We start from the raw sequence: 144,179 nt of genomic DNA on the forward strand, positions 1-144,179 counted from the left end.
TTTACGTGAGTGAACATATTTTGAGATGGGGGTCCGCAGCCAAATACATGTCATTTCGGGGGTCCTTGACATGACAAAGTTTGAGAACCACTGATTTAGAAGAAGGATTTAGAAGACATTTATAGAATCGGGTCAACATATTCAAAGACTTGCACAAGACTTTTCAAAAAGCTGCGAGCTTTGTAGATCAGCTATTTTTCAAGAGTTCAGGGTTCCCGCGGTCATGGGATTATTGGAAATATTTGGAAATCAGAAAAATATTTCTCCAGTACTGGAAAAGTGATTGCTACACTGCCTGTCTTTGGGCATTGCACATAGGAGTAAGTGACTCCTTATTGTGCTGAATAATTGTTATATACTGTAGGCCTGGAAATTGGGTTGAATATTCTGGAAAAGTTTAGGAAATTCATTGGTAAAAATGTATGGGAACCCTGATAGTTAAACCATAAAATAATGGTTAAAGTAATAACACGTTCCAGGTATTAACGGCTAAACTCCTCTCTCATCTCCTCTCATCTCCTCTCTTGTCTCCCCTGGCTTTCCAGGCTACCGCTGCTTCAAGGCCGTGCTGTTCCTGACGGGCCTGATGTTCGGCTCGGTGGTGATCTTCACGCTGTGCTACAAGGAGCGCGTGCTGGACGCCCAGCTGTCGGCGGAGGCGGCGGCGGGCGTGGGCCTGGGCGTGGGCACGCTGTGCGGCCTGGTCACCATGCTGGTGCGCAGCGTGGGCCTCTTCATGGTGGGGGTGCTGCTGGGCCTGCTGTGCGCGCTCGCCTGCCTGGTGGGCATGGAGGAGCTGTCGGGCACCCCGCCGCGCTCCGTGTGGGTGAGTTTTTTTTTGGTTTTGTTCGCTGTTTGTTTGTGGCAGGGGTCTTCAACAGGGGGTCCGGGAACCCCTAGGGGGATCCTCAGAGTTAACTACAGCGGGTCCTCCAAATCTTGGTGTGATAGAAACTTGTTTTTTTCCACTTTTTTATGTTCGCTACTTTAACCCTAGCGTCCATATTCTGAGAACTGTAGGCAAAAATAGCAGATCTACAAGCTCACATAGCAGATCTACAAGCTCACAACGCCTTGCAGCGCGAGGCGTTGTGAGCTTGTAGATCGGCTATTTTAGGCAAAGGGGTTTAGTGTACGTGGAAAAAAGAGCAGACTAAGTACAGAGTGAAACTAAGGTCAAGTTCAAGTGGTTAAATATCTGAAAACACAAATTGACATAAATCCAAGATACACTGATGATTGTGCTGTCAAACAATGAAACTATTATGGAATCTATTAAGAGGTTGTGGGGGTCCCTGCTTCATCTCTCTCTCTCAACTAAGGGGTCCTTGGCCTGAAAACCCCTGGTTTATGGCTTGAATGGTGATCATGTAACACAGTGTTTCTCAAACTTTTACATTTCAAGGTCTTCCCCTAAACTCTGACAGTGTACAAATGGAAATACTTTGTAGTCTCAGAGTCAGTTACAGACTTGTATGGGTCAATTTGATAGTTACCTACTCCTCCCGCGAGGGAAATTCAGATATCGCAGCCCAACCCAGCTGCTTTTTTCAGCTGCCCACAAGGAGCGCGAGGGGAAGGGGAGCAGTGATAGCTGGAGCGGGGAATCGTACCTGCGACCTCTGGGGCCTCCGGAGTCCTAGGTATGGACACTAACCACTCAGCCATCACTGCTCTGTCCATTAGACCCCCATAAAGGAACCCACAAAGTCCATTTTGAGAACCACTGATGTAACACACTGGTTACCAAACACTGGGTTCGGGAACCATTTGTGGGTCGCGTACACATTTTTATGTGTCCCTTAATTTGTGGTTTCCTACGTTTTTCTTTTTAAATATTATTATTTTAAAACCATTTTCAAAAAAACATTCCAAACATTTACAAAAAGTAATTTCATCAAGTTTATGATTTTGGTAACTAAGCTTGCCTAAGAAGAAGATCTCTGTCTTAGCGTTTTTCTTTTAATCAGCGTATTAAGATAGCCATTGTCTACCGTTCGATCGAGCCTCGGTTGCTAATAGTTGCTAGGAGACAAAATAACCCGGAAACAAAACATCCGTTCCCCATCCAGTCCCATTTAACTGCAGAAGAAGAAATGCAGAGATTTACAACCATTCACCACCATTCAATAGCCGGTCTACAAGCTTGCATTGCCTTAACACCCATATCCCTTTACCCAAGGTGCCCCTGGGCGTGCTGCTGGGCCTGGGCATGCTGTTCGCCGTGCTGACGCTGCAGTGGCCACGGCTGTTCGTCACGCTGTCGACGGCGTCGTTCGGCGCGGCGGTGATCACGGTGGCGCTGGACTACTTCCTGGAGCTGTTCGCCCTGGTGCTGTACATGTACGAGCGCGTGAAGGCGGCCGCCCGCCTCCAGCCCGTGTGCTGGCTCACCTGGACGCTGCTGGGCGTCTGGCCCGCGCTCACCGCGCTGGGCGTGGCCGTGCAGTGGAAGGTGACGGCCGAGGGCTACTCCCACACCAAGGGTGAGTGAGTTGAGGTGTGTGTGTGTGTGTGTGTGTGTGTGTGTGTGTGTGTGTGTGTGTGTGTGTGTGTGTGTGTGTGTGTGTGTGTGTGTGTGTGTGTGTGTGTGTGTGTGTGTGTGTGTGTGTGTGTGTGTGTGTGTGTGTGTGTGTGTGTGTGTGTGTGTGAGAGACACCGTCACTTTGTAGGACACGTTTTCGAAGAATAAAACTGGTTAAAAGTAGGGATGGAGCTCATTAATTTTTTAGTGATAAGAGCACCTTATCGTTCCTGCTTATTGAGCCGGGCTTTTATCAAGCCCACTATTGAGCGGTTTCTAATATTTTGTGGAAAGACGAATTCTGAACAGAACTGGTATATTTTTTTATTGGCCAGTTGTTGTGACTGTGAGTTTGTGGCTGACCACCATCAATGAAGATGAAATTTTACAAAGGTAACAAATATGATCATTAAATATCATTAAAACAATCATTCATTAGGGTGTAATAAGTGTTAAATGGGCATTATATTATGAATAGTACAGTAATAATTGCTTGATCTCCTCTTGTCTTGATTGTTTAAACATGACGTCATGGGCCGCTATGCTCAATAACAAGCTTGATAAGCTCAAAGCTTACTGGTACCGGGTACTCAATACATTGGTACTACAGTATGTACCATAGATCTGCTGCTTTTGATACTTTTGAATTAGCTTAAAGGAGTAGTTCACCCCCAAAATGACTTTTTTTTATATTGATTACTCGCCCCATAGAGACTTGAGTTCAATAATACTGTTTTTGTCGCATTCCTAAGACAAAAAATTGATTATAGTAAATTTACCCTCATTGATTCCGAATGGGGACCCAAATGCATTCGGGTCACCATCTGGAAATCAATGGGGGTACATTTATTGTAATCAAATTATTGTCTTGGAATGCGACAAAAAACAAAAAATATCCATAACTTCAAGTCTCCATGGTATTAGTAATCAATAGAAAAAAAATCATTTTGGGAGTGAACTACTACAGAAAAGTAACAGTTTTGTAATAGACGATAAGGGTTCTTGTATCTGTTGTGTCTTGTAGATAAGGTTAAGTTAATTGTTAATTTAAGGTTAGGCTTGTATCAGTTTGGGTTAGATGTGTGCGTGCGCTCGCTGTAAAAGTGAGAACATCGCAAAACGTGACACAACCCCTGTGAGTGCTGGGGGGGTTTAACAGACCTGATGGAGTGATGGATTGGACGGAGAGATGACAGCGGAGGAGTAGAGGATATAAAGATGAGTGAGAGGAAGCAACAGAGAGGAGGAGATGAATTGATAGATGTATCAGACAGGACTGTCATCAGCAGAATGAAGAATTGCTGTTAACCCATTTAGGCCTAGAATTATTGAATGCTTTAATCAGTGAAAAATAGCAGATATACAAGCTCACAGCGCGGCACCGAGTGCCGCGCTGCGAGCTTGTAGATCTGCTATTTTTGAAAAAGTCGTGAAAATGTGTGCCAATCTTTGAATATATGTACAGTATTTTCAAAGCGAACGTTTGTAACTCAAATGTTGCTTCTGGGTGGTCCCTGGAACTAAATCTTTTGAGATGCGGGTCCGCGGCCAAATATATATCATTTTGGGGGTCCTTCACATGAAAAGGTTTGAGAACCACTGACATAGTAGTCTCTCCAGAACAGACTAACTGAGCTCCAGTTAAGTGAAAAGGACCTTTTCTTTGACGATGACCAGCCAGGTTGCTGACATAGAAACATAGGTTTTTCAAATAAATCTTAGAGGGATTCAAAAGACACTTCTTTTGAATCCCTCGGGTCAAAATTCAAATTTTCACGATTTTTCAAAAAAAATAGCAGATCTACAAGCTCGCAGCGCGGCACTCGGTGCCGCGCTGTGAGCTTGTATATCTGCTATTTTTCAATAGTTAAAGCATAAAATAATGATACACAATAATGGTGTACCCGTTCTGAATGGGTTTTAAATGACATCACTTCCATCACCAAGAAAGAGAAGTTCTGTCTGCAGCGTCTGAGTGGATACATGTACGTGCCTGTAGGCACATCCTGGATCCCAAACGTTTGCACGTGGATAGGGTGCGTGACGCGTGTTTGTGTCTGTGTGTGTGGAAACACAAACAAAGAGAGAGACAAAGGACATTCTATCTGGAAAGTGCTGGAAGTTGTGGGAGGAGGTGAATCTGATCATCGATTCCGGGCTCCAAATACACACTGAACCGCTTGTATAGGTGGTAGATTGTGAAGAATTAACCCTCTTTGTGAGCTTAATAGATCGGCTATTTCTGAACCATTTTCCGAGTCACTCTAGTATGACGAAAAAAGTTAATATTAATTTGCAAAAAGCTGGAAATATTGATACGACGGTGATGATGTGGTCTGAACTGAAAATCGGAAAAACTAGTCCTTACCCATTCGAAGATATGTGCTCCGAAATGATGTGCAGAGTGTAGGTTATGGGGTGTGCACAGTATATGAGGGATTGGAAAGTAGCTTAGCCTTTAACTGGTGCTTGCATGAGAACATTTAGGAGCCAAAATATAAGGAGTAGACCTGCAATTTTAGATTGTGGAGATTGTAGAATGAAGGTGAAATTAGTGTGTGGAAACGGCTTCTAAATGTAAGTTCTCATCGCCTTCACAACTTTGTCCCCGTCCCGTGCCCAGCAGGAGCAATTACTTCACAGAAGTAAACCCATCAAGTTGATCATCCCATAGCTTGGAGGGCTGTAACCATGGTGACAATGGAATAAGCGATGTTAACATAAAAACGCTAATAAACAGCATAAAATTTGTGAAAGTGACAAACGGGCTTCGCAGTCCGGTGCATAATGGTAATAGTCAATGCCTGTGTGCAAATTCAGATCAATTGCTTCAGCCACTGAGGAGAACCGGGAATGGCTCAGACACTCAGACAGACATTTGGAAAATGATATGTTTGATGTAGCATAACATATCTTGCTATAGGCTATTAACACTTTTCCTGCCAGGTAGTTTTTATAACTCCACCAGATAGTTTCATGATTTTAGCTTATTTTGAAGGAAAGCAAAATCATGGCATACATGTACGTCTTCATGATACAATAAGCATGCCACTCTATGGGTATAAGTAGCAGCGTCTCCAGCTGCCAATTATAGCAGAGACAGCACAGTGTTTGCCAGCCCTTTTGCCTCCTTTTTGGGCATCCCAAGTTGTTGAAGTCTGTGGGCATGTCCTAGGTCTAGTCTAGGCTAACAAATATAAAAACAAATATTCTGCACCTACAGTTTTAGCCCAGCTCTGAGATGTTATGTAGAAGTGGTTGGTATTTAAATGAAAGCTTCCTCTAGGCCAGGGATTTTCAAAGTGGGTGCCATGAGATGATTTGATAATATTTAGAATTTATATGGACAATTAAAAACTAATATTTAGTATCATTTTAAACTTGAAGTACAAATGTATTTTCAGTCAGTTCTAACCAAAATGGCTATTATCTCAAAGTTTTCGTCCAACATAATCGCTAAAATATGCCATAGGCCTAAATATAAGTTCCTAAGAGTGAAAAGGCTACATTTATTAATATAAATATGGGTGCCTTGGATGAAAAAAATATATTTGTAGGGGTGCCCTGAGCCAAAAAAAAACGTTTGGGAACCCCTGCTCTAGGCTAAGGTCAAAGGTGCATACTATCTCAAATACAGACACTTCCCTGGACTCTTCATCAACTGCAACAACATCTGGTGTATTAGCTGTCAAAGGTGTCAGTGTTATCACAGAAATGATTAAGAAAGAAAGAGGCCGCACAGCTCTCTAGCCGCAATGCAACATCTTTAATTTAAACCAACGTTTCGACTGTATCAGTCTTCTTCAGGGTTTTTGTTTTTATCACAGAAATGAAACACACACACACAAGGAAAGCAATTGAAGAGAACATTGTCCTCAACTGTCAATGCCAATAACGTATGCCAAACTGAACCGAACGCACACATACACAGACAGGGAGAGCAGGTTGAATTGGTTCCCCCTGGGTTTGTTTTGTTGTGTTGTGTTTTCATATCCGCCCTCCCCCTGCCTGCGTGGTTCTGTCAACACTCATCACACTCCTAAACTGCTGCACGGCACTGGGCAAACCAAGGACATGTCAGCCCACACAAGCTGCGAGCTGGTTCTCACATGTCATGCGCGAGCGAGCGTTTGTGTGTGGCATAGACTAATTACGGTTCTAATTAGAGGAAAATGTGTCGACAGTGTCTTGCTAAATTAAGTATTCAGGTCCTCTGCAGAATGTGTGTGTTCTTTTTTTGGGGGTGGGGGGTTTATTAACGGAAAACAAATCGCTAGAGCAGGGGTCTTCAACGTTTTCAGGCCAAGGACCCCTTAGTTGAGAGAGAGATGAAGCAGGGACCTCCACGACGTTTTCATAGATTCCATTTCATAGTTTCATTGTTTGACAGCACAATCATCAGTGTATTTTGGGTTCATGTCAATTTGTGTTTTCAGATATTTAACCACTTGAACAGTCAATACTTAATAAACTTAACCTTTCACTCTATATTTAGTCTGCTCTTTTTCCCCTCTACACGAAACCTCTTTGACGAAAATAGACGATCTACAAGCTCACTGTGAGGCGTTGTGAGCTTGTAGAAGTAGAGACACATATATGAAGCTTATCTTTTTTTATAAAATATTTTCGAAACATTATTTTTATTTTAGCATCCGTTTTCAAGAAAAGGTTGACTATAGCTCCTTTAACTCTGAGAGTGTAAAAGGACACATTGTGAGCTTGTAGATCAGCCGGCATGCAACTATGAATAAATTAACCTTCTAGTGCTGGGTTCTTCAACAGGGGGTCCGGGACCCCTAGGGGGTCCTCAGAGTTACTACATGGGCAATCTGGTTAGCCATCGTCAAAGAAAGGGGAACGCTCACTCGAGTTTTGAGAAACACTGGTGTATTGTACAGTGTAGTGGAACATCGATGTCTTTTCTCTGATCCGTCAGTGATCATCAGCCGGCAGCAGAGGAGGATGCAGGTGATGCGCATCAGACAGAAGGAGGACCGGAGCGGACGCAAGAAGAAGAAGAAGGGCGCCTCCACCTCGCACCACCAGGCCAAGGCGCCGGAGCCCGCCTACCGCCGCAAGCCCAACCCCATCCGCCGCTACGACGGAGACGTGCTCTCGCCGGTGAGTTGTTTTCCATTTTCTGTGGTGGGAAAAGTAATACATTTCTTTACTTTCTTTGCTCATTCCCAGTTAACTATTCTCGGCTGAAGTCATGGGGAGACTATGTTTTGCACCCTGTCTGTCCGTCCGTGTGTCCGTGAGAAACATGCCTTTTTCAAAAACCTTAGAAGGATTAAGAAGACATTTATAGAATCGGGTCTAATGTATTCAATGACCATTTTTCAAAAATAGCAGATTTACAAGCTCGCAGTGCGGCACTGTGAGCTTGTATATCTGCTATTTTTGAGCGGTGGTCACACCACTCCTATACAGAGCTTTGTGTGTATGCATGTATGTGTATCTAGCCTACAATACCTTTGCTGACCACACACACACACACACACACACACACACACACACACACACACACACACACACACGTTAAGGGAGGGGCGCTGTTGCGCAGGCCAGGCACACTGACACTCAACACTCACACACACACACGCACACACACACACACACACACACACACACACACACACACACACACACACACACACAGCCTCCACCGCTCAGTTCACGCGGGTGTGATTTCTTAATAGTTGAAGCATAAAATAATAATAATACGTTGCATGTCTAAATATCAATCTCTCCTCCTCTCCCTCGCCCGCAGAGCTACATCCAGAACTTCCGCGAGCGGCAGATGGAGGAGGCTCGTCCGTACCCCGCCAACCGCCTGATGGGGGGTCCCCACGCCGTGGTGGAGGTGGACTATGACTGCGGCTCCACCGCGCCCCTCACCGGGGCCACCCCTGGGCCTTCACTACGGATCTGAACCACTTTATTCTCACACCAGAGGCCTGAGTGCAGCCCTGACTACTGGGCAGACGACACCCACGTGCAATCATGCTCTGACCTGGGTTTACATAAGCTCCCTAGAGACAGACCCAAAATCTACTGGGTTTAAATGGTGTAACCAGACCCACGACTGGGAGCGAACCACGCGTCCCCACGGCTAGGATAGACCCACAAACCTGCGTGGGTTTAACTACCCCTCCGAAACGGATCGGAACACAACCCCCAAACAACTGGGTTTGTGGGGTTTTTACACCCCTGCGGCGTGTTTTTTAATCGCATCCGAAACGGCTTTAGTCATTGCCCACAAGATTAACCGCAGGATTAGCTGCGTCTCCCTACACTGGATTTACACAAACCTAATTGAATGGGTTTTAAATGCTCTTAACCACATCACCACTGGAGCCAACCACACCCCGTGCCTGGGGCCTGGTCGCACTCCCCAGTTGGGAGTAGCCATGATCCTTGACAAACATCCACTCCCCTTTTCCTGTCTGCTAGATGGAGCCGCCACTGTGGTGTGTGAAAACTGCAGAGGGCCTGGTCGAACTCCTAGACACTATACACGCACAAAACACACATGCATGCCTGCACTTACGTAGCTCTACACTCGCACTGCAAGATTCTTTCTTTCTCTCTCTCCATCTCTCTCTCCCTCCCTCCCCTGCCCACCCATTATATCACCTGTTCTGCCAAAACTGGACCAGGGATCGCGTTGCGGTGCGCGCCAGGCTCAGGTGTCGATGGGCTCATCAGGTGTTGAAAATGGGAAGATAATCTTGCGCCGTTCCACCGTGCTGCGCGCGGCTGCTGCGGTCCTTCTTTTTTTGGTTTTCTTTGACACTTTGGAAGATGAGACTGAAAAAAGAATAATGAATTCGGAGAACCGAGGTGCTTTTGAAAAAAAAAAAGAAAAAACATTTAAGGGTCTTAAAGTGGAAATAAGGTTCCCTAAAATGGCAACCTACGACCCTCAAACAGAGATTAATGTTACTTATAAGGTGAAATAAGGGTTCTTAAAAGGGACTTTGGGGTCCTTACTTAGCTCTCTGTGCCATCTGGACAAGTAGCGTTCCTTCCCCGTAGGAGAGACATTCAGGGGGAGGCCGCTCAACGCATTCATCACTCTTGGTGCTGGGCGATTCACTTCTTCACAAAACAAACTGCACTTTGATGGGGAGGGGAGGGGTGTTTCCGTTTGTATGGGTGCCTTGCCCGCCCCTTCTTGGACCTCCTATGAATTTGACTGTGTTAAGAAATAAATATATATATATATACAGATGATTATGATGTTTTGAGGAGAGGGCTGTGACGAGCAGGGTGAAATGTTTTGCGGTCTAGCTATCGCCAGTGTTGATTTTGTCGACGAAAACGATGAAGAAAAGTGTTCGTCGATTGCCTTTTTTCTCTGACAAAACTAAGTAAAAACTAAGCTATGATGATTAAAACTAAGATTAAATACCAAATATATAAAAACCGTACTAAAATGATAAGTAGGGACTAGTGGAGAAGAGATCCAGTAGAACTAAAAGACAAGTCATTTTATCCTTGGTTGGTTGATCAGTTATTTTCAGCATACAACCAAGTGTAAAATCTGCCATTACGGCACCGTCAAAATAAAAGAAATATATGCATTTAGTCGACTAAAAATAAAACATTTCAGATTACTAAAATATGACTAAAATGAAATTTTATTCAAAAGCCTAATGGCCGTCAAAATCAACACTGGCTAGCTCATAGTCTGTCCAAATGCTGGGCTAAAGCCTGAAATATACTTAGTTACACGCTGGTGTCCCATCAAATATCAGATACTTTATTGGTAAAAAAAAATGTAAAAAGCTCAGGTACAGTAAAACACCTGGGTTTTAAAGGATAACAGAAATAAGTCCTGGGGACTTGCTTCCATTACGGTCCCATGTATTCAGCTCATCAATTAGAGCTTAGAATATTAACACATTCATACATACAAATAGCTATATTTACAAAAAAAAATTACTCCATGGTAGTTTTCTGACACTTTTTCGACAAAGCAAGCTTGCCATGTTGTCTATTTTTGGGGTGACACCGGCACACAACCAAGTATATATAAAGCATTCGAGCAATTGTTCTCAAACTTCCTTGAGGAGTTAGTGCTTCAATTTGTACACTCTCAGAGATAGGATTTGATAGTATTTGGCGTCCCAGAGTTGGCAAATGGTATCATATGGGTGTGCGTGGCCTAATGCTTATTAAACTGGGGGTCTTTGACATTAAAAACAAAGTTTGAGAACCACTGCATTAGACTCATGTGCTGCGAGGCCAAGAGCGAAAGCCATAGTTACACCGTCACCTCCTGTGAGATTTTGTTTGTTGTCGTCGTAGATGTTCGGGGCCACCACACATCCTGTAATTACTGGAAAATAAGTTGGACGTTTCTCATAGCCTTTAAAGATTATGACCAATGAAATACATTAAAACATGGGAATGAAATGGAATTCCAGGGTGTCCAACTCACAAATTCACCCATCTCAAAGGTGCTCTTGGAGCAATGCACTTAACTCTTAGTTTCCCCTACAAGTCTTAATGCTTTTAAGCGCGAGAAACCGATGTTTAAACATTGAAGAAAGAAAAAAAACGATCTTGTGTTGCTGGTGTAAATAAGACAAAATTCTCATTTCATTATGAATTATTCTACAATTCTAGAATATAATAGGAGAAATGACAAAAACGAGGACTTGTGGCCACCACAGTGTACTATGAAAAGAAAACGACTTCCCATAATGTGCATTGGTTGTTTTGTTGTTTTTGTTTCTTTCTTTTTCAACATTTTTGTCTCTAGTGCAATGTGAAACGTGTTGATATTTTGGAGGTAGAGGGAGGAGGGACACATTTATAGCCATACAGACGGCAAGTCTGACCACGGACACATTTTCCCGTGTACGGACATATTGATGACTCCTGGGCAAATCCATATGGAATACTCCAAAACCTGCATGACTTTTGAACCTTCTGCCTCTTCTGTTCCAAGTAGTTGCGTGTGGCTCCACCAGGGGTGTCGCACCAAAATTCTGGGCCCTGGGTACTTTAACTATTGAAAAATAGCAGATATACAAGCTCACTGCCGCGCTGCGAGTTTGTAGATCTGCTATTTTTGAGGAATCGTGAACATTTGAATATTTCATATATTTCAAAGGTTTTTTGAAAAACCTATGTTTCTATGTCAATGGTGCTCAAACTTTTTCATGTGAAGGACCCCCAAAATGATACACTTGGCCATGTACCTCAACGTTCCAGGGACCCCCTAGAAGCAAAATTTGAGTTACAAATGTTCGCTTAAAAATTACATATATTCAAAGATTTGCACACATTCACAACTTTTCAAAAATAGCAGATCTACAAACTCGCATCGTGGCACAGAGTGCTGCACTGTGAGCTTCTATATCTGCTTTTTTTCAATAGCTAAAGTATAAAATAATTCCAGGCCCCTCCACCTTGGGCCCTAGTAACTCAGTCCCACTTTTCCCCCCCTTGTGACGCCCCTGGGCTCCACCACAGCCCCCCGGAGGATAAGCCCCACACCCAGGGATGGGACGATACGGAAAATGTCACGTCACGATTATTATGACCAAAGAAATTGTGATTTACAATACATCGCGATAATCAAAATATCCCCAACATCCATTAACCTGGGGTGGAACATTTGCCGAAAAATTGCTGATCTACAAGCTCACATGCAGCACGACACGCTGTGAGCTTGTAGATCTGCTATTAATTGGCAAAGAGATTTGGTAGAAAGTGAGAAAAAAAAAAGACTATCAAGTACGTTATTTCCAGGTCTGTTTTACCAAGCTCTGCAAATAAAAGGTGAATTGATCCCAGTGCACGACGGAGGATAATTTCACGACAAATTTAAATCTCCACGATGCGATTATCGTGTTTTTATCACAATGAACTATAATAACGATTATCGTCCCATCCCTACCCCCCCCCCCCCCCCCCCCACACACACACACACCTCCTACACATGTACATTTTTGTAAGCCATCTTTTGTACATAAAACACGCACTTGCTGTTTACTTTTCTTTTTTTACAGTTTTCTTTAAAACTTTGTTTTTTCTGTTGTATGTTTTATTTGGAACGTTTAATCTAATTTAAAAGCAACGTGATCTTGCGGTGGGATGTATTTATTTTTGATTTATTTATTTCTATAGCCATCCTGTGTGTACACCATGAGTGAATCTCATACATGTAGGGCCAGTAACTCCATGCTTTCTTTTTTAAAACAAAGTATGACTTGACTATTATTCTGCTCATTAAAGCATGTGTTTGGGCCTATACTGTATGTGGTCAATGCAAGTCTTAATGTGTCTGGATTATTTCTCTTCCACACAGAATAGACCTTTTTACTGGCAGCCATATTGGCACATTTTTGCGTAATGTTACTGTATTTCCAAAAGTGTTAGCAATGATGCTGCTAATTAGTAATTACCCATAAACTCATTTGTAGCCGATCCCGAGTATACTCGCGAAAAATACTCGAGTATTTAGAGTGCCGATCCCGCGTATACTCGCTGTATATACAGTAAATCTGGCAAGGGCTACGTACCGTCCGTTGGAAAGTGCTAGCACGGGTGGACTCGCCGTTTCATCATCATCGCGCATCCATGTGCACACAATAGTGATCCCTTAACATGGAAGCCAACGGTCTATCTCATCTTTGATGTCCATTTTCTCCAAAAAACACTTTTGATGCCAAGGATGGCATTGGATTCTCGCTAAAATAGTACAAGCTGAAAGGCATCGATCCGCCATTACTGTTTACCCCTTTGACGACAAGACTTCCGGGTAAAAGAAAAAAAGGTTGTCAAGTAGGAATTGTTTGCGCAATCTACTTCCGGCCTTCAAAATAAGAGACTGGCCGCGGACGGAGCCTGCGAACGGCAGCTTGGACATCTTAAGGCTCTGTTCCATTCAGCAGCAGATAACTTCCCAGTGATCCAACGTGCACAATAACAGCAGCATCCTGACTCTGTTTGAACACATTAAGTAGATTTACACAACTACTGTATGTATGTCAATATGGCTGCCATGAAAAAGGTCTGTTGCACACAAGCAACACTGTACGCAGATGCAGACAATCATGGACAGCTCACACACAAAAACATACACAGATCGATCGGTTTCATGATTCATTTCTTTCTTTATTGCCGATTTCTTGAAAGTAAAAAGGGATGATGGTAGTTCCTGATACAGTAGCTGGCCTTCCTTTCAGTCACGCAGAGCAGTTTTTTCTTCTTTTCTACCCTGTATCTCCCCGACATCTTTTTCCCCTACCACCACAAACCCCTCGACTCTCTCCTCCAATCTCGGCTCCATCTTCAGACACTTTTATTTTTTATTTTATTTTTATCTCCTCTCCCATCGTCCTTTGCTTCTTATCTGCTCATTCCTTCCCTCCGCGAGCCTTGTTTGTGAATGCAACCTTGGGAGGTGAATTGAAAGTCACAGTGCGACAATGACACACCAGAGTGTCCAAAGGCCGGTATGTTTGTCTACTGCCATAACGCAAGTAAACACCATTTCAATGTCCTCTTCTATTTAGAAAATCATATTCGGTGTGTTGGGCCATAAATGATAATTGCTCTGGATATGTACAAGTGGTTCTCAAACGTTTTCATTTCATGGACCCCCATATCTCAGAGAGTATACAAATGGAACCAAATGGACTTGTAAAGGTCCATTTGGTTCCATTTGTATACTCAGAGTTGGAGACCTGTAAGGGTCCATTTGGAGGCCCTTCAAGGAACCCTGTGGGTCCCTGGACCCCACATTGAGATCTAGTGATTCATTTTCTAGTCTTATTTTAGAGACCTATTTTATCAAACTGTTTCTGTCTCATCAAAACTATCCAATTTGCATCAAGCATTCCAAATGGGAAGTCTCCCTGTCCTCTGTGGCCTAAACACATCTTGAAGGATTGCTAAACATCATCTAACGCCCTTACAACCTCCCAACCCATTGATATCTCCCCATCACCCTACCTTCACATACAAACCATTGTTTTATTTGCTCTAGCACTCATTTTAACAGCATCCTCGCAGCAAGAAGAGTACAGACCATGTCGGTGAGTTTGTAAAGTCCTTTTTTTCCCCCCCTCCGTTTTATTTTTCATTACTTTTTTTTTCCAGAGGAGAGGGAGATTTCTTCTCTGCTTCTTCGAGATACGCGTAGCTACATGATGTCCTGTTCGTGCTGTGACGACTCACTGACGACCTGCAAACAGTCACAAAAATGGAGAATGGGACTTACAGATAAAGTTTAACCACTTAAACCCTATATATGCTTAGTTGAATGGAGTCACCCAGGGGTCTATCCTGGGCCACCGCATTTTCTCCCTCTACACCATTTCAGTTAACCCGATCTAACACATTCCTACGAGATGCACTGTGAGCTTGAAGATATATTATTTTCACAGAAACCTCACCTATTATGATGACATGCCCAGAATAGGTACAGTGTATGCTAGGGTCTCCATCATAGCATCCCCTACTTTAAGCTGGAACCTCTGTCTGATGTCTGTCTGTCTGTCTGTCTGAATGACTGATTGATTGATTGATTAATTTATTATGATTTTGCAAAATTGGGCTTAATATTGATGACATCTTGGCCATATATGGAGCGTGACATGAGGCGTGACGCATGGACGGACGCATATGATCTGCAGTTTTTCATACTAAATGCGACCTATGGTCGCATCAAGAAAATGAAGAAATCATCAATACTAGGAGCAGTAAAAGTATATTTACAGAAAAACTGGGTGATAATTCATTCTTCTTTTTTGCGAGCTAGATATAATATCGGCTCTCCAGACCATGACACATGCCGGGCCACAGCCCCACAGGGAGAGTCCTCTTCATGTCAAAATGAAACGGGCACATCTAGATAACGGGGTTCTCTGCTTTGTTGAAGCGATAATAACATGGCCTGTCATAACATGATAGGCTGAAGCGTGTTTATCTCCGCGTGCCGGTGTGTGTGTGTGTGTTGTCCCACCCCTTGTCCCCGGGGTGGGACAGGAATTTGAATGTTGCTCTGCAACGGAACTAGTCTGTGCATGCGTGTGTGTTTATGACAGAGGGTGGATGGGGGCCGTCACGTGTAGTCACCACAATATCGTTGCTGTTGGGCAGAAACCTCTTATCTCCATCCATATTCTTTTTTTTAAAAAACATCACGTAATGTTTTTCTTATGTGTACTGTAGGCCTACTTGCACTGAATGTAACGGTCACTTACCGGTATGTGTCTAGAGCCCGTATCATAGTCGGGTCCGCGGTGGATGGCTTTACACCGCGGTGTAGTCTTTTCGAGTCTTTTTGAGTCATGAAACTACAACGTTACATCATTCCTCGCGGTGGAGAGCTTTCCACCGTGAGTCCCAACACATCTCTCTGTTTTTACTATCAGACAGACAGGCTCTACACCCCGTTCACTGATTGGTCGACCTGAACCGGTCTAGACGGGGTAAAGGACTTCACCATGGGCCGTGAGTCCGTGACTATGATGGCCTGCACTTATTTTCTGACTTGAGGTGGAAAGCTTTCCACCTCAAATTTGAGGTGGATAGCTCTCCACCGTACACTCTGATACGGGCTTAGGACCCCCTCTAAAATGAGATGCTCCATCTCAAGGGGCTTTCCTCTCAATACATTCTGACCAAATCCTGCCCAAAATAGGAAATATTCGAATCTAACATCAATGTTATTATGCATTCTGTCATTTATCGTTTTAGGCATTTGGCTATAAAGATTTGTGATTTGGTGCTTGTCATTTTGAGAGACAGTACTGTATGTAGCCAATGATTCAATTCTTTCATCACAGTGTAACACTTGTATCCATCTGCACTCTGTAGCCTACACGGTAGAGAAAAGAGATAGAAATTTCATGGAATAAGATGGAATCCTCATGCCCCCACAATAACCCAGAGAGTGTGTGTGTGCGTGCGTGCGTGCGTGCGTGCGTGTGTGTGTTACCTCTCCATCACGCGTCTCAATGGTTTTGATAAGCACTGATCTCTTGGCGTGCATCTCAGAGGAGCGTTGGTGATGCTCAGGGCTGGTCTCTGTTCAAACACACACACACACACACACACAGTACAACACCATCACTGCTGGCCACCTGATGATGCACACGGAATGTGTGAGGACAGACTAGGCATGGGAAAATAATCATTATCTTCTTATCTATCTTTTTTTTCACCCTCTACCAAATCTCTTTGCCAAAATGTTTTTTGGCAAATGTTCTGCCCCAGGATAATGGATGTTGCGATAATATCGTAAATCACAATCTCTTTGGTCACCATAATCGTGACATGAAATTTTCATATCGTCCCATCCAGGGCAGGAATTTCATGGAGGCCATGAAGGCCATGGCCGCCGTTGCCCCTCAGTTTGGCCTTTTGCCCCTCTAACCAATGGCATGACCTGAGGCCACAGTGGCCTTAATGCCCCAGCTGACTGGACCACTTTCTCCTCTGTCTCTTTCTTGTCAATATGTAGACTGTAGACACCAGTGTCTCTTTCTTGTCATGTAGACACCAGTGTTTTTTGTTGAGATGTTTAAATCTTCCTGAGTCCTCATCTTTAAACCGATCCAGTGACTTTGAGAGGCTGTGAGCATGGATCAGAAATACCATAATTTATATATTTCACTGCAGATTAGGTTATCATCCCTTAAATTCAACAAATTCTTTCAATGGACTCAAATCTAGTTTTATTTGATGGCCTTCCTGCCCTGGCATTTGGCCTTTGTGCCCTCAAACAATGGACAACACCAAAGGCCATGTGGCCTTGCCCCTAAAATGACGAAATTCCAGGCCTGGTCCCATCCCTATTGGACAGACAAGACCACATATTTCAGTAGTTCTCCCAAAATGTATATGTAGGCTACTGTAATTGGCTGCAGACCCCAATCCGAAAAGAGTTCGAGTAGACCTAAATAGGCCTACTGTGTATAAGTAAAAATTACAAACACAATTGGATAAAACGTAAGCTTATTAACATTTCTTTGTAACCTTTTATCATTCTTTCCCAATGTTATATCAATATATTCACATAGTGTGTTAAACTATTAAGAATGCTCTTTTACAGTGCTGTCATGAAAGGTTACAGAAAAAACATTTAATACAATTAATATTATTATTACATTTATTCAGTCACATTATACAATCTAACATTTAAACAATAATTGGTTGACTTCACTATAAGGCCATAGTAGCAATTGCATTTGTGTTGATTCACATGCTTGTGACTTGTGCCCTCTAGTGGTGCAACAAGGAAGTTGTTTACCTCTAGTGGTGCAACAAGGAAGTTGTTTACCTCTGAAACTCAATGTGGAGTAGGTCTGAATGGGCAAGGCAATCCTGGAGAGAGAGAGAGAGTTATTAAGTGTTAGTGATGTGTCTCTTTCCCTTGACAGTGTTATAATAGTCTTTACTGTGCCAACAAAGCTTTTTTAATTCAAGTCAGAGGCCGACGGATACACAACTTTATTGTTGCAATGTGAGGTCAAATAACAGACATGCTAAAACAGTACCAACCAATGACAAAAGAGAGATGTAGAGTGATAAGCAGGCCTGGCATTTCATCATTTTAGGGGCAAGGCCACTTGGCCTTTGAGGTTGTTGTTTTTTGAGGACACAAAGGACATTAAATGCCAGGGCAGGAAGGCCATCAAATTAAAAAAAAGATTTTAGTCCATTGAAATAATTAATTGAATTTAAAGGTTACATTTAATATGAAGAATATTTGCTGTGAAATAAATAAATGGGAATTTACAATCTGATGCTCAGCCCTGCACAAATCACAGATACTGCATGGTTTAAAAATGAGGACTCAACAAGACACTGGTGTCTACATGACAAGAAAGACACTGGTGTCTACATGTTGGCAAGACAGAGACAGTCAGCGGGCATTAAGGCCACTGTGGCCTCAGGTCATGACATTTTTTGGAGGGGCACAAGGCCAAACTGAGGGGCAACGACGGCCATGGCCTCCCTGAAATTCCTACCCTCGTGATAAGTATTAGTACTTTTTTGCACTGCAGCCATTTCTTAATGTTGATTTTATCTGTCTTTCTTCTGAGCATTGCTATAGTAACTAAAGGCAAGACCGCACCAATGCAACTGGTCACAACTCTTTGCAACAAAACAGTTTCAAGGCCAGTCCACACCAATGCAACTCCGTGCAACTGCCATTGGGGATAATGCAGTTGCAAGAAATACTTGCGCCAGCGGAGTGCACAAGTACTGCGTTCGGCTGCGTATGTAAGTAGGTAGGTAGCTGTGTGTGTTTAAGCCCGTAGGCGTATAGGCCAATCAGGCCTGGCAAACGTCATCATTAAGAGCCAATGAGGGACCAGCATTCCTGGTGATGGCAGTGGTGATGTCACTGGCATCGCCAGTGGTGATGCTAGTGGTGATTGCACCTCATGGCGCGCTCTGCTGGCGCACAGGTAGGCCATACATGGCCTACTTGTGCACAAGGAGCAAGTTGGCACCTCAACAGAGTGCAGTTCTAGTTGCATGTTGCATTGGTGTGAACTGTTCTTTACTATGCTGACTATGGCAAGAGTCACTCTCTTCCAGGCACATGCACACATAGACATCAAAGGGGGCTTGAGCCCCTGCACTTTTATCCCTATGTAAAAAGTGCCCTGACCAGACCATCAATGCAGTTTTTACTATGGTGAAAGAAACACAAATTGCCTTGTCCAAACTCTCAGTTGTCCCTTGATTATGCTTAGTTCAGTGTGGTATCGAGCACCGAAAATAGCCGACCTTCAAGCTCACAACGTGTCGCAGCGCGACACGTTGTGAGCTTGGAGGTCTGCTATTTTCGATATTTCCTCCAAAATGCCCTTTTAGAAATGTCAGCCCCTGCCTCTATAATATTTACTGCACGTCCCTGCTCTCTTCCTTAACTCAATCCTAATGATCCTATCATTTGTCATACAGGAAAGACAGACAGACAGAATGACAGACTTAAGGCGACAGAAAAAAGAACATTAACTGATGGACAAATGCCTTTAGACAGATGGACAGACACACACACATAGAAACAAACAGACAGACAGAAAGGGCAGAGGGACATAAAGACAGACAACCCTTATCCATTCCCTAGACCTCTGTACCTGCTCTCCTCCCCTTCCAGGAGCTTCCTGTAGGTGGCGATCTCCACGTCCAGGGCCATCTTGACGTTGAGCAGGTCCTGGTACTCGCGGAGGTGGCGCGCCATCTCCTCCTTCATGTTGGCGATCTCCGCCTCCAGCCGGGAGATGCTCTCCTGGAAGCCGCCGGCCTCGCGGCCATGTCTGTCCTCCATGTCCTGCATCTGACGCAGCAGTGACTCATTCTGTTCAGACCAGAGAGAGAGAGAGAGAGAGAGAGAGAGACATTAGAGACTCATTCTGCTCAGACCAGAGAGAGAGAGAGAGAGACATGATTAGAGACTCATTCTGCTCAGACCAGAGAGAGAGAGAGAGAGAGAGACATCAGAGACTCATTCTGCTCAGACCAGAGCGAGAGAGAGAAGTGAAAGATGGACGGATGGATTAAGGAGAAAAGAAAGGAAGGAGCGAAGGTACGAAGTACGGAAAGAAGGAATGAATCTAGGTAGGAGGGAAGGGAGGGAGAAGGAAGGAAGGAAGGAGGGAAGGGTGGGGTGGGTTGGGTTGGTGGATAGGTAGGTAGGTAGGTGCCTTTGAGTGGAACGCCCTCCCGCAAGCCCTAAAGGAGTGTAAATCCCTAACCTCCTTCAAAATCGGTTTGAAAAGTCACCTACAGACGGCCATGTTATTTTCTTTTCTGCTTTTGTAATTGATGTTATGCTATGCTATCCGTCTGTCTTTCAATGTTATAATATAACATTGAAAGACTCGAGTAAAGACTCGAGTAAACTCGAGTTCTGGGAAACTATGTGTGGGGCCAGAAGCACTGCTGCTCATATTTGGGATCTTCCCGGTTGAGTCTGGTTGTATGGAAACGTAAGCAGAACTTGGTCCCGGAACTTCACAGGCGCTTGAAAATTCTGTTTCTACTGTAGTTCTGGTTCGGCCCTGAAGTGGAGAAGGGGTTAGTGATAGGTGTGTGGGTACATACGGTGCCTTTGAGAGAGCATTATAGGTGTTTGGGTACGTATGGTGTCTTTGAGAGAGTATGATAGGCGTGTGAGTACATACGGTACATTGCCTTTGAGAGAGAATGATGGGTGTGTGGGTACATACGGTGCCTTTGAGAGAGTCTGATAGGCGTGTGGGTACATACGGTGCCTTTGAGAGAGTCGATCTCACAGGTGTAGGACTGGATCTGGTGCCTGAACTCCATGGTCTCCTGGCGAGCCGTCTTCAGAGCCTCGTTGTTCTTGCTCACCGCCTGGTTCAGGTCAGACACCTGCAGGCCAGGGGGCAAAGGTCACCACGGAATATCACGCAATAGGGCACAGTTACAGGCTTCCATTCTGACCACAAAATATCAATATACAGTAGATTTCACTAAATATGTCGGTCTGCCTGAGGCTAACACAATCGGTGCTTTCTTTCTAAAACCTGTTTGTTAGGTGTTTTTCTTTGGTCTATGTGCCTTTAATTGGCACTTGTACTGCTGTATATTGTTTATGCTGTTGAAATGTGTTGTTTTTATTCCTTAGTGGTCTGCTGTTTTTGTCTGTCTGTCTGTCTGTTCGTCCGTACATGAGAATCTGAGGCTAGCACAATCGGTGCTATCCATCTACTTACCTTTCTTTATTTATCTTGTTCTCTCTCTCTCTTTTCTCTCTCTCTCTCTCTCTCTCCCTACCTTGGACTTGTACCAGTCCTCGGCGTCGGCGATGTTCTTGGCGGCGATGCCTTCATACTGGGCTCTGATGTCCCTCAGGGCGGCCGTCAGGTCGGGCTTGGACATGTCCATCTGGACCTGGACCTGAGTCTCCTGCATCTGAGCCTGCAGCTCCCTGATCTCCTGCCAGGACCAGGAGGAGAAAGGGAAAACATTAGGCTTTTATCTGCATGAGTACATGTAGCCTACAGCAGGGGTTCCCAAACTTTTTTGTCTCAGGGCACCCCATGAATATTTTTTTAATTCGAGGCACCCCTACATTATAATTTTCACTCCCAGCACCTTATATATAGCATATCTTCGTTGTCAGGTGGAAACCGTTCGTTTTGTGTTTATCATCTACTACAGTATAAAATGTACTAAACTAGTGAAAACAGCCGATCTAGTTTTGTGTGACAGTCTTGTATGATGAAGCAGGGCTTTGCTTTACCAAAAGACGTACACATTTGAAACTTGGAGATTTCTGCCCGACAGTGACGATATTTTAGTGATTATGTTGCGAGGAAAACGTTGAGATAATAGCCATTTTGTTTAGAATTGACTGAAAATAACTTTGTACTTCAAGTTTAAAATGATACTAAATATTTTTTCAAGTGTCCAAATAAATTCCAAATATTATCAAATGATCTCGCGGCACCCCTGGACTGCCGTTGCGGCACCCCAGGGTGCACTGTCACCCACTTTGAAAACCCCTGGCCTACAGTATGCATTGTTCTCAACTTTGATGACCAAAACGGCACGCTGCGAAGGAGAGAGAGGAGCAAGGGAGAGAAGGATGGAGGGACAGAGCAGCAGACAGAAAGAGGAGATACAATGAGTAAGAGCCAGTCCACACGGCCGGGGTCAGAGGTTTTCATAAACAGAGCTTTTTATATGCGTTACGCCCAGGGTTCCATTGGATGGGCTGTGACTGGCTATAGTGGGATGTTTGATGATGATGATAAATAGCAACACTCACTTCACACTAGGTGTGATTTTTTTCTTTTAAGAATTTGTATCCACCTGTTTCCGCAAGACTTTACTGTAGCATTATCTGCAGGACACTTCCGGTTAACAGCAGACATACAAGCTCACGTCGCGTCGCAGATGCAACCGCTGTGAGCTTGTAGATCACACTCGGCTGCGACGCCGGAAATGCAACTTGCCTTCTGCGCAATGCACGATGGGATGTTGGAAAGTTGTGGATACAGTAGTATGTTTGTGTACAGTATGTATGTACTGTATAGGGATAATTGTGCTGTGTGTGTGTGTGTGTGTGTGTGTGTGTGTGTGTGTGTGTGTGTGTGTGTGTGTGTGTGTGTGTGTGTGTGTGTGTGTGTGTGTGTGTGTGTGTGTGTGTGTGTGTGTGTGTGTGTGTGTGTGCCCCCTGCGTGTGCTGTATCAAGTCACCATGTTACGCCCAGGGACAGTTGTAACAACAAATGCTATTACAAGCTGATATGGGAGACAAAATAGTTCAGCAAGACAGATGCAATGATGATTAAGAAGAAAGACGGACAGACAGAATGACAGACTTAAGGAGACAGATGTAAAAAGAAAACGACAGGTGGACAAATGCCTTATGGACAGACACATACAGTACATAGAAACAAACAGACAGAGAAGACAGAGGGACATAAAGAGAGGCAGAGACAGATACGGAGACAAGGCAGACAGAGGGACAGGGACATGGACAGGGGCGTCACAAAAGGGGGGGGGGTGGGACTGAGTTACTAGGGCCCAAGGTGGAGGGGCCTTAATTATTTTATACTTTAGCTAGTGCCGCGCTGCGAGCTTGTAGATCTGCTATTTTTTGAAAAGTCGTGAAAATGTGTGCAAATCTTTGAATATATGTATTTTTTAAGTGAACATTTGTAACTCAAGTTTTGCATCTGGGGGGTCCCTGGAACTAAATATTTTGAGGTTTTTCAAGATTTTTCAAAAATAGCAGATCTACAAGCTTGCAGCGCGGCACTCGGTGCCGCGCTGTGAGCTTGTATATCTGCTATTTTTCAATAAATAAAGCACAAAATAATGCATAATAATGCGTTCCCAGTCAATGAATCCTTGTACCCAGGGCCCAGAATTTGGTGCGACACCCCCGGACAGGGATCTTCTTAAAGATAGATGTATTGACAGAACATAGATAGACATTGATGGACAGACAGAACACAAAAGGACTTGGACAGACAAGCGGACCTCTTCGTGGATCTTCTTCAGGAAGGCGATCTCCTCTTGTAGAGTCTCGATGCGTCTCTCCAGGTCCAGACGGGCCAGAGTCGCTGCGTCCACGTCCTGTAGTAACAACAAACACCATGACGTTTAGATCCGAGCACTCTAGAAATGTGGAGGATAGAACGTCAAGTTAACATTGTTCCTCAGTGGTTCTCAACCTCTTCAGGCCGAGACCCCCGATATAATAATATTTTAACTGGGGACCCCATCACCCTACGAGCACTAGGAGTTGAGGCATTACATTTTGTAAATGAAGTGAAAATAGCAGATCTACATGCTCACAACGCCTCACGTTGCGAGCCGTTGTGAGCATTTAGATCGTCTATTTTCACAATTTCTGCCTCTAATATTTGACAATTTTGCCAATGTTTAAATTGCCATTTTAGAGGTATTAAAAAGTCCTTAAATTGTCACTTTAGAAATGTGCAGATACCCTCTATATACTTAAACTTTATGTTGGTTTGTTTACTGTTGAGGGAGAAAACAATGTTGAACATTAAGTTAATCATCTGGGGACCCCCCAAAATAAAAAATGTGGCCATAATCCGGTCAACAGGTTGAGAACCACTGCAAGACACCGCTCACTTCACCGGGTGTGATTTTTCTTTTAATGCTATGGTGAGCATGTATATTATCTGCTACAGTATGTTACAAAGCTACAAGCTTGATGGTTTGGTGAATGCCCACACTTTGGTCCAATTTGTACAGCATAGTTCTGCTTGATTTATTTCAGGTTGATTCATTGATGTTGACTCACAGCTCTGAAGGCAGCCAGATTGCTCTCAGCCTCTTCCTTCTGAAGAATCTCTTCCTGTAGCCTAGAGAGAGAGAGAGAGAGAGACATTGTTTTATTGAGTGTTGGTGATGTGTCTTGCCCTTGACAATTGTTTTTTACTGCGCCAACAAAGCTTTTCGAACTGAAGTTCAGCTTTGTTGTTGCAATGTGATGGGAGATCCAAGAATGTCGATGTCATCGTGTCAAAAGAAAACGGTACCAGCCGCAGATAATTGCAGAACTGCAGTTATTCTAAAATAAACCAGAAAGGTGCACTCAGTCCACCAGGAGGCATGCCCTATACCCAAATAAAATGTGTACTGTAAACGCTATATAGCATAAAAGCAGTAGTATACATGGGATTAGACAAGGTGCGAAGAGTGGCAACGCATCAATAGGTCCACATAGCAGGTAATCAGGTATGTACATGTACATGAGATTAGTTTACACATCATACGTTGAAAAAGAAAGTAACAACCGAGAAAGAGAGAGAGCAGAGAGAGGAGGGGTGGAGTCGTCAGAGATGATGAGAGATATGAGCATTCGTTCCTGTCCTTTTATAGAAGAGTACTTCATAAACACAGCAGCACTGTGGAGGAGAGTTGCCCCAGGAGCAGCAAGGCATGATGGGTAGAGACAGACATGGCCTGTGACTGTCAGGACAGGGGATGGATGATGTGTGTGTGAGATTCGGCTGTAACTCTCACACACACGCACACCCACATACAATACACCAGGGGTCTTCAACAGGGGGTCCGTGACCCCTAGGGGGTCCTCAGAGAGAGTCACTACAGGGGGTCCTCCAAATCTTTCTGTGATAGAAATGTTTTATTCTCCTTTTTATTTATATTAACCACTTGAACCCTATAGTGAGAACTTTATCCAAAAAATAGCAGATCTACAAGCTTGTAGATAGGCTATTTTTAGCAAAGTGCTTTGGTGTACAGGGGGAAAAGAGAAGACTAAGTACAGAGTCAAAGGTCAAGTTCATTAAGTATTGACGGTTCAAGTGGTTAAATATCTGAAAACACAAATTGACATGAATCCAAAATACACTGATGATTGTGCTGTCAAATAACTCTCTTCATCTCTCTCTCAACTAAGGGGTCCTTGGCCTGAAAACTGGACTACACTACACACACACAAAATATGCCAGCAGTCATAAAGAGATGAACATGGACATGAACACATGGCCACAGAAACTCTGTATGTGCGTCGCACGCACACACGCACGCACACACACACCATGACGCATACACACTGCACACTTTTCAGCAGCCTCATTAGCTGTCCATCATTTTAATGATGACAGCTAAGATGATTCAACAGTATATCGCTTCCCTCTCCTCTGAGTCACACAAAGATCATTGCAGTTCAGGCCTCAGTCAGCGCCGGTAATATATCAATTTCTGCAGTGTGAGTTCTCCATTATAATACATTTTATTTTAATAGAGGCACATTGTTGAATTGTGTAATGGTCTCCTCAGTACAGGGTGGTGGATCACTGTGCGTGTTTGTCCTGGTTCCTTTACCCACATGAACCCTAGCACCCTTCTTCTGGTACAGGGACGTGCTGGCCATTGGGGAAAGCGGGACAACTCCCGAACGGCCAGGCCGGCCATTTGGAAAAAAATTAAAATAAAATGTCGGCCTTCCATTCTCGTATTTCCAAGTTTCAAATTTGTAGATTTTTTCGCAAAGCAAAGCCCTGCTTCATCATACAAGGCCGTCACACAAAAGTAGTGAAAACAGCAGATCTACAAGTGTGCTTGTAGATCGGCTGTTTTCACTAGTTTGAATCATTTTTAAAATGATAAATACAAAACAAACGGTTTTGGACATACAAGGTTTCCACCCGACAACAACGAAATATAACTCATGTACTAATTGGCCCACTGGCTTGTCACTTGTCATGATCTGAAATGGCACATCTTTGAGTAGCAGCAGCGCTATAGAGAGAGATCTCTCTCTATAGCGCGCAATGAGGGCCACTCCAACTCTTTTTCCCGGGCTGAATCAGGGGCCCAGCATGTCCCTGTTCTGGTACTATCATTAGGTGAAATATAGCCGACCTACAAGCTCTCAACAACACGTTGCAATGTGGCAGCTTGTGGATTGGCTATTTGCGGTGAAGAGATTAGCAGCTTCCATCCAGCGTCCAACCCTTACCCCTTATCCCTAAACTTCTTTGCTTTTTTTCACTATTTTGACAAAACATTTTAAAATAGTTTAACTAGCCGATCTACATCGACACGTTGTGAGCTTGTAGATACATCTAGAAAAATATCCATCTGTTTTTGTTTGTTTTTTGCCCTGCTGGGGGTCTGAATATATTTACACACACATGAATTCCTCCTCTAGCGATTATAGCATTCAAGTTCTCTTTGTACTTTAATAAAGTAGGTCCTTTTCTTACGCGTAACTTGAATTATAAAACTCTTTGGGCTGTATTTTGATTGTCTTAAGTACCAGCTCTTATGCCTTAACTTAAAGGCCTGTCCATACTGTCTCCGAGCACCGAACCTTCCATCCATCCATCCATCTTCAACCGCTTATCCGGAATCGGGTCGCGGGGGTAACAGTTCCAACTGAGACTTCCAGATTTCCTTATCCTGAGCAACTTCCTCCACTCCCTCTAGGAGTATACCGAGGCGTTCCCAGGCCAGTTTGGAGATATAATCCTTCCATCTGGTCTTAGGTCTGCCACGGGGTCTCCTCCCAGTGGGACGTGCATCGAGGACCTTCCTAGGAAGGCGCTCGGGAGGCATCCATACTAGATGCCCAAACCACCTAAGCTGACTCCTTTCCAAGTGAAGGAGCAGCGGTTCTACTCCAAGTCTCTCTCGGGTGATTGAACTTCTCACCCTATCTCTAAGGGAGATACCAGCCACCCTTCTGAGAAAACTAATTTCGGCCGCTTGTACCTGAGACCTTATACTTTCGGTCATGACCCACACTTCATGACCATAGGTGAGAGTGGGAACGAAGATTGCTCGGAAGACAGAGAGCTTTGCCTTACGGCTCAACTCTTTTTTCTTCACCACAGTGCGATTTAGCGACTGCAAAACCGCTCCTGCTGCACCGAACCTTTCGTCGGAGAATTCCGACTTTCTGACATAGCTTTCTGAACTCTAATTCGGGGTAATGCTTTTCAGAAGATGCAGAACATTTTGTAGTTTCCGACGAAAGGTTTGGTGGTAGGAGACAGTATGGACAGCCCTTTAGGTTAAGGCATAAGAGCTGGTACTTAAGACAATCAAAATGGAGCCCTTTGTCTTCTCAATGACCCACGCTACTGTACTCTGGTACAGCAGGGGACAGCTGTTGACATTATGTCCTGATGGCTGCCATACGCTTTTAAGAGGACGTTTATTTTATTTCAGCAATTTATGTTCAGCTCAAGTGACTTTAACTCAGCGGTGCTGGCAACCATCCACCCATCTCCACACAATGATACAGTGACAGCAAGGCAAGCCGCCCCTAAATATCTCCCATTAGCACCTACAGTACAATGAGGCGAATATAGATCTGCTATCGTTATGCAATGATTAAGCAATATTACATGAGAGGGTGTGCTTTACCGTGATTATCGGCATGACAGCGCTGCTGCCGGAACAGTGCTGAAGTGCCGATAATCACGGCAAAGCACATCCTCAAGTGTAATATTGCTGTTTTACAACAGTTACCCTTTAAAAAAAAACACGTCAGCTCAATTTCGCTGTAATTAAGATGTTCGATAGAAATTCTTAATTCTTTAATGCCAGACTTGGCCACTATGTCCCTGAACTTCCCATGAAAACTGCTAGAGTAGCCGCTTAGCATAGTGCTGGGACAGGCCCCGGTGTCATGCTTGTTTGAAGCACAGGTAGATAGCTGCTTCAACCTATCAGATTGCTTGGTCGCAACTACCTTTAGTATAATGAAGATTTCAAAAATGCTCTGCCCTTCAATTAAAAAAAACTATACTTCATAGACGGCATGGCTTTATTCCCACTCAGTGTTTGGAGCGCAAACAGCGTCAGTGATAAGGATTTGAATCCCTGAAATGTTTATGGATAAATTGCATGCTGTTCACAGGCTCAAACCTGATGTGATGTGAACCTTTTTTCCCATCCTGAAAAGAACATTATGTGTTTGTATGTCTCAAAATACACAAACATTGTGAAAAATCTATTTTTAACACAACGTTCCCTTTATAACATTTGATAATTTCATCATTCCATCCATGACAATCTTTTGGTTCAATGAGGTTTGGCCTGGCTTATATAGATGGAAATGTGTCTGTTTTCTGTGTGTTTCCTTAATTATTTGACTTGTCATGAAGTGTGTTACAAAATCATCGTAAACGTCCAAAAGAGGACCATCATTTTTAGCTTTTGATATTTTGCTGAGTGGCCCCTGGGTCATCTTAAGTTGAGTAGCCCTGCCCTGAATCATTCTCTAAAACACTGTTTCCCCATGTCGGGTCTGGGTCTTTACAGTTCTGTAACTCTGGAAGTGTACGAATGGATCCAAACGGACAGCTGATTCACTTTAAAAGCAGAGCCCCATCATGACCACAGTGGTTTAAAAATACTCCACGGCGGTAACCACAGCAAACAACACAGATAACGACCCTGCCTGAATTACCACAACTCTCTCATATTCCCAGGGGGGCGGTTTGAATCAGACCGCTGTGTTATCGCTCTTGTGTCTCAACCTACGACCATGCATGCAGGGGCGTCACATGGGGGGGGGGGGGGGGGCTTCATTGTTTTATACTTTTTACTTTAACTATTGAAAAGTAGCAGATATACAAGCTCACAGCGCAGCACCGAGTGCCGCGCTGCAAGCTTGTAGATCTGCTATTTTTGAAAAGTCGTGAACATATCTACATATCTGAATATATGGTAATTTTTAAGCAAACATTTGTAACAAAAACTTTGCTTCTGGGGGGTCCCTGGAACTAAATATTTTGAGATGAGGGTCCGTGGCCAAACACATATCATTTTGGGGGTCCTTCACATGAAAAGGTTTGAGCACCACTGACATAGAACATAGGTTTTGTAAGAGCCATTTGAGGCATCTTTATATGTAGGCCTAATTGATGATGTCATAGCAGGGCTGGGTCAAGGCCTTGGTTGCCTGGGTTAGGGTATTTAACTCTGTCCCTAATGAGCCTCAGGTGTTGCCAGTGGCAGAGGCGAAACAGTTTTTGACCGTGATTCATGTGCTGGGGTCTGTTAAGAGCGTTTTGTTTGTTCATTTATTTACTTATTGATTTGTATGCTGAAAGTATAGGACCTAGGCTACAGAGAAATAAATACAATGTATGCACTCAAAGGAAATGTTTGGACTTCAGTTATTATGAGCACACGTCTGAACTCCCTCGGCAACCAGTAGCACCCAAGTATAGGACTTGGGCACTACAGGTTTTTCACAAAACCTTAGATTCTAAGGTTTTGTGAAAAACCTTCTAAGGCTTAGAAGGATTTGAAATATTCAAAGACTTGCACAAATTTGCACGATTTCTTTTCCCCAAAAATAGCAGATCTACAAGCTCGCAGCTTGTAGATCTGCTATTTTTCAATAGTTATAGCACAAAATGTGAGTGAATCCTTGTACCCAGGGCCCAGAATTTGGTGTGACACCCCTGCATGCACGGCCCTCAAAATGCCAGGGGCTTTCTCCCAGTGGACCGGGTATGTGATTCGTGCATCTCTTAAACAGGATCGAATAGTCTGCACTTAGACCCCCGCCTGCAACCGTATCCGTTCCCCCTGTCGCTCTGTCCATCTACCTCATGCATTCCTTTCAATCTCAATAGGGATGGGAATTACCGCACTCCGTTTAGCGGCAGCATCCTTTGGCCTTTGGCGTTGCTGGGAAGGGTTCACGTTATATCCCACTGTTGGAACCTTGATCGTCACTTTAGGAGAGGATCGAGATGCACTATGATTTAACCCATTTAAACCTGGATTTTAAGCACTGAATAGTAGCAGATATATAGGCTACAAGCTCACAGAGCCGCGCCGAGTTTTTGCAAATCTTTGAATATATATTTTTAAAAGCGGACATTTGTAACTTAAATATTTGCCTCTGGGAGGTCCCTGGAACAACATATTTTGAGATGTGGGTCCGCGGCCAAGTCCTTGACATGAAAACGTTTGAGAACCACTGATTTAAAAGAAGAAGAATAAATTCTTAAGAAGAATCGGGTCAAAATATTCAAAAACGTGCACACATTTTCACAATCTTTCAAAAAATATATCAAATGTGCTTATTGAGCTTCAGTGGTGAGACCATCTCCAACCACTGAAGATGTGTTAGTTATAATATTGTCTTAAAATACTTTGGTTGAGATGAGTGTGAATGTGAAATGAGGATGAACTTGACAAAGAGCCCTGACTCTTTGCGTGCCAGTAACTCTATCAAACACTCTGGACTCACACTCACCTCTGGAATGAAGTGCAATGCTAGCCAGGCCTAATCATGCCAAACATGAAGTGCCCTGACCTCCCTAATGCTCCCCTGTCTGAATGTGAATGGAAGCAGCAGCAGTGTTCCAACTAATGAAAAGCCATCCTAGAATAGTGGAGAATGATAGAGTTTCAAAGGAGGGACTAACTCCATAAGCCTGCGTTTCACTTTGTTCTGGTTTTACTATCCAACAGGGGACTTTTGTATTTTTGAGAGTAAAAATTAAAAATTAAAAAAGAAAGACATTTAACACCATATACAAAATATACCATATACAAAACATCTCTGTGACAATTTCACACCGAGAGACACACGTGCCCAATGTATGCTCCATTGCGCCAAAAAACTGCAGTTATAAAAGCTCCCAAGTCCCAACTCCTCTCATCCGTGATACATTGTGAGCTTATAGATTGTCCCAGAAGCAATATATTTGAGTTACAAATGTTTGCTTTAAAAGACATATACCGGTATTCAAAATCTTGCAAAAAAAAAGATTTTTCAGAAATAGCACAAGCTACAAGCTTGTAGATCTACTATTTTTATAATAGCCAATAAACTAATGTACAGTGGTTAAATCGTACCAGGTCATGTATAAAACTTTATGCTGAGTCACTCGCCCAGTCAGGCCATGCAGCCCAAACCCACCTGAGTTTGACCTTGTCGAGGTCGTCGGCCAGGTTGTCCCTCTCGACCTCGGCCCGGGACCTCTGGCTGGTGACCGCCTCCACCTGCCGCCGCAGCTCGCTCATCTCCTCCTCGTACAGGTCGGCGATGCGCGCGGGCTCGCGGCCGCGCAGCTTCTCCACCTCCACGGTCAGAACCTGGTTCTGCTGCTCCAGGAAGCGCACCTTCTCGATGTAGCTGGCGAAGCGGTCGTTGAGGTGCTGCAGCTCCACCTCCACAATTACAACGACAGAGGCAGCTAGCTCCACAGATCACGTTCAACCCAGATTCAGCTCAAACGAAGGGTCAAGTTCGTTCTCCTGTTATACCGTTAAAATGTGGAACGCCCTACCGAAGTTCTTAAACGAGTCTAAATCCTTAACTTCCTTTAAAACCGCTCTGAAAAACCACTGACAGGCGGCTGCTACTCGAAACTGGTAACAGTAAACTTATCTAACAGTAAACTTATCTAACTTTTCTCCCCCTGACCCAATTGTAAATACCATTTATTTTTGTCATTCAATGTTATATGAGTTAAAAAAAAGTATCTCAATGCTTTTAGTTGACATTTACCAGTGAACTGTACTGTCATGAAACTGTACTTTTTCCTCTGCAAACTTCTAATAAATACTTCAATCAATCAATCAATCAACCAAACCTTCTCGTTGGTGCGTGTGGTCAGGAACTCCTGATTGAGCGCGTCGGCCAGGCTGAAGTCCAGCTTCTCGCCGGCGTAGCATCGTCCAGAGGCGCGCCCCGCCGGGCGGCCGTGCTGGGCCGAGGAGGAGGAGGCACGGTACGAGTAGGCCGGCGCCGACGAGGTCCTGCTCACCTCGTAGACGCGCGAGGAGGACACGTGGTTCCCCGCGCCCCCCGTGGAGCCAGGCCGTCCGAAGAGGGAGCGGTTGAGGGAGGGGGACGCGTAGCCCCCGTGGCCGAAGGTCCGGCGGTAGGAGGAGGCACTTGCGGACTGCGAGGACGAGTAGGAGGCCATGTTGGCGCCGGAGGTTTAGGTGGGTTGGGGAGAGAAAGACAGAGATGCAGTGCTTTGAGGGGAGGGGGCCTTTGGTGTGAAGCAGGGCCGCAGCGGGAGAACAAGGCTCACTGAAGAACGGGAGATAGGCCTACTATTTGTAGTCAGCCCCCCTTCCAACTCTCTCTCTCTCTCTCTCTCTCTCGCTCTCTCTCTCTTCATGAGACCCACCTCGTTTCCCCCTCCCTTATCTATCCCCTCGCTGCATCTATTCCCCCTCTCTCCATCTCTCTCCCCACCTCTGCCCCTGTACTTCTCTCTCACTCTCTCTTATTTTGTTCCCCACCCCTCCCGCCCCCCCTCTCTCTCTCTCTCGCTCTGGGTGCGTGGTATTCCGGAGTTGCTTGTGTTAGAGGCATTAACACCAGATTGTTGGCGAGGTCTGTCAGTCAGTTTACTCTGATCCCCTGTGGCTGTGACACCAAATATACACAAGGCTAGCAACGCAAGAGCCTGCAAACATGAGCAGAGAAAGGTCATGAAAGGGCCAGTGTTGCATTGGTCCGGTCACGCGTGTGCACAACGTCCCGTTTCTGACCATCGTCACGCCTCTGACAAGCACGGACACGCGCCGATGCAAAATAACCCCCAAGTTCACACCTCGACAACGTTTAGTGTCACAGCAGGGTGATTTGACAAAGGGACGAGCCCTTATGCATATCTTTAGACCATTGTCTGAATTTGTTAACTCCTGTAATGTAGGTGTTATGCACGCTTAACGTCATTCAAATCGCGTCCCCCCAAACATTGAATCACCAATGCAACACTGTGAAAGGCTCCTCAAACGGCCCATTCTGTTGTGCTGATGGAGTTGCTTGCCATCATCAGCATCTTATCTGAATGAATCAACGTTTACGTTATTCGGTAGTGTAACAGAGTAGCCCTGCCTGTGCCTGAATCCCAGAAGCCTTATGTTGACATTGACTGGGATGATCCCCCCTTTTGGTAAATGTTTGGTGTTCCCACACAGTAAGACCCGGGTTTGAATCCAGGGTGTTAAAAATTGGGGGCTCGTCCAAAACCGGGTTTCCTCATGGAGGTTAAAGGGGGGTGAATATTGCTGAATAGTCCAGCTTGAAGACCAGAGGCAGGAACTGGGGTTTCGGAACCAGGTTGTTACGTTGGGGGCTCGTCCAGTATTAGGTTTCAACGGGCTGCGTATGTAGCAGACCATGAAGCCTGATATCCTCCTTGGCTGGGCGACAATAGTGCACAACAACTAAGTATAAATCAGGTCTCACTATGACAACTACCCTCACACCAATGAACAGAAGTGTTAAATTCATCTCTAAAAAAGTAAAAACTCATTAAAAAAAATCATTCCATCGATGCGTAGACACCTAGATGGTGAAACTCTGAAGAATTACACGTCCGCACGTTGCATTTTAACGCATGGGTGACTTTATCGAGGGAATCTTCTCTCCCGCTACAGTTGATGTCATGACATAACAATGCCGGGATGCAGCATGGACGGCTTTTTAAAACACTGCATCACCCACCAAATGGTTTGGTGATGTGGGCTCTTAATGACATCCTCCATGGGAGAGATGCTTTAGTCAACCTGCCTTAACCTCAGAGAGAGAGAGAGAGAGAGAGAGAGAGAGAGAGAGAGAGAGAGAGAGAGAGAGAGAGAGGGAAAGGATGAGAGAAATGGAGAGAGAGCACAGGTACAGTATGTGCTTGTACCCCATACCTGAGCTCCAGACACCTAAACAGCATGATGATGATGATGATGATGTCATCAGAATGTGTCACACCATGGATCCTGTATACTAAATGAAGTGAGAGGTTTCTGTTTCCCAGCAACTGCCTATATAGGGTATGCATGCGCATGCATAAAATGAATGCCAAATCGAGTGGCAAAGTGGGTGGCAAAGTGAGTTTAACATTGTTTAATGCAATCAGATAGGACATTTCTTTTTGGATGTATGGGCTGTTAAGGCCAACAAGTAGTTTTTTGCCACTCAGTAGGCCTTCCCCGCATAACTTCCGGGTATGATGATGATGTCACACGCATACCCTCTATTATAAATTATAAATTATATTCATGGACTTTAGATCCATGAATGTGTGTGTGTGCGCGTGCGTGCGTGTGTGTGTGTGTGTGTTTGTGTATGTTGATGCTTCATGTTCTGATTTACATGAAGTACTCTTATTAAGCGAAAACCAGAACAATATTTCACAATGTGTTACTTTGCATAATTTCACTTTACAGGACAAGGAAGGAAGCTTATTGTGTTTGAAAGAAAATACACACAAGAGATAAAGCTAGAAAATTACAAAATGAGCGCACATTTCCAAGAATGTCTTGTAAATGTAGAGGGATAATAGTGCAGTGGTTCTCAACCTGTTGGCCAATTTATTTTGGGGGGTCCCCAGATGATTAACTTAAAGGTGTATTCAGTGATGATGAAAGTGGCCGGGGGTCATCTTGTACCTTACTGGCCTTACAGCGTGGAAATGTTTAGTTTTTTATAGATTTTTTACACCATTATATACACCATCACTGAATATCAGTAGGCCTACGTCTCCAGCTTCAGGATATGTATGATACTGATTTACTACGAGACTGTGGCATTTAATTCAGTAGTTTACAATCTAGGCATTTAGCAGACGTTCTTAATTCAGAGCGACTGTGGTTCTCAAAACTTTTATTTTGACCATCATAACTAAACATCATAACATAACTACGGCCATACTCTACCCTGATTGGTCGAGGACTGGCCGGCCACCTCTGAAAACGGAATCTAGCTATGCTCGCAACACGGGCCATGGTGGAAGTCCTTATATGGTCAGCACACATTCTAGTGAGGAGAATGAATGGAAAATGTACCAATTATATTTGTATTTGAATGAAATACTATCACTGAATATACCTTTAATGTGCAACATTGTTTTCTCACTCAACAGTAAACAAACCAACATAACGTTTAAGTGTATAGAGGTTATCTGCACATTTCTAAAGTGATAATTTAAGGACTTTTTAACACCTCTAAAACGAAAAATTAAACATTGGACAAATTGTCAAATGTTAGAGGCAGAGATTGTGAAAATAGCCGAACTACATGGATACATACCGGTAGATCTGCTATTTTCACAATAGAACCGTGGTGTGTTATACAAAATGTAATGCCTCAACTCTTAGTGCTCGTCAGGGTGGGGGGTCCCCAGTTAAAATACGATTATTTGGGGGGTCGCGCCGTCGCGGCCTGAAAAGGTTGAGAACCACTGTCCTATAGAAGGTTCATTTCAGCCTCACGCCACTCGTAGACTATAGTGCTAACAAGTGGATAGATATAGAGCCTCTGTTCTGCATCTATTAATAGAGCTAAAAGAAACCATTGCAAAGTGTTTGTATTTGCACGTGTGTGTGTGTGTGTGTGTGTGTGTGTGTGTGTGTGTGTGTGTGCGCGTGTGTGTGTGCGTGCGTGCGTGCGTGTGTGTGTGTGTGTGTGAGTGAGTGTGTGTTGTGTGTGGGTGGGTGGGTGGGTGGGTGTGTGGGTGTGAGCGTGCTTGCATGTTTGTGGTTTATGTGCATACAGTGTATGCATGTGCCTGTGTGCATGCAAATATACTACTGTGCATAATGCAGTGGTGGAAAAGGTACTCAAATGTTTTACAAGTATCAATAGGCCTACTGCAATATAGAAATACTCTGTTACAAGCAAAAGTCTGGAATTCAAAATTGAGAAGAGTATGAAAGTATTGTCATCAAAATATACTTTAAGTACCAAAAGTAAAGGTACAAAATCTTTGAAAATAGAAGATCTACAAGCTCACAATGCATCACGATGTGTTGTGAGCGTGTAGATCATCATCTATTTTCAAATAAGCTAGGCATAAAATAAGACTATAGTGGATTAATGTATGTATAGTGGATTATGTATTTTATAATATAATCATTTATATCTTCAAAGTAAACTAGTAACTAACGTTTTCAAATAATTGTAGTGGAGTTAAAAGTACAATGTTTGGATCCGAGATGTAGTGGAGTAGAAGTAAAAGAATGGGAAATTGGAAACACTCAAGTAAAGTACAAATACTACCTAAACATTGTACTTGAGGAAAAGTACTTAGTTACTTTACACCACTGGCATTGTGTGTGTGTGTGTGTGTGTGTGTGTGTGTGTGTGTGTGTGTGTGTGTGTGTGTGTGTGTGTGTGTGTGTGTGTGTGTGTGTGTGTGTGCGTGCGTGCGTGCGTGCGTGCGTGCGTGCGTGCGTGCGTGCGTGCGTGCGTCTATCTGGGCTTACTCAAGGGAAGGTGTGAGGATTTAACCTGACAGCTGATGTAAACAGCCCCTCCTCTCCTCTACCATTTCATCCATCTCTCTCTACTTCACCTCCCTCAGTGTTCAGCTCTATATATGGCTGGTTCCTGTGGTGATAACATGATTAAATGCAGTGTTGGTACTGTAGCTCAAATACATTTCCTAATAGCTTGCTATTGGCTGTCTACACTGCTTTCAGAATTATGTTTTTAACCAATTAAGAACTGGAATTATTCTTTAACTATTGAGAAATAGCAGATATACAAGCTCCGAGTGCCACGCTGAAAACTTTTGCAGATATTTGAATATAGGCTATCTTTTTATTTTTTTAAGCGAACATGTGTACCTTTGATTAATGTGTACTTGGATTTTGGACAAATTTTAATTGGACAAATAGGACATGCCCTCGCCTTCTGGTATGCAATGTTTAGTGTCAGGGTAGTTCAGTTGGTAAAGCTCTTGCCTTTTGACCACAAAGTCAATCCTGGGCACCATTAGCTCAACTTATGGGTGTGCAAAATGGTGCGGTAAGTGATGGTGTGGCGCTCCACCTCAGCAATCCATCTCCCAGTCCCAAGTGTCTATAGCCAAGGGACACGTTTTGTTCGCTGGTAATGAAGCCGCTTCCAGGTTCTCATCAAAACTGCTGTTCCAATTAAAAGCCTAGCAGGTGTCGCTATTTCACCTTCTACTGGTAGGCCTACCAAGAAACTTTCAGCTCAATGTAAGTCTATGAGGAGGATTTGGCGCTTAGTAAACCTTATCATTAACACTTTATGTTTTCAATCGCTATAGTTTAAAGTCTTTTTTTAAATCATCATGATATGCGTTTAATAAATCATGGTCACATTCATTTTAAAATTAAAGATAAAGTAGCATGTTTCTAGGTTTCATATTGACTATACAGAGTGACTAGCCAATAGCATTCATTTACGGCTTCATTTCTGTAGCTGTCATAGAAAGATGGCAAGTTTACGGTCGGTAGAAACCAATCGCGTGTCTCTGTCCATTTATTTTTTACAGTCTATGAGTCTAGCGTATCCTGCATTATCGGCTAATACCGACAATATGCCTCTCCCGACCCACTTATGTTGAAAACAAAATGTCCTGTTTAAGAGACTAAATAAAGAACAGTAAGGAATAGTGAATGATTTATTACGTCCTCACATTTGGGTCTAAAGTGCCATTGCGGTGATAAGAAGTCTGTCAGAGTCATTGCCAGCTCGTGTTGTAACTAAATGACCTTGATAACTGGATAGAAGATTACTGGCTATTAATACACTTTTAATTGCTATGATGGTTATGGATGTTGCAGGCATTGAGTGGTCAGTCATCTTGAGTGGTTAGTACTGACACCAGCATGGTGGAAAAAGCAGGCCTACTCACATGTTATATTAAGTAAACGAATCAATACTGCTATGTAGAAATATTCTGTTACAAGTAAATGTTCGGAATTCAAAATGTGCTTGAGTAAAAGTACAAAAGAATTGTCATCAAAATGTGCATGCATTGTGAGCTTGCTAAAGTTGTGTATGTTTTGTTTTATAATACCAGTAAGACACTGACACCCTATGGGCTAGAAAAGAGACCTTGCTGTGCTGAAACATCAGAGTTAAACTATTATTGGCTGACACCAGGTGTTACGCACGGACGTCGCGGACGGATGGACGGACATGATCTGCAGGTTTTCATACTAAATGCGACCTACAGTCACAATTTTCTGCAAAGTAGTAACTCAAGTTTTCAATAATTGTATTGGAGTAAAAGTACAATATTTGGATCCGAGATGGAGTATAAGTAAAAAGTAGGCCTACTTGAAATTAGAAATACTCAAGTAAAGAACTCAAAATTGCACTTAAGTAAACTAACTTCACAACTAGAGGCAGCTCCACAGATCACGTCCAACCCAGATTTGGCAAAAAAAAAAAAGGTAAAATATGTTCTCCTGCTATGCCGCTAAAATGTGGAACGCCCTACCGAAGGCCTTAAAGAAGTGTCCTCCCTTTCTTTAAAACGGCAATGAAAAGCCTAGAGGCGGCTGGTACTCGAAACTGTTATTTCATTCATATATGAGTTTTAGGCTTTTTTGGGTAGGCCTATATCCTTTTAGTGGACCTTGTGCCAGTGAACTGTACTGTCATGAAACTGTACCCTTTTCCTATGCAAACTTCTAATAAAGTTTTACATCAATCAACCAAAACCAGTGTTGTAATTTCACCTCCTAACCAGCAGAGGACGTTGTTGCACTCTCTCCGCTGCTGAAGACAACCTTTGTTTGCGGCAGAGCAGTCAGCTGACTGCCAGTGTCTTCTTCGTCATACAGCAGCCAGCACGCCGGCCGGGTACAGCAGGGAGTGCAGAGTTTGAAAGTCCACTCAATAGATTAATGCAAGGTAAGTGCCATAAATAAATAAACGCATTATCACCGCGCTATGTGGAGGAGGTGTTGCTCCCTCACAGACGATTGCTTTGACTTTACTAGCCGAAAGAGCAACGAGGAGGACGTAAAATTAGGATCACCAGTCTCGTCTGTTGCTGTGAAGGTTAGCTTCCTGTGTGTAATCCTTAGGTATGATGGGTGTCGCTTGTCAACAAAGGAGCTGATCTACAAGCTATCAACGCGTCGCGTGAGCTTGTAGATCAGCTCCTTTTTTGACAGTCGACTCCCTAAACTGACAGCATGGCTACATAAAGTGGTTCCTGTGTAAATAAGCCGTAAAGCTTACTAGGATCTCCTATTAGTTGACCTTAGTTGTACCAGTGATTTGTGCTGTCATGAAACTACCTTTTTCTATTGCAAACTGCTAATAAACTCTTCAATCAATCAATCAATCCCATATAATCCTGCTAACCACTGTAGTAGCCTGTCAATCTCTGCAGGATCGTGTATCTTAATCTAGTCTGCGTCTAGCATGAGCCAAGACCCAAATTAAGAGTGAACATTTTTAATCCAAATCTTTGATTTTGTGGGTCTCTGACTCTCCGGAACAAAATATTTTGAGATGGGGGTCCGCGGCCAAATACATGTCATTTTGGGGGTCCTTGACAAAATTTGACAACTGCTCATACAGGCCGATTCTACAAATGTCTTCTAAATTCTAACTCTTTTCTGAAAAAAACTTCTGTTGCTATATCAGTGGTTCTCAAACTTTGGTATGTCAAGGACCCCCAAAATTATATGTATTTTGACGCGGACCCTCATCGTAAAATATTTTGTTCCAGGGACTCCCAGAAGCAAAGATTTGAGTTAAAAATGTTCACTCTGAAATGAGTCTTGCCTCATACTAGATGCAGAATATGCAGGATTGCTGCATTCTCCTATTAGATCTCTGCAGGATTGCTGTCTGTGTCGTTATTTTTGTGATCTGGGCATTGGACACCAACACTCTGCCTCTGTGTGCCTCTGTCCCTGTCTTGTGTCTGCCTCAGTCAACTCCTCAAATGTATTGTCAGTCAAATCCATGTGAAGCCATGCAAGCCGCGGCCAAAGAGTTCCTGAAGTTTGTCAACAAAGGGGTGTCACCATACCATGGTAAGGAACTTAAAACGTATCAATATTGATTGATTATTGTTGTTATTTTGTGGCCACCAAAAGGAAGAGATTGGATTTGAAAGGGGAAAAAGAAACGCTTTTGAGAGTGAAAGCAGACATGGGGTGAATGCAGCATATCACTTGGATTTTATAGGAGCATTGATTATCGCCTAAAGTTTTGGAGTTATTGTACACATAAAGTAAAGCAGTTTCTATCACATTGTCAGCCAGGTCGTGTGGACCTCGATCCAGAGATAAGATCTGGTAATCATTGCATAATCTGTATCCTATTGTACCTTTGCACCATGATTTTCTATAGATTAAGCCTTGTTCTTAGGGCCTCTCTGTGTCTTAGTACAGAGTGTTGAAACGTAACATGAAATGGCACTTGCAGAAGAAGAGTTTAGCAGTCCGTATTCTTCTTCTCTGCCCCACCTTTGCTTGTAGTGGTTGACGAGTGCAAACGGCGGCTGCTGGGAGCCGGCTTCATCGAGCTGAAGGAGACGGAGCAATGGGACATCAAGCCCTCATCCAAGGTCGGTGTCTGGCATCACGGTTGTCCTGAGTTACTGTCACATGGTGTGTCTGAATGGGACCTGGAACGGTGCCAAGTTGTTTCTGGCTTGGAGATAAGAGTCCTGTCAGATAGTGTAGACTAAGACTAGGGATTAGGGATGGGACGATATGAACATTTCATATCACAATTCGATTATTGTGATTTACAATATTATCGTGATAATCAAAATATCCCCAACATCCATTATCCTGGGGTGGAACATTTGCCAAAGAAATAGCGGATCTACAAGCTCACAACGTGTCCCTGGCCTACGCGACACTTTGTTAGCTTGTAGATCGGCTTGGCAAAGAGATTTGGTAGAGAGTGAGTTATGGAATTTCCAGGTCCGCTTTACCAATAATTGGTAAAACGGACCTTTACGATAATAACGATTGTCGTCCCATCCCTAGTGTAGACATTCATGACAGCGTCATGACACTTGCAGATTGCTAGATATTTTCAGTGGCTTTCTTTCCAGTGTTTCACGTGATGTGCAGTTTCAGTTTTTATGAACTGTGCCCTGTGCTTTTGGAAAGCTGTTGATTGCACATGTTTACACACTCCCAAGGCAGACAGCAGTAACTTATTGCATATTTTGAAGCTGCTATCCGTAACGTTCAAGTCCTGCCTGGGATTCGAACCCAGACCCCATGTGAGCGCCAAAAGTTCTATTGTTAAATGGCCCATGAACAATGTCTGAATAAGGTAAAATAAATTAGAAATATGGAAAGAATAACTTCCTTGGTAAGAATACAAAATGAACGATTCTCTCTCTCTATCTCTATCTCTATCTCTATCTCTCTCTCTCTCTCTCTCTCTCTCTCTCTATCTCTCTTTTTTGTTTGGTTGTCTTAATTATTGATTTGTTTTGTATGATTTTAATTTCTAATTATAATTATTATTCTTATTACGGCAGGGAGACAATACATAAAATGGTATTATAAAGTGCAATGCACTAATACCGGTAGTTGCAAAAAAAAAATATATATTCTATCATACAAATTGGTCAAAATAATGTTTTATTCACCAAAAAGGTAATGGATTGCCACTTTCAAAGTTATTTAGTTTCTAAGTTAGTTAGTCATGAATAAAGTTTGGCTTCATACAAACCAACAGTACTTTTCCAATTATTAAACTTGACTGACTATAATTTTGTATTGTAACACTTGCTGGGCTTTCTCTGCAGTACTTTGTGACCAGGAACTACTCCAGCATCATCGCGTTTGCAGTAGGTGGGCGCTACCTCCCAGGAAATGGCTTCTCCATGATAGGGGCGCACACAGATAGCCCCTGCCTCAGGGTAAGAGCAAATAATTCATTCTAGTTTCTTTACATACAGGTTTAAATGGTACCGGATATGCAATAAAAGGTGCATTTATCCCAATGCATGATGTAGGATAATTTCATGATAAATTTAAATCTCCACGATTCGATTATTGTGAATGTTTTTTATCACGATAAACGATAATAACGATCATCGTTCCAACCCTAGTCATAGCCCTCGGTTGATAATTTTCTAAAATCTTGCTTGTCTTTGCTGTCACACCTCTTCTCCTCTGCTCATGCTACCAGGTTAAACCACGGTCCAAGAAGACCAAGCATGGTTTCCTCCAGGTGGCGGTGGAGTGTTACGGAGGAGGCATCTGGAACACCTGGTTCGACCGTGACCTGACCGTTGCCGGCCGAGTTATGGTCAAGGTAGCCCACACTCTATGACTGATCCATCTCTTCTAAGACAGGCCATCCATTTATTTATTCAACAGAGTTGGACTTCAACAACCAATGCTACATTTTTATCTGGGCTGTATTTTGAAATGTGCACTTAACACATTTAGGATCGAGACCGATTCTAAAAATGCCTTCTAAATCCTGACCTAGGTTTTCTTAAAAACGTATAATATGTATTCAAAATGTTGCTATGTAGTGTTCATCACTGGTTCCCAAACACTGCGTCCCGGAAACATCTTTATGGGTCCCTTAATTTTTGTTTTCCTACTTTTTATTTGTAAAAAGTAGGATTAATAAATAAAACCATTAAGACTCCCTAATCGGGAGATAGCGACCGCCACGGCGCATACAAAAACTTTAGAAGGCAATCGTAGCGAATCAGGAGGGAATATGGGAAATGGGACAGATCCATGTTGATGACATGACTCCTGTGTAGACATACTGTGTACCGCTTGGCGTGCTTTTCGGCCAAAATCTGTAGGAGCAGTGTCCAAAAATGTGTTTTGCAAAAATCGGCCTGATGGTGGCACTAAATGGGACAGATGCATGTTGATGAACACAAATCTAAGAAATTCCATAAATTAGAAAACGAATGTTTAAGAAGTAGTGAAAATAGTCCATCTACAAGTTAACAGTGTGATTGCAAAGTGCCGCATTGTGAGCTTGTAGATCTGCTGTTTTCACTAGTTTGGGTCCAGGGAAAATGTCTTATTTTGTCTTTTGGGTCTCGACATGAAAGGTTTGGAGGCCACTGCTGTACATAGCAGGTAGGTAAAAACCCCAAAAGGGGTTCCTGTCCTAAGTGGGTCAAAATGTACATATCATCGCTGTCTGGCAGAAACCTTGTATCTCCAAGTTTCAAATTTGTATGTTTTTTTCCCGTAATGTAAAGCCCTGCTGCATCATACAAGACTGTCGCACAGAACTAGTGAAAATTTTTCACTAGTTTAAGTCGTTCTCAAAATGATAAATACAAAACGAACTGTTTTGGACATACAAGGTTTCCACCCGACAACGACAATATTTTGATGGGAACCTGTTGTGTCCTCCTGGTACACACAGAGCGGAGACAACCTGGTCCATCGGCTGGTCCACATCCCCAGGCCTGTCCTCAGGGTCCCCCACCTCGCCATCCACCTCCAGAGGGACATCAACGACTCCTTTGGCCCCAACAAGGAGAACCACCTGTGAGTACAGCAGCACCAGACGGAATGCTTTTGCCTTTGCCTGGCAAAACGGACAGAACTTTGAAAAAGAAAAAGTGTTTGCGCATCAACAATGGCCCCAAAAGTAGCCTCGCGTAGCCAGGCTTTACTCATCTGCGAAGAGAAAAGCCTGGTGACAATATAAGGCAGAAAGCGTTCAACTTCTGCCGTGTGAGCTTCCCCGGAAGTGAGCTTCCCCGGTTTTCCCCTAATGTAACTTCCGTTAAACGCAGCACTTCCGCTAGAAATCTTGGAACCAACCGGAAGGCATATTGTCTACAGGGTGCCCCAAAAGCCAGTGTACAAAATCCCACCCTTGTGTGAAGTGAGCAGTGCTATTTATGAGTTAATTTCATTAAGCGTCCCGCGAAGCTTGGCCATTGTGGGATAGGGCGGGACATGCATACAAACAGACAAAGCCAGATGTAGGAGCGGTTGGCAGAACTCAAAAAGTAGGATTTTTAAAAATCCCAAAATGGTAGCACATCCAGAAAGACATATCAATGGAGGGCAAAGTACTCACATTTCCATGTCTCTGCAAGACAAGTTGATGTTCATATTGTAGCTAAATGAATGGAATCAAGTAGCTTCTTCAAACATCTGCATTCAACCATGGTATACTGTACTTTGTAAAATTAACCTGGAAAAGTGTGTGTGTGTGCGTGTGTGTGTGTGTGTGTGTGTGTGTGTGCTGTGTGTGCGTGTGTGTGTGTGTGTGCGTGTGCGTGCGTGCGTGCGACCTCCTCGAGACCTACCACCTGCGCCCCCGACCCAATCCCTTCGACAATCTTCCAGACGATTGCACCTGACCTACTTCCCTTCATAACCGCTATCATCAACAGTTCTGTAACTTCAGGCTGTGTCCCATCTGCCTTTAAGGCAGCCAGTATCACCACTCCTCAAGAAACCAACTCTTGACCCCTCGGACGTCAAGAACTATAGACCGGTATCCCTCCTATCCTTTCTTTCAAAAACCCTTGAACGTGTGGTCTCTAACCAGCTTTCTCTCCATCTCTCACAGAACAACCTGCTGGATCCCAACCAGTCAGGTTTTAAACCGGCCCATTCCACAGAAACTGCACTCCTAGCAGTCACAGAAGCACTCCATGCTGCCCAGGCTGCCTCCCACTCTGCAGTCCTGATTCTTCTGGATCTATCAACGGCATTCGACACAGTGAATCATCAGCTGCTCCTGGACACCCTTGCTGACCTAGGCATCACCGGGACGGCACTAAAGTGGTTCTCCTCCTACCTGTCGGACTGGACCTACCAAGTCTCATGGAAAGGTTTGCTTTCATCCCCCCGAACCCTCCAAACGGGAGTCCCCCAGGGATAGATAATGCATTGGTGACTTCAGTTCCAACTGCTAGAAACCTTGTTGTGGTCCTGGACATCCAGCTATCATTCAAGGCACACATTGCATCAGTCACCCGGTCCTGTAGGATCACACTCTATAACATCCGTAAAATCAGACCTTTCCTCACCCAGGAGGCAGCCCAGCTCCTCTTCCAGACATCTGTCATATCAAATCAAAACTTGACTATTGTAACTCTCTCCTCACTGGTCTCCCGGCATGTGCACTTAAACCTCTCCAACTCACATGTTCTCACATGTCTCCCCCCTTCTCCGCTCACTCCACTGGCTCCCGGTTGCGGCCCGCACTGAATACGAAACACTGATGCTGACCTTCAAAGCAGCCAAAGGTATGGGTCCTCCATACCTCCAAAACCTGATCAACCCCTACACCCCCACACGTTCACTTAGATCAGCCAACATAGGGATGCTGACAAAACCCTCGCTAAAAGCCCCAGGACAAAAATCCACTCGTCCGAGACAGTTTGCCCTCCTGGCCCCCAAGCTGTGGAATAAACTCCCTGTCGCACTTAGAACAATGGACTCGCTAGCTTTCGCCGTGGACTGAAGACTCACCTTTTCAGACTCCACCTAAACCCATAGCACTACTGAAACACTCAATGACCATACAGGAAGCTAGTTAGCATTTGTTTTTTTAGGTTTTTAGAATCCTTTTTTTTTCTTTACTGATTATATTGTTTGTTTTTTTTAATTGATATTCATATGCATTTGTTATATTGTTGTTGATGGTGTGTGTGTGTGTGTGTGTGTGTGTGTGTGTGTGTGTGTGTGTGTGTGTGTGTGTGTGTGTGTGTGTGTGTGTGTGTGTGTGTGTGTGTGTGTGTGTGTGTGTGTGTGTGTGTGTGTGTGTGTGTGTGTGTGTGTGTGTGTCAGAGTGCCCATTATAGCCACTGCCGTCCAAGAAGAGTTGGACACTGGCTCTGCATCCTCCGGGGACGCAAGCAGTGCTACCACCACGGTAAAACACACTTAACTGTACCTAATCATGTTATTTACATAACGGTATCTATCATTAGAGCATCACTGTAGACAGACTTTACATTTCTAGCTTGACTGACTGATGCATGACAAAATTTACTTGTCATCACCACTAGCCACTGTTGTGTTTAGATCATTTTACGGTATGATGCCGATTTCCTACTTCCTCTTGCAAAGGACCCAGTTTGAGCCAGTGACACCCCGACCAAGTTCCATTTCACTTGGCAGCCAGGGGCTGGGGCTTCAAGACTTTAGGTTTCATCCGGGCGCGAATCCCAAAACTGCAGCAATAAAATAAATAACATAATTGTATACATTTTGTAATTTTCCGAAAATTCGTAAAGGTGACATTTCTATTGCTTATGTGTATGTCACCGTGTGGGTCAATTAACCTTGTTAGAGAAGGTGCCAGTGACCAGTAAGTGACCGTCAGGTCGCATACACAAACTTTAGAAGGCAATGGTAGCCAATCAGGAGGGAATATGAAAATGGGACAGATCCATGTTGATGACATGACTTTAGAGATACTGTGTACCGCTTTGCGTGATGTTATGCAAAATCTGTAGGAGCAGTGTCCAAAAATGTGTTTTGCAAGAATTGGCCCCATGGTGGCGCTAGAAGAGGGCCATGTGAGAAATGAGGGGTGGAGGGTTTGGCAGCCAAGGAGTGTGTGTGTGCAAAGTTTGGCATGAATAGGGGCAACGGTGGCAGAGAAATTAGTAGGGGAAAAGTGTGATGTGGCGTGACGGACAGACTGACTGGCAGCCGGTGGAGGTTTTGATAGTTACTGCGACGTCGCAATAATAATAAAAAGATTAATAATGAAGTTGGACAAGTCAATTACTCTAGTCGGGCAACCTCATCGGTCACACTACAAAATACTACCAAACGGAATATCTATCAACTCAAAATGGATAAGAAAAAAATGTCTAAGCCATCAGGTGCCCAGTTTAGGAAAAAGAGGGAAGAAGAAGAAGAAAAATTCACAAAAGGTATGCAGCATTGCAGGTACAACATGTTGTGTCATAATATTTTGCATGTAAGGCTAGGCTAGGCTAGTATAACACGTTTGTGCACCATCCAAGCTAGAACTGCCTCTGATTGCAACCTACGAATGTAAGTTTGTGACCCGGTGTGTGGTGGTTGTTAGTTTTGCTGGAATTGGTGACCTACCAAAATCTGTGACTCTAGTGGTCCCCGTTATGTGATTCCATAAATTCTGCTTTTTTGACAGTATGTGAAGAGCTTGTTAATTATATCAAACAAAAATGTCACTGCAAAAATGCTCACATAACATGTTAAACAATGTATTTTCACACATTGTTTTATTGTCACATGGAATATTTACACATTATTTGTCCTATTAAATCTCACAACATTTTATTTTATCTTTACAGGCAGCACATTATAAGAGCCTTGCATTGTGCACTTTTAGTTACCGTACATTGCCCACATTTAATTAACACCTTTGCACTGATTCCAATGATGGTTTTATCATAGTTTATGTCCATGACATCCTATAGTCTGAAGTCTGCAGGACAAATGAAGTGATAATCAAATTCACTTAGATGTTCTTTTAACACTTATGTTGCAATGATTTTTTCTCTTCAATGTCTCGCGTTGCCATGGTTACCATAGACTTCCATGTAATTGTGCAATTGTGTAAAAAGTGCACGCCCCTGCCTAGATGATGCACCATGTGTGTAGATGCTGTTCACAGCTTTCAAACAAAGAAATCCGCTTGGAAATCCGTTCAGGCATTCATGATTTATCAGCCATTATGTTTTCTTCAGATGTAAACAAACATGGCTGCCATGTTTGAAAGAATGAGTTGGTATGGCGGTTAAACATGCAATTTCGCGATCGCGATCATGCCTAATACATTTCTGGAGGTCCAAACATTTTTTTTGAAAAAATTTTTTTTTGAAAAAAGATTTTTTCTTTTTTTTTCCAAAAACTGCCCAAACTCGGGAAACTCGGGGTTGGCACAGCGGTAGTTAGGGTTGCCACCTTTCAGAAATTGAAATAAGGAACACCTCTTCCGGGCACGCGGTGCGTGCGTTCCGTGCGCGTGGCACAGCCGCCGGCCGGCGAAAAAATGCAGTCCCAAACCCATGAAATGCATAGAATAGTTATAACTATAACACACAACATGGTATAACCTATATTGTTTTGCAGTTTGAAGTGGCCAATTGTTTCTAAAATATGAATAAGTTAATTTTGTATGAAATAAAGCAATGAATGATTTGAACCTGGCTCTTGTATTGGGTCACTTGGTGGTCAGTAAAGAGAAGGTAGTCAAGAAACCATTAAGTCATATACTTAAAGTTTAAAGTGCTTTATTAGCAACGAAGATTACAAATGTTTTACTTTAGGCTGAATAGGCTTCACTATAGGCTTCACCTGAGCAACTTTACAGAAATAAGAGCCCAAAATACTTATAATAGTCAGATTTGGCAACACTGCATGGAATTTCTTCCAACCTAGCCCAACATGGCTTATATTATCAGACCTGGCAACTGCATGTTATTTTTCTCCACACACTGTAGGCTCTTTTCTCTTCGGAGATGAGTAAGCCTGGCTACGCAAGGCTACTGTAGGCTAGGTTGCTTGGCAAGCAACCTTCACTGACGCTGTCAAGCCACGGGTTTGTTTCTTCCCACTCGCGTCTGTACCTTTGTAGGCGTCTGTCCTTTTTTGAGGCGTAGCGGTGGAGTATTGTCTTCAGACGACATTTTTAAAGCGCGCGGTGTGCGCTGACTGTAACTAGGCAACGGTGATTGACAGCGACATGCAGTGCATAATGCAGACAGGGGCCGGCCGGGCTAGCGAGAGGAGAGGAGAGAGCGACTGCGAGGCGAGCCGCCTTACCCTCTCCCTCCTTTTGCTGTCTTTTCCTGTGTTTTATTTCATTCATTATTGTTAAATTCTGTGTTGAGGTTTGTGTGACAGACCTTTATGGGGCATTTGGTTAAATACGGAACAAACCGCGTTCCGTATTGGTTCAATACGGAACGCATCTTTTAATTGTCCAATACGGAACGATTCCGTATTATACGGAACGGGTGGCAACCCTAGCGGTAGTACCAATACAAACTCGGGAAACTCAGGGTTGGCACCATATGTGTTAAGCTTTTCCTGCCTAGAGTGCAACACTGAAAGTGCAGTCAAAATGAGATGATTTAATTTAGCCTGTGTAGTACATTACTCTATGGATCGTTCCTATTAGGCTACGTTCCCATCATCATAGTCTTCGTTTCTTTCATAGATTTACTGATAAGCTGGTCGATGTGCTTTGGCTGGATGCTCTAACAAATGCATTGTTATAGAATTCACCATTCAACATAGAATTCATCATTCTATGTTGACCACAATTGGTAACAAGTCCCCAGGACTTTTTGTGTTTTTCCTTTAGGCTTAATCTTACTGTTTCACGTGCTGTTTACATTTCTGACTAAAGTATTCAATCATGCTATCAAAAGTCAGTTTCAACAGACATGGGGCAGCTGTCATTTACATTTACAAACTTATTAGTGGTCCCAGTCCACTCCTGTTGACAGTCAGCATATTGTTTTATCGTTACCCTTCCTCAAATCGCTCTGTGCATTTTCATGTATGCGCACAACCCCAAAAACATTGCCATCACAACATGCCCCGCACCCAGAAAGATGGAAGGAGGTAGGGCAACCTTCTAGCATGGCTTTCATTTTGGGTGCATTTTGTCATCACACCTTGAGACGCTAAAAACCCTTGAAATGTGGACCAGTTTTCTTTCCCCGCCCAGTGACGTCTCCTCCCTTTGCCCCCACCCTTCTCGTAATCCTGTTACAATGATTACATAATCGTCTAATGATTAATAAAAATTATTTGACATAATCGTAATTATTTTGTCATAATCGTTTCCATGTAAAAAAAAAAAAAGCAAAAAAGCTCACAACATGCCGCGATGCGACATGTTGTGATGCGTTAGTGAGCTTGTAGATCTGCTATTTCCACAATCAATGTTCTTTTTTAAGTATAAAGTTGTCAAATATGTCAGTCATTTCTTTCGATATTTAGGTTTTATGTCATATCTGCCATGCGCAACTTCAAAGCCCACAAGCCAAACAGAAATGTAAATGTCAACAACAAAAACACAATTATTTGAGTGACAATTAATTGTCATGTAAAATGTCATAATGGTGACTGCCATACCTTCTGGTCTCCCATCAGATGGAGAAACATCATTCGGTGTTGGTGAAGATGCTGAGTACAGAGCTGAACGTTGAGCCTTCCGCCCTGCTGGACTTTGAGCTGTGTCTGGCTGACACTCAGCCCGGGGTGAGTCCTCCACCACGACAGTTTTTGATCTCATCCTCCTCCTGATGCCTTTGTGTTGTTCTGTGGTTGTCTGGAGTGTTGTGTGTTTGTGTGGACTCTCAAAAAAGAAACGCAACCACGTGCCTCGATCGCCACATCATTTGATTTTGCCCGTACATTCATTCATACATATGTGTCTAAATGTTTATCTTTTTGTGTTTCGCGATAATATCGTAAATCGACATTATTTTTCATATCGTTCCATCCGTGTGTGTGTGTGTGTGTGCGTGTGCGTGTGCGACCGTGCGTGTGTGTGTGCTGTACCGTATGTGTGTTCATGCCTTATTGTATGTCAAGTTTTGTGCCACATCTTGGACATAAACCCATTTGGGACTGCATGTTTAATTGGGGACATACTTACTGTAGTGTAGAGTCAAGTCATTTGCAGTTTCATACAGTTCAGAGTAAGGTATGTAGCAGTTGGAGTTGGATCGCTTATTGGTTACTCAGGGTAACAGGGTATTGACTGAATCTTAATGCAGTGTCCCCCAAACTCTTGTAAGACCGGCGTGTGCATTTATTTGTTTTGTTTGTATCTATCTGTCTTCATCTGTTCTTTTGGGTAACACTTCTAATCTCTCTCATCTCCAGGCATTAGGGGGCTTGTATGAGGAGTTCATCTATTCTCCTCGTCTGGACAACCTCCACAGTTGCTACTGTGCCCTGCAGGTCCGCCAACCACACACACGCACACACACGTCGTAGAAATAGTCTACTGCACACATTATATCCAATTTAAAATAATTCACAGGCATTGACACTAAGGCTTGCCCACCTGCCCCCGGCAGGTAAATAACATTTTCAGGCAGGTGAAGTTTGCTTTTTTGCTAAGTGCTAATTTGAGAGGGGACTCAACCGTCTATAAACACAATAGGAGATATCTGTCTAAACACCTGAACATGGCCAGCACGCTGTGTCTTCTGGTCTGTGGAATGTAATAAGTGTGAAACCATAGACATATTCAATCATAGCTATGTAGGTAGGTATTTGGATTTGGAGGCATTGAGGTATGACATGTTTTATTGCACAGCCTCAGAAAGTAAAGAAATAAGAGTTAAGTTGAGCGGTAATTAAAACCGTACCCATCATTTATAATGGACAATTTACTTTTCGGGAAGTGGGCATGACCTTCGGGCAAGTAGAATATGACCTGTACTTGCCCAACGGGCAAGTGTCAACCCCCGATTCATATTTCATCAGCGACAGACTTAGGGTATCCATAAAAAGATCGTAACTTTGAAGCTTATCATAACATAATTCTTTGAGAAGTGGTAATTTTTTCCGCTGTTTAATATCTTTTTGGTTGGTTTCCTCCCCCAGGGGTTGTTGGAGTCCTGTGTGGGAGACTCTCTGGCCAGTGACCCCAACATCCGTATGATCACTCTGTATGACAATGAAGAGGTGAGATGTGCTTGCATACAGTAGCCTGGCTCCAGACCCTGAATCACTAGCCACGCCTCAGGGGTTTTCTGACGCTGTCGAAGGCGGGGTTTCTCACCGGCCCGATGAGGATGATGATCCAGTATGAACCACTATGATTCCCACTGTGGCCACGCAGAAAGCGGGTGCACTGAGAGGGCTGTCAGACTGAATAATGGAGTGAAACGAAATGAAAATTCAGTCTGAGTGTCAGGCTAGTGCCTATGTACTGTATAGGGCTGCAACTATCGGTGTCTCCGGTTCAAACCGGATGCAGTACTTTTTAGAGCAGATGCGCACCATGACGAATTTTGATGAAATTAAATCAAAGAAATATCTTGTCAATCTCGTCAGTGGCACACAGAACAAAGAAATATGTCTCGTCATGTTTCAGTCAGTGAGTTAACCTACCTGTGACATCCGTAATCTAAAACGTCAGTCGCCTATGACATAGCTATGATATTTGACTCCTAATTTGGGCAAGGTTTCAGCCCCGATCAGAGCGCCCTTTGACTTGCGCTATAAGATTAATCAAGACGTTTAAAACTTGAAAAATAATTAGCGCAGTTGCATACAGTGGCATGCATTACAGTGGCATGCATACAAAGTTTGGTACAGATCGGTCCGGCAGTTTACAACATTATGTCCAGATAGTCACACAGACGCACAGACTATCTCATACAAAAATGGCTAGACTCTAGACCAGGGGTCTTCAATGTTTTCAGGTCAAGGACCCCTTAGCTGAGAGGGAGATAAAGCAGGCACCTCCCTCTACATATTGTAAAAAATTGTGTTGCAGATGTTCAGAGACTTGACAGTACTGTCATCAGTCTATGTTGAATTTGCCAGACATTTAACCACTTAAATCGTCAATACTTTGTCAATTTGACCTTTCACTCTGTACTTGGTCTGATCTTTTTCTTTTTTTCTTTTTTCTAATCTACACCAAACCTACTTGCCAGAAATAGCCGATCTACAAGCTCTCAACGAGTCATTGAGAGCTTGAAGATCTGTTATGTTTGGCCTAAGTTCTCCTCAGAATAGGGATGCGAGGGTTTGAGTTGTCCATTTAAAATAATTATCCTATCACACAAAGATTTTGCGGCCCCCCCGTATTAACTCTGAGGACCCCCTAGGGGTCCCGGACCCCCTGTTGAAGACCCCTGCTCTAGACAGAGTCGCAGCCACTTGGGCTGCGGCAATGTGGCTCGTTTTGTGTTATTTATGTATAGGTTTTCTTGTGAATGTGTTCACTTCACACATGTGTCCTACTTGTATTTCACGTGTGTGTGTGTGTGTGTGTGTGTGTGTGTGTGTGTGTTGTGGTGTTGACCAGGTGGGTTCAGAGAGCGCCCAGGGGGCTCAGTCCAACCTGACCGAGCTGATTCTGAGCCGTCTGGCGTCCAGTGCCGGCAATCTAACGGCCTTCCAGCAGGCGGCGCCAAAGTCCTTCATGATCAGTGCCGACATGGCCCATGCCCTGCACCCTAACTACCCGTCAGTACATTGTACTCTGTCCACTAGTACTACAGTGGTTCTCAACCTTTTCAGGCCGCAACCCCCAAAATCAGTGGTTCTCAACCTGTGGGGGTCCCCAAATTAATTTTCAACATTGTTTTCAGTAAACAAACTGACATAAAGTGTAAGTGTATGGAGGGTATCTGCACATTTCTAAAGTGACAATTTAAGGACTTAACAATTGTTAATACCTCTAAAACATTAAACATTGGCCAAAATGTCAAATATTAGAGGCAGAAATTGTGAAAATAGCCCATCTACATTTTCACAATAGAACCGTGTTATACAAAATGTAATGTCTCAACTCTTAGTGCTCGTCAGGGTGGGGGGGGAGGGGGAGGGGGTCCCCAGCTAAAACGTGATTCTTTTGGGGTGCACGGCCTGAAAAGGTTGAGAACCACTGCCCACAATAATCAATTTCAAGATGTCTGTTCAGCTAACTTGTGATGAATATGTACAGTACCTTTCTTCTGTAATATTTCACCATATTTTAAACGTAATTTTATGGTCTAAATAATTGCATTCATTTATCCAGTAATCCCAATTCTCTTGTAAAGTGCATGCTTAAAGTACAGTATGGTACAGTACATAGTCCAGTCTGGAATGTAAAATGCTGCTTTGATGATTTTCCACAAACTATTTCTTCCACAGAGAGAAACATGATGAGAATCACAGACCAGCCTTTCACATGGTACAGTAATCCCTTCTTTAACCTCATACTTGCATATCATCACTTTAGGGATGGGACGATGATCGTCGTTATCGTTTATTGTGATAAAAAAACTCAATAATCGTATCGTGGAGATTGAAATTAATCGTGAAACTGTCCTCCGTCATGCACTGGGATCAATTCACCTTTATTTGTCGAGCTGCATATCCGGTACCATTTAAACCCTCTAGAATAGTCAAATGGACCTGGAAATAACGTACTTGATACAGTCTTTTTTTTTCACACTCTACCAATTCTCTTTGCCAAAAAATTGCCGATCTAAAAGCTCACAACGAGGCAAATGTTCCACCCCAGTTTAATGGATATTGGGGATATGTTGATTATTGTGATAATATCGTAAATCATAATGTTTTGGTCACAATAATGGCGACATGAAATTTTCATATCGTCCCATCCATAGTCCAAGACTGTTACCTTTCAGGAAAAAGAAGTTAACCGTTGTCCCATCAGCGGATCAAATGTTTTTATTATTTATTTTTTATTATCTTTGAGTCTGTTCGTCGCCTGGCTTCACTATTTTGGGTCAATTTCAGATTCATGATTTGAAAGTATCAAATATGAAAGTATCAAATAATGAATTTATTAAAAAGATAGCAAGGTTTCTGTCCATCAGTTAAAATGTTTGTATATTGTACTGTATACTGTATGTGTTTATTCTTTTTTATTTTTTAGCTTTTCTTTTTCACGTTTTGAAGGCTACAGTACCTTCTATTGGACTAAGTGTATGGAACAACGCTTGTTATTATTAACACATGCATGTTAATGTTGTAACTGGTGTCACAGGGTCCAGTGATAAAGTTCAATAGCAACCAGCGCTACGCCACCACCGCTGTCACCGCCTCTATTGTCAGAGAGATCGCTGCGCGTGTTAGTGTACCCCTCCAGGTAAGTGTGTGTGTGTGTGTGTGTGTGTGTGTGTGTGTGTGCGTGTGCGTGCCTGAAGATAACCTGCACTATTGTTGGTTGACGAGTGTTTGTGTGTAGTAGGAATGGGACGTTAATCGTGATAAAAGAAAACACTCACAATAATCATATTCTGGAGATTTGAATTTATCGTGAAAGTATCCTCCGCCATGCACTGGGATCAATTCACCTTTTATTTGCAGAGCTGCATATCCCTCTAAAACACTCTATAATTGGTAAAAACGGAACTGCAAGCTGTGAGCTTGTACATCTGCTGTTTATGAATAGCCAATGCTAAAATCTAAAATCACACAGATGCTTTCCTGGTTTAAATGGGTTGTACTGTAGGTACGAATGACAATTCTGGTGTTTGTGTGTGTGTCTCAAATTTGCATTACTATACTTCATATCAATATTTTAGGACAGCGACTTTATGAATGCGATTTTAACAACACCTCACGCTGCGAGGCGTTTTGAGCTTGTAGATTGGCTATTTTCGGCAAGGAGGTTTGGTGTAGAGGGGGAAAAGAGCAGACTAAGTACAGAGTAAAAGGTCAAGTTTATTAGGTAATGACGGCTCAAGTAGTTAAATATCTGAAAACACACATTGACATGAATCCAAAATACGCTGATGATTATGCTGTCAAAAAATAAAACAATGTGGAATCTATAAAAAGGTTGTGGGCTAGGGTTAGGGTTAGCCTAACCCGCTTCATCTCTCTCTCAACTAAGGGGTCCTTGGCCTGAAAACGTTGAAGACCCCTGGTCTAATCCTAACCTTAATCCCAACCTGAATCTTTCCATAAAACACCATTCATCTTGTGAGGACCTGGAAAATGGTCCTGACAAAATGCCTTATTTCTCAAATTTTACTATACTTGTGGGGACGTTTGGCCCTCACATGAGATCACACACATTCACACACCGAGCTTGTGTTGTGTTTGTTCACAGGTGTGGGCTCAACTGCCTCCCTGTCTCTCGCACGCGTGAGTCATCGCTTAGCAGGCAGAGATCTCCTTGGCAACGTGGGAAATGAGAGGGACGTAATCTCGACTTCTTAACCCATTTAGGATTGAGGGAGATTCTAAAAAAACGCCCTCTAAAAGGTTTTCTGAAAAACATAAAACAATATTGATGTCGGGAAGTGTTAATTTTGTCGACTAAAACTAAAAGACTACAAGATTTTGATATTTTGTCGATAAGCCTAGACTAGACTTTTCACTAAGACTAAGACTAATACTATTAATTGTGTTATTCAAAAGACTAAGGCTAAAGGCTGTACAAATTAACACGTATGTAACTGTGCAATGCAATTAAAGCCAAATACATCTTTTATGTATGGTTTATTTTGACCAAGTAACAGGCAGTAGAAGACAACGACTTGTTCAGAGTTACAGTATGTGGTTATATTTAGCCTAAAATACTTAGCCTAAAAGACAAAGACTAAAAGACTAAGACTAAAATAGTTTGATATTTAGTCGACTAAGGCTTGACTAGAATAAAACAATTTCAGAAGACTAAGACAGGACTGAGACTAAATGGTGTGTTATTGAAAAGACTAACACTAAGACTAAATCAAAATTTGCTGAAAAAATGAACACTGTTGTCGGGTGGAAACCGTGTATGTCCAAAACCGTTCGTTTTGTATTTATCATTTTAAAAATGATTTTAAACTAGTGAAAATGGCCGATCTACAAGCAAACAACGCCTCGCACAGCGAGGAGTTGTGTGCTTGTAGATCGGCTGTTTTCACTAGTTTTGTGTGACAGTCTTGTATGACGAAGCAGGGCTTTACTTTACAAAAAAAACATGCAAATGTGAAACTTGGCGATACAAGGTTTCTGCCCGACAGTGACGATATGTTGTTGTATACCGTACACAGCAACAAAAACCCAAAAGGGGTTCCTGTCCTGAAAGTTATAGTTACGAATAGGGGTCCCCGTCCTAAATGGGTTAAAAAGGAGCATCAGATTGAACAGGGGACAGCGACAGAATGCAGAGGAAAGGGGTACAATCATACAGAATCATGCATACATTATCCTTTTCCCGTTTCTGCAGACAAAAGCTCTCTGAATCACCTCTGAGATGCGATAACAGAATGGCACGTTGATGATGCAAACTCCCATTTAAACTCTGCGGCCTCCGGCACCGCTGAGATCAATTAATGTCAACCCATGGCACCAGAGCAGCATTTAAAATCAATCCTAGCATATGACTAATTGTCTGTGATGTTAATTTGACAACCTCGTGCATTTTATATCCACGGAAGATGGTGCTGCTGCTCGACATGCCTTGAGGACAGTACATGCCACATGAATACATGAAACTTTAATATACACAATGTTGCCTAATTGGATACTACTGCACTATGCTGTAGGTCAGGGGTCTTCAACAGGGGGTCCTCAGAGTTACTACAGGGGGTCCTCCAAATATTTGTGTGATAGAAACCTTTTTATTTATTTTTTTATTTTATTTTTTTATTTTTTTTATTGAACCCTATCGTCCTTATTTGTCCATATTCTGAGCCATATTTAGCCAAAAATAGCAGATCTACAAGCTCACACCTCAAGAGCTTTGGATGGGAAAAAGAGCAGACTAAGTACAGTGAAAGGGTGACGTTTATTAAGTATTGACGGTTCAAGTGGTTAAATATCTGAAAACACAAATTCTGTCAAACAATGAAACTAAATGGAATCTATGAAAAGGTTGTGGGGGTCCCTGGCCTGAAAACGTTGAAGACCCCTGCTGTACAGTACCCACTGTAGGTAATACTGAGAACACGGAAACAAAAGGCTCTTGTTTTCCTCACCGCACAAAATTACGCCGTCAGCCACGAGCAACACGAATCGCTTGTGTGTCACGTCAGACTTGAATGCAAATTTAAGTAGAGTTGTCTAGCAGCGTCTCTGGTTCTGAAGTGCTGTAAAGGAGAACAAAATGCATCTGAATCGTTGTTTCATCCGTTCGTTCAATGTGCATGACTGAAGAGCAAATCACATTTTATCACAACGAACGAGAACGGGCAGTTCCATTGTCTTTCCCCAAGGTTAATGAACACCAAACGGTGAGATTTTGAAATAACAGATGTTCGAGCTCACAATGCGTTGCATCGAAAGGTTTCGTACGAAACCATGGTTTTCTTAGTTTAGGAGAAATGCACTCCTCTTGGGTTATCGCGCCTCCTAGCGTGCGATACAGAGCTACACATATGCTCCCGAATGACAAAGTCGGAGGGTATGCCAGTCAAAACGCCCCGCCCCAACCGTGGGCATAAGGCGCGAGACTGGCATGTGTACTTCCTCTTAACAACACCGTTCCTCTGCACGCAACATGCGCGCGAAGGGGCGTTTGAGGAGTGCATTTCTCCTAAACTAAGAAAACCATGGTTTCGTACGAAACCTTTCGTTTTCTGTCATTTACTCGAAATGCACTCCTCTTGGGTCACATAAACCCCCGGAAGCGCACACCCTCAAATTCCGCCCGCTCCGCCTGACAGGAGACCACACCCCCGGCGTGGCCCCTCCCCCACGGAGCCCCGAGCCCACCGGACTCGAGAGCGGAAGAAAGTAGAAAGACCCTGACAGACCGAAATCCGCCTCATGAACTAATAGGCCGACCAGGTCCGCCTCATAAAACCCTGACAGGCTGGAGCCCGCCTATTCACTAATAGGCCCACTAGCAGCCGTTTTATAAGGAAACAGGGTCCCCCCCTTTTACCGAGAGCAAAGGGACTTGGTCTCAGCTATAAAAAAGGGGGAAAAAGTCTTTAACTAGAGGAGGCGGCAACACCCAGGACCGAATGCGCCAAAGAAGATGGAGCCACGTCCAAATGGTAAAAAACCACAAAAGTCGACGGAGTCGACCAGTTAGCCGCCGAACAGATCTCTTGGATCGAGACACCCCTGGCTAGAGCCCAGGAGGTCGACATTCCCCTAGTGTCATGAGCCCTTAGGCCCTCAGGAACCGGGACTTTAGCACAAGTGTAGGCCATCTTTATGGCCTGCACAATCCACCTTGAAAGTGAAGCTTTAGCCACCGCTTTCCGTCTAGGACCACTTTTAAACGTGACAAACAGTTGGTTTGACGCTCTAATAGCCCTCGTCTTCTCACAGTAAATCCTCAAGGATCTTACCGGGCAAAGACAATGTAGACGCCTATCCTCCTCCGAAGAAAACGGAGGAGGATGAAAAGCCACCAACTCGGTTGGCTCATGTATAATCACACGGTTCTTTGGGACAAACGCCAAATGGGGTTTTAGCAGAACCTTCTTGCCATCCTCACAGAATCTCATGCACACCGGGTCCACCGATAACGCATGTAGATCACTGACTCTCTTGGCTGTAGACAAGGCCAACAAAAGACTAGTCTTAAAACTCAAAAGCTTTAAGCTCGCCGCCTCCAGAGGCTCAAACGGTGGACGGCACAGCCCGTCCAACACCACACCCAAATCCCACGATGGGAAAAGGGACCTAGTAACCGGTTTAAGCTGGTGCACACCCGCTAAAAACCGAGCCACCAGACGGTGCCTACCCACCGTCTTACCCTCAAAGCCCACATGGCACGCTGACAGCGCCGCCAAGTAACCTTTAATGGTAGAAAAGGCAAGACCACTTTCTAGCTTTTCCTGAAGGAAATTCACAACAAGCTGGACCGGAGCCTCAAACGCCACCACCGGTGACGTACGCTCCGCACACCAGTCTTCAAAGATCCTCCACCTCTTATCATAAGCCGACCGCGTGGACGAAGCCCTAGCACTTTGAATAGTCTGAACCGCCCCTGGCGTCAGACCCAAAGCGCTCAAAGACTCCCCTTCACGGGCCAAACCTGAAGGTCTAGCTTCGCCGGGTCGGGATGGAAGATCTCCTGCCCTGCCTGCCGTAGCAGATCTCTGATTGGCGGCAGAGGCAACGGGTTGTCGTAAAGGAGGGGAGATATCTCCGACCTCCACACGCCCCACCCCGGAGCCACCAACAATAGTTTGAGGCCGAACCGCCTGACCCTCTCCAAAGTCTGGGGGATCAGTTCCAACGGAGGAAACGCGTATAGCAGTTCCCTCGGCCAGTCGTGAGCCAGAGCATCCAGCCCCAGTGGGGCTGGCCCCGTCGCAGAGAAGAAAAGTGTACACTTCGCGTTCTCTGCTGACGCGAACAAGTCGACTTGAGGCTGACCGAACCTGCTCCAAATCTGTCTCACCACTGCTCCGCTGTTCAGAAGCCCCGGAATGTGCGACGCCTTGATCGACGCCAAACGTGGTTCCCACCACAGCGTCAGATCCCGCGCCAGCTGATTGAGAGCCGGGGAGGAGAGGCCCCCCTGCTTGTTGATATAGCACATGGTCGTCGTGTTGTCTGTCCTGATCAACACGTGACACCCTTCCACGAAAGGCAAAAAATGTTTCAACGCCAGAAACACTGCCTTTAACTCCAGAAAATTGATGTGCCGTTTCTGTAGAGCGGAGTCCCAAACTCCCCTCACCGAACGGCCCTCGTGCGTTGCGCCCCAACCACTGAGGCTGGCGTCCGTTGTGATCACTTTCCGTGACACCACCACGCCCATACTGACCCCCTGGGACAGAAGAGTCACGTCCACCCACGGTCTCAGTGTGTACACACACCCTGGGGACACCTTGACCTTGCGGCGACCTTGTGTCGAGTGGATCTTGAGTGCCAACATCCACTTTTGAAAAGGCCTCATATACAGCCTGCCCAGCCTGAGTAGATGGATAGTTGAGGCCATCAGCCCTGACATAATCATGCAGCGCTTGTACGTGACCACTCTGCCCACGCGAAAAGATTTCGCGCAGGCCACGATCTTGACTAATCGCTCCTGTGAGAGTCGAGCCGTCATATTTATTGAGTCCAGCGAGATCCCCAAAAAGGTGGTCTGCTGGGCTGGTGTTAACATACTCTTTTTGAAGTTTATGTTGAACCCCAGAGAGGTTAACTGCGACATCACCACATTGGTGAGACGTGTCACCTCCTCTCTCGAACTTGCGCTTATTAACCAATCGTCCAGGTACGTCGCAAGTCTGATTCCCTGCTGCCGCAGGGGAGCTATAGCCGCTTGTGTCACTTTGACAAACACGCGGGGAGACAGAGAGAGGCCGAACGGGAGAACAGTGTATTCGTACACTTTCCCCTCGAAACCGAACCTCAGGAATTTTCTGTGTGGGGGGTAAATTCCCACATGCTGGTACGCGTCCTTCAAATCGAGGGACGTCCAATAATCGTTGATTCTGATCGAGCGCAATAGCGCTACGTTCGTCAACATTTTGAAACTGTATTTTACCAGAAAATTGTTGAGGGCTTTTAGGTCCAGAATGGGCCTCAGCCCCCCCCCTTTCTTTGGCACAACGAAATAATGAGAATAAAACCCCAGACCGAGCTGATCTGTGGAAACTTCCCTGATCGCTCCTTTCCCCAATAAAGAGTGAATCTCCTCCCTCAGAATCAAAGCGGCCTGCCCCTTTGCGTGCGTGAATATCACTCTGTCTGACAAGGGAGGCTGGGTTGAGAATTGTAGCCTGTATCCCTGCCTCACGGTGCGAAGCACCCAGGGACACGGCTTGCATGCTTTCCATTGAGTTAAATGCTTTGACAAAGGATTCTGAATGGGAGCTGACGTCAGACCTAACGGAATGTGATTGATAGGAATGCACGGTATGTGCACCCCCGGACACGACACTGACGTCACCGGTAACGCGGAAGTCAAAGGGACTCGAGACTGAGTCACGTGACTTACTACTGAGCGTGACACCGTCTTGCTGTGAAGCGAGGGCCTTACGTTTAATGCCTTTATCACCGGCGACAACACTTTGTTGCACGGTGGGACAGGAGGCAGAGGAGGAGTGTAAAAAGGAACGCATTCTTGTAAACACGTCCTGTCTAAAACCCTGTTTAATACTGCTGTCGCAGCTGGGGCTGGGATAGCTAAACAAGAAAGACCTCTCTGCCACCTTCTTACCTTGACTGGCGCTTTTGCGCCCTCTCGTGTCGGAAGGGAGGAACACTTGTTGTTCCGGCCCTTGAGTTGAGGCTGTGGAACAATTAAACCTTTTATATTGGAAATGCCCCTTAAGGGGGTTTCCTTGAAGGCTGTTTGTGTTTGTGATTGTGGTACTGGGCATGCATATTTTATATATGGATGTCCCCACTGGGGATTCTCCATTGTGTGTGCATTGTGAAAGAAGAGACCTTGTTTCGCAGACACATTCTTTACTGGGGAGAAAACATTTGGCACAGTAACAAAATTCACATTTACATTGGATTCCTCCACCCTGGGTGGCAGGATCAAAAGTGCACTGTGCTTGCGCGCTGGAGAGCCGTCCATGACCCTGTCTCCGTGCGCCGAGGGTGAGAAGGCCCTCTTTCTCAAAGTGTCATTTTCTCGACCCTCTCCCACGCCCCCTCACTGCTGCACTGTATGAAGGGCGAGCTGGTGGGCGCATCTCCTGGTGCTGGGAGCCCTGGTTGCTCTGACTTCTGTTCCTGCTCGTGCCCGAGGAGGAAGACGGAGCTCTAGGAGAACGATGGGGTTTCCCGCCCTGTCGGGGGGGTCCCTGATATCTCTCCCTATTACGGGAAGAGCGTCCTGAGTAACCTGACTGTTCTTTCCCTTTATCAGGTTTACCCAAAACAGCATCCACCACTTCTTTTTGGGCTTTATTGGTGTCGGTGATGACACGGAGGAAGGGTAACGCTCCCTCGAAGAGACTGTTGGGGGCTGTGTCCAGGCCCCTCAGCTCCTCTCGCCTCTCGCTGGCCTTTGGTTCGTCGCCTTGGAAGGGGACTTTCTGCAGCCACCTGAACCTCTCCATGCTGACAGCGACGTCCATCCCCCTGCCAGCCCATTGGATGGCATGGACGTTGCTCACTATTGCCAGCTGTAGCATGGCATCCCATTCAGCATAGGCCTCAGGAGGGAGGCGGTCCTTGTTTTGGAGCAGCATCTCTGCCATGGCTCCATTCATCAGCCCCACCACGTTTAAACTTTTCACAGAGAGCCCTGCAGCTTTATAAACATTTTTTACCATGTTGGAGACCTTGTTTTCGTCCTTGTTCTTGAACTTGGGCACAGGCTCCTGAGTGAAGGGGCATTCCGTGGGTTTAAACTGGGCACAGAAGAATTGATTAGTGGCGACATCCACAGGGGGAAGGCCGCCCACGCCAAACTTGTCCTCATCCGCCAGTGAGGTTGACAGAGCCATCTTCCCGGGCTCTCTGTGTTCTTTCCATGTGGAATGGAGAGCTTCTTTGAGCCCCGGGGTAGCGGGTAGCTTCTGAGAGCGAGGGACTGGTGTCTGTACCTCTCTCTTGCCCGCAAACTTGATCTCCGTAGAGCTCGCAGGGCGAGGCTCCACTGGCATAGTGAGGCCCATCTTGGCCACCGCCAGCTCAACCACTGCCAGCAGGTCCAGTTCTTGTGGGGTGGAATCTGCTGTGGCGCCCACCTTCTCCTTATCCACCGCTGCCTTCTTGGCAGGGGCGATGGGGGGGGCTTCAGTGATGGGGGGGGCTTGGGGTGAGGTGCGAGGGGTGCCGCCATGACGGGGGCTTAGCATCACAATGTCCTCACTTGTCTCCTCTTGAACCAACCCGTCCTCCTCCTCCTCCTCTTCATCTTCCTCCTCTTCTCCTTCCATGGCATCTTCCTCCTCCTCGGAGGTGCCAAACTCGTCCGAGCCGCGAGGCACTTTACGTGGCACGTTCTGTTGGGACGTTAAGAGAGGGGGGAAAGAGGGGGGGGCGGTGACCGTTGGAGTCATCAGGAACGGGTTGGTGGGGTGAGGAGTCCCACTGGTGGCCGCCTCGGCGGCGACCGGAGACAATGGCCCCGCCTGGAGTGGTCCCTGGAGGCTAGCCTGCAGGGCGGCGGAGGCCTGGAGAGGCCCGGTGCTGGTCAAACCAGGACCGGGCGTGAAGGAGAAGCGCGGGGTGGAGCCGAACATGCCGGGTCCACCACTGTGCGCTGTGGTAGAAATAGTGTACATCGGAGCGAAGCTACTGCGGATAGGTTCGCAAACACTAGGAGCCGCCTGGACAAACCTTGCTGCGGTGCTGGAAACAGGCCCGCTTCTTTGTCCTGGCGTGGCGGGGATCTGAGCGCCGTGTTCCATCTGAGCTCCCCGAGCGACGTGGCTTTGTTTGGGCCTTGTAGCGTCCATGTTCATGACCACCAGCAGACGCTGGTGAAGAACGGCCGCGTCCATCGTCGCGCAGAACACGCAGCTGTTTGGGAAGTAGAACCCTTGCCAAGCGTGTTGTAGCTCCAGACAGCCCAGGCAGATGGAATGCGGGTCCTCAGCGGCAATGAAGCGGCTGCACTCCGGATCCCCGCAGCGTCGAGGGAGGGGTGGTGAAAACAGACCCTCGCTAGACATGACGACGGTAAGCTAAGCTAACCTAGGCTAGCCGCTTGTTATCGTTAGCAGCAAACAGCGAAGAACAAAACAGAGAAGAACAGACCAAGTTGAACGAAACCCGTGGGTGATGGTCCTACTCACCGCTAAGGCTAAAGTTGAATTCGAACTGATCTTAGACTGAGTAACTTGAAGAATTAATTATTTGTCGTAGAGTAACATGTGTAGACGTCCGTATCTCATGCGTGCAGAGGAACGGAAGAGGAAGTACACATGCCAGTCTCGCGCCTTATGCCCACGGTTGGGGCGGGGCGTTTTGACTGGCATACCCTCCGACTTTGTCATTCGGGAGCATATGTGTAGCTCTGTATCGCACGCTAGGAGGCGCGATAACCCAAGAGGAGTGCATTTCGAGTAAATGACAGAAAACCCTATGATTTGTGAGAATCTGCTGCTATTTTCAGCTTCAACAATGGCACGCAACAACGTATTAATCAGGCTTTTACCCTCTCCTGGTAAATTAAAGCAGTGGTTCTCAACCTGAGGGTCAATATTATTATAACCAACATACAGTATAAGTGTATTGCGGATATCTGCACATTTCTAAAGTGACAAATTAAGGACCTTTTAGTACAGCTAAAATGACAAATTAAACATTGGCCAAGTTGTCAAATATTAGAGGCAAAAATTGTGAAGATAGCAGATCTACATGCTCACAACGCTTAGCGTTGCGAGGCGTTGTGAGCATGTAGATAGGCTATTTTCAAAATAGAACCATGTTATACAAAATGTAATGCCTCAACTCTTAGTGAGTTGAGGCATGCAACTCCACCCGTGGGGGTGGGGGTGGGGGGTAGCCTGATACTTCAGTCCGCACATCACCACCCCCTGTTGGTGGGTGGTTTGTAGTGTGGACTGAAGCTGCACATATTTTATTTTATTTCGAGCCGCCTGAAGAGCGGGCGCATTGAATGGGCCAATCAGGGTTGTATGCTTGGGGCACATGGTTTGGCTGCTCCGGTCCCAGCCCCCTCCAAACAGAGCTCTTGAGCTCACGTGTGACACGCTCGTGGACTCTGATTGGTGTCCTCTGCCCACGTGAGAGTCTAGTGGACTCTGATTGGTCCGTGAAAACTGTCATGGCGGAGTCAGACTCGACTCGTATTATTTTAATAAACGATGCAATAGTGCCGTTTCACCACGTTTTAATACCATTTTGCACTAACGTAAACATGCAGACATATAATATGTTATGAGAAATAACGTATTTTTGCAATGTCACGCCACGTCGCCGTCGCGTGTGTGTGTGTGTATGTGTGTGTGTGTGTGTGTGTGACGTCAATAGGCTTTAGCCCGCCCACGCCGAAGTAGAATCTCCGTCCGTAATCTCAGACTCTCATCCCGAAGTGAAACGTAGTGTGAGATGTCTGGCGCTCGCAGTCAGGCAAGGTGGGGGGGACCCCAGTTAAAAATGTAATTAATTTGGGGTTCACGGCCTGAAAAGGTTCAGAACCACTGAGTTAAAGCAGACTCGACTTCTCTTTCTCTTTCTCCGTGTCCTGCCAGGATGTGATGGTGCGTAACGACAGCCCGTGCGGGACCACCATCGGCCCCATCCTGGCCGCCCGCCTGGGCATCCCCGTGCTGGACATCGGGGCCCCCCAGCTGTCCATGCACTCCATCAGGGAGATGTGCTGCACCTCCGGCGTGCTGCAGAGCACGCAGCTCTTCAAGGTAAACCCGGGGTCACTAGGGGTGTCGCACCAAATTCTGGGCCCTGGGTACAAGGATTCACTCACATTTTGTGCTTTTAGGGCTGTCACGATTAGGACATTTTACATGACGATTAATTGTCACTCAAATAATTGCGATTAACGATTTAATTGTGTTTTAGTCGTTGACAATTACATTTCTGTTTGGCACGGCATGTGCCAAATAACCTAAATATACAAAGAAATTAAGGACATATTTGACAACGTTACACTTTAAAAAGAACATTGATAGTGGAAATAACCGATCTACAAGCTCACAACGCGTCGCAATGCGACGCGTTGTGAGCTTGTAGATCTGCTATTTCCACTATTTTTTACTTAAAAAGAATATATATGAACATTTTTCAACATGGAAACGATTATGACGATTATGAAAAATAATCACGATTATGTCCAAAAATCACGATTAGACGATTATGTAATAATTGTGACAGCCCTATGTGCTTTAACTATTGAAAAATAGCAGGTATACAATACATTGTAGATCTGCTATTTTTGAAAAGATTGTGAACATTTGTCTTTGAATATTTCGAATCCTTCTAAGGTTCTTTTGGAAAAAAAACTATGTTTCTACGTCAGTGGTGCTCAAACTTTTTCATGTGAAGGACCCCCAAAATGTTCTGTATTTGGCCACGGACCCCATCTCAAAATATTCAGTTCCACAGACGCCCCAGAAGCAAAATTTAAGTTACACATTTTTGCTTCAAAATGCATATATTCAAAGATTTGCACACATTTTCACGACTTTTTAAAAATAGCAGATCTACAAGCTCGCTGCGCTGCACTCGGTGCCGCGTGTGAGCTTGTATATCTGCTATTTCTCAATATCTAAAGTATTTGATAATTAAGGCCCCTCCACCTTGGGCCCTAGTAGTAACTCAGTCCCACTTTCCCCCACTTGTGACGCCATGCGGGTCACTACCCGTGATTGCAGTTTAAACTTTTGCAAATGTTATTCTAGGAGGACATTTCACCCAGTTCAACTAATGTCAGGACAAAAAGAGGACAAGAAGACTTGAAAACTGTTCATAGTTGAAGTTGTTTTGGGTTTTTTATCAGGGTGAAAAAAGTAAAAGACACCATCAACAAAATATCCTGTATGTGTTTTGTTTTTTTCACCAGGGATTCTTTGAGTTGTACCCTACAGTGAGGAGCCTGGTGACTGTGGATTAGAGAAGTGAGGATGCAGCGTCTAATCACCCATGACCTCGGCAAAGGAACAAAATGGACAACTCTTAAAAAGAAGGGAAAAAAAGAATGCGTCATTTACAACAGTTGTTCTTTTTCATGTCAAGGACCCCCAAATTGACACTTTAATCACAGCAACAACACATGTCCATGAGCAAGATGCCTTACTTCCTTTTCGTTGTAGATCATGAGTTATACTTTGTCTCAGTATAGCTGAAGCAGTAGTCACTCTTGCTACAGTACGAATGATTCAACGACAGTCGGCTCAACATTTGCTGTGGCAGTTATTTCTGTCTGAAGCTTGGCTGCCCCATATCAGCTGATGTCACCAAAAACAACGGTTATTGAAGTAACAGATGTCCTGACTCATTCTTTTCTTTCTTTTTTTCTTTGTGCAGGCGTACTTTGTCTCCTTTATACCTCCTTTACTTAATTATTCTCTGACCACCACCATACCAACAGATGATCACCACAAACACATTTTACACTCCTTAAATGCTTAAGCCTAATTAATATACTCCAAAGTACAATGTTGCTGATGCCAAAAAGAACAGATTGTCAAGCTAACAACATCACTTGTGTCTTTAATGGATATTACTGGGGTCCCACTGGTCAAGATTCTGTGATGGCAAAGAAGACGTGTACCGAGTAATATTTTAGTGGCATTGATTGTCTTCAAGGATTGTAAGTTTTAAGTGTCTACCTACAACTGAGAAATTATGTAATGTCGCATAGAGAATGGAACACTTACTAAGCAGCCACCAGTTTTTTTTTAGTACGGCTAACAGTCCATGTAAAGACAGATGCGTTTCTGAAAAGATTTGCTCCAGTAATGCCATGGCTTACTCCAGATTTGTATGTTCATTTTCATTTTGTTCTTTTTGGCAATCTGACCCGGATGTGTGATGGAGTATAAATTAAGCTTTAAGCTGGTCCTTGTGATTTAAGTTTTTGGATCATGCTTTTCGACGGAATTGTTTATAAATTAATTAAATAAAATCTGTTTAATTAAAAGCCACTGGGTCTAGCTTAATTTTATTTTCCCCAATGGTGCAGGAGTTTGGTGCTCAATATGCACAATATATCACTTCTTGCAGTACAAGCGTGCACTCAATTCAAGTAATGACACGGTGATGGACGTTGGAATGCTGCTTGCCAATGTTGGAATGGCTTTTTGGCAGATTGCGATGACACTTTGAGATTATGTACTACTTCTAAGTGCCACGTCATGCCGTGTGAGTGTGACTGCAGCCAGCAAGGAAATCAGATATGAGATGGCTGCTTAGCTTTTCCTCTCCATGTTGCAGTCCAATTCAGGATGGTTCTTCAAAAACATTACAGTCAACTGTGAGACAATGTCTTCCTGTGTAGCCATGGCTTTATCTCCCTATCCCTGATTCCCTGTCTTTGGCCCTCTCTGTCTGTCTCCCCACTCTCTCTCTCTCTCTTCTGTGTCTGCTTGTCTCTCTCTACCTCATTTTCTGTCTCAATCTCTCCCTCCTCCTCCTCCACTCCACCGCCCACTGGTGGAAAGTAACTACATTTACTCAAGTTCTGTACTTAAGTACAGTGTTGAGGTATTTGTACTTTACTTGAGTATTTCCAATGCCCAATATTTTTTACTCCACTACATTTATTTGAAAACTTTGGTTACTTGTTACTTTGTACATTTGGATTATAATCACAAAACATACATTAACCACTTCAGCCTATACCTTTCGACCATTTGAAAATACCAATCTATGCAATGCATTGTGAGCTTGTAGATTTGATATTTTCAAAAGATTTTTATACATTTGCAAACTTCAAATAGGACACTGCCTTTGGCTTTTACTTTCGGTAAGTACATTTTTATACCAATATTTGTGCACTTTTACTCAAGCAAATTTGAGAATTCCTGACTTTGAGGGTCAAAGACGGAATAGAGGGATAGGCAGGGAATATCAGGGATAGAGAGAAGGATGGGAGACATATACAGAGAGTTATCTCTTTGTATCTGTTTGTCTCTCTGCCTCTCTCATTTTCTCTGTCTCTCCATCTCCCTCTCCCTCTCCTCCACTCTACCGCCCCTTACGAACGCTCACACACGAGCTCCCACACCACCACCACCCACCCCGCCGGTGCTGACTTTCCTCACGCTGACACACACGCTCACAGGCTGGGGAGAGATTCCCATCGTAGGCGTGTAGCTCCGTCAGCAGCAGAGTCTTCCCCTGGCTGTACTACTAGTACGAGATGGCTGGCGGCTTGTAAAAAGGAGACATAATATAAAAACGATCGGAGGCATAGCGATCCGTTCGCGTTCTCACGGGGACATCGCCATGAAGTCTCCAACGCGGCTCAGGGGATCAGCAGTCCTTCTCTGGGTGACCATATTGTTGGCACAGCTGGGGACGATGTCTGCCCGATACGGTAAGATGGACCTCAATGGAGACGCAGTTCGTCAAAGTCCAGCTAATGGACTAGTTAGTTAGTGTCCCCGTGAAGCGATGCGTAAAATCTAACCGTTTTGGAAAATAAATTAGGGTTTGAGTTTAGCCTAAGAAATGAGTTTAAAACTATGGTGCACTTACTGCTATTAAGTGAGAAGTCTAATTAACTGATGAGGTACAGTATAGGCTATTTGTTTGTCTTGATCATGCTGGTTGCTTTTAAATTATTTGGACGAGTAGGCTGAATAGTGGAATCTCTGAATTGCATTTTTGCGTCACCATGGCAAATATGGTTTCACCGATGAAATGTCGGTGCATGATGAATCATAACCATGCAACTTCAGCACCCATAATATCACTACAACACTAAAAACGGGATGTTATTAATGTTGTGATATTAACTTATTTATTATATTGTGGTTTCTATAGTCTAGATATTAACAATCGTGTGTGTTGCTCTGGTTTTATAAGCTCTGGAGAAAAGCTTAAATATAATTTATGTACATTTTGAGAGCATGTATTAAGTGAAAGCATCGTACAGCTTGTAATCACATCCTGTGACTTTGTCGCAGCAGTGAGCAATCGTTGTTTTCCCACTTTTTTTCCACAGCGGTGGGAGTCCACACGCACACCACAAGCAATTATCCTGGGTCTTTGCCTTTGCCCATGGGCGTAGTTTTCACTCTTCCCTACACTCAGTGGTGTAAAGTAACTAAGTACATTTACTTAAGTACTTATACTGTATACTTACTGTACAGTTTGAGGTATTTATTTTTACTTATTATTTCCAATTTCCAATACCTTTACTTCTTCTACTCCACTACATCTCAGATCCAAATAGTGTACTTTCACAACATGTATTTGAAAACTTTTGTTACTATTGACTGTGCAGCTATAATATTATAAAACATACATAAACCACTTTAGCCCTATTTTATACCTATAGCTATTTTCAAACATTTACATGTTTACTTGTAATGGAGTATTTCTACATTGCAGTATTGATACTTTTACTTAAGTAAAACATTTGAGTAATTTTTCCACCACTGGAATTAGTAGATTGTCCTACAGCCCTAAGAGGCCCCAACCTTCAAGAATAGATGACTGTAGGGTGTAGGATAATGTATCTGTAGTCTACCTGACTGACTGAGCTAAGCAAACAGGTTCCTGGTAGAGTTTGTCTTAGTTTGTGCACATGACAGGATTTAGTGAGCCATTTTGGCTTTATTGTGGACTGTAGCCACAGTTATAAACCAGGTGGTGGTTGTGGGCATTCAAGGCCATTTCAACATTAAAGGAACATGCACACTGTACATTACAAAAGACTCTTGAAAGCATGAGCTGCGGCTGTTCAGGACCATGGACAGCGCCATGCAACCACCAGTTGAATGGAGCTCGCATGCTTTTGCTTTTATTGAACTGAATTGAGTTGAGAAAGAGATAGAAGAGGCTTTGTTTGCTGATATTCACAGGTTACCCAAGGTCTCCCCTGTCTTTTAGAACGTGTCTGTTGACTCGTAAGTAAAAGCCAACGTGTGAGTGCACCGTCACTGGCTCACTGTTGTGGCTGTTTTCTGAACAGACAGGATATACCCAGCCACATTCCTCGTAGGTTAGTGCGAACGTATATTCTACCACTGAGTGGTATTTGGACAGTTTTCTGATGTTTCTGAACGTGGGCTGTAACATAAGTTAACATACGGTATAAGATGAGCTACACTGGCCTTGATGGCCTTGTTTCGTCACGTCATGACTCACTCCTCCTGACGAGCGTATTCGCACGTCAAACGATGTTGATCGTCTGAGAGATGAGGGTCATATGGCACACCAGCGTCATTAAGACATTTCAGGGAGGGGGAGGAAATAAAAACACACACACACACACACACACACACACACACACACACACACACACACACACACACACACACACAGAGAGAGAGAGACTAGCTGGCTTGTGAGTGAGGGAGTGGGCCTGGCCTGTCATGGATATTATTCTGCCAGTGGAGTTCTATCACTGCATTTATCTGCATCAATATTCTTGCTCAGGGGAGCCGCTTACAAATCTGGAGGCTATGCAATGCCACTCAATGATCAGGCTATAACACTTTCTGTAGGTTTGTTCTTGATGAAGTCTGTCCGTGAAGGACATTTTCTTTCTTTTTCTTTCTTTTTTTACTGTATTATTTTTTACCTTTTTCATAACTACACAGGAATCTCAGACAGGGTGCTTCTCTGGAAATAGGCTACACAACATATAGGCATAAAAGAAACCAGTGCATGTTGCTCTTGCACACACATGAAAACAGCATGCGTGCGTGCGTGCGTCTCATACATACTTCCAGACTTAAAGGTCACATGATACATCCGTTCCCATAAGGTTAAGTGAGTTTTTGTAGCTGGGATTGAATCTAAGTTCTAATTTTGTCTGCTGCAGTCCAGACAATCTGTGCACGAAATTAATGTGATTTGACATGAGAGGCAACATTGGCTGGGCTCCCTAATCTCCTGGGAGCTATTATTATGTATACTTAATTATTTTTATATGGGGTACTGTTTCTCAACTGCTCGTCCATAACTCTGAGAGAGTACAAATATATATATAGAGTGTGTGTGTGTGTGTGTGTGTGTGTGTGTGTGTGTGCGCGCGTGTGCGTGTGTGTGCGTGTGCGTGTGTGTGCGTGCGACGACTTCATCCATTGTTTTTATCTTCTTATAACCAGTCCTCACTAATGCTCATTATAATATGGCAGTATTTTTGTCTACTTGGTCTGTGCTGTGGACAGTTCAGTAACCCACCCACCAGTGACATCATCAATGAGGAATCCCAGTTAATAGAAACTGCAGGCTTGTTCCTGAAAGTTGGCATGCTATAATGAAAGCAATTGTCCTTGCATTAATACAAATACAAATTTAAAAAATGAAATTTTGTTTGGAAAAATAAACCTTCCTATACAGTATGTGTACCATTTTGAGCATTAATGTCATAGTGAGGACCAATTATATGAAAACGGGCGGAGTCCTTCAATTCAGAGCATGTATACATGGAACCAAAATGGACCTGCAAAGGTCTATTTGGTTCTCGTATAAGGGTCCATTTGGTTCCTAATTAATAATGTCTAAATGGGGACCCCCTGGAACCCCCTCATGGACACCCCCGGGCCACACGATGAGAACCAGTAGGTGAAAGCGACCAGCGCCGGCGGGCCCTATAAGCAGACTACGCAGTCTGCGTGAGGCCCCGCCGACCAAAAAGGCCCCCTCCTCTGCAGAAAAGAACTAGTGCTGCACGGTTGATCGTTTTCAAACCAAAATCGAGATGTGAAATCTCGCGATTAGCGAATCGCAAAGGCCGCGGTTTTTCATTTTAATTTTAGAAATCCCTTCATAATTGACTAAGCAATGATCAAATCAAACTGTGGTGACTTTCTTTGCTTCCTAAATGCGCATCACTGCACCGCTGAAAGTGAATGTGATGTTTTGGCACAGACTGGCTCCAACCATAGCCGTTGGAACTAGGGGTGCTGCAGGTGCTCCAGTACCCCTATGGGGAAGTTTTCATTTTTTATTTAAATAAGAAAAGAACAAATCAAACATAGCAAAAATATGTTGCCTGTTGTTGTCGTTTTTTATTTATTCATTTATATATATTGTTTTGGGGGGGAGGCGGAGGATTTAGTGCTATATATATTTACAAATTATATAGCCTACTATAATATGTTTCAGATCATCGCCTTGGCATAGCCTACATCTATGCTTATTTGGGGGTATTTGTCCAGTCCTTAGTTATGTTAGGCTATTTGATGCTACATTGCATGACGATTCTGCAATTTGACCTATTTATATTTTTAAAAAACAGAATTAAACCCATTATAAAATGGATTAAAAAACAATAACAAATATTATAATCGCGCCTGCAGGTTCCTAATTAATAATGTCTAAATGGGGACCCCCTGGAACCCCCTCATGGACACCCCCGGGCCACACGATGAGAACCAGTAGGTGAAAGCGACCAGCGCCGGCGGGCCCTATAAGCAGACTACGCAGTCTGCGTGAGGCCCCGCCGACCAAAAAGGCCCCCTCCTCTGCAGAAAAGAACTAGTGCTGCACGGTTGATAACAAATATTATAATCGCGCCTGCAGGAAGGCCCCATAGCAGAATCATGCTTAGGGCCCCCGTGGGGCCAGAACCGTCTCTGAAAGCGACTCCTGACAGTTTCCTCAGTGACTGTCTCTCGTCGGGCTTAAATGAACTCGGCAGTAGTGAATTGGCAATTCATTAATTAACGGCGTCTGGTCTTTCTGTCACGCCCGTATTACACCCTGATAACTCACAAGACACACCATGAACTCCAATAATTGTTTATAATTGCACAATCAAGCTCTTGCTGGAGCAGGTAATTGAAGGAGCGGAGGGGGGGGGGGTTCTTCTTCACTTAGAGCAGTGGTTCTCACAATCTTTCGTGTAATTTTTGCTTATGAGCTCGAGGCAGTAGCAGATATACAGTGCAGGCACCGAGTGCCGCGTTGCGAGCTTGTATGTTCTTTGAATGTTTTGACCCGATTCTATAAATGTCATATCCTTCTTCTAAATCAGTGGTTCCCCCATCTCAAAATATGTTGTTCTAGGGACCCCACAGAAGCATATATTTGAGTTACAAATGTTTGCTTTTAAAAATATATATTTAAAGGAGCTATAGTCAACTTCTTGAAAAATGAATGCTAAAATAAAAATAATGTTTCGATTTTTTTTATAAAAAAAAAAATAAGCTTCATACATGTGTTTCAATTAAAAGATTACCACAAAAAGCGTAAATTAATGATAAAATAATCATTTCGTCCATTGTCGGACCGACATTCTAGTCTATTCTTTGATAGTGTTAGACTAGGATGTAAACAAAGTGTCGGCCCGACAATGGACAAAATGATTATTTTATCATTATATTACGCTTTTTGTGGACATTTTTTAATTGAAACACATATATGAAGCTTATTTTGATATAAAATATTTTCGAAACATTATTTTTATTTTAGCATCCGTTTTTCAAGAAAAAGTTGACTATAGCTCCTTTAAAGATTTGCAAAAAAAATCATGTTTTAAAAAAATTGTTAAAGCATAAAATAATGGTTAAAGTGGTTCCAGGTCTTAATGGGTTAATACTCTTTTCTCCTTGTGAGATGAGAAAAGGCTGGGAACGAGCTCGTTAAAGGAGAATTCCGGAAGAGTGCTTTTCTTACGGCAATCTGACGTTATCCAATCCATTAACCAGTGGTTGAGATGAAAAAGTCAATTTCTAGTGAGTTCGTTTTGACCGGAGGGGGTGGGATTCAACGGCTGTTCGCCTCTTTGCGGCAGTCCGTTATTGACAACACTCTGTGTACACATCTCCGCCACTATGAAGGACATATGTAAACGGGGAAAAGGAACCGTCGAGCGATACAATTAAGCGATTTAGCTTTAAATCCCACCGCTCGTGGTCGGAGCTGCCCAGGACTCGAGATAAAAACTTTTATAATAATGTACCGATTGTTCTGGGATATCATAACATCAGATTAACATGGTAAAGCAGCCAGTTCGGAATTCTCCTTTAAGGGACAGGAGAGAGATGGTCTTTGTAGGTGCCATGTTTTCACACTAGGGATGGGACGATATGAAAATGTCATGTCACGATTATTGTAACCAAAGAAATTGCGATTTATGATCTTATAAAATAATAATATAATCAAAATATCGCCAACATCCATATTTTATACTTTGGCTTTTCAAAAACAACTGGAGGCCTGACAAAAAATGGAGGGATCGCTGCCAGTCAAAGTGACTTACTGGCCAATCACAGCACCTCTTGGGTCTCTGGGACTTATTAATTCAATTCAACAGAGCTTTATTGGCATGTTTCCATCCAGTTCCTGATGTTGCACGCCTCAGCTGTTCTTAGAGGCTGCGTACGAAAAGACCCGCCCCACCTGCCTCTGATTGGCCTACCAACTTCCGTTTCTGTGACGCACGTGGAAGCGATGTACGCGGAAGCAATGCAGAATCCCCAAAACTCGCGTCCCGCGATGCATATGCCCCAGTACAGAGCCGAAGGAGGCGTCTACTATGCCTACATCTCTCACACCGTTAACCCGGAGTCCCGGATACATAAGAGATATGACATGGGATTACATAAGGCCCTAATGAAAAGTCAATGCAAACACACACACACACACACACACACACACACACACACACACACACACACACACATGCGTGTGGCTCATTTCGCAGGACATCTGCTGTTGTTTACCACCTGGAGCCTTGCGAAAGGTCACCTGTACTACACACGCAAGCAAAGAACTCACACACACAAGCACACATGCACATGACATTCTCCAGCCCACCACCTCCTGACATGCACATCTGACAGACAGCATAGTAAATGATGACATCCATTTCCAATTCTCTGTACTAGTTATTTTGTAGATTTTTAAGACAAAACATACATTAACCACTTCAGCCCACTACACTACCACTAACTACATTTTTGCAATTTGAAAACAAAAAAATATTTTTGGAATACATTTTACTCATTTGAAAACATTCTGCATAATCTACTTTTGGTGCATAATCTACTTTTGGTACTTATAAATACATTTTGATACCAATGCTTTTGTACTTTTACAAAAGCAAATCTTGAATTGCTGACTTATACTTGTAACAGAGCATTTCCAAATTGCAGCATGATACCTTTACTTAAGTAAAACATTAGTACTTTTTCCACTTTAAAAAATGTTCGGACTTAATGTTTGTTGTACACCAGGGTCAAGCTTCACAGGATGTGATTGTCTAGCGGGACGTTTGTTGAAATTAACTCATAAATAGCACTGCTCACTTCACACTAGGCGTGATTTTTTTCTTCAGATCGGGCTGAAACCTTGCTATTGTTCTCCCCCTGATTGGGGTAAAACCTTGCCGACATCATAGACTGACCACATGGAAGTCTGGGATCCACATGAAGTAACGCTGTTATTAGACCCCATTATACTTAGAGTAAAGTTTATTATGTATTTTATCCTACCTAATAAGGTAGTCACATAATGACATTAGAACAACAATGTAATTGCCCTATATAATGAATTGTGCAACGAACATTTGCGACAACTCCACTCGACTGTAAAAGACTACTGGAGACTAGCTTGCAACACCTGCTTAAACAGATATCAATCTTTATTGTGAAGAATCAATCAAGGTAAAAGTCATGACTATTCAATCAAGGTCAGCGAGCAAGAAGGGCTCAAAGAAAGCCGTGAAAGCCGGAACTAAGACCGGGCACAGGAGGACGACCAGGAGGATGAGCTATGCCACCTACGTGAATAGAATCCTGAGGCATATCGAAGGTAACTTCACCATCTCTTCCAAGGCCATGGCGATCGTAAACTCCTTTGTCAACGACAACTTTGAGCTCGTCGCCGGCGAAGCCTCTCGACTGGCTAACCGCAACCAGCGCTCCACCATCTCGGCCAGGGAGATTCAGTCCGCCATCCACCTCATCCTTCCCCGCGACCTGGCCACGCAAGCCCAGGCCAACGGCACCAAGGCCGTCAGCCAGTACAACAACCCGGAAATTGCCAAACACATGGAAAGCTGAAGAGATGGATCATGGTCATCGGTTCAACAAAAACCAGGCCAAAACCAGGTCGCGATGCTGCAAGGCAGCAAAGACGAAAGAGCAAGCTACACCAGGTAATGGAAAGTGGTCAGCCCAGCAGAGCACGGAGTACAGAGGCTCGTCTGAATCACCATGCTGACATTGTGGGGTCAGTCGCCCAGAGTAGGCAGGCTTGGGTCTGTCTTGCTCCACCAGAAGAGCTGGTACAAGGCTATCATCCAAGGACAGAGGAGGAAACCTGGCACGTCGCCATGAACAAGCAGGGCAATTGTATGAAGTGGGGGGTCATTCACACGTGGAAATACAGCCAAACTTGAGCATGCCCTGTCCTCGTAGTGGTGATGACCAGGTTCTGACGCAGTTGGCAGGCGGTGTGGAGCACGCAAGAAAGAAGATGTCTTGGCCTTGTTTCATGCACTTTGTCAGGATAAGAGCAGAGGGATGAGGAGCAATGGTGCTCCAGCAACTGGGCGATGCAGGCGGACCTTGTACCTCTTTAACCTTAACGTCTCTTATTTTTGGGATGTCTTTGTGCAGAAGAAAGTAACCCAGAATAGTTTCCAAATAACTTTTGTTAAGTGTGTTTAAGTGGATGAGAGGCAGCTCAAATTCGGAGAGCTGCTCCCCCCGATCAGGCTGATATTTGCCAATATTGTTTTTTTTTTTCAGATGGGACTGCCACCATTTGTTTTTTTTCCTACAAAGGGGGTTCCACCTACTGGGAGATGCAGGCGGCACCTTAACCTCTTTAACCTTGACGTCCCTTATTTTGGGATGTCATTATGCAGAAGAAAGTAACCCAGAAAAAAAAAAAATCTAAATAATTTAGAAAAAGTGTGGTTTAGTCACACAACATCAGCGCTAGCTTAAAAAATATCAAAGCCCTCATCATCGAAATAATAAATGTTATACATTAGCCAAAATATATTTATCCCCCATCAGGCAAACATTTTTTTTTCTTCCATCAGGTTGAATGGCTGATCTGAACTTCATGACGCGTCGCGATGCAACATGTTGTGAACTTGTACTGTAGATCTATTTTCAGATAGCTTAAGAAACTAGCCCTTACCCGTTCAAAGATATGAGCTCCGAAAAGATGTGCAGTGTGTGGGTTATGGGATGTGCACTGTGCACACAGTATATGAGGGATGGAAAGTAACTTTAACTGGTGCTTGCATGATGTAGGAGCATCAATGTAAGAAATACCCGTTTCGTTTAATGGCTACAGAGATACTGTGTACCCCCCCACCCGCCTGCACACATACACACACACACACACACACACACACACACACACACACACACACACACACACACACACACACACACACACAGAGCTGGTTAAACATGTTGCCTCATGCTAGATGCAGAATAGATATGCCTCATGCTAGATGCAGAATAGATAGTAGATACACCATAAAAATGCTAATATACAGCATATGATTTGTGAAAGTGACAAATGGGCTTCACAGTTATGTCAGGTGTGTTCATATGCTAATGGTGATGCGATTTCAGATCAATTGCTCCAGCCACTGAGGAGAAACGCAGTGATAGACAGACAGACACTCAGACAGACAGACATTCGGAAAATTATATGTTTGATAGCCAGTATAGAGATTGAATTGGAAACCAAGCCATGGCCCATGATAAGACAAAATATATGTCCGTACCAAATAACAGGCAAGCTTAAAGCTTGTGCTTCCAATGTCTGTCGGATCCATTTGGCTCCGTTTGTACACTCTCGGAGTTAAGGGCCCTACAGATGAGCAGCGGTTGCTGCGGGGGCTCCCGCTAGGATCAGGTGCGGCCGTGCCGCGGTGAGACAAACACACTCGCTCAGCGAGTAAACGCTGCACAGTATTTCACAAAGATGAAAACAATCCAGCTCTCACCACCCACGTGTGCATGCACAAACGAGGAGATTTCACGGGACCGCGCCCCCTCGCCTCAACACCCCTAAACTTCTCTGCGCGGCCGAAATAGCTGCCCGCCTCTCATTGAAAATGAATTACTAGGACGCAGTGACCGTGTATCGTCTGGAGGGCCCTTTATACAGATCTGTTATAGTCATTCAGTGTTAGCTCTTTATGTGTTTCTGGTAATATTGTCCTTAAATATAAATTGAACTTCATCAAAGATGTCCATCGTCCACCACAAGATGATGACCCCTGGTTTTAAGTCTATGTATGGATTCTGATATACCTCTTTGTGTTTGCAGGCTGCCTGTTTGAGAAGAAACTCTGTGGCAGAGACCAGCTGTGCTCTGACGGTCAGTATGTTGGGTTGATGGCATTATACACAGTACCTGATATCTGATCCCAACATGTACACTAGTTAATGTTCATTGTTTATTTCAGATCCCCATTTGTTACTGTCAACGGTGACTATTCCTCCTGGGGCCAAACCGTACAATTAAATGTCATATCAGTATTTAATGGACACAAGATCTGCATACCAGCATTGCATACATCAAGAAAATAAAAATAAAGAACCAATACAATATACACATTCATGCACATACCAAAGACCAAAAACAACGATCATCGTTAAGGAAGAAAATATATATTAAAAAGTAGAATATAACTAGTAGTTCATGCAGAGTTAATCAGTTTCATTTTCCAGAGTGCCTGCCGTGAATTTCAATTTACAGTTTAGCAGACACTTAACCTCATAGTGGGATCTGGGGACCCCCATGGGGCTAAAGGGGGGTTGCTAGCTGCTGTATAAATGACTGATAGCTAGGAACCAAGCATCCAACAGTGTGGGGAAAATCTCGCTTTTCCGAATGCACAACATTTCGAAAACGGAGCGTCGGCAGGTATCGCTACTCACCCCACGGAGGTTAGGGTTAGGTTTGGTTGTCGAAAGGATGACTTGTAGAAATAGCGACACGCTTCCGTAACCGAGCAGGGGCTTCAAAGGTGTAGGACAGGGTTTCCTAAAGTGGGTGCCGTGGTATAATTTGATAATATTTGTAATTCATCAATATCACTTCACTATGCTAGTAAAACAGACTTGTACTTGATGAGTTATTTTTCCATCTACGGCCAACTTTCCCCCCAGAATAGCGATGCTGGGGTTCAAGTGGTTAAACGTCAAGTATAAAGTTATTTTCAGTTCTGATCAGTACTGATATTTCTCTGTGACATAGCCTACCGTATCTCAGGTGATTCTAAAGATTAACACTGTAATTCAGGGGTGCCATGAATGAAAAATATATTTACAGGGGTGTCCTGAATCAAAAAAAGTTTGAAAACCCCTGGTGTAGGAGATCGTGATGGTGTACACGGACGCGCCATGTGCGGGGCGGATCCTCAACAAGCTCCGGGGTCAATGTAGAACACTGGGGTGTCCACTTCCCTCCTGGGGGTTCAGACGCTGCCTCTCCAAGCAGAAACACTGGACCTTGTTAAACTAATTGTCCAGCGTCGAAGGGAACCACGTTGTACGAAGAGATACAGATGGCAGGGTTATCTGTTGGTTTCCTAGCTCTGTAGAAGCCGGTGCTGTCCCACCTGGGACCACATATAGATCTCTGTCTCTCTGTAGATGGCTCTCTGTGTATCTTCTTCATACGGCACAGTTAAGAAGCAGGAGTTAAACTATTAATCTGGCTGGTCGAGTCATCATTTTGATGTCAGAACAGGTCAGTTATATCCATATCTGGAGTCTGTGAGGTCAGATGTAGAGGTATTGGTGGTATTATTGGCCAGCCAATGTCTTGGCCATATATGGAGTGTGACATGAGGCGTCCGTGAGGTCAGATGTAGAGGTATTGGCCAGCTCCATATGGAGAAAAAAAGTTCACTTTTAGACCAATTTTAGACATGCATCTAATAAACTATAGTGATGCCTGGTTCCCGAGGCTAAAGAGGGACTGACTGGGCGAGGACATGGAAGCAGTAGCATCGCTGTCAGACTGAACGTCTTGTCGGCGTTGCACTCACCTGAATTTTTTGGCAAGTAGAAATTAATTTGGGTCTTGCAGGGTTAAATCCAATAATTAATTCCACTGTTCCACAAGAGGACATATCTTCAGAATGTCCTTCCTAAGAATATTATAGACAGATTTATGAAATGTAAAAAAATAAATGGGGCCACATGGCATCTAAATATTTCTAAATGTTTCTACAGCTACAGCTAATTCTCGATAAATATAGCTCCAGTTCTCATTAAAAAAAAAGATCATGGTAGAGGCTGTGTGGAGAATTGCCGAAATCTCAAAATGGAAAGCATGTTTAATTCCAGTATAATATTCTCATGTAGTTATTATTAAACATACATTTTCAGTTGCCACGCAGTCTGTGTATGGTTTAATGAACATTTTGATCACCCAGCCTTACATATTTGTCTGCCATATATTTCTCAATTTCCTCCTGTTCCAATTCCGGAAATGCCAATCGCCCGTCCCCAGTTTCTGCTGCTACTACTTCTGCTGCTGCTTTTTCTTTTTTGCGGGGTGTTATTTTCTTCTGTTGGTTGGTCATGGCTGCCAGTTCCCACCCGACGTTGTGTGGGAGTCCTGTCTGCTCGAGCTCGTACTGAATGACTGCGCGCTTGCATAATGCCTTCAGAGTAGGATGTAAATCTAATATGTACAGGCTATCGTCCTCCTCTTCAGAGGAGAGGATGACAATGATGGCCTCTCCCACCCTACAACAGCACACCCTAGACATCCTCTTCGAACGCGGGCCTTCTCCCTTGGGCGCAACCCTCTTCCAGGAGAGGCTTTCTAAGTTGAATTTCCACAGATCTAAGGGTGATTCTGGAACGTTGTAAGCACCAAATATGTACAGTTCACCGTTGTAGGTAAAGGCTGAATGACACAAGTGTTGTTGGGGAAGAAAGCGTTCGGAAGGCGTGCTTAGCCAGCAGTTGGTCGCTGTATCAAACACTCTGATGTTGTTGTAGTGGGTCCCCTGGTCCCCTTGGCCCCCAAACACAAACATCTTTGTCCCGATGATGGTGGCAGAGTGACGGGAGCAAGCGTGTGCCAGAGTTCCCCTGGTGGAAATTGAAGACCAGACCATCGTGGCGGCGTCCAACTTGTAGATTTCATTAGTGTATTCAGTGGTGTATCCTCCGTAGATATACATGACCTTCCCCAAGACACTGGCGGAATGGCCAACCCTCTTCTCCGGGACGGTCCCGGAAAACACGGGCATGGACCATCTCTGGGTGTCAACGTCAAACGTGTAAAGCTCATTGCAGGACCCTCCCATGTACTTTACCCCTCCCCAGATGTAAATTACGTCTCCCATCAGCACAGCTGTGTGGCCATGGCGCTTGGTGGGAGGAACCACAAGGGGATCTTTTCTTCTTCCGGTTTTCACTGGTTGCAACTTCTTCCAGCGCAAAGACACTGTGTTGAAGGCGTGGATGGACATTTGATAAAATGTCCATCCACGGCAGTCCCCTCCACAGGTGTACACCATGTGCCCCAAAGCAACAGCTGGTTGATGGTGTCTCTCTTGTCTTTTCAGATGCAATGTCCAGCACAACATTTTCTCAGACCAGCACAAATACAGATGAAATTTGATTAATCAAATGTTGCCCTGTAAGACGATGTTGTGATGTAGTGCGCGGTTCAGCGGAAAAAACGTAATGGAAATCAGTCTGCAAAGCCAATTGGTTGACTTACAAGGAATCTGATGCCTGTTGATCGTCCTAACTTGACAAACTGATGACCAGCACAACCCAACCCAACCCAGCCCAGGGTGGCCACAGTACTACTATCGCTAAAGAATTGCTAAATGTGAGCTTTATTATATTTGACAATTCGTTTTAAAGACATGATTGTGATGACAACATTATGATGTTGTTGCATGATGACGTAACCGCTTTAACCGTTTATGCCTTACCTGTATATTTATAGTCTGGATGGCCAAAATGTCATGTGAAGCTTGACCAATCCTCAAGCTTAAACCTCACCAAACATAGAGGATTAGTTCCAGACGGACAGACATTCGGTCGATAATTAATAGTTATTACTAGACCGGTGCCAGTTGGGCAAAATGGTCACCATTGACATCTAGTTGTGCAATACCACCCGGTATCCGTTTGTCTGTCTGTGTCCCTTTTATGCCCATAAATTATATGGAGATCGCTAAAGAATTGCTAAATGTGAGCTTTATTATATATGACAGTTAGTTTTAAAGACATGATTGTGATGACAACATTATGATGTTGTTGCATGATGACGTAACCGCTTTAACCGTTTATGCCTTACCTGTATAGTGTATATTTATAGTCTGGATGGCCAAAATGTCATGTGAAGCTTGACCAATCCTCAAGCTTAAACCTCACCAAACATAGAGGATTAGTTCCAGACGGACAGACATTCGGTCGATAATTAATAGTTATTACTAGACTGGTGCCAGTTGGGCAAAATGGCCACCATTGACATCTAGTTGTGCAATACCCGGTATCCGTTTGTCTGGCTGTGTCCCTTTTATGCCCATAAATTATATGGAGATCTCTAATCATTGTCTGGTTCTCTTTTATGCCCATATATGGTGATGCCCAATTTCCCATACTTTTCTCCTGTGATATATATTTTTGTCTGTGTCGTTTTCTTCACTGCACATGGGTTTTGGGATCAGATAGCAGCATGGTTGTGCAGAGAATGTTAGAGGCAGGGGCTGACATTTCTAAAAGGGCCTTTTGGTGAAAATATCGAAAATAGTAGACCTCCAAGCTCACAACATGTAATGCTTCGACTGCGACACGTTGTGAGCTTAGAGGTCTGCTATTTTCGGTGCTTGATACCATACTGAACTAAGCATAATCAAGTCAATACTGGACTTGTGGCGTACGGCATGAATCTCTACACAGAGAGGGCAATGCTTTAGATACATTATAGATGACTGGTGTCATAGACTGACCACTTTCAACATAAGATGCTGCATTCAAGTTCAGGAGAGTTTGGACAAAGCAAATGGCATGGATGGCACTTTTTACAGATGGATAAAAGGGCAAGAGCTCAAGCCCGCTTTGATGTCTATGTGTGCACGCACGTGCCTGCTCTCCAATTCTGTTTGTCTCGATGAAGGGTTTCTAAAGCTCTCTCACCCCAGGACAGGAGGAAACAGTGTTGCTTTCGGGTAAACAACAACCACAGCATGCCTCAATACGGTACAGTTAGCTGGCTGTGGGCTCTCAGCACAGCGCTGTCGAGTCATCTCTCATCAAAATACTGCTGGGAGACCGAAAGAACGAGGCAGAGGAAAGAGATGGAGACAGTGAGAGAGCAGGCACGTGTGCACACATAGACATCAAAGGGGGCTTGAGCCCCTGTCCTTTTACCCTGTCTGTAAAAAGTTCCCTCTCCAGACCATGAATGCAGTTTTTACTGTGGTGAAAGAAATGCAAATGCTCTCTTTCCATGCCGTACCTGAAGGCAGCGTTCAAGAGAATTGCCTTGTCCAAGCTCTCCTAAACTTGAATGCAGCATCTTATGTTGAAAGTATTGCCCTCTCTGTGTAGAAATCCATGCTGTTACGCCCACATCTCCAGTATTCACTTGATTACGCTTAATTCAGTGTGGTATCAAGTACCGAAAATAGCAGACCTCCAAGCTCACAACGCGTCGCGCTCACCAAAAGGCCCTTTTAAAAAATTCAGCCCCTGCCTCTCAATAGAGAGGCAGGAGAGAGAGAGAGAGAAATCCTACAAAACAGAATAAGAGGAAGAGAGAGATGGAGAGGGATATGTTGAATAAAACATGTAAACATTTCACATAGACCTCTTCATATCGAATCACGTCAAATGTATTCATGTAGCAGATTAAATGTAGTGTGATACAGAACAATATGAAGCAGAACAGAACGGAACGGTCAGTCACAAACAACATTCAGTTATAGTAGAAAGAACAACGAGCAAACCCTCCTTGTTAAGCATAATAGTACAAATTCAACCATCGGGGGGATTAAAAAAGCTTGTGAATAGCAAAGGGTCTTGAGGGCACGGTCACACTGCACTTTGAGGGTGGATTCTGCTAATGCAATTCAATGGGAATGTTCTTTTTTTGTTTGTTTTTTCAGCAAACTCATAGAAATGCATTGGCAGAATCTGCCCTCATAGCTTAGTGTCCTGAGCTGGACATAAAAGACTCAACAAAAGGATCTGACAGAGAAGGCAATGCGGTTCCAGCACAGCTTAGGGGCTGCGACAGCAAATATCGACCTCGTTCCGAAATATTGCCACGTAATATTTGTGTTCTGTGTGGATGATGATACTTATGATGACACTGTAACAATAGTTATTATGTAAAGAAATATGGACAAATTGATAAAGTGATGAGTGAAACAATTCGGCAGTTTCTCTCTCCTTCATGGGAAACCTCAGACAGAGGGACGGCTGTTACAACTATCTGAGTTTCCTGCCTCTTGCCGTTCTTCCTTCCGGTAGAAACGTGTGTGTGTGTGTGTGTGTGTGTGTGTGTGTGTGTGTGTGTGTGTGTGTGTGTGTGTGTGTGTGTGTGTGTCCGTGCGTGTGTGCGTGCGTGCGTGCGTGCGTGCGTGCGTGCGTACGTGCGTGTGTGCATGAGTCATTGGTGGAAAAAAAATCACACCCGTGTGAACTGAGCGGTGGTTCCCCCCCCCCCCCCCCCCCCCCCCCCCCCCCGTGTGTGTGTGTGTGTGTGTGTGTGTGTGTGTGTGTGTGTGTGTGTGTGTGTGTGTGTGTGTGTGTGTGGCCTGGCCTGAACAACAGCGCCCCTCCCTTAACATGTGTGGTCAGAAAAGGTACTACACCACAGGCTTGAGGCTACATACAGACCCACATACAAACAAACAAACATACCTACACACACGGCTACGCTATGGAGACGGTGTGACCACCGCTCAAAAAGTACAATTTTGAGTATGTGTAGGCTACTGGAGTATTTCCATTTTCCAATACTTTTCTACTCCACTACACCTCAGTTCCAAATATGGTACTTTTACACCACTACATTTATTTGAAAACTTTATTACTAATTAACCTACTTTGTTGATTTTGACTATTATTACAAAATACTTTACCCACTTCAACCCTAAATACATTTCAGCCATTTGAAAATAGCAGATCTACAAGCTTACAATGTGTCACAATGTGGCGCATTTTGAGCTTGTAGATCTGCTATTTTCAAAAAGAAAAAATGTATATATGAATTTCAAAACTTGAAATGCATAATGCATAATGATGAGCTTTTTTACCTGAAATTTGGTAAATCATCTCTATTTTCACGGTAGTGACTGATTCAATTAAAGCTCAGGATTTTCTGTGCACAGACACCACAGTTGCGTGGCAACATGTCTTGTATTGTTTGCCGACGTGGACAGGGCTTTCCTGTGGGATGTCATGGATATGCCAGGAGGAGTTCATGAGGCACGGGCTTGTGGACGTCAATCATGCTACTGTATGTAAGCGTGCGCATGAGTCGCGCACGCATGTGTTCATTCTGCCGGAAAGAAGCGTGGGAGGAGGTCGAATGGGAAGGGGAAATTGCGTTGCTTCCGTGGTCAAGCGCTTAAGTAGGGGCGACATGTTTGCTATTACATATCATCGTTGTCGGGTGGAAACCTTGTATGTCCAAAACTGTTCATTTTGTATTTATCATTTTAAAAACGATTTAAGCTCGTGAAAATAGCCAATCTTCAAGCACACAACGCCTCGCACCACGAGGCGGTGTGTGCTTGTAGATCGGCTATTTTCACAAATTTTGTGCGACAGTCTTGTATGATGAAGCAGGGCTTTCATTTACGAAAGAACACTATATTTTGAAACTTGGAGATACAAGGTTTCCGCCCGACAGTGACGATATGTGCATGTGGTGTGTGTGTGTGTGTGTGTGTGTGTGTGTGTGTGTGTGTGTGTGTGTGTGTGTGTGTGTGTGTGTGTGTGTGTGTGTGTGTGTGTGTGTGTGTGTGTGTGTGTGCGCGCGTGCCTGTGCGTGTGCGTGTGTGTGTGTGTGTGTGTGTGTGTGTGTGTGTGTGTGCGCAGTCTGTTTGTACAAATGTAAAAATGTATTCCTGAATCAGACTGAAGAGAGAGAGAGACTGAGATATCATCAGAGATATCCATGGACAGTAATGGATAAATCATTCTCCATTGTATGACGGCTTCACACGCAACGAAAATAGCCGACACGCAAGCTCACAAGTATGAATGACAGAGAGAGAGAAAGAGAGTAATAAATGATAACTTAGAGAGTGAAGGAGAGCGAGACGGAGAAAGAGAGGCAGATAGAGGACAAAATTGGTGGTGAAAATGAGAGAGGAGGCTGAGGAATACGTATAGAGGACGATATAGGGGAGAAAAAGAGCAAAGCGAAGTGGCAACAACAGAGTACATTAACCCATTGTTTTATGCTTCAGCTATTACAAAATATACTGTAGATCTGCTATTTTTTATTCTATGAATGTCTTCTAAATCCTTCTAAGGTTTTTGAAAAACGCATGTTTCTATGTCAGTCGTTCTCAAACATTTTTATGTCAAGGACCCCTAGTATTTGGCCACCGACCCCATCTAAAAATATTATGTATCAGGGACCCCCCAGAAGCAAATATTTGGGTCACAAATGTTTTGCTTTAAAAAAAGATTTGCCCACAAAATAATAGATTTCTCAAAAATAGCAGATCTACAAGCTCACAGCGCGGCACCGAGTGCCGCGCTGTGAGCTTGTATATCTGCTGTTTTTCAACAGCTAACGTATAAAATAATTCCAGGACTTAATGGGTTAAACTAAGAGATAGAGAGTGATTGGAGAGAGAGCTAGGGAGGGAGGGAGAGAGAGTGTCAGAACAAACGTAAACAAGGCCTCTCTCCGTCAGCGGTGCTAGACCAATCCCGGCTCACCCTCTGTGTCTCTATGACAACAATGACATCAACTGCCTGACGACTGAGTGTCTCCCTCATGTGTAAGAAAGAGGGGGGAGAGAGAGAGAGAGCAAGCCAGGTGATGACTCACCAAGATATACACACCACACACCCGTGCACCTTATTACTGCCTGTGTTTTCCTGCATGCACATGTGTGCTTCTTCCTTTATTGACAAGCTTATGTCATTAAGTGTGGTGTGGGTTTATACGCGTTTGTGCGTGTGTGTGTGTGTGTGTGTGTGTGCGTGTGTGTGTGAGTGTGTGCACGCACGCACAGACTCCATGACAAATTCAATGGATGGTTTCCGCCTCAGTTGCACCTTGGTATCGATTGTACAAGTCTCTGTAACTCTGCTGGTGGGTTACGAACACAATATTCCAACAAAATGTATTCCCTCATATGGGTGTTTTGCAGTCGTGTAAAGTAACTAAGCACATTTACTGTAGGCTACTTTAAGTACAATTTTGAGTTATTTGTACTTTACTTGGGTGTTTCCAATTTCCAATACTTTTACTTCTACTACATTACATCTCGGATCCAAATATTGTACTTTTACTCCAATACAATTATTTGAAAACTTTAGTTACTAGTTGCTATGCAGATACAAATTATAATATTATAAAACATACATTAACAACTTTAGCCCTATTTTATACCCTGGCCATTAGAAAATATCTGATGCGGTGTGAGCTTGTAGATCTGCTATTTTCAGACATTTTGTACTTTAACTTTTGGTACTTTAAGTACATTTTGATCCCAATACATTTGTACTTTTACTCAAGTAAAATTCTGGAATGTTATTTGTAAGGGCAGGGTCACACCAATGTATGCATGGTTGCCAGCTTATTCTGCCAATGCATTTCAATGGGAATGGAGCGGATTTGGGACGGTGGTGGAGAGTGCCAGTGTCTGATGGTCTCCTGTACGTTTTGAGATCTGATGAATCTGAAAGCCTCATATTGTCGCAGAAACCTTGTACGGCCATCGTCAAAAACCATTGTTAACACTTCTCATTGGTTGAAAACAGACAGACTTGACCACTTTCTTTCCTTTTCCTTTTCTTTAAAAAAATAGCAGATCTACAAGCTCAGCGAGTCGCATCGAGACGCGTTTCTGAGCTCAGCCACAGTATTAGATCAGCTATTTATGGCACTTTTGTGTGACCGTATTCATGTGAGGGATTAATTTACATTTTACTGGGTGGAGAAGAAAAAAACTAAACATTAAATGTTTAAATATGAGGAGATATGAGGTTTCTGCCACCTAAGCACCTCATTGTCATGCTCATCATCACACCATTCATTAACCCCTCGTGCCCTGTGGACGGGGGCATTAGGAGTCAATATGTCCAGGGATGTGCAGAGAATGTTCAGGCAGGGGCTGAAATTCCTGAAAGGGCTTTGGGGAGAAAATATTGAAAATAGCAGACCTCCAAGCTCACAACACGTCACAACTTGTAGGTCGGCTATTTTCGGTACTTGATACCACAGTGAACTAAGCCTAATCAAGTCAATACTGGAGATTTGGTGTACAGCACAGATTTCTAGACAGAGAGGGCAATGCTTTCAACATAAGATTATGCAATCAAGTTCAGGAGAGTTTGAACGAGGCAATTCTCCTAAATGCTGCCTTCAGGCATGGCATGGAAAGAGAGGCATTTGCCTTTCTTTCACCATAGTAAAAGATGCATTCATGGTCTGGAGAGGGCAGCTTTTTACAGACGTTTAAAAGGGCAGGGGCTCAAGCCCCCTTTGATGTCTATGTGTGCTCGTGCCTGTAAGCACCTCATTGCCGTGCTCATCAAACCGTTCATTAACCCCTCGTACCCTGTGGACGGGGGCATCAGGAGTCATCAAATTATATCCGTACATGGACCAATGTGTCCGTCCGTGGCAAAGACTTGGGGCCCTATTTTCGTCCATGCCTTACCCGTTATCCCTAAACTCTTTTGCCATTTTTAACTATTTTGAAAAACACATTTTTAAATATTTCAAATAACTTTTAGATGTAGATCGGCTAGTTTTTTTAAAATGCTTTTCAAATTGAAAGAATGTAGGGATTGATGTAGGGAGTCATGATTTACTATGACTCTATGGCACATTAGGAGTCCACTAGTACTTGTGGTTCTCAATATTATTTGTTTTGCAAAGACCCCCATAACTCTGAGTGTACAATCTCAGCTTTTACAGACCTGTTATGGTCATCAGGGCTTTATCAAAGTGTTTCTGGTAAAATTATTGTATGCTCATTTTCTACTGGATATTTAAATTGATCGTGAAGTTAGCCTGCGTCATGCATTGGGATCAATTCATCTTTTATTTGCCGAGTTGCATCCAGTACCATTTTAAACCCTCTGTAATTGGTAAAACGGATCTGGAAATAACATACTTCATACGCGTGAATCAAAACAGCGGCGCAGTTCTGACAATGGAAGCTTGTGATTGGAAGAACCGGAGGTAGGGAGCGCTCCGTTGCATTCGCCTGGACCGTGCGGAGGTACCGATTGAGAGCTCACTCGTGTATAGGTTATAGGTTATAGGAATAGGCCTACATGCGATGTTTCATGACATATAACACAATAAATAATCATAAACATTTTATATTTATAAGGTCAAGTATTATACTTAATAATTGGGGTTGGGACTTACAAGAAGTTAAGAACCATTATCATAGTTATTATTGCGACCGAAGGTCGCATATACTCTGAAGAATCGTGTCGCTTGAGTGTCCTTCCTTCCTTCCTTCCTTCCTTCCTTCCGTATCCTCGTGACCGTCCTTCCGTATCCTCTGTGATGTCAGTGTGATGTCAGCGAGTTGTGACATCACTTCCTGTACAGGGCGGCTACACGAAATGTGGATAACACTATATATGGAGATAGTCCAGTCCATCATGTCATATGGGACTACCGTCATAGAAAGTAGCCATTGTTAGGCCGGAGTCATTGGCTGTCTAAACATGGAGATGTGGATAACACTATATATGGAGATAGTCTAGTCCAATATGTCATATGGGACTACCGTCATAGACAGTAGCCATTGTTAATCCGGAGTCAATGGCTGACTGTCTGTACAGGAAGTGATGTCACATGACATACTTTTTATGCCCATATATGAGTCCTAACATGGAGATGTGGATAACACTATATATGGAGATAGTCTAGTCCAATATGTCATATGGAACTACCGTCATAGACACAGCCATTGACTCCGGCCTAACAATGGCTACTGTCTATGACGGTAGTCCCATTATGACATGATGGACTGGACTATCTCCATATATAGTGTTCTCCACATTTCCATGTTTAGGCCCCATCGCTCACACCCTCGATGAGGTTGGCGATAGGGCCTTTCTGTGTGGAGTTTGCATGTTTCCCCGTGTCTCCTAGGGTTGATACCCTCACAAAAACATGAACAAACTCCCCCCAGAATGATAACAACTAGAATCGTCAGAGAAACACTGTGGTTGGCCAGATAGTCAAGAATTGGCGCGACCTTTAGGGCGAGGTCGCATGTCACCCTGAGGTGTCTTACTAGTAATAGGCCTACAATTTGGAGTACTGTAGGCATTTTGGTTTGATAAGGTTGTGGGCAGAGCAATTTGTCCTTGTTTGTTATTTGACTATTTTTACTTTAATTATAATTAAAGACACTTCATAGTGAATTAGTGATTATAATAAATAGCCTATGTCGTGATTGTTGTTATAGCTACATCAGATTGTGTTTATAATACAACGCCGGCGCGCCTCCGTCATCTCCACAGAAAACAAGCGCTCTCCCCCTTGTTCCATTGTCAGAACTGTGACGCTGTTTTGATTCACGCACTTCATACAGTCTTTTTTTCACCCTCTACCAAATCTCTTTGACAAAAAATAGCCTATCTGCAAGCTCTCAACTCGTTGTGAGCTTGTAGATCGGCTATTTTTTGGCAAATGTTCCGCTCCAGGATAACAGATGTTGGAGATATTTTGATTATCGTGATAATAACGTAAATCGTACATTTATTTGGTCATAATAATCATGACATGAAATTCAATCATATCGTCCCATCCAAGTGGTTCATCATAGGACAAAGGCCATCTCAGGATAACTTTAGTATCCTGAGACCTGAGATCAAATTAACCCAATAAGACCTGAGGCAGATTCTACGAATGCCTTCTAAACAGTTTGCTCAAAACATGGGGGTCACGGTCCATGGACCCCCCCCCCCCCCCCAAAATTATATGTTTTTGTCCTTGGAGTGGAGGGCCCTCAGAAGCAAAGATTTGAGTTAAAAACAGATATATTCAAAGATTTGCACACATTTCCGTGATTTTTGAAGCGGTGAAAAACGCTTCCAAGAAGTGGCTTTGTCCGTCTTGTGCGTCCCGATGTGAGGACTGGTCAAGCTTCACATGACAATTTGGCCCTCCAGATAAAACCATTCATTCGTAAAAATATAGAACTAAAGCACATAGACAGTATAGATCTTAGCTCATAGCTCTAGAACACATAGAATAGAAATTCACTTCGAACCGAGGTTTGATTTTTATTCAAAAATGGCAGATCTACAAGCTCATAGCGTGGCACGAAGTGATGCCCTATGAGCTTGTACAAGTATAAAATCAATGACACAGATGCTTTCCTGTTTTCTTTTTTTTTTTCTTCTTTTTTTTTCACAGTTTTAATGGAATTGCAGAGCCAGCCTCATTGTCTGTATCATTTTATCTTGGTTTATGGCGCACCGCACACATGCACTCGCCCACTTGTGAGAGAGTAATTATGGTTAGAGAATAATGTTCAGGAACAGGGATGACTCATCAGACCATATCACTCTTTTTTCCACATCTCTGCACTGTCTGCCTATCAGTGTCTATGGGGTTTTTCTTTTTTTTGTGGTACTGAACTCTCAAATGTTCCTTTGTCTTTGTAATGAGGCGTTAAATGCACTGCAACCCTGCTATAACACAGGGGTTCTCAACCTTTTCAGGCTGTGACCCCCAAAACAATCATATTTGAACGGACCGCCACCCTACGAGCACTAAGAGTTGAGGCATTAGATTTTGTATAACACGGTTCTATTGTGAAAATAGCCCATCTATATGCTCACAATGAGCATATAGATGGGCATGTAGATCGGCCATTTTCACAATTTCTGCCTTTTGACATTTGACCATAAGCCCTATTCACGGCCCGCCCACTCAGCAAATTTCTCAGCAACTTCCTGGTGCTGACGTCAGTTTAGAAGGGTAAAATAACACAGAAATCGCTGGACTTAAAGCCAACAAATCATTATTTCGAACGGTAAAGTAAATTATAATGCTTTGTGCCTTTTACTATCTTGTGTTCTTGATCATGCTAGCCATATTTTATACTGTACTATTCGGAAATTGCATTAAATTTGCGATTTCTGTGTTAACTATGGGCTTTTAGCAGGGTTTTATCCTTCAAAACGTGACTTCAGCACCAGGAAGTTGCTGGGTGGGTGGGCCGTGAATAGGGCTAATTTGGCCAATGTTTAATTTGTCATTTTAGAGGTATTAAAAAGTCCTTACATTGTCACTTTAAAAATGTGCAGATAACCTCAGTACACTTAAACTTTATGTTGGTTTGTCATTAAGTTAATCATCTGGGTGACCCCCCAAAATAATTTGGAGACCCCCCTGGGGGTCCCGACCCACTGGTTGAGAACCACTCTTTATGGCACGGTCCCACCCCACTTTTATTCTACCTATGAGGACGGATTTTGCCAATGCATTTAAATGGGAATGGAGCGGTTTGCTGACATTTTGGATTCCTGCAACCAACAAAGAAACAAGAAAGCTCCATTTCCATTGAAATGCATTGGCAGACTCCACTCTCACAGGTAGAATATTATTCCGGTGTGACCGTGCCACCAAAGTTTGGTTACCAGCTGATTCTGCCAATACATTTCAATGGGAAAGGAGCAGATTTTGAAGTCATTCGCAAATGGCAGATTTCTCAAAACATCCGCTCCATTCCTCATAGAATAAAAGTGCGGCATGGCCTTGTCCTACCAGAGTATTTCTACATTGTAGTATTTTATACTTTTTCCACCACTGTCATCGAGGGACTGTTCTTGCTGACACAGTCACAGTCTGATCACGTCTTGCATTGACATTCTCAGTCATCTTTAAAAAAAAAATAGTTTCTCTACTGTTAATTCATCCTCGAATGTGCACTTTGGCCACAATCTTCTACCCTATTTACTGATGTCTTTCCACTCTTTAGTCACAGTTCCTATTGCAACACTAGCCAGCAGTGGTGTAAAGTAACTAAGTACCTTTGAGGTAGTTTTGAGGTATTTGTACTTTACTTAAGTATTTCCCCATTTCCAAATACTTTTACTTCTACTCCGAGTGCCGTCCTGCAAGCTTGTAGATCTGCTATTCTTGAAAAATCTCAGTATTTTTTGCTAATCTTTGAACATATTTTTAAGCGAACATTTGTAACTCAAATATTTGCTTCCGTTTGCCTTAATACATGATATTTTGAGATGGGGTCGGCGGCCAAACACATATAATTCCAGGGGTCCTTGACTTGGTTTGAGAACCACTGACATAGAAAGATGCGTTTTTCAAAAACCTTAGAAGGATTTAGAAGACATTTAGGCTATAGAACAGCGTCAAAATAGTTCAGAGACTTGCACAATTCTTCTAGATGTTTTTTCAGTAGTTAAAGCATCAAATAATGGTTAATGGCTCCAGGTCTTAATGGCTTGATTATATGCACTGTAGTTGATGGCGTCTGTGTCTCCCCTCCTACATTGCAGACGGGTTGTTTGGACAGTGCCGTGGGCCCCAGGAGCCGTTGATCCAGTACCAGGTCTCTGTTCCCGTTCTCCACAAACTCCAGGACGTCCTCAGAGAGCTGATGATACAAGGTGACTGCCAGCAGTGGTGGAAAAAGTACTCACATTTTGAGCTTTTTAAGTAAAAGTACAGTGTCAATACTGCAATATAGATCATAAGTAGGTTCGGGAGTGGCTTATTGTTGGTGTCAGGCCGGTAACACGCAGGAATCTGTACTAAAAGTACTAAAGTATCGGCATCAAAATATACTTAAAGATATGATGCTGTGCTGTTTCTGAACTGAATTGAGTTCTGAGGTCACCATGGCAACAGACCTCTTAAAAAGGTCAGACACAGCGGTAATTACATTCAATATTAATGTAATTAATATACATATTTTCTCCTCACATTTAGCTCAGTGCTCCTTTTCAGACAGAGTGACTCATTGTACAAGCTCTAGCGCAGAATGTGTTTCAGTTCCTACACAGTTAACACTTAAGTTGCAGTGATATATTATTTTCTCTTCAATGTCCCGCGATGCCATGGTCTCCATAGACTTCCATGTAATTTATAGTGCACGGATCGTGCATGCCCATGCCTAGATGATGCACCACGTGTGTGCACACTGTTCACAGCTTTCAAACAAAAAAATCCGCCATTATGTTTTCTTCAGATGTAAACAAACATGGCTGCCATGTTTGAAAGAATGGGTTGGTATGGGGGTTAAACATGCAATTTCGCGATCGCGATCATACCTAATACATTTCTGGAGGTCCAAAAAACATTTCGAAAAAATAAAATAATAATAAAAATAAAATAAAAATCTTCAAAAACGGCCCAAACTCGGGAAACTCGGGGTTGGCACAGGGGTGGTACCTTTTCAAACTCGGGAAACTCGGGGTTGGCACCAGATGTGTTAACATTAACTCGACACACAATATCACCCTTTTTATGATTGTTTTTCCAAAAGATTTTCCAAAAGTAAAAAAAGAGATAAAAAAATATCTTATATTTTCAGAAATTAAAAAGGAAAAGAACATAAGTGAAAATACGAGATCTAGAAGCTCATAACGTGTTGCGATGAACCCTAGTGTTACTGGTTTGGGTCCTGGGAAGAACTCATATTTCTCTTTTGGGTCTTGAGCTAAAAATGTTTGGGAACCACTGATGAGATAAAGAACATCATTTAGCTTATTCCAGAGTGACTTGCAATGAGTATAACAGTAGCTTTAGCGCCAATAGGCTACAGTATACAGTATGCACAGCAGTCATTTTGGAAAGAAATTGGGTCTCTTCTCACTTCCTTCACAGGTGTTACCAATCATATAATGAAGGCTCTGTTCCGTTGTGGTGCTGTTATTGTGCATGTTGGCTCACTGGTAACACTCTGCTACACCAGTGGGTCTCAAAGTGTGGTCCCCACATAGGCGACTCTAGCCTCTTCCAGCAAGGGGTGCACGACCTCTATTACCTCATGCACGCGCGCGAAAAAAATTGCGGATATTAGCGGTTTTGTAATGTTGTTTTAGCGGATTTCTGCAGTTAATTTTGTACCCAAATGTAAAAATAAGTTACTTGCGGTTATCGGTTTCAAGTTAAAATCGGTTCGGTTCTACACGGCGGCAGAACCATTTTGGGCTTAATATAATAGGGTTTATAAAAGCATGATCTGACTGTCTTAGTCTTACCTTGGGCTGGTCAGGAGGAAATGGTTCAGTCACGCACAGTGAGACAAGAGTCCTGGCTGATAGAGCCTGAGGTCTGTGTTTTGTAGAGGAAAGTCAGGTACAAAATGATCCTCTCCATGTGATGTTTCAGGGCAAGCAGCTATATTATAATATCTACCGGTAGTCACGTCCATAGTAGTGAAGAGCTCGAACTCCATGCTTTATCTTTAACAGATGTTGTTTTCAATTTCAATACTGGCGCGTGGATATGACATCACATCAGGAGGGGAGGGGGGGGCTGCCTGGAGCTGCCAGCCTCTATCACTACCACTAGGGGGTGTTGTTGTATTCGGTCTGAGTGGATGTAAAGTTACATTACAAAAAAAAATAAAATCAAAATGGCCGCCTGGCGGCCAGGGGTTGCACGTGCACCCTAGGACACCCCTTAAAATCGCCTATGCCCCCAAGGTAACAGAGCATTTCTATGTGATGGTATCGATACCTTTACTTAAAGTAAAGAAATGTTCCACCACAGAGTTGTACACCAGTGTGCCTGTTTGGGGAACCACTGCCCTATATGGTGGAGGTGTCTAAATGGAAAAGATTTTCTCTCTCTTTTGAAAATGAGTAGTGTGGCTGGCTGTCCTCACAGGGCAACCAGACTAATAGTACTGGTCCGACTTTATTCCTTACATCTTTCCACCTTTCTAGATAAACTTTATTTTGCCACGCTATACTCCTCCTTTTGGTGGCACGCACTTCGACCATCGACGGGCTTCATCTGGACACATAGGGGTGCATTTTGCAAAGAGATATACGTCATATAGTTTAATTTGTATACAATTATTCGTGAATCAATTTTCTCCATTGACTTGAATAGGAAAATGCAAATATTTAACTTTTCCCAAATATGGAGATTACTGACATTGTAGATGTCTGACATCATAGACCACATGAGAATGACACAATATGTCCATATTATAGGCATTCCTAGATAATATGGGCTTATAATATTTAACCCTGACATCAGGGATCTCCATACATGGGCATAAAAGGGACAAGGACGGATTTCATTTGCAAGTGTGACTCGCGTCGCGGAAAAAACACACTTGCATTTCCCAATTGCATCTTTTTCTATTGCTTTGACATCTCTTATCTTTCTAGTTTAATTATTGACTTGACGTCTCTGTCACCCCATGGGTGTGCAGGCCTGACCTGGCAGGATGACATCACCCAGCTGATCATTGGACGAGAGCTGAGTCAGGTCCCGCAGGTCCCCAGCTCCGCCTCCAAACGACGCGAGAGGACGTTGAAACAGTAAGAGAACACACAGCTTCACTTCAGCACGGGAAACAATCTATTTATTAACGGACTGATTGTATTAAATCTTAACATAAAGTACCATACCGGTGTCAACGCATTTCACAACATAAAGTACCATACCGGTGTCAACGCATTTCACTGTCTGTTGTTCACAGCTTCAGCCATAAGGAGCCACAGGAGCTATGGTTTGGTCAAAAAACAATGGGAAAACGCGTAAAAGTAAACAGGCTTAAGTAAAGTGATGTCCGCGGCCTGCATCTTGGCACCTGGGGGGGAAGAAACGAGTTAAGAAATATCTGGGGCCAAAGTTTGTTGTACTTTAGGGTCCCACTGGCCAAACTTCGCAGGACGCGCTGGGATTGGCTAGGGGGATGCTTGATGAAATTAACTCATAAATGGCACCGCTCACTTCACAGCACTATAGGTGTGATTTTTTTCACTAAAGTCAGAGCCCTCGCAGGGCGAGGGAATTTCTTGTCCATGATCTGAGGCGAGTTCCTGGCACGACTTTAGAGAGAACTGGCTAGTATACTGTATAATACTAGTACAGTTGAGCTCAACTGTTTGATCCCTATGGACTTTTTTGGCACAATGTATATAATAAAATCAAACCTCGGTTCGAAGTGAAGCGGTGAATTTGTGTTCTAGAGCTATGAAATCTGTGTTCTAGATCTATACATTCTGTGTTCTAGATCTATACTTTCTATGTGCTTTAGTTCTATATTTTTATGAATTCTGAATGAATGAATTATATTGTCTGGAGGGCCAAATTGTCATGTGAAGCTTGACCAATCCTCAATTCAGGCTTTTGCAAATCCCGCCCCATTCTGCCCTGTTACTATGGTGGGACATTTGACCCTGGGCAGATTGTTTTTATAGTGGCAGTGAATGGGGGGAGAGGGTATTTTCATTGCCTCATTATTGCAATTTAAAGTACCAAAGGAAAAACATCTAGGTGATATTAATAAAAAGGGAAGACAAAGGTACAGTAGTTACATTGCAAAACAGGGGGTTTCCCCGAAAATATATGTTTTAATTTGTTTAATCACAGTGGGACAGAATCACCATTGCAGATTCTTTTATAGTGGAAGTGGATGGGATTTTTTTTTCATAGCCTCATTACAGCTATATAAAGTACCAAAAAAAACACATCTACGTGATATTAAGAAAAAGGGAAGAAAAAGGTACAGTAATTACATAGCAAAACAGCAGTTTCCCCCCGAAAATATATGTTTTAATTAGTTTAATCCTCTGGATCAGAGAGAGAATAGAAAGAGAAAGAGAAAGCGCAGTGCATCTTGGGTAGGAAGATGACAGCCAGATTATAGTTCTCCTCACATAATAGGCTGGCTTTTCGTAATTCTGCCCATTTAAAATATATGTACCCAATTGTAACTCTTAGTTACATTGATAAGGTCCATGTGAACTAGTTTGTTGAAGCTTATTCATTATGATGAGCGAGATCGCTATCACCTCCCGCGGCCGTACTGGACGAACGCCGTGTCGCGCAGTGCGGACCGTTGTTGAAAGCCTGAAGCAAGGGAAGCAACATTCTCCACTGCACAAACTCCACCCCCGATAGCAAAAAGTGAATGGTTTTTTCTGGTTGGCCAGTCAGGGAGTCTCAGGGACCAATCAGAAGGCTGACAAACGGTGAATTCTGCACGGGACAGGTACGGGACACACAAAGCCACTCCTTGGAAGCGGCTTTCACTGCTTCAATAATGTAATGTAGTGTAATGTAGTATAGGCCCCACTCCTTGGGGTGTTTTTTGTCACTACATTTACACAATTTATCCTCTTCATTTACCCAGGAGCAGTGAGCAGCCATTGTGCTCGGGGAGCAATTAGTGGGTTAAGAGTCTTGCTCAGGGACACACATCGACACATTGCTGGCCTGGCCAGTAATCATACCTGGGACAACAGAGGCTCTGGTTCCCCAGGCAGGCTCACTAACCACTCAGTATGCATAGACAAATTCACAATAATACGGCGCGTTGTGAGCTTGTAAGCATATCTGCTATTTTATTTAAAGAAAAAAAAAACACCTAGATGATTTTCATTATTGTAAAAAAAGATATTGCCTATAAATGACATGCCCGATATTAGGGCTGCCAGGTTGAAAGTGGTTATAATCTCATGTCCTATCAGGGGCGTCAATTGGGTATGGCAGGGGTATGCAGCTGCCATACCCTGGGTCCAGGGGGGAAAATAAAAATTACTTTTACATTTAAATCCAGGAATGTCTCTTTTTCTAATCTGTGCTGGTTATTATGTTGTTAAATTACAGTAAAATAACTACAAATGCAAAATGTTACAAAATGGTCACTTTAACAAGGTATTTATATTCTCCACACTTGTATTCTCCCCATCTTCACAAATGGTATATTCCCAGGTTCCGCAGGTCAGCTGCACAGGTGCAATGCATTATTGTTGATTGTAGCACAATCTAACATGCCAAGTCTAGCTGCACTTGAACAACCATTCCAGGCTGCCATATCCAGCCCAAGAAACCGTAGAAACCTGTGTAAAAAAAAACTGTCAAAACTAATATATGTTTTAATATAAGGCGTTGTGAGCATGTAGATCTGCTATTTTCACCTTGTTATACAAAATGTAATGCCTCTTTTCCATGAGGACTCCCATCTTTGCCATACCCTAGCTTTTGCTGAACTGACGCCACTGTGTCCTGTTCTCCCAGAGCTCCGGGGAATATTGCCTCCAAGCAGAGGGCCCAGGGGAGTGCCGAGCAGGAAGACCCAGAGCTCATGCAGCAGTACCTGGACTACATGATGCTGGACCCACCCCGCTCCTCTGTGCACATGCAGAGCCCCCTACTGGACCCGTACACCTACCACCAGGTCAGGAAATAGCATTCTTTTGTGTGTTGATATCATAGAGTATATATATATTATATATATATATAATAGAGAGCGGACCAGCCCCGCCCCCAGCTATCATTTCAATGCAAGTGCTCAGTGGCGTTTTGAAGCATGCGGAAGTAGCTGAATTCCAGTGCATTGTGGGTGAATCCAGGTGCATTCTGGGGGAAATTGGAACCAGATTAGGTTCCAAAATGTTTGACGTCGAGACGTAATGACGTCACGAACGACGTCGACGTCCATTGAACCCTATTTTAGACCCCAGCGGCGCGCTCTTATGCTCGTGCATGTATGCTTCACCCCGCCTGAAATTCCAGCTTTGGCCAGTAGGGCAGCCGCTTCAATGTTTACAAGTCGTTCTGGGGGCTTGGTTGATATGTCTGGTAGCCCTGTTGTCATAAGATGTCATGCTAATACGCGACCTCGGCTCTCAATGAGCACAAAGGGCACACACATCAATTTTGCCTTTGACTATACTCTTGGCATCATGAGCCATATCTCGGTCAATTCTAAGGCGGTTTTCTTTTTTTATTAAAAATTCCCCATATTCGTTGGGAGGTCTACTTTCATTTGTGGTTCATGGTTCTACTGCGTCCCTGTCAAAGGATAGCAAACAGATTTCCTTTAGCCAGAAGCACTTGGCACGTGCCCACAGAGCCAAAACTAAGTAACTGGTGTACCGACCATGGTTTTTGATTGATTGATTGGAGACTTTATTAGAAGTTTGCATAGGAAAAGGTACAGTTTCATGAAAGTACAATTTACTGGTACAAGGTCAACTAAAAGGAGATCCTAGTAAGCATATTGGCTTATTTGCACAGGAAACCTTTATGTATCTCATATAACATTGAATAGAAAAATTATAGACAATACCATGCAGTAGATATTGTCAGAAATAAAAACAAAATAACAAAAACTAAAATAAGGCTGGGTTAGGTTTGTAAGTGGTTTTTCAGGGCGATTTTAAAGAATGTTAGGGATTTACAATCCTTCAGTATTGTAAATCTGAAGGATTCTTTGTGGTATTTTTGTGGTATAGCAGGAGAACGAGTTTGACCCTTTGTTTGATTTGACTCTGGGTTGAACGTGATCTGTGGAGCTGCCTCTGGTGTTGTAATTGTGGACATCCTTAATATTTTTAAAGTATTTTGCCAGGTACATGGGTATCTTAGTGGTGTAGTGTATCTTGTACACCAGGCCTATTGCAAGATGCTGTACTCAGTCATCTACTCTGAGCCACCCCACTCTTGAGTGGTAGCGGTGAGGTGAGTCTGACAGGAAAATTTAAGCAGGACCCTAATTACTTTGTTTTTGACCATCGGGGCTATCCTTGTATTACTGGGCTTAACTGGCAAATTTGCCTGACCTGAACCCCACAGAGAAGCTGTGTTGTGTTGTCAATAGGAAGATGAGAGACACCAGACTCAACCACACCCCTATCAAACCTGGGCTTCCATTACACCTCAGCAGTACCACAGACTGACCACTTTCATGACACGCCCCATTGATGAAGACATTTGTTCAAAAGTATTTCAGACCAAGTACTGAGTGCATTAATTAACATAACCTTTCAGAAGTTTGACATTTCTGTATTATACATCCTTCTTTTGGTCGCATGTAATATTCTAATATTTTGAGATATGGATTTTAGATTTTCATGAGCTGTATCCCATAAAAATCTAAATTGAAACAAAAAAAGGTTTTGAATATTTCACTGCATGCACATTGAATCTAGAATATATGAAAGTATACCGGTATACACACACACACACACACACACACACACACACACACACACACACACATACACACACACACACACACACACACACACACACACACACACACACTGTTAATGAAATGTTGGTCCTTATCCCAAGATAAACAGCTTGAATGTGGCATTTCTATTTAAAAATGTTCCAACTTGTCCCTTTTGAAAGCTTCCCCAGAAAACACTAATAGAATTTGTAGCCTTCATCATCACAAAAGGCTTTTTCAAACTTTATTCAAACAAAATTATTATAAAACTAGACTGCACTCTGTCGTGGTGCCAACTGCCAACTTGCTTCTTGTGTACTCGTTTCCATGTATGGCTTACTTATGTGCCAGCAGAGCGCGCAAGTACTGCGATTGGTGCTGTTCGGTGCTGTGTGGTTCGGGTGGGCAGGGTGGCACTCTGCCGAGGCTGTTGATGGTGACATCACCAGGAATACTGGGCCCTGATTGGCTACGGGTGTAAACACAAACAGATACGCGACAGATACGCCACCGAACGCAGTACTGCTGGCGAAATGATAATATAATATTGTCTGAGAAACTGATATATTATTTTAATATCGGTTCAATACTGATATTGCATTTCAAGACCAATATCGGTACTGACATAAAGACTATAAAGATTAATTCTTGGCCTACTGGTATGCCTGCAATATAAATGTGGCACTGATCCGTCCAGCAGCTTGTGAGATGTACACGCACACACACAGGCACACAGACCCATTATTATTTAGAAGCGGCTAGCCTCCCACAGAGCCATGCCCTAAAAAAATAATCATGTGGATCACGAGATCCACATGGGAACGGTGTGGCTCCAATGTGTACACACACACACACACACACACACACACACACACACACACACACACACACACACACACACACACACACATAAAAGTAAAAAAGAATCTTTTGAATTATACTAGTGTAGTAGACATTGTCAGAGTACTTTGTCAATCGTCTATGTCAGTACCATACTAGATCATTTCTGATTGATATTGATATTGATTATGTACGTTTGGAACTCCCTATTTGGTCCCGTTCAATAGGCGGGAAGGTTGGGTCTGATTTTATGAATTCACAAAATGTGAAAATGATTTGTAATAATGTGAAAACATATTCATGAATTTACTTCCATCCATCCAGTTTCGTTGTTATGCAACGTGTCCCACGTCCTGTCACGTCTCTCTGACATTAAGTGCTGCAGGATGACCCACAACCGTCCTCCAGCTTCCCCCCCAAATCTCAGAGATCCTCCTACTTGTAAGCATTAAGGTCCGGAGCCGCGTCCCCTGCATACTGCTGCTGGATCCTCCTCAGCTCGGCATTGCACAGCTTCTCCATCTCCTGACTGAGGGCCTTCTCCAACTGAGCCACGGCCGTCCTCACGGTCACGTACGAAGGCGGATGGACGTTGACCTTCGGCCAGTCCTTGGCGGGTGGAAGGGTGTTGGCGGCGGACGTGACGTTCTGGGGGAGGTGGAGGGGCTCCTCGGCTTGCGAGAGCTGCTTCAGCTCGGAGTTTCTCTTCTTCAACTCGGTGATCTCCTGTTGCAGGTCTTTGATGATGCCTTCGGCCTGCTTCTCCGTCGTCCTCTTCTTCTCCTTGATCACGTGGATGATCTCCGCCTGGCTCCTCTCGATGCAGTTGATCAGCGCGCCAAAGACCTGCATGCTGTTTGCGATCTCTCGGTCGGCGACGCTCTTGCAACTCCCTACCGAGAGCTTGACCTCCTGGATCCTCACCTCTCTTTCCCGGATCATCTGTTGAACCTCGGCCTCGGTCTTCCCCTCGTATTGCTCTTTCAGCCTGTGACTCCTGAACCGGTCGACCATGTCGGAAATGAAAGTATTAACGGTTACCTCTGGCCTCCTATAGAATGTTCTGTTGCACAGTGGACACCGACACGCATTGGTATCCCAGTAACGCGTGATGCAGCCTTTGCAGAAGTTGTGTCCACATGGAGTGGTGATTGGTTCGGTGAACACGTCCAGACAGATGGAACACAGGAAGTTCTCTTCAGACAGGAGACCGCTCACGGAGGCCATTCCTAGACAATGAGAATAAAAGTGAAAGTGTGAAACGCTGGAGATCTACTGTTAATAACAACCACTTAAAACTGGTTAACCATTCAGCTGCACAGAACCTAAGCAGTGATGTGTCTTACTTTGAATCCAGGAACTGTTACGTTGTTATTAGAGGTAGGAAAATAAGTAGCACTGGTTTCACAGATCCACCTCTGCTCTAATGGTTTATATCGAAAAAGCTAATGTTCCTCACACCTTGTGTAGTGAGCTTTTAAGCCGAGCCCCCTCGAATCCTACGCGTCATCAAATATAACGTCAGTCTTGCACAAACATGGCTGCAGTACTTATTGTTACCCACTTGAGCCCTTGAACCCACAAAACAGTGTGGGCTCGCTCGTGACTATATTCTGCAGCGTGCCTAACTGTCATGTGAAGCTCAACCAATACTCCAGCTAACACCACTCCCAGATTTTCCACACCTCAATTGCACCTCATTGGCTAAGGGCCCTGTCTTTGTACTGTCTGCGACGGAACTCACTATATATAAACTAGACCAGGTCAACCTGGTTGTGCCAGACCCCCTGTCTGTCATCATCATTTATGACATCATGCCTTTTGTAGGCATGTCATCATCATATATACCCTTTATATAGAAAACCCGGACAGACAGACCGACATTTGCTTATGTAGGCCTACCCATTTCATGGGTCTGGCAATAATGAAGATATCAGTGTTCTCGCCTTTCAGGCGAGCCCACAACAATAACTAAAATAAAAACTCTTAATCAAATCAACCAATACTCCAGCTAACACCACTCCCAGATTTTCTTCCACCAATTGCGCTTCATTGGCTAAGGGCCCTGCCTTTGTACTGTCTGCGGCACAAATATGCGCGGAAATATGTGGCGGAACTCACTATATTAAATAATGAGGATAACACAGTGTTCCGCCTTTCAGGCGAGCCCACAACAATTTATTTTGTCTGGGGGTCCCTGCTTCATCTCTCTCTCAGCTAAGGGGTCCTTGGCCTGAAAAGGTTGAAGACCCCTGGTCTAAGGATTAATCTAATCATTTTGCTTTGGGAGGTCGGTAGCTTTGTTTTGAGGACATTAGGGGTGCTGGAATTAGCCCTATTCACGGCCCGCCCACTCAGCATCCCCCTGGTGCTGAAGTCATGTTTTGAAGGGTAACCAGAAAGTTGCTGAGAAATTTGCTGAGTGGGCGGGCCGAAATAGGGCTAATACCAGGAAGTGCAGGCATAGTCGAAATGACATTGAACTAGTGCTGCTAGCTCTTAACGTCGCTTATCTGTCCTGTCCCCTGCAGCAGCAGTACGGCTACCAGGACGAAGAGGAGCGCTCCCTCAACTCCCTGTACGACCGCAGAGGCCCTCCTGGCCTCGCCGGCCTGCCCGCCTCCTCTCGCTCCGCGTCCAGAGGACCCCCCGGCTCGGTGGACCAGGACCAGCAGCTACTGGAGGACCTGGTCTCCTTCCTCCTCTCCTCCTCCTCCCCTTCCTCCCCTTCCTCCCCCTCATCCTCCTCCACGCAGCCTCTCTTGCGCCACGGGGCGGCCGGCAGCCTCCTCATCCCCACCCCGTCGGATTTCTTCCCGGAGCAGCCGGACTTCCCGCTGGACTATGGCGAGGAGGACTACGTTTCCCAGCAGGCCGTGGGCAGCAGGCAGCGGCAAGAAGAAGGAGGAGAGCGTCTGGAGAGGAAGAAGATGAAGCCGCAGGAGAGCTATGAGTCTCTGTCAGCACTGGATGGTGAGGAGAGAGAGAGACACACACACTAGGGATGGGACGATAACTGTTGTTATCGTTATTGTGATAAAAAACACTCACAATAATCGTATTGTGAAGATTTAAATGTATCGTGAAATTATCCTCCGTCATCCACTGGGATCAATTCATCCGGTACCATTTAAACCCTTTATAATTGGTAAAACAACCTTTTTTTTCACTCTATACCAAATCTCTTTGACAAAAAATGCCCGATTTACAAGCTCACTAGATCTCACAAGTGAATTTGTAGATCTGCAATTTTTTAATTGGCAAACGTACCGCCCCAGGATAATGGATTTAGGGGATATTTTGATTATCGCGATAATATCGTAAATCGCAATTTCTTTGGTCACAATAATCGTGACATGAAATCTTCGTATCGTCCCATCCCTAACACGCACGAGAGCTGGAGGGGGAGGGAAGGAGAGAGGGAGGGAGGGACATGAACATAATACACATTTTATGAGACTATAAACCTACAATCATGTATAATAAATATTGTGTAAGTTCATCTTCAACTACTCAGCGATGCACTTGACAGTTCTATGATCCTAGTCACCAACTGTCAGCATACATCACGTTGAACAACAACGAAGCCCTCATTGAATCAAAACAGATTCAATAAATGAAATGATTTATTATTGATAATAATAGGTTTATAATGACTCTGCTTACCCTCTTCAGTCTTCACTAATCAGTTTAGCTAATTTACCTGTCAGGCAGGAGGCTTATAGGGTCCCATTAACTAAAGACGGAGGGCACAAGCCACAAGAAATCATTTGTGCCATCTGCTGTGTACTGGATATTTGAAATAAGTTTATAAAATACTTATAACTTATAAAATATAACCCTCCCCCACCCAACCCCTACAACCTCTACTACACTGTTGCTGATATGGGAATGTATTTCACGAGTTGTTGGTATTTTATGCATAAGTTGTGTTTTTGCCATCCGTCGTAATGCTGCAGTGAGTGGTTCTGTAAGTGTTCCTTGAGGGGGTCCCAATTGAGCCCTCACAAGTCTGTAACTCTGAACTGGCTCATTATTGGGCAGGAAAAAAAGAACTGAACGGGTTCAACCCCAGTGGAAAAAGGTTCCTGAGTGTTCCGTTTCTCTCTCAGAGTTATGGGGGTCCTTGAAATGAGAACCACTGTCTTGTATGCCTGAGTGAGTGCCAAAGGCGCTTTTTCATTTTATGTTCAATTTAATGGACAATAGAATTTCACGTGTATTGGGAAAGTAGGCTACAGTCTGCACAGCCGTGTCACAGACCCCAGCAGCCGTAGAGTGTGGGGAAGGCTTTCGCAGACAAACTCACAGCGCGTCGAAGAAATATAGGCGACTGTGTAGTTAAACATTAGAGCCTATATAACACCCCAACTACAGTACATGCACCTAATTGCATTAAAATTCCAATATCTATCTCAATTTTTTTCAAAGATGGATAAAAATATAGCAAATATTAGAGTCTAACCCTCCAATGTAAACACAGTTAAATTGTTGATCGCAATGATTTCCGTTACAATTACATCTTGCATCGTGTCATGTCATGTTTTTGTATGGTGACAGACTAGGAGGACAAACGGGGAGGCGGGGGAAGCGAGGGAGCTACGTGAACTGAAGGGGAGAGCGGTTCACAGGAAAGCACGTTGTCGTACCTTTAAATCTGGGAAAACGTGTTGTTTTAGCTGTTACTATGTATCATGTGCGTCAGTCCTCAGTCAGTCACGCCTCTAGTCACGCTCCATATTATGGCCAAGGCAGAATTCAGTTCCAAGTGTGACTCGCGTCACTACAAGCAAGCTCACAGTGCGTCGCATCACGACACATTGTGAGCTTGTACATAGGCTGTTTTCAGAGTGCAACCAAAAATAAAATTACTTGTATTTTAGTTCTACTGGATCTCTTCTCCAACGGTCCATCCCTAACAACATTTTACTCAGTTATAGTCATCATAGCTTAGTTCTCATATCGTTTTCCGCTTTCTTCCCGTTGTGGTCGCAGACGGCTCCCTGCAGAAGCTGGCCCTGCTGCTGGATCACTACGGCATCAACGCCGACGTCATCAGAGACTTCTCAACCCAACAGCTGGACAGCCTGCCCTCGGCGCTGAAACACCTGGACAGCAGGCACGTGCACACATAGACATCATAGGGGGCTTGAGCCCCTGCCCTTTTACTCGTCTGTAAAAAGTGCCCTCTCCAGTCCAGACCATGAATGCAGTTTTCACTATGGTTAAAGAAATGCAAATTCCCTCTTTCCTACTTGAACGCGGCATTCAAGAAAATTGCCTTGTACAAACTATTCCTGGACTTGAAAGCAGCATATTATGTTGAAAGAATTACCGTCTCTGTGTAATCCATGCCGTTACGCCACACCTCCAGTATTGATTTGATAATGCTTAGTTCAGTGTAGTATCAAGTACCGAACATAGCAGACCTCCAAGCTCACAACCCGTTGTGAGCTTAGAGGTCTGCTATTTTTGATATTTTCACCAAAAGGCCCTTTTAGAAATGTCAGCCCCTGCCTCTCTAACATTCTTTGCACGTCCCTGCTGGACAGACTGCCCTCTGCTCTGAAACAGATGGATGGACTGCCCTCCGCGCTCAAGCAGCTGGACAACGTGCCTTCTGGTCTCAAACAGCTCCAGATGGACGCCTCCTACACAGACGAGAACACCAAAGGTTTGAGCTGTTTTGTGTGCTAGTATAATAATTCTAGTATTGTTCAACAGGTATTGGCATTAAAATATATTGATTTGACAAAAATATAGTTTCGTTATTTTGATTATGATGATGATTATTTGTATTATTAGCCTATTATCATATTTTCTGAATATTTCGAATTTTCAGATTTGTCAAGTTTTCTTTCTATACACAAAAAAAGGGGGAAAAAAACTTAAACAAAAGGCAACACATTTATTATTATTATTATTATTATCATCATTTTGTCTTTACCATTCAGATAAATATCGGAACAACGCCTTTTCAGGAAAGAAGGTAAGGATAACGTTTTCTAGTTGTTTGCTTACAAGTTGCTTTATGATTGAATGGCCAGTGGATGGCAGTGTAGACTTAATATAATATATAAGAATAATTCATATAATTGTGGTGTTGAAAACTCTTCATCAGAACAAAACAAGAGAGAACTAAAAAATAAAACAATAAAGAAAGATAATACAGCATAATTATAGGGCAATGGTTTTTGGTTTGCTTTGAAGAAAGGAAAGTACAGTTCAGACATGAGTTTTAGTGATATAATATAAACAAACAGACAAGTGATTATTTCAATTTAACAACACTCCAACTAGATTACATTCACCTGTTTGATTCCCATTGCTGCACGTTCCACCAAACGCAGCTGATTTTAATTACAGAGCTACTCCGTTTTTTATCTAATTCAAGATGACGACAAGACTGTTTATTACTCTTTAATCAGCACACTAAAATATGTATCTGAAAACATTATAGGTTAGAATAATAAGCAACTCGGTAACAAACATCTTGCACAAGTGGCCGACTGGCCGTCTCTCTCTGGGCTACAAACAATAACACACAAGGCCCATGTGAGTCCGACTTCTGATTGGTTCAGAAACACACAGGCATCCGTTTCAGACTGATACTTCAAAATAAAATGACAGAAAAAGCCATTTCAGTCAGACTTTAACCCATTCTGAACGGGTACACATTAAAGTATTTTACCCCTTCAGGCCGGGAACACATTTTTGTGTATTACAGTATAGTACAGTATTTTTTGAAGTTTTTCTGATTTTCTTCTATGAAAGCTAAAGGTGTAAGCTATCAAATAGTTTGGGAATTTTGTTTCTAACTGCTACAAAGGCTGAGTAATAAGTTTTCCAGAGAAACAGTGGGTCATTTTCAAATCGGGCTTAGGTCTATAAGGCTTTATTCAAATCGGACATAGGCCTAAAGAAATACCTAAATGTATTCAAATCTGATGTCCGTCTTTCATTTCACCTTCAGGTTACAGAGGGTTCTATGACCTACAGGAAAGATCCAGCGGTTCCCGTGGCCCCGTCCTCTTCTCTGGTCAAGGCACCCACGTTGGGAGACCCTGGGGTCCCCGTCCTGAAGGAGACCAGACCCACGGCCTCGGCCCGGGAGGTGAAACCGGGACGGAAGGAGCTGCCGCCCGACTCGGACGCTGGCGGCGAGGTCTCCATGATGCGAGACCCTGTCGGCTACATCGTCACCAACCAAAGGTGAGCTGAGCTGAGCTGAGCTTAGTGCATGTCAGTAGCCTATGGAAGTGATTTGATGTTCACTGTAGCAGTGGTTCTCAAACGTTTTCATAACCGATTTTTTTTGTATTTTGGTCGTGGACTACCCATCTAAAAATGTTTTGTCAGGGACACCCAGAAGAGGGGAACATTTTATATATATATATATATATATATATATATATATATAAATATATATATATATATATATTATATATATATATATATAAAGATAGATCTGCTATTTTTGCCACCTTTTATCTTCGGCTGTTTGAAAACAGCAGAAGCCCCTCTGTGGGTGTGTGCACGTTTTCGTTCACGTCACAGGTTTCAACGGATACCTGGATGTTGTGACGCAACAGACAGGAGCAGCCATTACTAGCATTTAGCTAACAAATTGTGCGCTTTGGGCCATGAAAAGGATGCGGTTAAGCTTGATTCCAGACTTTTTTGAAGCACAATGAATGGAAGCCTATGGAGGATTTTCCATGTGCGTGCACGTGATCGCCGAATCGAAGTGATCCACAGTTCGGGGCTTTACCTACGTACTCCACAGTCCTCTCCTACAGATCATATTGTAAAATCTAGACCTTTTCAAGGTTAAAATATGAAAGAAGTACTCAAAAACACCAAAAAGTGTCAGGTGTGAGAGATGGTGTAGTGGGTTAAAGATCAGACTCTCAGTTAAAAGGCTCCATGCTCAAATCCCCCTCCACCTACAGATCATGATGTATTATGTGGACCTTTTCAAGGTTAAAATACATAAGAAGTAATCAAAAGCACCAGAAGATGTTTTTTTTGAGAGAGATGGTTTAGTGGTCTAAAGATCAGACTCTCAGGTAAAAGGTTCCATGTTCAAATCCCAGTCCTCCTACAGATCATATCAAGATGTATTCTGGACCTTTTCAAGATTAAAATACGAAATAACTACTCAAAAATACGGGAAAGTATTAGCTTCAGATAGTGTAGTGGTTTAAAGATCGGACTCTCAGCTCAGAGGTCATGTGTTCAAATCCTTGTCCACAGTTCATTCCTGGAGTGCTTTAACCTATTCAAGAGAACAATTCAAAAGCAAGAGGAGATACCTGTTGAGGGCCCAAAGGTGCCTTGGCCGGGGGGTCCTCCGCCAAGAACTTAAGCTTGACATATATCATTTCCTGTGTTCTGTTGAATTTTGCGCCAATGATTCGCCTTGCAACAAAACTGTTTTAAGGTCAACCGCACCAAAGCAGCTTTTACATTTTCAAGATTGAAATATGAAACAACTATTCAAAAGCACCAGAAAATATCTATACTGGCATATGGTTTAGCGGCCCGGTGATTGGACTTTCAGTTCAGAGATCGATGTTCTAATCCGAGTTCAGAGGTCTCATGTTGAAATCCTGGTTCTCATGCAGATCATTACTGTGTTACATATACCTTTTCAAGGTTAAAATACAAAGGAAATTGTCAAAATCACCAGAAAATATCTGCTGTGAGACATGGTGTAGTGGTTTAAAGATCGGACTCTCAGCTCAGAGATCACATGTTCAAATCCCAGTCCGCCTACAGTTCATTCCTGGAGTGATTTAACCTATTCAAGAGAACAATTCAAAAGCACCAGGAGATACCTGTTGAGGGCCCAAAGGTGCCTTGGCTTTATCGGTTGTCCCGGTCCTCGGTTTCAGACAGGTTCAAGGCTCATTCCCAAGGTACACGGAGGACCATCGGGAGGGGTGTCCCTCCCCCTGTTTCCTGGGAAGTAAAGGTGTAGGGTTATGTCTGAAAGAACTCTGTCCAGCCATCCTTTTACAGGAAGAACTACTAAATGGTGAACTTCAAGTGACTTTTTTAAGTTCAGAATTTTAGTCTTGAAAAGGTAAAAAAAAAACTCCAGCAATGTACAGTAGGAAAACTGGGATTTGAACATGGAACCTCTGAAGTGAGAGTCTAAATGGTCCTCCATGTACCTTGACAGCATGGGACTTGAACCTGCGATATGTGTGTTTCCATCTAAACGGGCGAGTATACAGGGAATTTTTTTACGCTTCAAGTGTTCTTTTGTATGATTGCCTTCAGTTTGTAAAGTTACGTTGAAATACTCCACCATTGAATAATAGGATTGCCTACATGAGCCTACATGAATGAATGTTAATGTGTTCTTTCTTCAATCTGTAATCCGATAGCTCAAAATTGTATCCATCATTTTCCAATGCTAGTAACCTGATAAAAGTATCAAACTCGCAAAATTCACCAGCACAGAAATACATCTCCTGGATTCTGACAGTCCAATGTTGGCAGCTCTTCATATTACAGTACAATATTATGTTGTAACCCCACCCCCACCCTACGAGGTAGGGGGGTCCCTGCTCCATCTCCCCGTCAATTTGGGGGTCGCTGGCCTGAAAACGTTGACGACCCCTGTGTTAGGTTCCTGGTTTACCTACGTGTTTCAATGCATTTGATGTATTACCTTGTGCTGTCCTTGCTTATTGTAAATCGCTCTGGATTAGGAGCATCTGCTAAATGCCTAAATTGTAATTGTAAATTGTAAAGTCTGTATGTTTCCCCACCAGCCCCCTCAGTTGGAACGATGGGGTGCGTCTACTGCACCTCCTAGGAGAGAGGATCCACCTCTCCAACTCTGCATTCCTCAACGCCAGGTTGGACAGACAAACAAACTGTAAATTGTTAATGAATTGCCTTGTTGCTGAAATATGAGCCACGATTAAACCCATTTTGCCTTGCCAGTGAGAATGATATTGTTTAAGCCGAAAGTGTGGGGTTTATAAACATCGAACTAATTTCCATTTCCTGAAGAGTAATGGTTTTGGGTTTACACTCGACAGCGACAATATGAGGGTGTACTGTAAGTTATAGTCACTGGTGCGAAATGTGTGAAATAAAACATTTCCCAGCAGCACCGGCGAAAGGGAAAACAAGTGTCACTTTTCGATACTTCTTTTCATTGGAAAAACAAATCTCCCTCGACCCTCCTTTCTCACTGTCAATGTTCTGACAATTTACTGGCAATCCACTGTCTTGCAGATGGCATGACGTGTGTGTGCGTGTGTGTGTGTGTGTGTGTGTGTGTGTGTGTGTGTGTGTGTGTGTGTGTGTGTGTGTGTGTGTGTGTGTGTATGTGTGTGTGTGTGTGTGTGTGTGTGTGTGTGTGTGTGTGTGTGTGTGTGTGTGTGTGTGTTCTCTTCTGCAGTGTGGTTGGCCCGGCAGTCACCTTTAGCATCGGCCCGAACCCACAGAACCAGACAGCCGAGTCTGTTGCTGGGAAAGCACGTACGTGTTATTATTGTGATTCTCTACAAAAGAAAGAAAAAATTGCATTTTAGATTTTAACATTGGCTTTTCAAAAATAGCAGATATCTGCTATGCTTTTTGTCAATTTGGTAAAATCTTGAAAGTGTTTGAAATTTTTTTAAGAATTTTGAATTACAGAAAGGTTTGAGAACTACTGATTGAGAAGGCATTTTGTAGAATCGGCCTCTGGTCTTAATGGGTGGTTAGTAACTAAAATGTGAAGGGTTCTAATGCATTCTAAGTACTGGATCCATATTTGGGCTGCCTGTTTTAATGTTATTATATTGTAATAGTATGTCTGAGTCCTATTTGTTCTCAGTAACTTAGTAACTTTGTTTTGCTCCATCCAGTTGAAGAGAAGAACTTCCTGGAATCTGAATCAGGCCTAAAGATTCTCCAGACAGGAGTTGGAGAGGTTTGTGCAACTGCACAGTAAATATAGGCCTAAACTACTACTACTACTACTTTCTGTTGTCTATGATTGTCTCTCTTATCGTCTCTCCTCTCTCTCCTTTCTTCCCTCTCTGGTTCTCGCCCACGCTCCCACAGAGGAACGATGCCAAGGCGTTGCCCCTGGCAGCGCAGGCTCCTCGGGGCTCTCGCTGGGCCTTCGCCACGCTGGTGGCGGCGGCCTGCGTGGGCGGAGTCCTGGTGGCGGCCACGGCCATCACCTGCCTGCGTCACCACGCCCACCGCCTGGCGGCACAGAAGCTGGGCCTGGGCCCCGAGGGAGGGCCCATCTCTCACCAGGAGTACCAGGTGTGTGCGTGTGTGTGTATTAACTTGACATGTCCACCAGAGCTCTCTCTATTACTGCGGTTTGGCAAGTGGCAAAGTACACTTTTGCTACCCACTTGTCTCCTTCCCTTACCATGTCTTTTTGTGGTGACATATACACTACAGTATACAGTACTGTATGTGTTGTACACTGTTTATACAGTTGTCTTGATTTGTCTTGCAGTTAGTTGTGGGCTCGCTGAAAGCGAGAACACTATGTTATCTTCATTATTTATAGAGTTCCGTCACGTGAGTCCGTCGCAGACAGTACAAAGTCAGGGCCCTTAGCCAATGAGGTGCAATTGAGGTGTGGAAAATCTGTGAGTGGTGTTAGCTGGAGTATTGGTTGAGCTTCCCATGACAGTTATCACGCTGCAGAATATAGTCACGAGTGAGCCCACATTGTTTCGTAGGAACAGTATCTCTAGTTAAGTTTAGTGTTTGAATTATGATTTGTTTAGCGTACTTTTTTCTTTAGTTCAGTTCAGTTTTAGTATGTGTGTGTGTGTGTGTGTGTGTGTGTGTGTGTGTGTGTGTGTGTGTGTGTGTGTGTGTGTGTGTGTATACAGTATATTAAAAATAGTCCAGTCTAAATTCCTGTCTCTCTCTCTCTCTCTCATGTTATCAAGGATCTATGCCGGCAGCACATGGCCTCCTCCAAGGGGCCCTTCGGACGCTTGGAAGCGGCAGCGCTAGGGGCCGTGGGAGGAGGAGCCAGTGGGGGTCCGGGCAGCGGGGGAGGCGGAGGAGGCGTGGCTACATCAGGTGGAGGTGGTGGTGTCGCGGGAGGAGGAGCAGTGGGCGTAGGAGGAGCGTCAGGAGGAGGTAGGGATGTGTAAAAATGACAAAACACACATAGGGATCCTTGACATGAAAAAGTTTGAGAGCCACTGACGTAGAAACATGCGTTTTTCAAAAAACCTTAGAAGGATTTGGAAGACATTTAGAGAATCGGGTCAAACATTTTCAAAGACTTGCACAAATGTTTATGGTTTAAAAGAAATAGCAGATCTACAAGCTTGCAGCGTGGCTGTCGGTGCCACGCTGTGAGCTTGTTGCGACCGTCAGGTCGCAGTTACTACCAAAACCTCCACCGGCTGTCTGTCAGTCTGTCAGTCAATCTGTCCGTCACGTAACACTTTTCCTCAACTCATATCTCCGCCACCGTTACCCCAATCCATGCCAAACTTTGCACACACACTCCTTGCCTGCCAATCCACAACCTCCACCCCACCAGGGACCCCCGGAGCTCCAGGCACCCCCAGGGACCCCCTTCCGCCGCCGCCAAAAAGTGCAAAAATGACCAAATGACCACCCAAACAGGGCTGTTCACGGGGAATTCCTGGGGACCACCGACTCCTGGTGCTCCAGAATGGATGCCCCTAGTGGAGGACCCCCGCCACTGCAGCGCACATAAAATGCCGTAACTTGGGCTAGGAGCGACCGGGAGAGCCGGGGCCGGTACCCACGCGTCCGCCTCGGTGGCGCCAAGAGAGCCGTCAACATGAATCTGTCCCATATAGCGCCACCTTCAGGCCCATTTTTTCAAACACATTTTTGGACACTGCTCCTACATATTTTGCCCTAAAATCACGCAAATCGGTACACAGTATGTCTACACTCATGTCATCAACATGGATCTGTCCCATATAGCGCCACCATCAGGCCGATTTTTTCAAACACATTTTTGGACACTGCTCCTACACATTTTGCCCTAAAATCACGCTGCGACCTGACGGTCGCTTATCTCCCAATTAGGGAGTACTGGTATATCTGCTATTTTTCAGTAGTTAAAGCATTGAATAATGGTTAAAGTAACAATGCGTAATAAAGCATTCAAATGTTGTATTTATGACTCATCCCTAGGAGGTGGAGGAGGAGGCTGCACAGACACATCCAGGATGAGCAGTGTGTCGTCTCAGTTCAGTGACAGCAGCACCGCCCAGCCCAGTCCCAGCTCGCACAGCAGCACCCCCTCCTGGTGTGAGGAGCCCGCGCAGGCCAACATGGACATCTCCACCGGACACATGATCCTGGTGTGTGGCTGTGGGCCGGTGTTAGCTAGCAACTATTTTCAACAATAATGAAAAAAAAAAGACAAAAAAAAAAAGAATCTTGAAAATGAAATATAAAATATTTTGAAGATTTCTGAAATATTTTTTAACAAAAAGAAGCTGGTACGGATATTTGATGACCACCCCCAACTGCTCAAAAAAATATTTGATGACCCCCTTCCCCACCCGATTTGGACCATACCAACCTTAGATAAAAAAACAAACAGTCCCCTTAAAAAAAGAAAAATGCTAAAAAGGTTTTAACTACTACACGAATCATGCACTTAATCGCAATAAACATTTTGAAACGCTGGGCGGACGGCACTACGTTTTTGAGCCGTGAACAAAGCCTCGTACTGGTTAAGCAGACCCCCGTGTTCCTCTGTCCAGGCTTACATGGAGGACCACCTGAGGAACAAGGATCGCCTGCAGAAGGAGTGGGAGGCTCTGTGCTCCTACCAGGCCGAGCCCAGCGCCGTGGCCACCGCCCAGAGCCAAGCCAACGCCAAGAAGAACCGCTGCCCGGACGCCGTGCCCTGTGAGTCCCACTCACAGCCAGGCGGGCTGAGGCCTAGAATTATTGAATGCTTTAACCAGTGAAAAATAGCAGATATACAAGCTCGCAGCGCGGCACCGAGTGCCGCGCTGCGAGCTTGTAGATCTGCTATTTTTGAAAAAGTCGTGAAAATATGCGCAAATCTTTGAATATATGTATTTTCAAAGTGAACGTTTGTACCTCAAATTTTGCTTCTGGGTGGTCCCTGGAACTAAATATTTTGAGATGCGGGTCCGTGGCCAAATACATATCATCTTGGGGGTCCTTCACATGAAAAGGTTTGAGAACCACTGACATAGTAGTCTCTCAAGAACAGACCAACTGAGCTCCAGTTAAGTGAAAAGGACCTTTTCTTTGATGATGGCAAGCCAGATTGCTGACATAGAAACATATAGGTTTTTCAAAAAACCTTAGAAGGATTCAAAAGACACTCATAGAATCGGGTAAAAAATGTTCACAATTTTTCAAAAATAGCAGATCTACAAGCTCGCAGCGCGGCACTCGGTGCCGTGCTGTGAGCTTGTATATCTGCTATTTTTCAAAGAGTTAAAGCATAAAATAATGATACACAATAATGTGTACCCGTTCTAAATGGGTTAATGAAAATCGTCGCTGTAGGGTGGAAACCTTGCATGTACAAAACTGTTACTTTTCGGGATTCAAGTTAAAAAGTATTTTGGACACTATGTATGGGCCCTATTTTCGTCTAAGCTAAATCCCTAAACTTATTTGCCTTTTTTTTTTTTACTATTTTGAAAAACATTTTTAAATAGTTAAAATAGCTGATCTACATCTACAGTTTAGGGGTTTAGGGTTGACGAAAATAGAGCCCCTCATGTGTGACATTGTAGCATCAAGTACAGTAGATCAAGTAGAATAGCATTGATTTACAAAAAATTAAAATGTGGAGATAAGAGGACGGCGACAAAATCCAACAACACAGGGTCCAATAACAGCATCACTGCCTCTTGTTATCTGACTGACATCTCAATGATATCAGTCAAACTTTTATAAGATATTAAAATTATTCAAGAATTTCAAATTGCTGACCGTTGTACAGTATACAGTATATGGTTAAAGAGGTTAAACTGATTGTGACGCTATATTAACTTATTTAGCTGGGGATCCTCTGGAGTGAGCTTGTAAATCTGCTATTTTGGGCAAAAATTGTCCTCCCAGAATAGGATGCCAAGTTTCAAGTGGTAAAAAAGGCCTCCGGTGTTGTATTGTATTCAGAGTGAGGATGTCTTCTTTAGATGATCATTCCAGAGTGAAGCTGAAAGCAGAGGTCAACCCATCCCGCGTGGATTACATCAACGCCAGCACCATAGTAAGACTACATGCATATAAAATTTATTTTCTTTTAGTTCTACTCGATGTCTTCTCCACTAGTCCCTCCTTGTCATTTTAGTCAGGGAGGGTCTCTAGATTTGATGACAAAATTGTTTTAGTCATTATAGCTTATTATGTTTTTGTTTAGTTTTCATCACTGACTAAAGGTTGTCGCGGATTCTTTTGTTAGTCATGGTTTTAGTCGATGAAATTATCAATGACACACGTATGCACTTACGCACACATGCACGCAAACGCACACAACAAATCTGTCAATTTCCTTCCGCGACTATGTAAGCACAGGCAGATCTATCGCCATGGCACCCAGTGCCTACGTACTGTTGACTGACAGATCACTCGTACTTTAGCCGGAGATGACGGCTGACCTTTAACCAGACCTTTAACCAGAGGCAACATGACTGGTGTCATGCACGCGCGCGCATGGCACCAGTCATGTTGCCATACCTTAGCTTTTGCTGAACTGACGCCACTGCCTTTAACCCCCAACGTGACCTTCCCCTATCCTGCTGTAGATTGAGCACGACCCCAGGATGCCCGCCTACATCGCCACCCAGGGACCCCTGTCACACACCATCTCTGACTTCTGGCAGGTCTGCAATCCAACGTTCTGTTCTGGAATAATACTGCTGTTTTGTTGCTCTATTCATGCCAGTGCTTTTATTCAGCGTTTGAGCCACGGGCCACCGGTTGATGAGATTCAGCCTCTCAGACCCAAAACGTAGATGTTTTTAAATCGTTGGATAGGATTTTGTCCACAATTCCATGCTGTATAGATGTGGTGCCATGGGACTGATAACAGGTCAATCAATAACAATTCTTCTACATTCTGTAATTGTGTCGACTTCTTATAAATTAAGTAATGCAGGTGTTTAACAATAATTTAATTTGATGATAATACAGTATTGGTCATGTGATGCCAACTGATTAATGGTGATGATAATAACATGCATTTGTGGTGTGATGTCAGATGGTGTGGGAGAGTGGCTGTTCAGTGATAGTGATGATGACCGCTCTGGTGGAAGATGGGGAGAAGCAGTGTGACCGCTACTGGCCGGACGAGGGATCCTCCCTGTACCACATCTATGAGGTCAGAACTGTGAGGCTCCGCGAGCTTTTGTGTGCGCGTGCATGCAAGAGGGAGTGTAGTGACTATCTTGGTCAAAGCCACTCGGCTGGGCAGAGGAAGAAGAAAAAAAATGTCCAGAACGGCAACAGACTTGTCCGACTTTATTCTATCCATCAATCCATCTTTCCCTTCCTACTATAGATAAACTTTGTTTTGCTACTCCTCCCACAGTTTTGGTGGCACGCTGTATGTCAGACAGAATGGCTCCTATGTTACTGTAGATTTTCACCACTTTAACCATTATTTTATGCTTTAACAATTATAAAATAGCAGATATACAAGCTCACAAGCTTGTAGATCTGCATTTTTTTTAAATCGTGAACATTTTTGCAAATCTTTAAATATATTTACTTTTAAAGCAAACTTTTGTAAATCTTTGCTCCGGGGGGGACAAAATATTTAGAGATGGAGTTCGGCGGTCAAATATATATACGTTTCTAGGGGTTCTTGACATTAAAAAGTTTGAGCACCACTAATCATAGCCGATAGAAGCCGATAAATCATAGCCGATAGAAAACCGAAGACATTTTGAGGTATTTTTAAGACCTAAATGGGACAGAAGTATTCGAGAGTTTATATGCATGTGCTGTTTGTCCATGCTCTCCAGGTGAACCTGGTGTCGGAGCACATCTGGTGCAACGACTTCCTGGTGCGGAGCTTCTACCTGAAGAACGTCCAGACCCAGGAGACCAGAACTCTGACCCAGTTCCACTTCCTCAGCTGGCCTGCCCAGGGCATCCCCACCTCCACACGACCCCTGCTGGACTTCCGCAGGTACTGCAGCCTGCCTGGGGCATGTGACATGATCACTGTCCTGAACATTCCATACACGTTAGCTTTCTTTCTCTCTCTATCTCTCACAGCACAGGATAGAAGCATCTAAGTTACAAAACAGAGGCCTTAGTGTGAAGGTGAATCAGTCTAGTCATCAGTCCCTGGACCCCGACTTTGCTTATGTACAGTGATTCCCATATCTTCCATGGTTATTTGCTGGAGAACTTTTGTCTTCTGGTCTAAGGTCCTCCCTTGACTTGCCAGCATGTTTAAAAAGGCTACATCCACTTTTTCACAATCGATGACAGAGGGCCACATTTTGGGGGCCACAAATCATATTTGTTTCATATAATCATATATTGCTGGCAATACAATTAGTTTGACTTACACAGAAAAATATTGTGAAAATAGATGAACCACAAGCCCAAATTATCTTGTACTTAAAGTCTTGAAAGTCCTTAAATTTTGTAACAATTTGCAGATACCCCGTATAAACCTACTGTATACGGTAGGCCTATGTATTTTGTTTTGTTTACTGTCGAGTAAGAAAACAATGTTGCACATTTAGCTAATCATCTGGGGATCTGGAGACCCCCCCCCCCCCCCCAAATAATTTGGGGACCCCCTGGGGACCATTGTCTTAAGCCACTGAGCCTCTGAGTTGCGATGCACGGCCTCTTGTTCTCTGGGTCATTTGTTTTAGCAGAACTGGGATTGCGTTTTGACGTGGACATTTATAATATCGAGGCACTTAAGCAGTAATACACAAGTGGGAGTGCTATAATGTGAGATATTGGTACTGCTGTGCTGCGGTCGTAAAGCGAAGGGCTTTTTTTTTAAATTTTACTACTGTGTTTGGAGTGCTGTTATTTGGGAGATATTGGCAATAAGAATGCTCATTAGACTCTCAGTGACTTGCAGTAAATCACAGTGTCACCATTAGCTGTGGTAGAACGAGACATACAGCCTCTGAAATTGTCTGAGGTTCTTTCCATTCTTTCCTGAGGGTGTTTACTTTTCTGGAACCCACAGATTCTGTGCTTTTATACACCGAAGCAGCTAAATTGAGCTACTAAGACCCACAGCCTTTGACATTGTCTTTGAGTTTCTCAATCCCTCCATATGGATGTTGTCTTTCGAAACTAGCCACTAGTGTCCAAGACCTTATTGGAGCCACTTAAAGACATTGAGATGATGGCATTGAGCTTACTCTTATATGCTTAGAATTGACAGGACATCAATGTCTCTGATGAGTTAGAGGAGGTAGATCTCTACACACAGATGTTGGATGTTATCCTTTTCCTCTCTTGTCTCTCTGCACCCCCACAGGAAAGTGAACAAGTGCTACCGAGGCCGATCCTGCCCTATTATTGTGCACTGCAGGTAACGTGCACTACCCTGTAGGTCCACTTGGTGGCATGCATACACCTAGTCACTGTCAGGCAGCAACCTCTTATCTAGAAGTTTCAAATGTGTGTTTTCGTGTAGTAAATTAAAGTTGATTTTGTCTACTAAAAACTATGACGAGAAATGTTGGTTGACTACCTTTTTTTTCAATTACGAAAGCCAAATAAAAACTATGCTTTGACTAAACACTAAGACTAAACATATTGATAATCTCGTCAACAAATAAAAACTAGAATAAAATGTAATAGAGGAAATAATGGACAAGAGATCCAATGGAACATAACTAAGTAAGACAAGTCATTTTGTGTTTGTTTGCACTCTGGTGTTGCGCTTTGAAAATAGCAAGCCCACAACGCAACGCATCGTGACATGTTGTGCGCTTGTAGATCGGCTACAATCAGCCTGCCAAAATACATTTTTGTAGACAAAATCAACTGTAGATTTAGTCGATTAAAATCTTGTGATACTTAGTCAACTAAAACTAGACTAAAAAAAACATAGTCTCCTTTCGGCCTGGTGGAGACAACTAAACTTTTCAGATGACAAAATTGTGACTGAAACAAAATTAGATTTTATACAAAAGACTATGAACTAAATCAAAATTTGACATTAAAATGAACACTAATGTAATATTCTCTACACTTGCGTCTTTCCATCAGTGATGGCACTGGACGGACCGGGACTTACATCCTTATCGACATGGTTCTGAACCGCATGGCCAAAGGTAAGGCCAGTCTCTCTGTACAGCATATACACAATGTTTTGTATTGTACCTGGATTCGAACGCTGGTCTCCCGCACAGGGAACCAAACATACCCAATCATTAGCAGCCTACATTCAACATCCTCACTGTCCCGATGGCATGATCGTCTGTTGCAGGTGTGAAGGAGATTGACATCGCCGCAACACTCGAGCACGTTCGTGACCAGAGACCCGGGATGGTGTGCACCAAGGTAATAATAAAACTAATAATAATAACATGCTCAATTTTACAGCGTAGAGGGGGGGGGGCTGTCGTTGTAGCCTGACATTAGCCAGACTGATACTGATAACGTGGATTCACTCACACGTTGCCAGTGGTGGAAAAAAGTACTCACATTCTTTACTTAAGTAGAAGTATCGATACCGCGTTGTGAGCTTGTAGATCTATTTTCAAACATTTTCTAATTTTACTTTTGGTACTTTAAGTACTTTTTGATGCCAATACTTTCATACTTTTATTCAAGTATATTTTGAATTCCAGACTTTTTTAGATGTACTCTGTTACAAGTAAAAGTCTGGAATTCAAAATATACTTGAATAGAAGTATGAAAGTATTGGCATCAAAAAGTACCAAAAGTAAAATTAGAACATTTTTGAAAATAGATCGTAGATTGTAGATCGGCTGTTTTCACTAGTTTAAATCATTTTAAAAATGATAAATACAAAGCAAACGGTTTTGGACATACAAGGTATCCACCCGACAACGACGATACAGTATGAGAGATGGTTTTGTCACACTCTCTATGTCTTTCTGTTTGACTGTCTATTACTTACTGTCTACCTACTGTACTTACTTCCATAAATTCAAACCTTACATTCCTACCTACCTTCTTGCATCCTTGCCTCCCTTCCTATCTCCTTACATACTGTACCTACAGGTATCTGCCTGCCTGCACAGTAAAATCCGGAGTGTTGATTTAATTAAATGTTTTTTGTTTTCGTAATTTACCACGTGTCCACAAAGAGACGGATGTGACGAAAGCGTGCAACTCAATGAATAAACAGCGTCTTTCTCCCCGTTTTCCAGGACCAGTTTGAGTTTGCGCTCACGGCCGTGGCAGAGGAGGTCAATGCCATCCTCAAAGCCCTGCCCCAGTGAACCGACCGACCGCCAGCCTGCCTGACCCCTACTGACCCGACCCGACCACCCCTTGCACTTGGAATTGTATCTTAAAAAGAAGACGAAGAAAACATCACCTGTGTGTTAGAGTACCTCGCCTTTACTGTCTAATTGGACAGTGACCTTGTGAATGGCCTTGTGATACTTTATTTCTGCCACAACCCCACCCTCCCCCATTGGGGCGATGATGCCTTGAAACTGTGTAATGGTGACATCCAAAAAAGAAGGAAAGAAGATAATTTCGGGCTCATTTAGAATAATAATAATAATATACATTAAGCCTGAATTAAACTTTGTCATACGATGGTGTAGCTTGCTGGAAGTAGCTATTTTATGACACTGTCATACGATGGAGCAGAAGGCATCAGATGTACTGTAGAAATATGATCTGGGCAACAACAAAAACACATATACAAATATTTTGTGTAAATCATAGTCATAGAACGCTACAAGAACAGTCCACTTTTGGGCAACATGAAGGGAAGCTTGTTGTCAATGAGCAGATTTTCAGATTTTCCAGACATCTCAAACCTTTTGCCATCAGAACATATATCAAATCGTGTTGAAGACCATGGAAATGTTCAGATTCTCAGAGGATCAAGGTGTCCTGCTTATATGGGAATCTGTACAGTGGATGTCAATGAATTTGGTGTGTTTCCATCCAGAAAAGCAGGTGGCTCGTCCGAACAGTGCACGTATTCAACCCAGAGATGCTATCGAAGCTGCCGTTGAATTGAACCAGGAGGATCAGAACATTGACAAAGATATCCAGCCTTAGCTGTCACAAGATGCCAGGTAGGAAGAGGTACAGTGCGTTCTAGGTAGCGTCCAAAGCTATATACAGTACTAACATACTAAATACTACACAGGTTGCTTCTAATATTTGTATCTTCTAAGCCAGTGTTTCCCGGCACCCATTTGTGGGTACATATCCCTTTTGTTTTTTTGTTTCCTACATCCCGTTTTTTTTGTTATTTCAAAAGATTGACATCTTCATAGATTAAAAACTCATTCAAACATTTTCCAAAATAAATTTATAAACAAATGAATAAATAAAAACTCCTAATTCCGTAAATTAGCGAGTAAAATAAAACTACTTTGAAGAAGTAGTGAAAATATCAGATCTTGAAGTGTTATCTTGTAGATCGGCTATTTTCACTAGTCTGGGTCCCGGGGGAAAAAAATCTCTTTTGGGTCTCGAGCTAAAGGGTTTGGGAACCACTGTTCCAAACGATAAGGTTTAAATTCGGACATACTGAAAAGTAACATACTATTTAGTATCACCAAATTACGTATTATGTCAGAAGTGAAACCCTACTGCTAAACTACAGTAGCACATTCTTAATAGTAGGGTGAAAATAGCATACTGTGTAGTACTGTATGTACTATAGTATGTTAGAATCGGAGGCAACCTCTAGTCTTTACAAGATGCTAGGTGGAAGTGGTACAGTAGGTGCTGGAAGGGAATATCCTGCTCAGTAATCCTCCTTTGTTCATTTTACTAACATCTACTTCTCTTTGTGTGCCATTTAATTGTTAGTCACTGAAAAGTATTGTTGTATACCTCAAGCAAGTCCGAAAAATGAATAAAAAATGATATTATATTGATATTAAAAGAAAGATATTTTGTAACTGTGGAGACATTAAATAAATCTTTTCGTGTGTAAGTGCTGCAATCACTCAGTGTGTCATATGTTTCTATGAATTTCGTCGTTGTTGTTTTACTGCGATATAAAGATCATGATTGAGTTGAAAAATCTGAATTGTTTCCACACACTTTTATCAACTACTCAATTTACACATGTCACCAAACATGTAAGGTGGAGTTCTCTGATCGTCTCTGGCAGTTGTGCATTTATCAAGTACTGTACTTAAATACGACTTCACCCATTTTCAACCTACATTGTCCTCACTAATGCTCATGATAAAATGATGCTATTTTTTTTTTCAAACAGTGCCGTAATGGTGTAGTGGGACTCTCACCACAGAGGTTCCATGTTCAAATTCCAGTCCTGGAGTCAGGGCTGGATTAACGATTGGGCCGGTGGGGACGTTGCCATGGGCCCTAAACTCTCAGGGGCCCTTGGGGGAACTGGGCCGCGTGGTCATTGACAATTTACTATTAAATGTATACATTAATCAAATATCAAATGTGTGGGCCCCTCCTCTGTTGTCTACAGGTGCTTTCTTGACCCACAGATGATCATCATGTCTTAAAATCCGAACTGGGTAGTGCGCGTCGAGAGGGAGGGGTGGAGGGTGGGGGAGCCCTAAAAAATTATCGACCAGGGGCCCTCGCGGGGGATAATCCGTCCCTGAGTGGTCTAATGATCCGACTTTCAGCAGAGAGGTTCCATATTTAAACCCCAGTCTACCTGTAGTTTGATGATGGAGTACTTTGGAATGTTCTCTATAAAGATATGCATGGGTGACTCAAAATGTCTTTGAAAATGCACTGGGTGCCCAAAGTATGTGTGTTTGGGTGGTTTAGTTGGAAAAGCTCTTGACTTATCATCAGAAGGATACGGGATCAAATCCCAATACTGGCACCTTTGCATCTGAGCAATTGACACTGATGGTTTGATTTTTCTCTCCTTTAAATGTCCATTGTCATTGACAATGCATTGGGCGCTTAAAGTTAAAATTAAAATTTCAAAGTAAAAATCTCAAGCCTGCATGTCCACAGTAAGGTGGACTTTTTGAATTGTGAATCAAGTTGCTCGGTTAAAGTATGAAGGAACAGCGAGGTGCCAACGTTTTCAGATTTAAGTTTTAAAAGTTAATATCTCTACAAAACATTTCAAAGTAAAACGTTCAAGCATGTGTGTCCACAGTTAGGTGAATTATAAAAAGTATGAATGGAGTTTCTAGGTGAACATGTTTTTTTTAGGCGTGCAAATCTGCCATTGAGCCCCATGTTAATTTTCCATATTTTGTGAAGACTATAGCTCTAAAACCATGAAACATTTCAAATATTCATTTTCAGGCAAACATTTCCACAGTAAGCTGAACATGAACAGTGTTTCTAGGTGTACGTTTGTAGCTCTAGTAGCCTGCCAAAGTTTGTACTTTTTTCAATTGACAACGGATTGGGCGCTAATAAGTAAGTTAAGTAAGTTATGTGTTTAATTGTAATAGATTCAGAATCATGAAAAAACCCTAGTCAGACCCCTCACATGCTACTTAAAGAAGATTTTTTGGGGTGGGTCTTTTTTTCCTGTATACTAAGTGAATGGGTAGGTGCAAGAAATCATTAAAAAGTAACCCCTTGGGATGATATTTCAGCCTGTTACGTGGCAGAATCTTAAAATATACCCTTTAAGGGTTAAGAAAAAACAGGTGGCGAAAAAAAAAAGCCCTATGCACGTGGACCCCCCTTTCCTACTAGACTAATGCTATCCATACACTAACACCATATAGAGCTGTGCTGCTTGAATTCCCTTTGTTGCGCTGGAGGGAAAGTATTCACATATTTAAGGTATTTTTAAATTAAAATTTAGCTGTTATCCTTTTGACACATTTTATGTCTACGGATTAATAAGAACAGTGACCCCCGACAGTCCTTGATGGCATGGGGCTTGACCCAGCCAACTGTCTAAGGCAAAGACAACTGTTCAAGCGCATCCTGCTCAACAGCTATCTCCTATTAGTTAGGTAAAGTTAGCCAAAAGTTAAACCAATCTGGGAACTAAATCTAAATCAATATCTTTCTTCACAAATGTTTTCATAAAGGTGTCAACTATCACCTTTGAACTTTCTCAATCACAACTCCCTTGGGGAACTTTGTGGGAACCAATCAAAGTTGGGGGTATCGGGATACCTGGGCCTGGGATTAAAGGGGATAAAAAATAAATTTAAAAAAATGCCAATATGAGCATATGGGGTGTGTAATTAGGGTATTTTTGGGCTGCTGAATCCATTCCAACCATTTGTTTTCAGTTTAAATGACTCCTTGGCCATAAAATAGGCCTAATTGGCTAATGCTTAGCCAATCATATCATTCGAGTTCACCTGTGTCCTGTTAGTCCCTATGCTTTAAACCCTTTTGAGTGTGCCTTGTCAGATTGTATCATGTTATCATGTGTGTCATGATGTGTGCTTACCCACCTGATCTTGAATAGTTTTCATGAATTCAAACCCTACTCCATTTTTTTTATTGACAATATTATGTCTCATGGACACAAAAAGGTAGTTTGTTGTGGCCTATTTTATGGCCAAGGAGTAATTTTTACTGATAACTAATGGTTGGAATTCAGCAGCCCCCAAATACCCTAATTACACACTTATAAACGCTCATATTGGCCATTTTTTCCCCCCTTTAATCCCAGGCCCACAGGATACCCCCAACTTTGATTGGCTCCCACAAAGTTCCCCAAGGGAGTTGTGATTGAGAAAGTTCAGAGGTGATAGTTGACACCTTTATGAACACATTTGTGAAGAAAGATATTGATTTTGATTTAGTTCCCAGATTGGTTTAACTTTCGGCTAACTTTACCTAACTATATTGCTTTTGACGTGTTCACTTGTATTTTAGTTGTGAAAGTGCCAAAGTACTTCAACATGGTAGGAGGACTGGGATGTGAACATGCAACCTCTATGCTGGGAGTCTGACCTCCAGACCACTACACTGTCTCTTGAAACCACAAGCCAGTATGCTAGGTTTAAATACCGGTATGTATTAGTTGTCCCGGACAATAGGCCAACTCTTAACGTTATGCTCTGACACCACTGATTTGCTACATCATGCAACCATTATGGCAGTTGCAAAGAGTTGCTTTGGTGCGATTGACCTTAGAACAGTTTTGTTGCAAGGAGTTGCATGGCGAATCATTAGTGTAAAATTCTATTCAATTCAATAAAACACAGGAAAATATATATATGTTAAGATTAAGTTCTTGGGGGAGGACTCTCAGACCCCGTTTAGGGAATCTCCCCCCTACCCCCTTAAAAAAATAGAAATATAAATCTTATTGGTTCTGACATTCCTGCATATGGTCTAGTGGACTGATGATTGGTCTCTCAGTTCAAAGCAGCCATGTTCAAATCCCAGTTCTCCCATAGGTCATTGCTCTTTTACTTGGACCTTTTTAAGGTTCTAACACAAAAGAATAACTCAAGAGCACTCAAAAGTTAGTTAGAGATGGAGTAGTGGTCTAAAGATCAGACTCTCATTGCTGATGTTCCATGTACAAATCTCCTACATTGCTGTTTTACTTTGACATTTTCATGGGTAAAGTACAAAATGATTACTCAAAAGCACCTGACATTTTGTAGGTTGGAGATGGTGTAGTGGTCTAAAGATCAGATTTTAGGTTCAGAGGTTCTGTGTTCAAAACCCAGTCACCCTACTAATTGCTGCTCTAATATTTGGATATTTTCAAGGTTAAAATACAAGATAAGTACTCAAAAGCACCAGAACACATTTGCAGTGAGAGGTGGCCTAATGACCCTCAACCAAGAGGTTCCATGTTCAAATCCCACTCATCCTACAGTACATCTCGGGAGTACATTCACCTTTTTAAGGCTAACATTGTCTCAATTTTCTCAAATTCTTCCAGTGCTCTCAAGGCATGTAGGTAAGATTTTTTTTCTGTAAAATTTCCGTTTGACAGAGTTCTTTCAGATATAACCCCCCACCTTTAGCTCTCAGGAAACAGGGGGAGGGACACCCCTCCACGATGGTCCTCCGTGTACCTTGGGCATGGGACTTGAACCTGTCTGAAACCTGCCTGTAACAGGGACAACCGATCAAGCGACCATACCATTGAGCCAAGGCACCTTTGGGCCCTCAACAGGTATCTTCTGGTGCTTTTGAGTTGTTATCTTCTATTTTAGCCTTGAAAAGGTCAAAGCACTACATGAATGGATTTGAACATGGGACCTCTGCATTTGGAGTCTGATGTTTAAACCACTACACCACCTCCCACAGCAGATTTTATCTGGTGTGCTTTGAATACTTCTTTTGTATTTTAACCTCGAAAAGCAACAACAATGATCTGTACGAGAACTTTGATTTTTAGACCACTAGATGCATTTTCTAGTGCTTTTGACTAACTCTTTTATATTTTAACCTTGAAAGAAATGTAAAAGTAAAATAGCAACATAGGAGGAGTGAGATTTGAACACAGAAGCTCTGCACCAAGAGTCAGATGTCTAGACCACTACACCATCTCTCAATGTAGATGACTCCTAGTGCTTTTGAGTAATTATTTTGTATTTTAACCTTTTCAAGGTTCAAATACAAAAGAATTACTCAAGAGCACTCAAAAGTTAGTGAGAGATGGAGTAGTGGTCTAAAGATCAGACTCTCATTGCTGATGTTCCATGTACAAATCTCAATCCTCCTACATTGCTGTTTTACTTTGACATTTTCATGGGTAAAGTACAAAATAATTACTCAAAAGCACCAATTATTTTTTAGGTTGGAGATGGTGTAGTGGTCTAAAGATCAGACTCTCATTGCTGATGTTCCATGTACAAATCTCCTACATTGCTGTTTTACTTTGACATTTTCATGGGTAAAGTACAAAATGATTACTCAAAAGCACCTGACATTTTGTAGGTTGGAGATGGTGTAGTGGTCTAAAGATCAGATTTTAGGTTCAGAGGTTCTGTGTTCAAAACCCAGTCACCCTACTAATTGCTGCTCTAATATTTGGATATTTTCAAGGTTAAAATACAAGATAAGTACTCAAAAGCACCAGAACACATTTGCAGTGAGAGGTGGCCTAATGACCCTCAACCAAGAGGTTCCATGTTCAAATCCCACTCATCCTACAGTACATCTCGGGAGTACATTGACCTTTTTAAGGCTAACATTGTCTCAATTTTCTCAAATTCTTCCAGTGCTCTTAAGGCATGTGAATAAGATTTTTTTTCTGTAAAATTTCTGTTTGACAGAGTTCTTTCAGATATAACCCCCCACCTTTAGCTCTCAGGAAACAGGGGGAGGGACACCCCTCCACGATGGTCCTCCGTGTACCTTGGGCATGGGACTTGAACCTGTCTGAAACCTGCCTGTAACAGGGACAACCGATCAAGCGACCATACCATTGAGCCAAGGCACCTTTGGGCCCTCAACAGGTATCTTCTGGTGCTTTTGAGTTGTTATCTTCTATTTTAGCCTTGAAAAGGTCAAAGCACTACATGAATGGATTTGAACATGGGACCTCTGCATTTGGAGTCTGATGTTTAAACCACTACACCACCTCCCACAGCAGATTTTATCTGGTGTGCTTTGAATACTTCTTTTGTATTTTAACCTCGAAAAGCAACAACAATGATCTGTACGAGAACTTTGATTTTTAGACCACTAGATGCATTTTCTAGTGCTTTTGACTAACTCTTTTATATTTTAACCTTGAAAGAAATGTAAAAGTAAAATAGCAACATAGGAGGAGTGAGATTTGAACACAGAAGCTCTGCACCAAGAGTCAGATGTCTAGACCACTACACCATCTCTCAATGTAGATGACTCCTAGTGCTTTTGAGTAATTATTTTGTATTTTAACCTTTTCAAGGTTCAAATACAAAAGAATTACTCAAGAGCACTCAAAAGTTAGTGAGAGATGGAGTAGTGGTCTAAAGATCAGACTCTCATTGCTGATGTTCCATGTACAAATCTCAATCCTCCTACATTGCTGTTTTACTTTGACATTTTCATGGGTAAAGTACAAAATAATTACTCAAAAGCACCAATTATTTTTTAGGTTGGAGATGGTGTAGTGGTCTAAAGATCAGAAATTAGGTTCAGAGGGTCTGTGTTCAAAACCCAGTCACCCTACTAATTGCTGCTCTAATACTTGGATCTTTTCAAGGTTAAAATACAACATAAGTACTCAAAATCACCAGAACACATTTACAGTGAGAAGTGGCCTAATGGTGTAATGCTCAGACTCTCAGCTGAAGCCCGCATCATAGTCCATCTGGTAGTTATTAATGTCAGCTGGTTATGGTAGAAATACTGAGTGAAATCCCAGCTCCAAACACACAGACATGCTGATATATCCACATCCACACTGGTATTTATTATCCCTGGCCCGCTTCATTTGGTGACAACATTTACCTGATTATTTAATTCATAAACCTGTTTTCACCTGTGCCTCTCGCTCACTCACAAACTGTTTTCCTTCCTGCTTTTTTAATTGAGTCACACCCAACTAGAGTTGATTGACACCTGGATGCCCAATGACATTGTTTAACAGAAATTATGTCTGACCAAGTAGCTAGCTGCATGTCTGCCCCCTAGTGGACATGGTGCTTTAGTGCAGCTGCAGTGAAATGAGAAACCTGGGTACAAATCACCATCTGAACTCTAAGTAGTCGGAGGCCTTAGGGATATTTTGTGCTAATCAGTCTAAAAGTGCCAAATTTTGCACAGATGTAGCACAGGGCATGCTCTAATGATTTAGCTAGGGCGCCCGAGTCAGCGACCTTCGGGGTCGCCACAGCGGTCAAATCAAGTTGGGCTCCCATCGACTTTCTATACAGGAGAAAAATACCCAGATTTCTTTTTCTGGGTATTTAAGTAGGATGTGGGGGGTCTAGGGGTTTGTCTTGATGCTGAATCCATTGCAAGCATTTGTTTTGCACAAAAATATTCCTTGGGCTTCAAATGGCGCCAGAAAACCCCCACAAAACTGTGAAAAGTGACTAAATCACTAAACCATCGTTTTCTGCAAAACTGCAAAACATTTCAAAGTAAAACTTTTATTTATTTATTTATTTTTTTGAGGCGCACAAATCTGCCATTGAGCCCCATGTTAATTTTACAAATTTTGTAAAGACTATATATCTCTAAAACCAATATTCAAATATTTCAAATACAGGCAAACATTTCCACAGTAAGCTGAACATGATAAAGTTTGAATAGTGTTTCTAGGTGTACTTTTGTAGCTCTAGCAGCCTGCCAAAGTTTGTACTTTTCCTTTGACAATGCATTGGGCACTTAAAGTTAAATATGTCAAAAACTACAAATTATTTCAATAGTAAAAGTCTCAGGCATGCATGTCCACAGTAAGGTTACATTTTAATGTGTGATTTTACTTTGAAATGTTTTGTAGTTTTGGAGATAATTAACTTTTAAAATGCACATCTGATAACTTTGGCACCTCGCTGTTCCTTCATACTTTAACTTAGCGATTTGATTCAAAATTCAAAAATTCCACTTTACTGTGGACATGTATGGTTGAGATTTTTTAGATGGTTGGACATTTAAAGGAGACAAAAATCAAGCCATCAGTGTCAATTGCTCAGATGAAGAGATACAGATGCTGGGAATTGATCCTATACCTTCTGTTAATGAGTCAAGAGCCTTTCCAACAGAGATACCATAACACAGAATGTGTGAGGGCCCAATGCATTCATAAAGATATTTTGAGTTACCCATGTATAATTGTATATGTTTGCATAGAAAATTCCAAAGTAGTGCATCGCTGAAGACTGGGGTTTGAACATGGCACCTCTGAGCCGAAGAACTAATCATTAGACCACTATAGCACCTCTCAGGCTCTCTTGGCCCATGTCTCTTATTTAACATTTACTTTTTTTTCCAAGGCTAGAATATTAGAAATAGGAGAAGAAAACAAAACACTTCAAAACATTAAGGGGGGGTTATGGTTGAGGGTGGGGGGGCCCTAAAAAAATATTGGCCAGGGGCCCTTGCAGGGGTTAATCCGTCCCTGCCTGGAGTAGATTGTCTTCTCTGAGTGAATGCAATCATACAAAAAATAACACTTCAACTGTACAAAGAAACAACTTCTGAGAGTGACTGAGTCATGGTCTAGTGGTCTAATGACCAGACTCTCAGCGCAGCTATTCCATGTTCGAATCCGTCTTCCTAAATGTGATGGCTAAAATACAAAAGAACAACTGTTTCCTGAGGTAAACATGGAGGTTTATTTTTGGGAGGAGAGTCCTTTGCTTATCACCAGAGGGGGCCTCGCGTACCACCACCGAGAACCACTATACTATAGCTATACTATAACACTATAGCAATGACTACTATCACAATAATTTGTAGGTGTAAACAGGTGTAAACATTGAGTGGTTTACAACTCCAACACATAAAATAAATCATGTTTGCATAGAACGTTTATTTAAATAAAGTTGATCATAACATTTATATGAAACAGTGTTGACAGCGATAAAGAGAACCCAAGCTGTCTGTACATCTAGTACGAGTTTATCGTCTAGTACGAGTTTATCATCGTTTAATGACAATGACTTTTACTGTTTCCTGAATGGACTCTACTGTAGGTTGGTTGTGGCTAATGGAGCCTATAGTCAACCACCAATCATGAGAGCATTCAGAGATGAGAGGAGAGTCAAATAAAGGCATCGAATATGAAGGTTTATAGCCTTTACAAAAGGCACAAGGCTGGTACTGTGATAGTTACAGTACGTGATCACACATACTGTACAACAGGTCAAATACAATGTTCCAAAGTTGTTGTGTGAAATATCACAAATCAAATTAGCTCCAATCAGAACCTTTCCCTCCCTACAGCTCTGAGATTATGTTCCACATCAGGCACTGTAAACAGTGACCAAGATTGTTGATTCTTAACTTTTTCCACACATCCTATCCAAAAAGTAAAGGTCGTCCCCGTCGATATGTACATGATCAATACATGAATCTATGGACATCAGAGGCACTGTGATATTTACATGATCAAACATGTCAAATGACTGTTCCTCAGTCTTGACAAAACATATCAATGTCAAACATATAATGTACATAAATAGTACTTCTGCTTGTCATTGGTTACCGTCTTCACACGTGTTGTCAGAAAACAGAACAGGATACGAAAAGTACAAGCGTTGTGCGTTTCCTGTCATATTACGATATATACAGTACATAAAATATAGCTTATATAGCTGCTGGGTAGCTTAATTGGTCTCGCCTTTGGACCAAAAGGTCAAGGGTTCGATCCCGGGCACCGTCAACTTAGTGTATGAGTGCCACGGCTTGGTTGTGGCAAGTCATGTGTTAAGTACCTGGAGCTGACGGTAGGTGTGGTGCTCCACCTCAGCAATCCATCTCCCAGTGGTCTAGAGCATTGTAACGGGGATAGACTGATATTGACAATAAGCTTCTCCCGAACTACTTATTACACCGCTAGTCATATTGGTAGAGGATCAACCTCTGAGGTCTTATGGATCTAGTACGTTTCTTCAAATAAATGGTGTTAGACTACATCTGGTCTGTCCATGGATCCTCCATTCAGCATGAATGTTGAGGAACAATAACACTGGTAGAAGAACTCCTACTCCATCACAGCATCACTTACTTCATAAGAGAAAATAACAACGCTACTGTTGATTAACACAGCTCGTCAAGGAGAAGATCCTCATGTTCCTCTAGAGCTTTGTAGAAAATGTCTTTGGCTCTGATGGAGTTCAGGAGTTCATAGAGTTCCCTCATCTTCTCCTCACGGGTGGACTTGGACCTCACGTTACGGTAGTTCTCTGGGGTGATGATCTCCTCCTCAAGGAGTAGATCCAGGATGGGATTCACGGCGGTCACATTCCCAATCAGGAAACGCCGGCGTTTGTCGACAAAGTGCACGTGTTTCCCTGAAGCTAAAAGGAATGAACACAAGGTGTTGGTGAAACATCTTTAAACGTTCTACGTTTTAAAATGGAAAGCCTTTACATACCTCAGTGATATTAGTGTTAATATGTGTGTTGTGTAAAGGCATTTACAAAACTTGAATTTAATTTCATTGCAATTTGATAAACAAAATAGGTGTGTGTGTGTGTGTGTGTGTGTGTGTGTGTGTGTGTGTGGGTGTGTGTGTGTGTGTGTGTGTGTGTGTTTCCGGACTAGCCGTTTTATTATGTTAATCCAATGTTACGATATACTAGATTTTGTATTAATCTTTCAATCTCTACAGACATACCTACACACTCCATACTGCATAAGGACTAGAGCTGGGATACCCGACCGAAAACCTGTGGGGCCCGACAAGCCTGACGGGCTCGGGCTCGGAACGGACACGGTTTCATAATTATTTGTCGGATGTTGATTTGGGTCGGACATAATTGTTGATATAGCCTCTGCCTACCTATGACATGCATCATGCACTCTCTCTGATGATGCACGCAGCTGCCTGTGTGTGTGGCAGCACTGTGTGTGTGTGTGTGTGTGCTGCTCGTGCTAATGCTGCAGCCATGGAGACAAAACTCTGAGCATGGAGAAAAGTCCCACGCTGAGGTAAACACGTTGCTGTGGTTTGATTGGAAGTGGCGTGCCACTGAATGGAGCTCCGAGCTTGTGTTCCCACTTCTGTCCCTTGCTTTGGATGTTTATTTTTCGGCGCTGTTGTGTGCAGTCGCAGTGCACTGGGCCAGCCTCGTCCGTCCGTTCAACACACATCACATCAATCAAGTAAATCCTGGCTTTTATACTTCTTCATCGCGACGTGTTCCGTGACAAAAGTGGCTGATCTACAAGCTCACAACGCCTCGCATCCATGACGTGTTGTGAGCTTGTAGATCTGCTATTTTCCAGGCGCAGAAACTTGCAGAATGAGTGTGCAGCGATCGAGTCACTGTGTCAGACGTCTAGCCCAGTGTTATTATTTTTATTATTTAATAATCAACGGGCAGCCATGCACTGCACTTTAGAACACGCTTGCTAGTGAGTGAGTGTAAAAAATCAGTGGCTTCCTCAAAGAAAAAGAAATTAGGGGAAAAAGCGTTGGAAACATAAGGTTCAGGCCTCGGCGCGGGTCGGACGCATTTTAATGATTAATGCTCGGACGTCGATTCGGGGCGGACAAAAAACTGTCGGACAAGTTTCGGAACGGACAGAAAAAATGGTCTCGATCCCAGCTCTAATACAGACATAACTACACACTGGGTCAAGCATTGGAGCACTGAGGCACCGCTCAAAAAACATTTAAAGGTGAGATAACCTCCTAGTCCAGAAATCTCCTTTAATTACATAATTTAATGTCTACCTCAATACTAATGACATCATTGCCACCGTAGGTCGCTATTTAGTATGAAGATATGTAGATTTGATACTATTTCATGCTCAACAACACTCACCTGAGACACATGCCCTTCCTTTAGGTCGTGCTGCAAGAAAAACAACAAAAAGTGTTGAAATAAAAAATAAAAAAATAAAATCAGAAATATGGGCTAATATGGGCTATTAAGTTGTTAAGTCAGTCACATCACAGTCAGTCATAAACAAGAAAGGGGCGCTCTGTGGAGCGCAGATCTCCACCTGGCCTGGTGGCCTACCTATGGTAGTGTAACATTTTCCATTGCATAGATTTGGTTTGAGCCTCCTTTATATTTGCCCTGGTAAATAACCAGGTAACCTCTAACCCTTTAAGAGGGTCAGAGGTTAGAAGGTTAGTCGCTGTATGTACTCCTACAGGCTGGGGGTGGAGCCTGTTGTTGGGGAGTGTTGAATAAGAGCAGTAGGATGGAGGCGCTATGTCTTCCCAGTGAGGGCTCCTCACTGGCAGGTGAGCCAGTAGGATACAACAGTACGTCCTCCTGGTGGGTTCTCCTCAAGTGAGCCAGGATAAAACAGCACACTAAGCTTATGAACAGCTAAGGCTGTAGGTCTGTTAAGGCTACACAAAGTATTGATGATTATCCAAATGCCAGGATAGTTATAATGGGAAAAGAGCTATTCAAATATATCTTATAATTCAGGTAAGCCTTTACCTTTCAGGTCAATCTCTTGCTCCCAGACTACAGATTCCTCAGGTCCCAGCAATGTCAATGGGATGGCATCTGCATTGAGATTGATCGTCACTTCAAATGTTGGATGGAAAATGTTGTCATAGTTCCGACTATATTCCACACCCTGAAAACAAATACAACTGTGATTACTACAGTATTATTTTGAATATTATATACAAGTATTGGTAGTAGTAGTAGTAGTAGTAGTAAGGGATTTCGGGGAGGCTACCAAGGCCATGGCTGTTGTTGCCCCTCTGTCTCTTTCTTGTCAATATGTAGACACCAGTGTCTCTTTCCTGTCATGTATACACAAGTGTCTCTTTCTTGTCATGTATACACAAGTGTCTCTTTCTTGGCAATATGTAGACACCACCAGTGTCTCTTTCTTGCCATGTAGACAGCAGTGTCTCTTTCTGGTCATGTAGAAACCAGTGTCTCTATCTTTCTTTTTTTATGTGAGTCCCAGAGGGTTTTTATCCAATTATTTTTACCCCCTTTTCCCAAGTTAGTTGTTGTACCAATTGATTCCTTTTATATAACTTTATATAATCTTTTGAAGGGCATGAGGCCAAAACGAGGGGCAACGGCAGCCATGGCCTGCATAAAATTCCTTTCCTGAATGGGTTATTATCAGTTTTCCTGACTGAAGTTGTATTATTCATGTTTGATACCTTGGGGGCTACTTTATTTGAAGTAGATTGCAGGCGGTAGCGCTGGTTCTCGGTAAGACGACATACAGAGGTGGTACTGATCTGTTCATCGCCATCATGTTGTGCTTTCACCTACAATGATAGAAACATGTTGTTTTATCACCTACAATGACACAAACGTGTTGTTTTATCACATACAATGACACAAACGTGTTGTTTTATCATCTACAATGACACAAACATGTTGTTTTATCACCTACAATGACACAACTGTGTTGTTTCATCACCTACAATGATACAAACATGTTTATTCTCCTACAATGATACAAACATGTTGTTTTATCACCTACAATGACACAACATGTTGTTTTATCACCTACATTGACACAACATGTTGTTTTATCACCTACAATGATCAACAACACATTTTGACGAAGGTTCAATCAACGCTTTTTCTATAAACTTGTTTTGGTAGTCAAAAGTGCTCACACCCACAGACAAGTCTCTTGTTGTCTTTTCAAAATCCATATGTATACCGGTATATAATGTTTAATACATTAAGTCTAAATGTATCCAATGTCACAGAGATGCAAGCTATTCAATTAACTACATTGTACCGCATTTGGAGCCACATTGCTCGGCAGAAGGAATACATTTAGCATCCGTCTTTCAGGTCCAGGTGGTCGAAGAAACAGCAGAACCTGAGAACGTTTTGGTTGTGGTATAAAGAAGTCCCAAATCTTCTCCAGGAGCCCGTAGAGAGACAGGTGGGTCACGTTTACAATCACATGAGTCTGGGTCACTCTCAGTGGTTTTAAGATTTCCACCCCCTCATCTGTGATGTGGACCACAGACAGATCACCTGTGAAAAGGTTTTGAAACATTAAACATTCCATTTTATGTAAACAAGCACGCACACACACACGCACGCACGCACGCACGCACGCACGCACGCACGCACGCAGTTTCTTTCAAAATGCCTAAACAACCCTAGTCCAGACCTGCCAACCTCTGGACATTTTTTTTAGTACACATGCGCCCGCCCAGCACCCGCGCCGTCATCATCATCATCATCATCATCATCATCATAATATACTAACTGCATTTGCTCAGAGTTAGTTAACAATAGACTAGCAAAACAATATCAGCAGTGACTTTATGAATGAACATACATCAATATAATCATGTTATTCAAATTGCATTGTGAAGTAGGCTATTTACACAAACCTGTGTCTTTGTTAAACATTGTTAATTGAGCAGCCTAAATGAAACCACATTTCTGTGCATGATTTGCATGAAGTTTAAAGTATTTAACTCATGTAGGTTTCTATTCCATTCATTAATTGATACTGTATATAGGCCTACATTGTGTATAGATCACATACAGCCTAGTCTGTATATTGATTCATATAGGCTATACAGGCTACTTTCATTGTTGATAGACCATTAATGTCTTCATATATTCACAGGTGATAAATAATTCATTCACTGTTAATGTTTTTGACAATACACATAGGCCTAATTCATTCAGAGATACTTATTTAGAGATAATGACAGTGGAACAGGCAGCCCAGTATTTTATTTTCATTATTTTAGATCTTGACTCTAAAGCCCAATCGGCGCCGTCTTCAGATTGATTCACTCTGTGGTAGAAAGGTCTAAAGAATAAAGATCTAGTGTGGAATCACCCAAATTCATTTTCGTATAGACGCCGCCTAAGTATTATACAGTATATACATATATCCACATGTGCATTTACACGTCTTGCTGGAGGACACATTGACTGACTCACCAGGTGTGATGTCACAGTGTGGCAGGCCTAGCTGGCAGACACACTTCTGAGAACACTGGATGTCAAACAGAGGACCTGCAGGAGTCCTTTCTGTTGACTGGAACCATCTTTCCTCCCACTGAACAGTCCTGTAGACGACTTCTCCTTTCCCTGTAGTTTCAAACACCAACCCTGTCGCTCTGCACTGGAACAGTCCCGCCCCAGGGAAATTGGACCTATGACACAAAACAACATGTTTTGTTGAGATAATGAGTGCACACGTGCGTGCGCGTGCATGTGTGCGTGCGTGTGTGTGAGAGAGAGAGCACGTACATCCGTACGGATTTCTATACATGGAGATCCGTACTATAGTGGAGTCAGTAAGTCAGTAAGAGACTTCAAGTCATGATGCAAAGGTCCCCTTTGGTATGGAAGTAGACCTACCTTAGGGTCATAGACAAGTTAGATCACCCTTATTTTTGTTATAGCCATTTAAAAAAATGGCCACTGACAATAAACCACTATTACACCAGACCCAATTTCTTTGCTTCTGTTGAAGCTATAACAATAATATTGGAGTCAAAGTGTACATTTTTGGGGTCTAGGAATTCAATTGAATAGGTTTCAATGCAAAAAACATGACAGCGGGGGGTAAAATATGCAAAATGCATTAAAAGAATATATGTTTTAAACAGGATAACTTACCCGCCCACCCCCCTGGAAGTACCTTAGGGCCATAGGGAAAATATTCAACTGTACTATGTATGTCATAGACTAAGTACAGTATGTCAAAGACGAAGTACTATGTATGTCAAAGACTATGTACTATGTATGTATGTATTTCATGACTAAGTACTATGCCAACCCTCTACCGTTGTCAGAAATCCTAGGGCGGGTCTCTGACATGTACAACAGGTATTGCATAATGGGGTGGACATGCTATAACACCTGGCATTGTTCACCACTCGCTTTGTTCACTATGGACATGCTATACCACCTTGAATTGTTCATCACTCGCTTCGTTCACAAGTCAAGTTAATTTACAATCAAAGTGTCTGGTTGAATAGACACATGTCAGTGTAAACAGGAAGCTGATGGGTTTAAAGACACAGCTTCTACTTCTATAGATGACGCTGTTTGACTAACCTGTATTGATTGGTTGACTGTACTGTGTTTAACATGACTGACCTGTATTGATTGGATGACTGTACTGTTTGCACGCTGGGATCAAAATGGCTCTGAAAGACACAAAGCAGACAGGAAAAAATCTGAGACTTTCCTGAAGTGCAGTGTGATTATTCTGTAGAGGTTCTACTGATGTTCTGTGTGATTGGTGGTTCTACTCACAATGTCCATGTTGGAATGATGGACATCATCAGAGGAGAGTCTAGAAACACACACACACACACACACACACACACACACACACACACACACACACACACACACACACACACACACACACACACACACACACACACACACACACACACACACAAATCAATAATATATTTCAATGTTGAGTGACATAACGATAAACAGAATGACAAAATGCACGGTTCAGTTAATTTTCAAAACTAATAGAAATTAGTCGTTATTTCTAAAATGTGTAATTTATTAAAGCTACTGTACTAACTTCATAAGCATAAATTAGTCTTTGAACAATGATGGAGCTACACTAATACCTGACTCATCTTCAAGGTTTAAATAAAAACAGCTCCTAATAAAAATGCATTTGATATCAGTAGTTATGAACAGTTATAACTTATAACGTTATAGTTATAAATAAACAAATTTTGTTTGCATGTTGTCATAAAGGACGTCAAGTCAGTGCACGGGATAGATGGATGAATGAACTAATTAAGTAATTCATTCATTAATTTGCTGATGAAAGGAAAGAGCACATAAGCACCTCCACACTTACAGCATATCAAAAAGGATAAACACATTGTGAACCCACCTAAAGTAAGTAAGCACACCTTAATCTGAATGATGCACTATTTAACTATTTATTATTTAAATAGTGCGCCGGGTGTTTCTCTTTCTCAATTCTCAATGCACCCACAATGCACCTGACCACTCCCCATATATACATACTCTGTGTGTGTGTGTGTGTGTGTGTGTGTGTGTGTGTGTGTGTGTGTGTGTGTGTGTGTGTGTGTGTCACAGTGTTTTTGAGATTCAGTGAGATTGAGACCAGGAGCGCTCGTTTTTTGGGCACACGGTGGAGCAAGCTGTGCCTCATTCGGGGGAACTACCCATAACAGGGTTATAGATTTAGGAATAGTTTTACTGAGGTTAGGGTTATAATTCACCAGGTTAACATTCACCTGGTTAGCATTCACCAGTTTAGGTTTAGGCATAGTTTTACTGAGGTTAGGGTTAGGATTAAGGTTAGGTTTAGACATAGTGTAGCGTCACGGCCGGGAGGCGAACCCGGGACCCCGATTTGCCAGGTATGCGCGCTAACCAGTCAGCCAAAGTGCCAGGCACGTTGGCGAGAGCCAACGCACATACCGTATAGCCTACAGTCGTCCCCTCTACCTGGAAGCGCGACCACGCGCGCCGGCCAGGATCTAAGATCGACTTTGAAACCGGGGGGTTCAAACACAACTCAAGGGGGACAGTCGTCGACTACTAGCCGGACAGGTCTACACCGCCGCCGGGGATGAATACTTCCCCTCTGTACCGCTGCCACCAATGTAGCGTCACGGCCCGGGAGGCGAACCCGGGACCCCGATTTGCCAGGTATGCGCGCTGACCAGTCAGCCAAAGTGCCAGGCACGTTGGCGAGAGCCAACGCACATACCGTATAGCCTACAATAGTAGCATTCACCAGGTTAACATTCACCAGGTTAGCATTCAACAGCGTCGGCAGGTTAGCATTCACCAGGTTAGGTTTAGGCATAATTTTACTGAGGTTAGGATTAGGTTTTCACCAGGTTAACATTCACCAGCGTCGGCAGGCATATATACAGTATATACAGTATATATATATATATATATATATATATATATCAGGATTACCTTGTTAGGTTTGTCTCCTCTGGTTTCTCTGGAGTGTCTTCTGGTTCTGGTCTCTCTGGAGTGTCTTCTGGTTGTGGTCTCTCTGGAGTGTCTTCTGGTTGTGGTTGTGGTCTCTCTGGAGTGTCTTCTGGTTCTGGTCTCTCTGGAGTGTCTTCTGGTTCTGGTCTCTCTGGAGTGTCTTCTGGTTCTGGTTGTGGTCTCTCTGGAGTGTCTTCTGGTTCTGGTCTCTCTGGAGTGTCTTCTGGTTCTGGTTCTGGTCTCTCTGGAGTGTCTTCTGGTTCTGGTCTCTCTGGAGTGTCTTCTGGTTCTGGTTGTGGTCTCTCTGGAGTGTCTTCTGGTTGTGGTCTCTCTGGAGTGTCTTCTGGTTCTGGTTGTGGTCTCTCTGGAGTGTCTTCTGGTTCTGGTTGTGGTCTCTCTGGAGTGTCTTCTGGTTCTGGTCTCTCTGGAGAGTCTTCTGGTTGTGGTCTCTGTGGAGTGTCTTCTGGTTCTGGTTGTGGTTTCTCTGGAGTGTCTTCTGGTTCTGGTCTCTCTGGAGTGTCTTCTGGTTGTGGTCTCTCTGGAGTGTCTTCTGGTTGTGGTCTCTCTGGAGTGTCTTCTGGTTCTGGTCTCTCTGGAGTGTCTTCTGGTTCTGGTCTCTCTGGAGTGTCTTCTGGTTCTGGTTCTGCTCTCTCTGGAGTGTCTTCTGGTTCTGCTCTCTCTGGAGTGTCTTCTGGTTCTGCTCTCTCTGGAGTGTCTTCTGGTTCTGCTCTCTCTGGAGTGTCTTCTGGTTCTAGGAGTTCTACTCCTGTCTGAAGGAAAGATGCTCCAACTGACATCCTGTTTATGAATGAATGAATGAATAAATACATTAATTAATTAATAAAAAAATCACACAACCTGTGTGTGTGTGTGTGTGTGTGTGTGTGTGTGTGTGTGTGTGTGTGTGTGTGTGTGTGTGTGTGTGTGTGTGTGTGTGCGTGTGCCCACGCACGCGCACGTGCATATTATG

At 43.3% G+C, this 144,179-nt stretch overlaps 5 protein-coding genes across 6 annotated transcripts in view; 3 read left to right on the forward strand and 2 right to left on the reverse strand.

Annotated features, from left to right (window-relative positions):
* tmem198ab (transmembrane protein 198ab) overlaps positions 1-8,459 on the forward strand; it is a gene marked incomplete at both ends in the record, with an annotated part of 10,326 nt that extends 1,867 nt beyond the window's left edge. Inside the window, 4 exons of the mRNA XM_080720484.1 lie at positions 546-826; positions 2,183-2,486; positions 7,461-7,645; positions 8,298-8,459. Of these exons, the coding sequence (XP_080576610.1) occupies positions 546-826; positions 2,183-2,486; positions 7,461-7,645; positions 8,298-8,459 (932 nt within the window). The remainder of the gene's footprint in view (positions 1-545; positions 827-2,182; positions 2,487-7,460; positions 7,646-8,297) is intronic.
* Positions 8,460-14,690: 6,231 nt separating this feature from the next.
* Positions 14,691-32,454, reverse strand: desmb (desmin b; the record flags this gene model as incomplete). The annotated part of the gene is made up of 10 exons (XM_080720307.1): positions 14,691-14,732; positions 16,491-16,579; positions 17,835-17,878; positions 19,648-19,868; positions 20,780-20,905; positions 21,311-21,472; positions 23,528-23,623; positions 24,321-24,381; positions 31,443-31,693; positions 32,119-32,454. 10 exons carry the CDS (start codon positions 32,452-32,454, stop codon positions 14,691-14,693), a joined length of 1,428 nt encoding a protein of 475 aa, XP_080576433.1.
* Positions 32,455-39,082: 6,628 nt separating this feature from the next.
* Positions 39,083-68,346, forward strand: LOC308280047 (aspartyl aminopeptidase-like). 2 transcript variants are annotated; one of them, XM_080720305.1, is made up of 15 exons: positions 39,083-39,155; positions 40,192-40,294; positions 40,742-40,830; positions 42,037-42,150; positions 42,423-42,548; positions 43,641-43,765; positions 46,031-46,115; positions 50,348-50,455; positions 51,086-51,163; positions 51,815-51,895; positions 53,250-53,410; positions 54,083-54,122; positions 54,945-55,046; positions 65,989-66,156; positions 67,317-68,346. In XM_080720305.1, the coding sequence occupies exons 2-15, from the start codon at positions 40,204-40,206 to the stop codon at positions 67,365-67,367; spliced, it is 1,419 nt and encodes a 472-aa protein (XP_080576431.1). In that variant the 5' UTR covers positions 39,083-39,155; positions 40,192-40,203; the 3' UTR covers positions 67,368-68,346. The 2 variants fall into 2 exon arrangements, with proteins under 2 accessions (XP_080576431.1, XP_080576432.1); XM_080720306.1 differs by lacking the exon at positions 39,083-39,155 and adding an exon at positions 39,204-39,305.
* Positions 68,347-77,446: 9,100 nt separating this feature from the next.
* LOC308280223 (receptor-type tyrosine-protein phosphatase-like N) lies at positions 77,447-124,015 on the forward strand (the record flags this gene model as incomplete). The annotated part of the gene is made up of 24 exons (XM_080720485.1): positions 77,447-77,537; positions 79,682-79,732; positions 95,095-95,205; positions 97,989-98,097; positions 100,805-100,964; positions 106,115-106,556; positions 108,579-108,702; positions 109,136-109,271; positions 110,557-110,795; positions 113,369-113,455; positions 114,007-114,086; positions 114,458-114,522; positions 114,657-114,866; positions 115,514-115,709; positions 116,751-116,920; positions 117,329-117,476; positions 118,751-118,824; positions 119,360-119,437; positions 119,815-119,934; positions 120,581-120,747; positions 122,077-122,130; positions 122,814-122,878; positions 123,034-123,107; positions 123,944-124,015. The coding sequence occupies 24 exons, from the start codon at positions 77,447-77,449 to the stop codon at positions 124,013-124,015; spliced, it is 3,123 nt and encodes a 1,040-aa protein (XP_080576611.1).
* Positions 124,016-135,359: 11,344 nt separating this feature from the next.
* Positions 135,360-144,179, reverse strand: part of LOC308280224 (NACHT, LRR and PYD domains-containing protein 1b allele 3-like) — a gene marked incomplete at both ends in the record, with an annotated part of 94,366 nt that continues 85,546 nt past the window's right edge. Inside the window, 6 exons of the mRNA XM_080720486.1 lie at positions 135,360-135,619; positions 137,093-137,122; positions 137,726-137,867; positions 138,415-138,525; positions 139,011-139,255; positions 140,186-140,400. Coding sequence (XP_080576612.1) covers positions 135,360-135,619; positions 137,093-137,122; positions 137,726-137,867; positions 138,415-138,525; positions 139,011-139,255; positions 140,186-140,400 — 1,003 coding nt within the window. The remainder of the gene's footprint in view (positions 135,620-137,092; positions 137,123-137,725; positions 137,868-138,414; positions 138,526-139,010; positions 139,256-140,185; positions 140,401-144,179) is intronic.

This window comes from Nannobrachium achirus (genome assembly GCF_963921795.1).
Source record: "Nannobrachium achirus genome assembly, chromosome: 24".
Taxonomy (NCBI): Eukaryota; Metazoa; Chordata; class Actinopteri; order Myctophiformes; family Myctophidae; genus Nannobrachium; species Nannobrachium achirus.

Excerpts from the sequence above, each read along its gene's own strand:
- LOC308280047 (XM_080720305.1), top strand. The coding sequence starts at position 40,204 with ATGTATTGTCAGTCAAATCCATGTGAAGCCATGCAAGCCGCGGCCAAA. Across the intron at positions 40,831-42,036 it reads ACATCAAGCCCTCATCCAAG|TACTTTGTGACCAGGAACTA; the intron begins GTCGGTGTCTGG and ends CTTTCTCTGCAG. Across the intron at positions 55,047-65,988 it reads GTGTTAGTGTACCCCTCCAG|GATGTGATGGTGCGTAACGA; the intron begins GTAAGTGTGTGT and ends GTGTCCTGCCAG.